Raw genomic sequence first — 113,313 nt, 5'->3', positions numbered from 1 at the left:
ATAAGGATAAATATACTCTATTACTTTATAAATGGCAAAAGGATAGAAGCAGTGACACTGACAAGGCACTCTAAAGTTCAGAAACATGGATCACTAAAATGTTATACTCAGATGCTGAAAATAATCAAAAAACTAATGGAAATTTAACATTTATATTTGAAGTCTTGATACAGCTCTGAAAAGATTTGGTTAGACACAACTGAAATACTGTGAGCAGTTAAAGCATTACGCCTTAAGGAGGATTTTGACCTTGGAGTGGTTGTGCAGTGTACCAGAAAGATGCTTTGACTCCAGGAGTTAAATTACAAAGTGAGATTACAGAAACATTGGAAGTATTTCCCAGGATCAAGACGTTAAGGGACACTTTAATCAAAGTTTGTGGCCCAAGTCTGCTCAGGCATTCAGTAAGATTGTGGCCGATTCTGATCTCATCTACTTTCCTGCCTCATCACCAGTTCCCAAATTCCCCAACTTTCTGCTGGTTGAGATTTTCAGGAGTGAGGGTACAGAGAACATGCAGGAATGGTACATGTTTCGAATTGCCTTCTGCAAACAATATTAGGTCCATTATTCATTTTAAATTTGAAGCGGACAGATTTAAGTTGACCATTGATGTTAGGAGTTATTGAGACAAAGGTAGGCATAAGGAGCAAGGTTGAATATCATCCATGATCATACTTAATGGTGACTATTACTTTCAGTGTGCCAACACAACTTTTGGTTGACTGAGGAAAAGGGTATTTGAAGATCAAGACTATAAACCTGGCACAAGCTCATGTTCTACTGGGAAGCAACTATATGTTACCAAGACTTGGACTTTTGAAATAAAACAGGTGGCAGTTTGTCTGCTAAGAGTTTTAGAGTAGCTTATATATCAAAACTACCAGCAAGATGCTTAGCTGGAAAAGATGTAAGGAGTTTGTATGTTCTCCCCGTGTCTGTGTGGATTTCCTCCGGGTGCTCCGGTTTCCTCCCACATTCCAAAGACATACAGGTTAGGAAGTTGTGGGCATGCTATGTTGGTGCTGGAAGCGTGGCGACACTTGCAGGCTGCCCCCAGAACACTCTACGCAAAAAGATACATTTCACTGTGTGTTTCGGTGTACATGTGATTATTTTTAGCATAAGATAAGGTATCTTCATTAGTACATGTGTACTATGTGTACTAATGAAGATACCTTATCTTATGTTAAAAATAATGAATTTAAAAAATAGCATCAAAGAAGACAGCCAGCCACCATAGGTTGGGAGCCAAATAAAGACCATTCCATTAGTTATCATGTTAATTACATCATTTGATGCATTGAAGATATTAAATATTTAAAGAACCAAAATTTATTACAAAAAACAAACTGAAAAGCTGAAAACATAAGAACATAAGAAATAGGAGCAGGAGGAGGCCATCTGGTCTGTTAAGCCTGCTCCGCCATTCAATAAGATCATGGCTGATATGGTCATGGACTCTGATCCACCTACCTCCCTTTTCCCCATAACCCTTAATTCCCCTACTATGCAAAAATCTATCTAACTGTGTCTTAAATATACTTAAAGAGGTAGCCTCTATTGCTTCCCCAGGCAGAAAATTCGACAGATTCACTACTCTCTGGGAAAAGCAGTTTCTCCTCATCTCCATCCTAAATCTTTTCCCCTGAATCTTGAGGCTAAGTCCCCTAGTTCTAGTTTCACCTACCAGTGGAAACAATCTTCCTGCCTCTGAAAAGGCAACAACATATAATAAACAAAAGTAAATAATCCATAAAACATCTTAAAAATTTCTGTAGTTCCTAACAAAGCAGTCCTCAAAACCTGCACATTTCATAATCCCATAATAGTCATTGTCTGGGAACCACTTCCTTTTTCAACAAGAGTAAATCCAAAGAAGCTGCGTTTTAACATTTCAGTTCTCCTTTATGGTTCTGACCAAATGAATATACTTGGCTGATATTTTGATAGAGGCTTTTGAGAGATCTGGAATTATCCTCTAATCTGATGGACACAACAACAGTGGCAAAGTCCTCCTTGATAAAAATGGCATTAGGCCCTATCAGCAGCGTCTAAAAATCTCAGCTCCTTTAAAAAGCAGAGCATCTGGCTTGCCTTATCACATAAAATCTCCATCATGCCCTTATGTCTGTCAACTTTTATGGTTTTAACATCAAGGCAGTGCCTGGTTTCAAGGTTTCATTGGCAAACTGACAACATCTGCTGAGCTTGCTCAAGTCTGGTCTGGCCAATGCCAAGTAGTTTTTGACAGGGTAGCCAGAATTTTCTGTTTCACTGAGATCACCCCTCATTATTCTAAACTGTAGTGGATAGAGGCCTAGCCTACGGCCTCTTGTATGGCAGAAGTGCCATCCCAGGAAACCAGTCTAGTGAGCCTTTGCTCTACTCTCTCTATAGCAAGTATGATTCAGATAAGGAAACGAAAATTACACACAGTAGTCCAGGTGTACTCTCAAAGCCCTATATTATTGTAGTAATCTCTATAAAATCTTGTTTCATAACAATGTATTAAGTTGCTGAGGATTCTAATCATGATATTCACTTTCTTTTTAACTAGTTTAGTTTAATTTAAAGATTAATCTAATGTTAATATTATTTATAACAAAAATTATGCAGGAAACACTCAGCAGAATAGGCAGTATTTGTGTAGAAAGAAAAAAAACGTAAGAAACAGGAGCAGGGGTACACCAAATTAGCCCTCAAGTCTACTATGCAATTCAATAAGATCATGCTGATCCTACCTTGACCTCAACATCACTTTCCCACTCTTTTCCACCCCCCCCATACCCCAAGACTCCATTAATTTCAAGTCTGTTAATCACCACCTTGATTATATTCAATAACTTGGTCTCTGCAGTTCTCTGGGGTAGAGCATTCCAAAGAGTCATGATCCTCAGAAGAAATTCCACTTCATCTGTTTTAAATAGGCAACCTCTTATTCTGAAATAAGGCTTCCTTGTTCTAGATACCCACACTAGGGGAAACATCCTCTCAGCATCCATCTAGTTAATCTCCCGCTTATGCTTCAAGAAGATCACTTCATTTTTTTCATGTTCCAATGAATTAGGACCCAATGTGCTCAATTTTTCTGCATACATCAACTCATTCATTCCAGGAATCAACGAAGTACAAAAAAAGTTCACAATCTTCAATTAGATCATATCATTCATAAAAACATGGAGACCAAATTGGATGCAGCACTCCAGGTATGCTCATTTATCTTGATTCTCTGTTTACCATTAGTGAGCCAATCCCTTCTATTTTAGCAATAGATCCAATCTATTGCATCTTTAATAATGGATGTCAGCATTTTTCCAGTGTCAGGTGTTAGCAAAACGGACCTACAGCTTCCAGCTTTCTGCCTGTCCTTTCTGAAAGATGGTATTACATATGTGGTTTTCCAATCCTTTGGGATCTACTTAAAATACAACCAATACATTCATCACCTCTGCAACCACTTACTTTAAGACCCTAGATGCAGGTATCAGGCCAATGGAGCTTGTTGGTCTAACCCCATTAGCTTGCTTAGTACTTTTTAAAGAGTCAGACAGCATGTAAACAGGCTCTCTGGCCCAACTCGTCCATGCCGACTGTGTTGCCCAACCAGCTAGTCCCATCTGCCTGTATCTGGCCCATAGCCCTCTAAACCTCTCCTATTCATGTACTTATCTAGATGGCTTTAAATGTTGCTAATATGCCCACCTCAGCCACTATTTCTGGCAGCTCATTCCAAATACACACCACCCTTTGTGTGAAGAAGCTGCACCTGATGTTCCTTTTAAATGTCTCGCCTCTGATCTTAAACCTATGCCCTCTCATTTTTAGCACCCCCTTCCTGGGAAAAAGACTATGTACTTTCACCCTGTCTATGCCCCTCATGATCTTGTACACTCCTATCAGGTCACCCCCTCAGTCTCTTATGTTCCAGGGAACAAAGTTTTAGTCTACACAACCTCTCCTTGTAACTCAGGCCCCCGTCCAGACAACATCCTGGTAAATGTTTTCTGTACTCTTTCTAGTTTAATAACATCTTTCCTATAACAGGCTGACCAAAACTGTACACAAAACTCCAAGTGCAGCCTCACCAACATCTTACATAACTGCAACACAACTTCCCAACTCCTTTACTCAATGCCCTGACTGAAGGCCGCGTACCAAATGCCGCCTTCACCACCCTCTCTACCTGTGACGCCACTTACAGCGAACTATGCACTTGCACCCCTAGGCCCCTCTGTTCCATAACACTCCCCAGGGCCTTACTATTCACTGTACAAGTCCTACTCTGGTTTGATCTCCTAAACTGCAATACCTCACATATATCTGGATTGAAGGCCATTTGCCAATCCTCAGCCCCCTGCAATTTTTACAAGATTCCCATGTAATTTTTCATAACCTCCTACAGTATCTACAACAACACCTATTTTAGTATCAAATGCAAACTTACTAACCATGCCTTGAACATTCACATCCAAATCGTTTATATAAATTACAAACAACAAAGGTCCCAGCACTGACCTGCGACACACACTAGATACACACTAGACACAGGCCTCCAGTCTGAGAAAAAACCCTTGACCATCACCCTTTGCTTCCTACCACTGACCCAATTATGGATTCCATCTGCTATCTCCCCCTGGATTCCATGTGATTTATCCTTCCAGACTAGCTCGCCATGAGGGACCTGTCAAAGGCCTTGCTAAAGTCCATATAGACAACATCCACTGTCCTACCCTCGAGTAATACTTTTTCTTGTGTAATAGAAATGGTTTTAATTCCTCTCTTCCTATAAGCCCCTTATATTTATCTATCCTTGGATTTTTTTTAAAGGACTGATCCACATTATTTAGAACCTCTCATTTCTTTGAATCCCGTTATTAAATCCCAATTTCATCTTTTAAGAAATGAATGTGTACTTTTGCTACTCTCTTTTTATATACCTGTAGATGTTCCATTCTTATATTATTTGCCAACTTACTCTCATTTTGTCTTCTCATGCTAGTTTTTTTTGAGTTATCCTTTGCTGGTTTCCTCAAAATTTCCTCAAATCTCTGGTCTACCACTAAACTTATCAACATTACGATCTTTCTTTCAGTTTCATACCATACTTCCTTAGCTAGCCATGGACACTGTATCCTTCTTGTGGACCCTTTCTTCTTTTCTTTTTCAATCTTTTTATTGAATTTCAAATTAATTCAAATTAATATACATAACATTAATGATTACACATACGGTGCGAAGAGATCGGGATAACAATAACAGTTAATATATATACTCACAAGGAGTAAAATATACAATCTGGACCTCCCGCTCTCTTGTTAAGTGAGTATGATACAAAAAAACTTGAAAAGAAATTTAATTATATGAAAAGAGAACCCCCAAATAAAAAAAAATAAACAAAAGCAAACCAAAAACTTCAAAAAAAACTGGACTGATATTTGTTCAGTTAAAAAAAACATTACGTCGCTAGCTCTGCTCCTCTATATTCAAAGGTTATTGAAAGGGATTCGAGAAAGGTCTGCTTATATCGTATGGAAATACTGAATAAATGGACTCCAAATTCAAGTGAAGGATCAACAGTACCACTCCTAGTTTTTTCCTAAGTTTAAACACGTTATAGTTTGACCCTCTCTTTTTCATTGTAATATACCTTTGCTGAGATTTTAAAAAATCTGTAAAAAAAAATGTTTGCCACTGTGGACCTTGCCCTTTGCTTTGTTTTTCCTATTTCCACTTTAGCCAACTCTGAAATCCAAATTTGAAAGCTACCATATGATCATTCTATCCCAGGGGATTCCTACACTAAGACAATTACATAATCTTGTCTCATTGCACAATGCCAGATCTAAAATGGATTGCTCCCTGGTTAGTTCTGTTGAAAGACACAAATGATTATGAACACATCCTCAAGGCTATCCTTGCCAATTTGTCCGAGAATAAATGATGGTTAACATCACCCATGATTATTGCAGTACTTTTCTTACTTATTTCTGACTTTATACCTTGTCTTGCAGTGTAGGTTCTATTGGACATACTATTCCCAGTCACTTCTCGACCTTAATATATTTTATCTCTATCTAAAGTGATTCTACATCCTGTGCTTCTGAGCCAATATTATGCCTCACCACTGTAGTGATCTCATTGTTTATTAACAAAACTGCTCCATCTCCCTTCCGCCTATCCTACTGGAACACTGGAAACCACTGAATTTTCATTTTCCAGGCTTGCTCGCATTGCAAACACATCTGTCTAATGGTTAACAGATCATACTCATTTATTTCTAACTGTGCCGTCAACTCATTCATCTTGTTTCAAATACTGTAATACATTTAGATAAAGAGACATTGACTTTATATTTGCTCTGTTTATTTGTAGGTGCACACTAATGCTTGTTTGCTCTACCCATTTCCAATACACCATGTTATTCTGTTCTTTAGCATCAACTGCCTAAATACCAACATCTGCTATTACCAGCTTAGCCTTTCTTCCTTCTGATGTTAGCCTCAGGACCCCATCCTACTACCAAGCTAGTTTAAATCTACTCCTACCAATCTACCACCTTCCCCACCCTCAGCTTTGCAGGCATATTGATCCAATTCCCATTGATTTGCAACTCACCTGGCTTGCAGAGGTCCTACTTCTCCCAGAAACAGTCCCACTTCCTCAGGGACCTAAAGTCCTACTTTTCTAGTCAGACATTCACTTGCTCTACCTTCTTATTTCTGCACAGTAGTCACTAGCACATAGCATTGGTAGTAATCTGGTGATTACTGTCTTTGAGCTACATTTCAAATCAATTACATCATTATTATTTAGAACCATACAGCACAGAAATGGGCTTGATGGGCACTTTGTCCATGCCAACCTTGATGCTAATCGATGCTAATTCTATATGCCTGCATTAGGCACATATCGCTCTATGCTTTTCCTATCTAAGTACTCGTCTAAATGCCTTTTAAATGTTGTAATTGTATCTGCCTTTACCACCTCCTCTGGCAGCTTGTTTAAGATAACCACCATTCTCTGTGTGAAAAACATACCCCTCAGATTTCCTTTAAATTTCTCATCTCTCTACATAAAACCATGCCTTCTAGTTCTAGACTCTCCTGCCCTGGGAAAAGAGACAATCTACCCTATTTATGCCCCTCATAATTTTATAAACCTCCATAGGGTCACCCCTCAACCTCTTACATTTCAGTGAGAATAAACTCAACCTATCCAATCTCTTCTTATAACTACAGCTCAATTCAGGCAACATCCTGGTGAAACTCTTCTGCACTTTCCCTATTGCTACCACACCCTTCCTGTAGTGTGGCAACCAGAACTGTGCACAATACTTCAGATGTGGTCTAACCAATATTTATTACAGTTGTAACATGATGTCCCAGTTCTTATACTCAATGCCTCATCTTCTGAATACAAGCATACCAGATGCCTTCTCACTACCCTATTCATTGCATTGTCACTTTCAGGGGGTTATGGACTTGCACCCTAAGATTCCTCCATACATCAAAGCTCCAATGTCCTTGGCATTTACTCTATACGTCCTACCAGAATTTGACCTCTCAAAATGCATTACAGATAGTTCTGCTATAAGGCAATGGTTATGTTCCTAAGAAACCTTGCATTATAGAAAGCCACGTTTTAGCAGAATAGGCTGTAGTTGCCTTCAAAGCACAGATTTAAACAGGTTTTTGCGACTGCACTTGCACTATGACCAATGTGGCCAGTGTAATGCAAATAGTTTTCCCTAGTCCATCAATCATGTTATAACCAATTTGATTTATGGAAATACTTGTTATAGCAGAATGACCAGTACCTCACACTTGTCAAATTCCATCTATCACCACTCTGCCCAACTTTCCCGCTGATCTGTATCCCATGGTGTCCTTAGACAACATTCTTCGCTATCTATAACTCCTCCAGTTTTCACGTTGTCTATAAACTTACTGATTAGTCCACCTATGTTCTCATCCAAATCAGCCTCAGCACTGATCCCTGCACTACACCACGTATAACAGACTTCTAATCATAGAAACGCCCCTCCGCCACTACCCAGTTTGCTAACACACCTCGGACCTAAAATTGGCTTGGTGATAGGAAGCAGAGGGCAGTGGTGGATGGGTACTACTTAGCTGGTTGCAAGTTTTCAAATTTAAAATGCACCAACACATCAGACAAAATTTAAAATAATTAGTACCCGAATCTGCCCAATTCTAACGAAAGGTCTCAAAGCCGAAACATTAACTTTGTTTTTCTTTCCACACATACTGCCTTTCCAGCAATTCCTGTTTTTTTAAAAAAATAAGAATTGCAACGTCTGCAGGTTATTTTGATTTTCAGTAACTTGAAACTGCATCAAATTCCCACTAAATAAACGGTGTTAATACATTCCAGTGATCTACTATCATAACCCCTCCCTTGTAAATGAATTAACCCTTATTATCTTGCTCACCTTTAAATCAAATGCCGCAGGGAGGGGCAGGCGATTGACATCGACTGTGCCCAATCAAAAGTGGTATTAGGGGCGTGATAGGCATCAACTACATCCAATAGACAAAGAGGCATGAATCCAACCAACCAATGGAAGTCGAAGGAGGGCGAGGACCCCAGGTTGCCATGGCGAAGAGGGAAGGACGCCGCCCACCGGAGGGAGGGAGTGAGCTCGCTGGGCCGTCCGAGTGATGGTAGAGAAAAGTGGCTGGGCGGCGGAGGCGGTGCGGGCCAACCGGGATTAGGGGTGGAAGGCCGAAGTGAGGGGGAAGGAGCATCATCTCCAACACGGGCTGGTGTTCGGCAAGGGCGAAGTGCTGGGGGAGCAGGATAATGAGGCAGGCGCAGGGCGTCGGCCCGGACAGCGGCTGGCAGCCCGCAGGCCGCGGATTTCCGAGGAGCTCCAGCTAAATTCCCCGTCGGGCTGAGGGACCGGCGGAAAGTGGAGCGAGGGGAATCGAGCCGCCCAACACCGTCTTGTCGCTACAAACCCCCGCCTAATTGCGGGGCGATGCCGATCACCGGCCGACTGAAGGAGCAGGGCCGCGGAATCCAGCGGCGCCCGATGGCTCCGGCGCCTTACTGAAAAAACCGCCGCCGGGAGCGAACACCAGCGCCGGGGTCAGCGCGGGGTCAGGCCCGGGGGTTGGGGGGGCGAGGCGCGCGCGCGCACGCGTACTCCGCTCACCCGCCGCAAACACACCGCCGTCAGCCGGTGCCGCTCGCCGCTGGAAGTTTGACACGGTATTGCCTTTAAATTCATCCTACCGCAATTTTTTAAAAAGGAAAACGTTGCCACATTCCATTTCATATCTTTGACACATTTCCCATTTAATTTCCGTTTACACCTTGAGTATCCCGTTTCTAATTTTTGCATTTCTCAACTGTCCCATGTTTGCGTTCAAGAAGTTGCTTTTATCTCAATTTGCAAATAAGAAAGTTGCCTTTTGGAATTATTTTTTAAAAGTTGCATTGAATTAAAGAGATTTTCTATTTTTTTTCCATGTACACTTGTGGGAGGTGTTAATTTTTACATTTACGTTATTTGATTTGGAGGGAGGCGGCAAGATGTCTAAGTCAGCAGCTAAAGAGAAGAAATCTTTCAGCAAGAAACTTTTTAGGCGGGGTTCGGCGCGCTCGGTCGGGAGTTTCATGAGCCGCGTGTTAAAGACTCTTTCCACCCTTTCGCACTTTGGCACCGAGGAGTCGGCCGAAGATGAAAAGGACGACGGTGGCTTCAAGAACTTCCGAACGGCGGGGGCCGGCGCGGCCATGGGCATGGGGATCGGATTGGGACCCGGGGTCGGGGTCGTTACCTCGGCTTCCTCCATTATCATGATGATGAGTGGCGTCAATCACCAAGCCATCGCAGGTCGTAGCGACTCATCCGACAGCTGCTTTTCGCCGGCTTCCGGGGATCGCTGGCAGCCACCCGGTGTGTCCGGCCTCAAAAACCATGGGAACACCTGCTTCATGAACGCCGTGTTGCAATGCCTGAGCAACACCGAACTCTTCGCCGAGTTTCTCGCCCTGGAGCAATATCGCGACTTGGCGGTCAGCCGCCTGGACTCACCCGAGGCAGGGGACTCTCGGGACCAGGAGCGGGAGGACGAGCAGCTGGAGCAAGATAAGACCTCCAAATCGAATGGAGTTTTATACCGATCCAAATGCCAGTCGGACTCGCGTGGAGAGGTCACCGAACAGCTCGCTTCCTTGGTCCGAGCCCTGTGGACATCAGAATACACCCCGCAACTCAGCCGGGAGTTTAAGGTAGGACTGTCAGTGCTGGAGATGTCACAACTTCTGTAGCATCCCCTGTGCCCAGCTACCATTTTTTTTGTTGAGCAATGCACATCGGCAAGAAAAGTGTGCATGCTGGAAATCCGAAGTGGAAAGTGAAAGTACTCGGTCAGGCAGCATTGTGGAGAAACGATAATTGACCTTGGGTGTAAACGGTGTTTCTGCTTGTACACATGCTGTCTGATTTGAGTTTTGTTTTAAACATTTTCTGTTTTCGTGTCAAACCAAATGTCAGCTGGTAATAGTGGGATTCCATGACTACTTTTAAGCTTCATCAAAGTAATCAGTATCAAGTTTGGCTCAGTAGGTAGAATTCTTGTCTCTAGAGTGATAAATGAACTCAAGCCCAACTTCAGAGACTTGGACCTCTAGTGCTGTTTGCCTTTCAGATGAGATGGTGTTTGGATGTAGAAGATCCCACAGAATTATTTTAAAGATGATCAGGGGAGTTATCTTTGGTGTCCTGGTCAATTATTGTTTCCCTCGTTCAATAGTTCTAAAAATGTTTGTACTTGACATGTTATTTATATTTAGTTTTTGATGTGTTATTAGTTCTTGAATGTGAAGATGAAGATCCCTCCTAGGGAGGATCCAGAACAGGGGGCCACTATTTAAAATTAAGGGATGTCCATTTAAGAAGGGTGGGGATTTTTTCTTATCTCCGAGGGTTGAGTCTTTGGAAGTTTTTCTCAGTGGGGGGAAGCAAAGTCTTTGGGTAGCTTTAAGGTAAAGAGATATCTTGATAAACAAGGGATGCAAGGTTACTGGGGATAGGTGGGAATGCAGAGTTGATTTTTTTTTTGAATGGCAGAGCAGTCTTAAAGGGCCAAGTGGTCTGATCCCCATCCTATATCAAACTTAACGAGATCCCACAAACAGCAATGTGTTGTGGGCAACATGGCTTTTGAAATTTTTACACTTTATTTGCATACTTGCAAAATACTTCATGAATTGTAAAATGCTTTGGGATATCCTGAGATTGTTGCATACATGCAAGTCTTGTAAGAATCTTTGCAAAAGACTGTTCAGTTTGACAGGGTTTAGGATTCACTTGAAAGGTATAATTCTTGATGTGTTTCATTGTCTGATCTTGATTTTAAATTCAGGCCAGGGCCCTTGGGTGAAATTGGCTTTGCAAAACTGTTACATTACACCTTGAACTGCTTTTCAGTCTTGGGTCAGAAACTTTACATTCACTTTTCACTGTCCAGTATTATCAAAATAAATATCTTGTTCTTATTGTAGATCTTGCTATGTTCACATTTGATGAAGTAAATTAAATTATGACTAGGACTAAACGTCAGAAATGAAACACTGGCTGTAAAGTACCCTGAGACATAGCATATCATTTTAAAATTCTTTAAAATTATTAGTTTGGAATTAAGTTCCCTTTGCCACTCCATTAATAGGTACTTCTCAGCAAGTTTCTGGTTATTTTAATACTGTTTACTAGTAGTTTTTTGATTGGAATTGATTGGGGATTGTTTAGTACATTTAAGTTACAAGAATCTTTCTAGGCCAAGTATAGTACCAGTTAGTTACAGGTTTGTAGGCTTTTGCTAATATGTAGTAGGTAGCTAAGGATATCAAAGTAAATGATTTCCAGTCTTTGAACTTCTGTGTAGAAGATAATAGAATCATTTTATTTGTAGCCTGTGCAGGTCATGTACTTCCAGCACTTCCAGTATATTTACAGTGTCTCCCCAAATCTGTCCCAACTTTGTCCATGGCTCCATGTTTGAATGCTGCCCATCAAATTTCTGCCTCGTAGCAACACTGAAATAGTTCTTACCGAAGTAACATGACATCCTGTGTGACTGTGATCACAGTAATCGAACCCTTCTAGTTTTTTTATGACCTGTCATTGGTTTGGACAGTTGCCCATACCATGCTGTTCCAGTGGCTCTCCACTATTACTTAGCCTGGTGGGGTTGCACTTGTATTTTTTTCAACAGTTAATTAAGTAACTAGTTACAGTACTGGGGCTGTACTGTAGGGACTGACTAAGATCTTTGGAATTTTAGCTAGCACAAATGCAAAAGGGTTTTGCTGATACACACATGTAGTATGGAGTACTTCTGTAGAGTATGAAACAGGATTTTGAGTGGAGGAATTCAGTGCAGTCAGGGGAAAAGGTATTGTTCTGCTTAGTGTATATAATGTGTATATATAGAGGCATGATAGGGCACCCAGACCTGTGGAATGCAGATCCTGTGTCAGGTGAGAACTCCAAGATGCTTTCCATGTCCTGGATGACCACTGGTGTGGGAAGTCTCACCGGCTGGAGGAATTCAAGCTCCTGGATTTTGGAGCTTGAACATTAGTGGTTGACACTGAGGTCCATCTGTATTTTATGAATATTTCAGAAAGTGTCATCTCATGATTGAAAGTGCAGTGACTGCCAGCCAGGCGAAGGACCAGATCAGTGGTTTGGGAGACCATTGAGGGCATCCTATTCTCTCATTAGTATTTTTTTGAATGCTGGAAGACTGATGGGGGACACTGTTTCTGAAGGGAGAGTGCAGCCAGAGGCAAGATGTATCGTGCCTGAATGGTGTGGCTGTACAGGGAGAGGAGGAACAGTTGCGTGGAATTCTATAATTAGGGGAGCAATTGGCTCTTATGAGGAAGATGGAATTTGTGCAGGCCAGAATGCACTTCCGCAAGACTGGAACCTATATCCTCAAGGGTAGGTTTGCTAGTGATGTAGGGGAGGGTTTAAATGATTTTGACAGGAAGCTAGAAAGCTGAGCAAAAGAGGAAGACAGAGCTGGAAATAAAAAGTAGAAATTTAGTAGGAGAGCTTGAAAGGCAGACAAAACAAAGGTTAGAAAATGATCAAAAAAGGGACAGAGCTGTGCTTAACAGTATATGCCTAAATGCAAGGAGTTTAGTCATCAGGGAAATGAACTGAAGGCACTTACAGGCTTGTGGAAGTGTGATATTTTGGCTATTGCTGAAGCATGGGTAAAAGAGGGGCAGGACTAACAGTTTAACATTCTTGGTTAGTGTATTTCGATAGAGAAAACTGTGGTGGGTCAATGGCAATGGTGGTTTAAAAATAAAATGGCTGCAATTGGGAAAAGGGATGGTTTGAGAGAAGGATCGTCAAAAAGACTACATGTTAAATTAAAGCACGAAAAAGGGAGCAATTATACAAGGAATGTAATATTTGCCTCCAAACAGTTCAAGAGGGGATAGAAGAATACATTTCTGACCAATGCAAAAACATAACAGTGAAAGTGGGGGATTTCAATTACATTCGAATTACTTATGAACTAGGAGAAGGAATAAGCTTACTTGGCCATTCATTGAGATTATAGCTGATCTAATTGTAACCTCAACTCTACATTACCTCTGCCTTAAAAATATTCAAAGGCTCTGCTCCCCTACCTTATTGAGGAAGAAATTTCTGAACACCCACAACCCTCAGTTGGGTTGGGAGTTCTAGGGTTCAGACCCAGTGAAAGGTGACCAGTGATATATTTCCAAATCAGGATAGTGCGTGAATTAGAGAGGAACCTACTAGTGGTGGTATTCCCATGTGCCTTCTGGCTTTATCCTTGTTAGTGGTAGAGGTGGTGGGTTTGGGAGATGTTATAGGAATAACCTAGGTGAATAACTGCCATACATTTTGTAGATGGTACACACTACAGCCACTATGAGCTGATGAAGGAGGGAACAAATGTCTAGTGTGGTCATTGGGGTGTCAGTCAAGCAGACTGCTTTGTCCTGAATGGTGTTGAGCTTCTTGAGAATTGTTGGAGCTGTTCTTATCCAGGCAAATGGAGAGAATTCCATCACACTCATGACTTGGGCCTTGAAGATGACAGAGGCTATGAGATGTCAGGTGGCTAGACACTTGCAACAGATACCCAGCTTCTGATCTGGTCCAGCTGAGTTGATTTCTGGTTGATGGTAACCCTTAAGGTGTTGATGGTGTGGTTGGGGGGGCTCGCTGATGATAATGCCATTGAAAATCAAGGGTAGGTAGTTAAACTCTCTTGTTAGAGATGTTCATTGCTTGGCACTCTGTGGCAGGAATGTTACTTGCCACTTACCAATCCATGCCTGAAATGTCTGGGTCTTGCTTCATGCAGACATGGGCTGTGTCATTTGCTCTGGAGTTGTGAATGGAACCGAACATGTGCAATCCCCACTTCCGACTTGGGATGTAAGGAGGGCCACTGATGAAACAGCTAAGATGGTTGGGCATAGGACACTGCCCTGAGGAAATTGGGGCTGTCAACTGCAATCATCTTCCTTTGTGTGAGGTATGGCTTCAACTGTGTTGAAGAAATGTTTTTTACCCAGAAGGTTGTAGGAATCTGACACTCACTGCCTGAAAGTATGTTAGAACTGGAAATCCTCAGATTTAAAAAGTACTTGTCTATGTGCTGGAACCTTGTCTTGTGGGTTGTGGACCTTGAGCTGGGGTTGCAGTTAGCTGCTGTGGCATTTTACTTTTGGTGTGGATGTGATGAGCCAAATGGCCATCTGTGTTCTAAACTTTCACATTTTTTCTCTCTCTGAACATTCTATGCTTCTCTTTTTCCTCTCAATTTTTATTTGATACCTGACTGAAACGTCTTGGGATGTCTTATTGTGCTAAAATTGCTATGTAATTGGGAGTTATTATTGTAAAACATGGCTGCCTCTCTGACTAATCTGTCCACTATGTTGTAAAATAGCATGTTAAGAATTGTATAGTGATGCCATAAAATGCCAACCATGTGTGCTGAGAATGTTGTGCTGAATGTCTTTCTGTCATTGCTGCTAGGTTAAGAATTTTTGACTGTGTGTATAGTCCAGGTCATCTCTATAATCTGCTTGCTTTGCAGCATTGAACAGATGATTCAAGATTATTCTTACTGCACCATGTTTTGCTATTGTGTAGCTGGTTGGGCAAAGTGTCTAGAGTATCTAACCTACTGTATAAATGCAGTACACTTGTATGTAGTAAGGTGCAATTCCAGAGTGTGGGATTCTTTCATAAAGATACTTTTGTCCTTTGAGAAAATAGATTTGTGGAGGAAAACAATACCTAAAGAGAAGTTACGTTGAGAAAAGGTTAAAGAGGAAGTAAAACTGACATCCAGCAATTTGGTCTGGGAATAATGGTCTCCTGGCTGTGAATCCTGAATCAACAAGCTGGCAAAAAGAATTCACTCCTTTTTACAAGATTCTGCTTCAATGTTACTGTACTTGTTCTCTCATGCAGCACAAAGCTGGTTAAGTAATCACTTTGAAATACTGCACCACATGGGTACTGTGGGTGTACTGAAACAATTATATCTGCCCTGCTTGCTGTCTCCAGGGAGATCAGTTTCAGTTCCAGTTCCAGTTCTGTCATGAGTTTTTTCCAGATGTCACAGGAAAATTTTTATTAATTAGGAAAATGATTTTCTGCATTATATATCTACTATTAAGGGGCCCAGCCAGATTTATTACTGGTCTGATATTATAAAATTCATTGGAAATGCCTTTAGCACAGTGATGTTGAGATGTAATGTGCTTCCTTTATGTGAAATTAGTTTCATTATAGCAGTTATCTGGAAGAGCAATACGTGGTTCTTATCTTATTGGATGTTTATGTCGGTCACTGAATTCATTAATTAAGAATTGGTTGAGCATTGTCTTGTTAAATGAAATGAGATTCTGACATCCTTAAGTTGGACAAATCTCAAGCATTTGTTAGAGAACAGCAGCGTACCCTGCTCAGCTGATGAAATCTGGGTCCCATTAACGTGGATCTCATTCACTTGGTGGAGCATGAGTTTACCTCTGCTGATTCCTGAGTTGCATTGGCTGTACCTGATTGTTGCGCAGTTGTCCTTGGTGGGGACAGGACTCTGTTTGTATGCACTGTCTTTTGCTGTCAATTATTCAATTAGAGATCATCATTTCCCTTGCATGTGAAGCATGACCAAGTACTGCAGAGGGATGTGTTGCAACAAGAATTAGCTCAGTCAGGAGTGGGAGTAGGCAGAAAACAAGTGGAAAAAGCAGGATGAAGCTTATTTATTGGAAAGCTTGATTCTGTTCAAAGAGTGTAGCTTAGTCAGGAAAGTGGTGTTTCCAATTGCAGGTCATTCACTATAAGTTAATCACTGAGCACCAGAATTAGTTCCTTAGTTGCCCACAGAATGACAGTACAGACATCCCTCTCCTGGTGGTGCTGCCACATTCTTGGACTCTTAATTCTACCTTTCTTGGTTATTCTGTTATTGTCACTTCTTTTTGTACTACTATCTTTGCACCAATCTGTTGTTTTGCACTCATCATTGTATTTATTATTACCATATATATTGTTTACTCTGAGTTTCACGTGAGCAAGGACTTTCATTGCCCCCTGGTGTATATGAAAAAAAAACTGATCTGAAACTAGTGTCAGAGATTCTAGGGAAACGTGGAAAGGAGGTTTTTTTTTCTCTTAAATTCTTGTGTGATATTCTTTGGAGAATAACGGCCTTGTATTTTCCTCCTAAATGTGCAATGTGTTCCACTGATGGGTAAAGCTCTGTGGGACAAGCATTAAGCAGCCATTGATCCTTTGTGAGTTAGGTCTTTAAATATTGGATGGGTGTCAGAAGACATTGCAGAAGATAACAATCCTCCTCTCCTGTGTTAAATATTAGTTGCATTATTTGTAAAATAATGTCATAATATGCAGAATTGAAGTAGTGTTCATGTTGTAAGGATGGATTTGGAACAATTTATGATGGAATGGCAAATCTCCTCTACAAATTTTGTGCACTCCCCTTGGGTTCACCAAAGCTGTATTCTGATGGTGCAGTTTGCAAGTTGAATTTTAAAATCTCTTCCTGTTTTAAAACTGACTGGAAAAATATCTTTTCCTTAATTTTTATCTATCGCGCAAAGAAGGCTGGCAACTGGTTGCTTTATTTTACTGGCATAAATGTTGCTCTCATAGATAAATGCTTCATCTAATGGCTTTCATCTGAAGACTTTTGTCAGACAATCTTAATTCATGGAATTTGTGTGGATTTTGTATTTATCAAAATTCTTATTTCTAAATAGGTAGGTGTTTTTCCTACATTATATGAAGGAGAGAGTTAGTGGTAAACTACAGACTAGTTAACTGGACATTGGTAGTAGGAAAAGTGCTCGGATGTGTTATTAAGAAAGTGGTAACAGGGAATGGGCAGAGTCTACGTGGATTTATGGAAACACAATTATGTTTTACAAATCTTTTTTGAAATGAGGTTAGGGGAAATATACTTGTGTGGCTGGAGGATTTTTAATGGACAGAGAGAACGGCCCAAAAATAAATGAGTCAAAATTGGGTTGCATGGATTTAACAAGTCGTGCCATTTGGGTTTTTGCTTGGCTCCCAGTGATACATAATATTTGATATTCTCTACCCAAAATGTCTGTGGAGGTTCAGTCCAAAGAGTGAGTTTATACAGAGCAATCTTGTGTTGAGAGATAAGTTTGTTGAATGGCAGAGCAGCATCAAGGGGTTGAGTCGCTTATTCCTGCTTATATTTTTGTACTTGTTGAACTTTACAATTATATTTCTTGAGTACACCAGAACTTGCTGAATTTATAAAGTTTCCTACAGGTTTTCTTTACAGATTTTCATTTAAATCATGGCTGGTCTTCCATGTAAGTGGTACAGCTAGTAGAGCCACTGCCTTAACACAGGAGACTCTGGTTCAGTCCCTACCTCTGGTGCTGTCTGTCTGGAGGTTGCACCTTCTTCCTGTGACTACATGGGTTTCCTCCTACGTCCCAAAGACATGCAGATTGGTAAATTACCTCTGCTGTGTAGTTTAGTTGTAGAATCTGGGTGGGGGAAGAGGAAGAATTAATGAGAATGGGGGCAAAAAAAGTGATGTATAATTAGTGTAAAAAGGGTAATTGGCACGGAATCTTCCTGTGCTGTATGACTCTGACTGTATGACTGACCTTATTCCCTAGAATATCTCCCTTGAATGTATTCATGACTGACCCTCCACAGGTTTTCTTGATGATACCAAGCCCCTGCATTGCCCTTCCAACATCTTGCGTCATTTTTTTGCTATTGGTATTCTCCTACTGGTGACTGTTCAGAAGACTTACTTTTTGTGTATGAGACCTGGACATCATGCAGACTAATGTTGCAGATAAAATTTGCGCCACACAAGGTTGCTAAACAAAATTGGAAGAGCAAATGAGATTGGGTTTAATATGCTAGCATCACCAGAGGACTATTAAATTAACAGAAAACTGAACAAAAATGAGTCAAATTCATGAAGTGCTGAGCAATATCCATCTACAGCAAGAGGTTTTAACTATGTACCCTTGGCATTGCCATTTTTGAATCCCCTTTCATCAACATCTTGGGGGATGCCATTGACAAGACACTATCTGGCATGAGCCAACTAAATAGCATGGCTTTACCAATTTGTTTTACCATTGGGGCCCACATCATGAAAAATAAATAACAAGTAGTTATAAGAGGAATGAGCATGGTACCCTATTCAATTAAAAGTGTGACTTCCTATTTAAAAATGAGTAGTTTTTGTGAACCCAAAGGAACTGGAGCTGATGGAGAGCAATTTTGTGTTGAAAGACAACAGTGCTTTTTGGAACCAGCCCAATATTTTTGAGATCACTGGGAGTTGCTTTAGCAACAGTTAAGAGACCCATCAGAAACTGAACTTCGTTTTTGGTAATGCTGTGGACCGTGTGTGAGACCTTTCAGATCAGGAGTTGCTACTACTGTAGTATAGGTTGAAGTGCAGCATGTTGATTGTACAGTATCCTCTGCTGGTATCATAGATTTAAATGACAGGTCCAGGGTCAAATTACACAAGGCAGTGGCGTTTTCCTTTTGTTTTCAGTTAGATTGATGGAGTTGTTCACTAATTACCTCCTCACTTCTGGATGAAGCTTGTCCCACACCATGGTGCCAGGAGCTGGAATCCCCTGCATTATCTACAATATTAGTGATCTAGGCTACACCTAGATTTTCAGTGCATCTAGATTGCTGATTGGCAGCAGATCTCTGGCTGAGTGAGAGACTGTCTCAGTCAGGGTGGGAGTGTGTTGGCGGGTGGGGGGATTGTTTTGGGGAGAAGAGGAGAAAAACATTAGTCTACTTAAGAATTTTCTGCAAGGTATTCCGTAAAACCATTGTTGGCAACCACAATGTCCAAACCACAAAATGGGAACCTCAGCGCTAATGATAAATGTAGCAAAAATCACTACTATAATCATTAACTCTCAAGGGCACTTAGTACTTCACCAGCAACATATTATTCACATCAATTAAAACCAGCAGTGAATTAGGCATTTTTTTCTTTAAAAAAAACAGCATTTACCTGTGCTGAATGGGAAGTCTGCTGGGTTGTTAGTTTTAAGTGCATTGTCCATTCTCTCAAGGGTGGTGTGGTTGTACCCCCATCCAAATTGTTCAAAGGAAATGTATATCAGTCAATTGAATGTTTTCAATTCATCTGGGTATAATTTTACATAAAAAACTATTTTTAAATTATGCTATGCACATGATGTTGATTTTACAACTAGATAAGTTTACACAGATTATATTTCCTGTAACTGATGTATTGAACCAGATGTTGTGTGGAATTCTGTTAACCCCAGTGATTTGGGATTAATGTGAGACAACTGCACTGTACGAAAAGGTTATTTTAAAAAGTTTACTTCCCAAGTGACTTGGGTGATCAAGTATTAATCTCTAGTTATTATCTAATCAATTGTGAAAACTTTAAAATAATGCATAATAAATGTTTGCCCTGGCTCCATAAGGGCTATAATGAATATTATGAGTTGAGAAATGTGATCAAACTTTTTTAGATTACTCCTTGATTAAATAGTATTTTAACACTAACATTATCAACATGTCAAAAGTGGGCACACCTTGTGAGTGCACTGATCTAGTTCCATATTCAGGAACTGGTAACTGCCCCATTTTAGCAAGTAGGTTACTCATTATGGACCAAAATTTCATAATTCTAAACAGCAAAAAATTATGAACAAAACTGTACCAAAATAAAACAAATCACGCCTTCATAAATGGAAAGCACCCCAATCCAGTGTAAGTTGTATCATTGGCAAACTTGTAGTTCCGCATCTTGTCATTAACCTGTACCACCCAACAACCACAGTATCTCCGTGCATGGCACAAGGTAGGGATGATACCTGATTATTACCTGAACCATATGTAAATTGGTAAAGCAGAAATAGGATTAAAGAAGTAAGCGTGGCTCAAAGCATGACATGGTAGAAATGGGTTCTGATTCATGGGACAGTTGCTCCACTACTGGGGAGGGACAGAGTTATTCTGTCGGGATGGACTTTTCTGAAATCATGCTGGGACCAGTGTCCTGACAAATTGCATAAATACGGTTGTGGACAGGGCTTAAACTAAATAGGAGGAGGGCTTCAAGAACGGGATGTTTAATCTCTCAAGAGGAAATGAGAGAGCAGTGGTGCAGGATGGCAAGGGGGAAATTAACAAGTATGTTAGACTGGGGCAGAAAATGAAACAAACTTATACAGCACAGAGCAAATCCAGTGTTAGTATAAACTATGAAAAATCATAGCTTAAAGGTCTTTGAATACATGTAGCATTTGCAATAAGATAGATGAGTTGACGGCACGGATAGCAGCACACGAGTACAATCTAATAGTTATTGCAAAGAAGTAGTTGCAGGGTGACCAGGATTAGGTGCTCAATATTTCGGGTGATACAATGTTCCAGAAGAAGAGGTCAAAAGGAATTGATGGCAGGGGAGCGTTATTAATCAAGGAAGGTATCAGAGCAATGAGTTGTGATTATAGAGGCAGTGGATAGTAATGTAGAATCAGTTTGGGTTGAAATCGTGAATAGCAGGGGAAAGAAGTCATGGGTGGAAGTAGTCTACCGGCTCTCAAAATGTGACCTCTCAATGTGGCAGAGCATAAATGGAGGAATTTCTAACACATGTTTGAAGGGCACTACAATTGTCATGAGAGATTTTTAATTTGCATATGACTGGTCGAAACAAACTGGCGAGGGTATCGTAGAAGAAGAATAATTTGTGGAGTGTGTCAGGGATTGCTTCTCAGAACAGTATGTTATGAACCATCTCAGGAACAGGCCATTTCAGATTTGGTCATGAGTGATGAGGAAGGATTAATAAGAGATCTTGTGGTTAAACCTCCCCTAGGAGGTAGTGACCACAATATGATCAAATTCCAGATATAGTTTGAGGGTGAAATTCATGGACCAAAACCATTGTCTTGCCTTGAACTTAAATAAGAGCATTTATAATGGTATGGGGAGGAGTTGTCCAGGGTGAACTGGGAAAATAAGCTAAGAGACTGGTGAGTGGATGAACAGTGGCAGATATTTAAACAGCTGTTTCATAATTCTCAGCAGGTATTTGTGGAGAAAGAAACAATCTGTGGTTAACAAAAGAAGTCAGGAATAATGTTAAATTGAAAAGTAGGGCACACAAAATAGCAAGGGCTGGTGGTAGGCTAGAGGATTGGGAAGCTTTAAGGATCCATCAGCAAAATGCTAAAAAGTTTATAAGAAGGGAGAAAATTGATTTTGGGAGAGAATTTGCATGTAAAATCAAAACACAGTAAGAGTTTCTAGGGATATATAGATAGGAAGAAGATGGCTAGGGTAAGTGTGGGAATGTTAGAATGAGATGTAAATTATTAAAGAAAAGGCAGATATTTTTAAATCAATTGAATGGAGATGGACTGTAAGTGAGTGAAGATCAGAGGGATCTACGTGTTCTAGAGCAAGAATCTCAAAGTTACCAGGCAGGTACAACAAGTAGTTATGAAGGCAAATAACGCTTTGGCCTTTATTGCAAAGGGAATGGAGTTTGAGAATAGTGAGACTTCGTTACTGTTGTACAGGGTGGTGAGGCCATACCAGGAATACTTTGTAGTTTTGGTCCCCTTACCTTTTTTTAAACAAAAGAAAGTAGCAATAGAGGCAGTCCAAAGGAGATTCACCAAGCTAATTCCTGGGATGAGAGGGTGGTCCTATCAAGGGAGGCTAGAGAGTTTGGAAGAATGGGGGTGACCTTATTTCAAATGTACAAGCTCCTAAGGGGGGGCTTGACAAGGTAGATGTTGAGATGTTTACGTTAGTGGCAGCGTCACGAACAAGGGGACATAGCTACAAAATAAGGAGCCAGACAATTAAAACTGAGGTGTGTCTTAATTTCTTCGTGGGTAGTGAATCTCTGGAATTCTCTGCTATGGAGGGTGGTGGAGGCCAAATATTATTTCAAGGGAGTTTAAGTTACCTTTTTGTCATTCACTCATATGCTATAAAAACACATGGAGGAATGAAATGTCATCTTTCCCCCAGACTCGCACAACAAAAGACATACATAAAACAGAAGACATACAATAAACGCAAACAAAAAATTTGTAAGTACAAATAGTGCAAAAAATGGTATATACAGAATACAATTTAGTGCAGGGTTAGTGCAAAACTGAGTTAGATGAAGAAAATACAGAACTCAGTGTGTTACACTAATTGTATAAACATGTTGAGCAGCAGCCAAAGTTCTTATACGCTGTTGTGCAAACCAGGGCTTTTGACGTGGCATTTGTCTGAAACTGTCTCCAGGGTATTCAGGAGCCTGACAGCCTGGGGGGGAAAAGCTGTTGTACAGTCTAGTAGTTCTGGCCTGGATGCACTGGTACTGCTTGCCAGATGGCAGTGGGACACACAGGTCGTGGGAGGGATGAGAAGTGTCATCTATGATTCTGCAGACCTTGCGTGTGCATCGTGTATTGTAGATATCCAGGATAGAGGGAATGATCTTTCCAGCTGTACTCGCAATTCTCCGCAAAGACTTGCGGTCAGAGATGTTACAGTTACCGTACCAGGCAGAGATGCAGCTGGTCAGGACCCTCTCAATGGTACCCCTATTGATTGTGGTAAGGGTAGGGGAGGGCAGGTTTGCTCTCTTCAGCAGCCATAAAAAGTGGAGATGCTGCTGTGCCTTCTTGGTGAGAGAGGAGATGTTGGTTGACCAAGACAGGTCGTCTGCTATATGTATTCCCAAGAACTTATAACAGCTGACACTCTGTACAATGGTGCCATTGATGCACAGGGGTGAGTGGTCAGCCTGGGCCTTTCTAAAATCCAGTCATCTCCCTTGTTTTGGCCACGTTCAAGGAGAGATTGTTGACTGAGCACCAATCCACCAGCCTCGCCGCCGCCTCTCTAAGTTGTTTCATTGTTCCTGCTGATGAGGCCCACCATTGTTGTATCATCAGCAAACTTGATGATCTGGTTGGAGCTTGAGTTGGCAGAACAGTCATGGGTCAGCGGCGTGAACAGCAGTGGACTGAGCACACAGCCCTGGGGGGCTCCAGTACTCAGCCTGATGATATTTGAGATGGTATTTCCAATGTGAACTGACTGTGGCCTTTCAGAGAGGAAGTCCAAAATCCAGTTGCAGGTGGAGGTGCTAAGGCCCAGTAGGTGTAGCTTCCTTATTTAAGGTAGAGATCGGTAAATATTTGTAAGTTCAAGGAATTGAGAGAGATGGAACTGGCATAGAAGATAAATTGACACCAGCATAGATCAGCGGTGATCATATTGAATGGCAGGGCAGGCTAGAGGTGCATGGTGGCCTCAATTTTCTTTGTGCTTGTAGTTCTTGTGTGAGATAAGACAGCAGGATACAAGGCCTGCTGCTGAACTCCATTGGGAGTTTGGCAGAGTCAGTGAGGTTTGTCCAGTTGTGCATGGTATGGCTGTACCTATGAGGTAAGTAGAAGTGATGATGGGTTGAATCTTCTGGTCCAATGATGTCCTGTGGCCAGTTGCTGAAAGAGGACTTCATTTGCTTGGTTACAGGGCTTTCATTTTCATGTTCTGTTTTGCCTCAAGAATGCTGCGTGATTATAAAGGCATCTTAATTATGTTAATTCTTGACATGTCACTCATTTTACATAAGGAAGTTGCATCATCTGTCTTTATAGCTATTATTTTTGTCTTTAAGGTTGTATTGATGTAACTAGTCTAGTAGAGTGTTTTCCTTTATCACTTTCATATAAGTTGTTAAAACTTGTTTCGTGACAGTTGTACATTGTGGGCAGAGAGAGTGATATTTGCTCTGGAATTTTGTCCAGGAACATTTTACTACATAAATTGTGTTTATGAATCATCTTGTATTATGAAATTTAATTTTGAGAGCCATAATGCCTTTGGTGTTAGCAGTTGTTGTTGCTGAGTCCTAGATGTTTTGTGCTGAAGTTGCAGATTTCTTTTTGGCGCACTGATTGATGTGTGGTTGTTTAATACAGTAAAACCTGGCATTTTAAAGGCAGCAGTGTATTATTGCCATATGATTAGAGTGGGTGTTCGGGGAAGGAGGTTGCTATAATGATGGTTGGCTTCAATGACCCTTAATTTCAGGATATGTTAATTCTCTAATTCCATTGCCATAATGTCTAGGATTTTCCTTTAGTTTCTATTTTAATTTCATGTGCAGTAGTTAGCTCATTAGTGGTATTGACCAAAGCATATTAAGTAACATCTGCCTTTGAACATGTTACAGCTGCTTTGACATAAATGCAGAGGTGATTTTTAAGCCTTACTGTATCCTTGTATCTGAACAGATCTGAATCAAATAATTTAACATGCTGAGAGGTAGTACTGCTGTTGTAGCCAGTGCAGAGTAGTTTGGTCAGTTCTAAAATGCTATGTGTGTGTAATATTTCAATAATGATAACTTTCTGAGTTCATCCTTTGACTATACTGTAATACTTTATCCTCCTCTTCAAAGCAGCCAATGATATAGGCAAGGATAATAACTGTTGCTTGGAGCTATAATTCTCAAGTAGCATTTATTCTTGTATGCTCTGGAAACATGTTAAGTTATTTATTTGCCAATCATTGCAGTTGGTGTGGACTGTAACAGAAATCCAGCTCGGAAAACTACTTCCAAAAAAAAATTTGTATAGTATTTTAAGCATGGATGATGGCTGTTATCTGTGACATTGACTGAGGTCTGGCCTACTGTTCAGATACATGGATGCAACAATATTTAATGTCCTAATGTTGAATTATAGTGCATGAAATATGCTCGTGTGGCGGCCCGCACACGCGGAACTCAAGCCGCCATCGGGTGCCGCGGGCGCATGCCCGGAAGCGTGTTCTGAACTACCTTCCGGGGCGGACCTTCCGGGAGCATCCTGATGTGTCTGGGCCCGCGGGGTCGCGAGGCCGCTTGGGTAGAGGGTTTTTTGGCGCGCTTTTGGTGTTGTTGGATTTAAGTTTCTTGAGTTCAGCACTCTCTGCTTCTGCGTCGTTCTTCCGTAGCACGCCGCGATCGGCTACATATTGGTGACCCCGACGTTCCAGACAGCATCTGGAACCGACGACTCAGCGACCAGCCATGAATTCGAGCAACTCGCACAGTGCGGTCGCTCTGAAGCTCCTGACTTTCTGGGCCACTCAGCCCCATGTTTGGTTTGAGCAGGCTGAGGCCCAGTTCAACATCAGAGACATTACATCTGACGCCACGCGGTACTACTATGTGGTCAGCGCGCTCGACCAGGACATGGCAGGCTGGATCATCAACTTCCTACATCAGCCACCAATGGAGGACAGGTACACTAAGATTAAGGCGCTCCTGATCCGTACCTTCAGACTCTCCCCACCGCGAGCGAGCCGCGCGGCTCCTGCACATGGACGGTCTGGGCGACCGCACGCCATCCAAGCTCATGAATGATATGCTGGCACTCATGGACAGCCGTAAGCCATGCCTCTTGTTTGAGCAGTTGTTCCTCGAGCAAATGCCGGAGGACATTTGCCTCCTCCTCGCGAGTGAGGATTTCAGTGACCCAAGGGGGGGGTTGCGACTAAAGCAGACGTTCTTTGGCAGAGCAAGCAACGTGGAGCAGCCTCCATCGGCCTAACCACAACCTCGCGGCCCAAAGCCCAGGCCCTGCAATCGAAGCCGTTGAGGCCCACGGGGGAGAAGGATGAAGCTTTGGAACAATGGTGTTTCTTTCACCGAAGATGGGGTTCAGGCGCGCGCTGCTGCCGTCCACCGTGTGCCTTCCCGGGAAATGCTGAGGCCAACTGTCGTTAATGGCTATGATGGCTGGCCACCTAGACAGCCTCCTCTACTTCTGGGACTGACGGTCCGGGCGGCGCTTCCTGGTAGACACCAGGACCGAGGTCAGCGTACTTCCCCTCCCCCCCCCCCCCCCCCCCCAAACATGGACACTTGTAACGCGGTCCCTGGCCCCGAGCTCACCACCGCAAACGGCACCAGAATTTGAACATATGGCTCGCAAACCATCCCACTGCGTTTCAGGTCCAGCTGTTTCACTTGGACTTTCACGTTGGCAGCGGTGTCACGGCCACTACTGGGGGCAGATTTCCTACGGGCCAGCTGCCTCCTGGTCGACCTGAAAGGCCGGCATTTGGTCCACGCCGAGACATTCCAGACTTTCCAGCTCAGAGAAGCCAAGCTACTGGCCCTCCACCTGGATTCCGTGACCCTCTCGGGTAACGAATTCACCAGGGTGTTGGCGGAATTCCCTTCCATAGTCACCCCGCAGTTCTCCATGGTGGACCCCAAGCACGGAGTGCAGCACCACATCCCCACGCAAGGACCGCCGCTGCACGCCTGAGCTCACAGGCTCCCACCCGACAAGCTCCACCTCGTCAAGGAGGAGTTCCGTAAGATGGAGGAGATGGGAATCGTACGCTGCTCAGACAGCCTGTGGGCATCCCCTCTGCACATGGTGCCCAAGTCCGCAGGAGGGTGGAGGCCCTGTGGAGACTACAGGAGGCTCAACGACACCACAACCGCTGACAGATACCCGGTGCCCCACATCCAGGACTTCACTGCGAACCTGCATGGAGCGACCATCTTCTCGAAGATCGACCTGGTCCAGGGATACCATCAGATCCCAGTGCACCCTGACGACATGCCCAAGACAGCCCTCATCACCCTGTTCAGCTTGTTCGAATTCCTGAGGATGCCTTTCGGTCTCAAGAACGCAACCCAAACTTTCCAAAGGCTCGTGGACTCAGTGGGACGTGGCCTGGATTTAGTTTTCATTTACTTGGACGATATCCTGGTGACCAGCAGTTCACGCCAAGAACACGTGGCACATTTGCGCCAGCTCTGCCAATGCCTAAACGACCACGGACTGGCAATCAATCCGGCGAAGTGCCAGTTCGGACTGACAGAGATCGACTCCTTGGGCCACAGGGTTAACCGGCATGGCGCAGTCCCCCTACCGGACAAGGTCCAGGCCATCCACCAGTTCCCCAAGCTCAGCACGGTCAAGGGCCTGCAGGAGTTCGTAGAGATGGTCAACTTTTATCATCGGTTCATGCCGGCGGCAGCACGCATCATGAGACCCTTGTTCAGCCTGATGGCTGACAAGGCCAAAGAGGTGGCATGGGACGCGAAGTCCACGGAGGCGTTTGAGCTGGTCAAGGAGGCGCTAGCAAAGGTCACCCTCTTAGTACACCTGAGAGTCAATGTACCCAAGGCACTCACAGTTGACGCTTCTGACACGGCTGTCGGCGGAGTCCTGGAGCAGCTCATTGAGGGCCAGTGGCGACCGCTCGCTTTCTTCAGCCGGCACATACAGCCACCAGAGGTGAAGTACAGCACTCTACCTGGCTGTCCGGCATTTCCAGTATTTCCTCAAGGGAAGGGAGTTCACCATCTATACGGACCACAAACCCCTCACTTTTGCACTGGCCAAGATATCGGATCCATGGTCAGCTCAGCAGCAGAGGCACCTGTCCTTTATTTCAGAGTTCACCACGGACGTCCGCCACATTGCAGGGAAGAACAACGTCATTGCTGACACACTATCTTGCCCTTGGCTCCACTCAGCAGGCATATCGTCCTCAGGAATAGACTACGCAGCACTGGCGGAAGCACAACAGTCAGACACCGAGATCCCGGCACCGCACCACTGTTTCGGGGCTCCAGTTGGAGGACGTCCCCATCAGCCTGGCAGCGATTTGACTCCTGTGCGATGTGTCTACCGGCAGACCCCGGCCCGTGGTACCAGCAGCACGGAGGTGCCGGCTGTTTGACGTGCTGCACGACCTGGCCCACCTGTCCATCCGGGCGTCCATCAAGCTCGTTGTGGACAAATTTGTCCGGCACAGTTTGTGCAAGTAGGTCAGACACTGGGCCAGGACCTGCGTACACTGCCAGACCGCCAAAGTCCAGCGGCACGTGAAGGCTCCCCTCCAGCAGTTCCAACTGACACACAGGAGGTTCCAGCACATCCATGTGGACATCGTTGGCCCCCTGCCAGTCTCCCGCGGCGCCAGGTATATCTTTACCATGGTAGACAGGTTCACCAGATGGCCGGAAAGCGTATCGCTGGCAGACATGTCCACTGAGTCCTGCGCCAGGACACTCATTGCAAACTGGATCGCCAGGTTCGGCATCCCTATGGACATCACCTCCGACAGGGGAGTGCAGTTCACATCTGGTTTGTGGACAGCACTGGCACAGCTCCTGGGCACCCAGCTGCATCACACCATAGCGTACCATCCCCAGTCCAACGGTTTGGTCGAGCGGTTCCACCGGCATCTCAAGTTGGCCTTGGTGGCACGCCTCGGGCCCCAACTGGACAGATGAGCTTCCCTGGGTTTTACTGGGCATCTGCACAGCCCCCAAGGAAGACCTGGGCACCTCCTCGGCAGAATTGGTCTACGGCAATCCCCTGATGGTCCCGGGTGAGTTCATACCGGGGGCCCGAGGTCCGGAAGAAACTCCAGCAGAGGTGCTAACGAGGCTGCGGGACAAGGTAGGGACCCTGGCACCGGATCCGACCTCCAGGCATGGTCCCACACTGGCCTTCACCCCTAAAGACCTCCGGGACTGTGAGTATGTTTTTATTCGCAGGGGCATGCACAAGTCACCTACAAAGGACCCTTCAAAGTGATCTGGCACAACGGATCTACTTGTGTCGTGGGGTTGGGTGGCCGGGAAGAGACTTTTACAGTGGACCGCCTCAAACCGACGCACCTGGACATCGAGCAGTCAGTGAGGGTATCCACACCCCGCCAGCATGGCCGGCCACCTAAGCAAGCCCCACAGGCTGGGGGCTCCACTTCCCCGATGGACGTTTCTGGGGGGGGGGGGGGGGGTGTGGTGGCCCAGACACGTGGAACTCGAACCACCATCGGGCGCCGTGGGCGCATGCACGGAAGCGCGTTTTGAACTACCTTCTGGGAGTGTCCTGACGTGTCTGGGCCCACGGGGTCACGAGGGGGCTTGGGTAGTGGGTTTTTTGGCACACTTTTGGTGTGGTTGGATTAAAGTTTCTGGAGTTCAGCACTCTCTGCCTCCGTGTCATTCTTCCGTAGCACGCCACGATCGGCTACATTCACTTATATTTTAGTAGCCAAGTTGTACAATTTCCCCAATCCAAGCTCTGAGTTTGGTCACCGACACCCTCAATGAATTGTACACCCATTGGCTTGTATCTGGTATTCCTTTTTTTTGTGTCTGCAAAGAGGCACCAAAGTGGAAAAAGTCAACTTTTGCTCCACCTGGCGTTTAGCTGCTCCTAACCTCACCCCAGTGCCACGCACAGAGATCTTGTATTACTTAAGCAGTACAGGTAAATGACTAGATATGGAACTGCAGGTTTGTTCATGATGCCTCCTGCACTGGGATTGGGTGGCTTTCCAGTTACGAATGCATGATTTGTTTTAGGTACATTTTTGTTCATTGTGTTTTGCTGGTTATAATTTTGATATTTTGGTCTATATTAAGAAATTTACTTGCCAAATGAATTTGGAACTTGATGCTTGGATTCTTATACTTCTGTGTTCCCTCTGTATCTTAATGATAAATTAGTTGTATAGATAGCTGATGTACTCAGATTATTTTTAAGCAGGAGCTTAACAAAGCCCTCCCAAAGTGAAGAAAAATAGAGGAACGTTGTGTTTGAACTGAAGTAATCGGTGTTTGTATGATGATTATATTTGTGGAATGGGTTAGATTAACTCTATCTCCAATTGTCTCAATTTGGGATAACCTAAAAATTGCACTTGCTGTCAGCAAAATTCTTTTTGCATGTGGTCACTGCTCAATTGATGAAATGTATGTTTCCTGCAGATATTAGTCAAAATACAAATGTTGGTTAAATGATGCGTATTGGTTACATCAGAAGCAGCCCTTCCCATCCAACACCTACAAATACACCCTTTGTTGAAGTGGACGTAATCAAATTACAAAGGGCTTGTATCTTAGTTACCTAATGCTGAAACTAAACTGTCAGCCTGGATCATGAAGCCCTGTATAGGGATTCAAATCCACATCTTTCCAATACAGAGGCTACTGTATTTTAAATGATATATGGTTGTTTTATGTTGTGCTGTGGTGACTCATCGTCCGCGCAGGCAAACTGGCTCGGCGGTCGGGGTGCGCGTTGTCAGAGTGGCAGGGCCCAAGATGGCCCTGGACCTTTGTCTTCCCCGAGCGATGGGGGAGAACCCGCGCGCGAAAAGGTTTCGATGACATAGCACGTACGTCATTTCCATTTTCAGAAGGCGGGAACCGCGCAGCTTAAAAGGCCCGCGCAATGCGGGTAAAAAAAACAATCAGTCTTGTTCCACAGCTTGCAGACTTGTGTCTTTATTCTCGCGTCGTGGTAGCAGCCGCTACAGTGTAATAAATGATGACTGGACAATAACCTTTGACTGCAGTATATTGGAGTATTAACAATTGTTGATCAGCTTCTGAACCATAACTGCAGTGAAGCAACTAATTCAAAAGGAATATGACATTAATGATGTGCCTTGCTGGTAATTTCAGGATACCTTTCTTGCATGGTGCAGTTCCCATGAAAAGCATAATGGAATAATTCTTCAAAAAAATCTTAAAACCATAAGTAGGTGGAAATTAACAACGGAGGACCTGTAGGCTAAGACTTGTGACAGTGAATTGAAAGAGACTTGTGTTTATATTGTGTCCACTTGTTTCTCTCAAATGTCATTGTGTGCTTTACATACACCCTAATGTTCCGTAAGCTGTTTACCTACACAATCTGCATACACAGCGGAGAGCTGACTGAGTGACCAGGGTGCTTTTTATTCTGTCTTTAAAGAAGTTTGAGTTCTCCCAGCATCAATGTGGTGTCATGAGATCTCAAGTGTGCACTACCCATTGCAACCGTGCTTCCTGACCTACATTATCTCCTGGCCCAAGTAACTTATCCATAAACTTTGAAGTCTTTAATGTTGAGAGAGTTAAGGGAGGTTAGTAGATCTGTTTAAAAACATTGAAGGGTTTTGGTAAGATATGAAAGGAAACCAATGGGTGAGAGCTGAATCAGGAATTTAAAATATGGAGTGAAGATGGCAGAGTGGAGATGAGATTTTTTTAATTGGACTGGGCTAGATTCCCAATACACTGAGACGGGAAACAGATTCAACAGTAACTTTTAAATGGGAATTTGGTGGATGCTTGAATAAGAAACATTTATAGAGTTTTGTGCGAAGGGATTAATTGAATAATTTCTTCAAAGAGAAGCATGGGCGCAATAGGACAAACGGCCTCTTTTTGTTTCTTGTGTAACTCTCTTTTCCTTTCACAAGAATTTACAGAATTGCACAGAGGAGGTCAGCATTTGGCAAATTTAGGTGAATATACTGAACGTGTAATTGGGAAGGAGCTGAACTAGTTTCATTAATGGTTCTCCATAGGAAAGAACTCTGAAGTTTTGCTGCTTTTTTTGGTAAACATGCCCTAACAAGGTATTTCTTCCATGGCTTCCAGTTTACTGGTTAGTAGCTGTGATGATTTGTCAAGGATTTATCAGATGAAACCTGGATGTGGGTGGTGGGAAGGGTTTATAGAGACTTTAAGGAGTGGCTATACTTGATGGGTACCTAAAATGCCCTTCTTTGGTCATAGTTTGGTTTGAAGTAAATTTAATTTATTGTCAGAGTAGGTGAATTGAAGGCATATTTAAACCACTGAAAATGAATTAAATTTGCTTCAGATCATCCCCTTAAAAAGCTGTTGCCTCTAGCTGTGGTGTGGAACTTGCACTTAGCTGACAGTGTTGGTGGTAAGGATTGGTTAATACTATTGAGTCATCTGTTTCTTGGAGCTGCCGTGAAATTTATTTCCATTTTCCTCCCCTGCCCCATCCTTGCTCATTGAAGCCTTTAGTTTGGGGAGGGGTAAGGACAGGTATCCTGCAATTTCTTGCTGAATCTGTTAATTTGGGGGAAGTGAAGCAAAAGCAAAACTGAGAATTTCCCTGTGAGAGCTCAGCTGTTCTTGCTCGTAGGACAGGGCATTTTTTAAGGCTTTGACAAAAGTGTAGGACCACAGTGTTCTGCAATATGTCTGATAAAGCTCCTTCAGAAAAATAGTTTAATTTTGTGCATTTCCTTTTAAAAAGTAACAAATCAATATGTAAGTCATAGGAACATTTCTCCTGTGTCTGTTCTTGATTGGTAGAATGGATCAGTACCCTGACATTCTATCCATTTAATTCCAGGGAGGTTTTTTTAGTGTCTTTAAATACCTAGATTAGTGCGCACATGTTTCTCATGTGGCCTGTTCTCTGCTCCTCCATCCACTTAACCTTTTGGAAAACTTAATGTATTTTGCTCATAGAAAGAATTTGACTAAATATCGTAGATTTGAATTAAAATTCGGCTGCTCATGCTGCATCATTTTAGCAAAATAGTGTTTATTATTGGTACTGGAAAATTACTTTTCCGTCAAATGTTTTTGTTTAAACTGAGAGCACTGATAACATGCAAGACTGATTTTTAACTTGCATGGTTGAATCTGGAAAAAACCCTTGGGTAATTGGTGTTAATTTGACTTCCTGGCACAGCCAGTCTAAACTCTGAATAATACCAGCACGAGAATGTTATGATTTATTCTGCGTTATTTTAAAGAGATCCGTTATTAATTTTGTGATGTGAAATGAAAACTGATGATTTAACTCTACCTCAAAATGTAGCATGGTCTGAAATTAGTCACAATCTGGACTGTGAAAGGCACTGCTATCTGGTCATGATTTGGGAATTGATATGCCAGCATCTATTTTTAAAAATATGCCATTAACTCCTTGGAGCAAATTTTGTTTCCCTACTGTCCTTGTCCTCTTCCTAATCCCCCACTACCAAGCTGCTAGGTCATTGATTCTCTTTTTAGTTACATTTGAAGTGAAATGATACAATAGCTCATAATTAGTAGATTTGCTTGTAATAAGCATGAACAGGCTTTCTGTTCCATAAATATATCTGCTGAATCCAAACAATTTGGAAGCAATGTGAAGTTGGTTTGGGTTATCGTTGTGTAAGCAGTGATCGCCGCCCTCCTGTATGCTTCCCACCTAAGCAAGCACTGAAGAGGCTGTCTCTGCAAAATCCTTTTAAATCATTGACAGGGTAAGTGAACCCAGCATCATTGTTATCATCTAGGCCAATGTTCCCAATATTGAAGATGTAGTTACAATCAGTTGGATTCAATATGTGGATTACATAATTTGCTTGCCCAACACGAGACTCCCAAAATAGGCTGAAACTCTGCCATGGCAACAAATTACCAGAAGGGAAGGGGGAATGCTTCAAAGTTGTTCTCCAAGCCTCCATTAGAAAAGAATCTCTCATTGAACTGTTGTGGGCCAGGTCTTCCTTCAGTTTGTAACTGACTCGTGGGAAGAAGAGGGGGGATAAAAGGGCAGATTATGGTCCAAATGCTACACAACTTCAGCAACCTGGGTTTGATCCTGATTTTGAGTGCTCTTTGTATTGAATTTGTATATCCTCATTGTGACGATGTAGGTGATCCTCTAAGAGTGGCATAGATTTTATTTGCTATATGATTTCCTTCTATATCATGAGAAAGTATGAATTTGCCTCCCACCACATTGTCAAATGGCCACCCCACCAGATGAGGTATCAAGGATGTCAGGAATAACATTTTCCATAGAATTGATCAGATTGCAGCGTAACTCTTCTGAACTCTATGTTCAGATCTTCTTTTGTTCCATGGGGATTTTGTGTAGTTATTTGTTTTGATTCTTCTGAGCTTGGGTGCTGCTTGATATTAGGAGAGTGACAATATTTTAAGTTGCTGTTTCAAGTACACAGCAGGGTGCATCAGATGGGACCTGATCCTCTTATGCAGAGATGTTTACAGTATTTGTATCCAAGTGCAGTTTTGTAAGCTAGCTAGAATAGAAGTTCCTTAAGAGCTGCTTTGCCTGTTCTTCTGTTAGCTAAACAGCAATCTTGATGCTGCCCTTTGTCCAAAAACTTTGGTACCCCATGGATTTTGGGTGCAACTCTTTTATGTTGAAATTATAATACTGGGAACTGCATGTATTAAATAGAATTTGTGGAAAACATTTAAGATGCATGAATCATAAGTTCTTCCCAAAATTCATTAAAAAAAAATTACAGTGTGGGAGAAAATGCTTCCTTCTGCAAACTAGTTAGTGCTTTGAAAATGTTTTCTGTTTAATGGGGTGGGGGGGCTCTTTTGACAAAGTAGAGTTTGAGTTTCAAGAAGTGATCCATTAGAGACTGGACAAGTTTTAAATTGGTTTGATATGAGAAAGATTAAGTACTTGAGTATAGTCTTTTGTCACCAGTTGGATCTTCAAATTGTGTGTGTGTCAGTGATTCCAGGAGTACCTCTTGAATGGGCTAACTTTATCATACTTTTCAGATGGTTTGTCTTTCTTTTATCCCTTCTTCCACACTTCACAATGTCACCAATAGTTTTTGCTTTCCCCTTTCATTTTATTTAACATTGAGAATACTGTATAGTTCGATTACTCAATTTTGAGCATTCATTAATGCTGTATTCTTTCCTGTATGATGATATGTGTAGGTTGGTTTTATTTCTTTGCCCCCTACCAAGTGTATTAGCCATGGCTCAGCAGATAGCGCACAGCCTCCAAATCTGAACCTTATGGTTTCATGTTGCACACTAGAGCCTTGAGTGCAAAAATTTAGCTTGGTATCGTGGTTTGGTTATTAGTCTAGTATTCAGAGGCTTGGGGTTGGGCAGAAAAGTGGTAATGGAATTTAATCCAGAGAAGTGAGGTAATACATTGGGAAAATGCATCAAGGCAAGGAAATACTCTATAAATGGGAGGATACAGAGTGATATGGGGGAACAGAGGGACCTCAGAGTAAAGGTTAGTGGTAGCAGGGCAGATCAATGATGTAGTTAGAAAGGCATTCTAGATGCTTTCCTTTGTTAGCTGGCATAGACTAAAAGAGTAGGGTTGTGCTGCAACTGCATGCAGCATTAGTTAGACTACAGCTTGTGTATTGGGTACAGCTTTCGTTATCATATTACAGGAAAGATACGAATCCAATGGAGAGTGTACAGGAGGAAAGTAAAGGATATTGCCAAGGCTGGAAAACTGTAGCTGTGAAAAAAGACTAGATAAGATAGAGTTGTTTTCTTTGGGACAGAGTTGGTGTGTATTGTTATAGGTGCATGTTCAACCAGCTTCCATTGATGTCTTCGTCCAGAATCCCATTTGATGTGAATGGATCTTCAGGTACATTCATTTTCCTTTTTCTTAAAATGAAGTTGCATACTCTTCTGGAACATGTAAATCTATGTACAGGCTGTTCCCGGGTAGCAAACAGGTTCAAGAACTGAGTAGTTGAAGGGAAGTAGCTGTTCTTGAACCTGGGGGTGTGGGACTTCAGGCTTCTATACCTCCTGCCTAATGGTAGCTGCGAGAAGATGGCATGGCCCGGATGATGGGGGTCTTTGATGCTGCTTTCTCTTTAGGCAGTGCCTTGTGTAGATACTTTTAATGGTGGGGAGGGATGTGCCTGTGATGTATTGAGCTGAGTTCACTACTCTCTGAAGCATGTGCTTCTTGCGTTCAGAACTATTTTTAAAATTGCCACTAGACTCCAATCTGAAAAGACAGACTTATGTAAAATTAAAACATTCAACATCCTGTATTTCTGTATTTTAGTGGAGTTAGGGTTGAGGAAAAGAAAACTTCACTTTCCTGTGTCTATCACCCATCCCAAATATAACTGTATTGAAAGAATATGTGTAGTTTATTAAATGACACACCAGTTTCTCAGACCTTACAGAATAAAATGGATTTGCTTCTCTACTGTGCATTTGGATGACTACTTTGAATCTTTTCCCTTTATTGTTTGGCATTTTGTTGTGTAAATTAAATTGGTTTATTATTGTCTCATGTACCAAGGTACAGTGAAAAACTTGTCTTGCATACCATTCATACAGATCAATTCATTACAGCAGTGTATTGAGGTAGTACAAGGTAAAACAATAAGAGTGCAGAATAAACTATTACAGTTACAGAAAAAGTGCAGTGCAGGCAGACAATAAGGTGCAAGGTCATAATGAGGTAGATTGTGAGGTCAAGAGTCCATCTTATTGTACTAGAGAATCGTATAATAGTGGGATAGAAGCTCTCCTTGAGCCTGGTGGTACATGCTTTCAAGCTTTTGTATCTTCTGTCTGATGTGAGGGAGGAGAATAGAGAATGTCTGGGGTGGGTGGGGTCTTTGATTATGCTGGCTGCCTTGCCGAGGCAGTGAGGTGTAGATGGAATCTATGGAGGGGAGGCTGGTTTCCATGATGTGCTGAGCTGTGTCCACAACTCTCCACAGTTTCTTGTGGTTATGGGCAGAGCAGTTGCCATACCAAGCCATGATGCATCTGGATAGGTGTTACAAACTGTCATTTGCTTCATGATGTTCTGCTACCTTGATGCTCAAGATGACTTGGTTCAAATTTCCTTTTGCTTCACGGGTAGTACTCCCACCCCTCACCCCTCCCTGCCCACAAGAGGCCTATTGAACATATCTCTCCTATTCTGCTCAATGAATCGCAAGATCATTGCAGTCACAAGGCCATCAAGCCTGTGCTGGTTTGTAAGTGCAATCCAATCAGTGCTGTTTCCTGGCTCTTTTCCCATAATTCAGCAGTTAACCAATTTCCTTTCAAAAGCTGGCACTGATTCAGTTTCTAATTTCAAGCAATACATTCCAAATTCTAACTACTGTTTTCTTGGTGTTGCCTCTTGTTCCTTTGCCAACCATTGCCCTTGGGTTATTGAGTATTCAACCGTTGAGAACTGTACCTCTATTTCACTTTGGAGCCTCCGATGCACAAGATTGCAAGAGGCTGCAGAGGGTTATAGACTCGGCCAGTTCCATCACAGGCACAACCCTCCCCTCCATCAAGGACATGTTTAAAGAGGTGGTGTCTCAAGAAGGTGGCATCCATCATTAAGGACCCTCACCATCTGGGACATGCCCTCTTCTCATTACAGCCATTGGGTAGGAGGTACAGGAGCTTGAAGACCCAAGCTCAATGATTCAGGAACAGCTTCTTCCCCATCAGATTTATGAATGATTTATGAACACTGCCTCATTATTCCTTTTTTGTTTTGCACTGATTATTTATTTCTGTAACTTATAGATTTTTGTCTTTGCACTGTACTGCTGCTGTAAAACAACAAATTTCCCATCATATATGTAAGTGATAATAAATCTGATTCTGATTTTGCTTTGGCTAAACTTGTCACTTTAGATAACTCTATTGTATTTCTTCACTGAGGAGAACAACTCTAGTTTCTCTGGTCTATCCACCTGACTGTAATTCCTCATTCATGGAACACTCCAATTTAAAAAAAACTATTCTCTCCGATACTTTTGTGTCCCTGCTAATGTGTGGTGCCCAAATTGGATGTCCTACTCTAAGTAGCGGATATGTCCAACTTTTAAAGTCGTACGTGTAGATCCATGTTCTTTAGGTGGGTAGATGGGAGGTGAGAAGAGAAGCTGAAGCTTCAAGTCAGTGTAATGGGTTTGTAATGGTCAGAATTCTGATTTTTAAAAATTAATTTACAGTCTATGGGTGTTGTAGGAAGGGCCTGTATTATTGGCCGTCCTTCAATACCCTGAAAAGGTGATGATGAGTTGCTATCTTGGTGCTTCTTGCTTTACTGCATTGTTGTGAGACTGAGGTCTGATATAGGCTGGAATGAGAATGGACATTGTTGAACGAGTCAGGTTCTAAGGCCCAGCTGTGTGGTCCCAGTGATGCATCAAATTGCTGTGATAGCGTTTGGAGTCAAATTATCTCTGGATTATTGGTCCAGTGACTGAACAACGATGCCCCTAATACCCCACTGGAAGAAAAACAGTGCAGAACTATTTTCCAGTAATTTATTTTTAACCTTCCCCCTGAAAATGATGGCCATTGGGTGAGGGTGTGTGGTGTAAGTGGCATCTGCTTTATTAATCACTCTCATCTGTGAGGCTGCAACATGCTTACATCTTTCATGACCAGCTATATAGCAGATAACTCTGATCTTCATGGGAAGATTCAGTCAAAGGTAGAAGCTGTTCTTTTCCTTGGTGCTAAATCTATTTACACTGATCAGTTAATTCAGAATAAGTAGCATCATGATTAAGATGAAAAGCAAAAAATATTGGAAGTAGCCAGCAGGTTATGCAGTGAGTGTGGTGAAAGGAATAGAATTAACATGTCAGAGCACTGAACTAATAAAACATTGTTTGACATGAAGAATTACATTTTCCAGCACTTTTGTTATTTGTGATTTGCAACAACCAGTATTTTACTTTTGGATAGCAGACTGTTCTACCATCCAGAGGCTTGGACTATTGATCCAGAGGCAAGGGTTCAAATCCCACCATAGTAGTTTGGAGAATTTAAATTCAAGCAACAAAATAATGAAATAAAGTAATGAAATAAAAACTTAGCATGTGATGATGACTACAAAACCAATTGCTGTAAAACCCTTCAATAATGCCTTCCTGGGAAGGACACTTGCCATTCTGACCTATAAGCAATTCTAGACCACCTCTGGATTCTCAGCTACCACCTCCAATTCTGAGTCAGTTAGGACTGGACCTCAGGTCATGAGTAAATAATATATAATATTAAAAAATAATCACCTCAAGCTTATTGAGTCATTTGGAAGAGCTGTGCTAAGGTACTGAATAAAAAGTAACCCTTCAGAAAAAAGCCTTCAGCACCATGAGGCTCCTAATGAGTTCTGAAGGAATGATGAGGGAGTGTTTGACTTTGTTGGTTTGTGCTTAGCAGCCTTGTTGCATCTTTTTGGCAGATAGTTGGGACTATTTTCCTTCGTACTCCAGTCTTGAGGAGCAAAGTAATGAATTTTATTTTGCAGGACATTTTAATGAGAAATTACTAAAATCTGGAATTTATTGTGTATTCTTTTGCCAGTTTGATAATCTTTAGAAATGGATTTGTTTCATATGACGACAAATCTGAAATCTTGAATGGACGGGGAAATATAGATTTAATTTATGTTGACTTTCAAAAGTTATTTGACAAAATCCCTCCCTTGGGATTATTAGCTGAAGTTGAATTTCAAACAATTTAAGTAAATTTATTGATCTGACTGGAAAATTGATTGTGTATCTTGAAACAGAAGAGATAAAGGGCATGTACTTGCAATGAATGATGTGAGTGGTAGGGTCCCATAACTGCACTTTGTACTGATAGGTTATTTAGGTGAAAAGGTTGATGGGCCGCCTTGAAAGCAATAAGGAGGGTAGCATTCAGTTGCAGAGAGAGAGATGTGAATAAGCAAAACTGGCAAATGGATTTCAATGTGAACAGATGTGAACATAGAACATAGCACAGTACAGGCCCTTTGGCCCATGATGTTGTGCCGAGCTTTCAGCCTACTCTAAGATCAATCTAACCATTCCCTCCCATGTACCCCTCCATTTTTCTATCATCCACGTGCCTATCTAAGAGTCTCTTAAATGTCCCAAATGTATCTGCCTCTACCAGCATCCCTGGCAGCGTGTTGCATGCACCCATCACTCTGTGTTTATAAAACAAAAACTTGCCTCTGGTATCCCCCCTGTACTTTCCTCCAATCGTCTTAAAATTATGCCCCCTCATGTTAGCTATTTCCACCCTGGGGAAAAGTCTCTGGCTGTCCACTCGATCTATGCCTCTTATCATCTTGTACACCTCTATCAGGTCATCTCTTATCCTCCTCTTCTCCAAAGAGAAAAGCCCTAGCTTGCTCAACCTATCCTCATGGGGTATGCTCCCCAATCCAAGTAACATCCTAGTAAATCTCCTCTGCACCCTTTCTAAAGCTTCCACATCCTTCCTATAGTGAGGCGACCAGAACTAAACACAATACTCCAAGTGTGGTCTAACCAGGGTTTTATAGAACTGCAACATTACCTTGCGGCTCTTGACTCAGTCCCCCGACTAATGAAGGCCAACATGTCATACGCCTGTTTAACAGCTCTATCAACTTGTGCAGCAACTTTGACGGATCTTTGGACTTGGACCCCAAGATTCCTCTGTCCCTCTACACTGCTAAGAATCCTGCCATTAACTCTGAATTCTGCCTTAAAATTTCACCTTCCAAAGTGTATCACTTCACACTTTTCCAGGTTGAACTTCATCTGCCACTTCTCAGCCCAGCTTTGCATCCTATCAATGTCCCATTGCAACCCTTGACAACCTTCTACACTATCCACAACACCATTAGACTTTTGTATCATCAGCAAACTTACTAACCCACCCATCCACTTCCATGGATCCCATGCCTCCTGACCTAAATGATGAGGTTCTCCATGATAGGCTCAAACGCCTTACTGAAGTCCATATACACCACATCCACTACTCTACCTTCATCATTGTACTTTGCCCCATCCTCAAAGAATGGGGCAGCACAGTAGCGTAGCGGTTAGCGCGACGCTATTACAGCGCCAGCGATCGGGGTTCGATTCCCGTCACTTTCTGTAAGGAGTTTGTACGTTCTCCTGTATCTGCGTGGGTTTCCTCCCGGTGCTCGGGTTTCCTCCCACATTCTAAAGACGTACAGGTAGGTTAATTTGGGGTTTAAAATGGGCGGCGCGGACCCGTTGGGCCGGAAGGGCCTGTTACCACGCTGTAAATAGAATTTTTAAAATTTTAAAAAATTCAATCAGGCTTGTGAGGCATGACCTGTCCCCCCTCAAAGCCATGCTGACTATCCCTAATCAGACTGTGCTTTTCCAAATGCTCAGAAATCCTGTCCCTCAGAAACTTTTCCAATAATTTGCCCACCACTGAAGTAAGACTTGCTTGTCTATAATTCTCAGAGTTATCCCTACTCCCTTTCTTGAACAAAGGAATAACATTTGCCACTCTCCAAGTGAAGTCATCCACTATGGTCCTGAAAAAGATGGAACAGAATTCTTTAAATAGTGACATGCTAGAAGCAGTGGAGGTTTGCAGACTTGGGTCCATTTCTGTAGATCATTTAAATGCTATGGACAGTCATAAAAAAAAAATGAGAAGAGCTAATGGAATGCTGGACATGATATCTACGGGACTAAATTATAAGGATGTAGGGCTATGCTACAGCTATACAAACTCCTGGTTGGACCCCAGTTGGAGTACTGTGAGCAGTTCTGGACATTAGACCTTAGGACCTTGCTCTGGAGGGAATGATATTTAGAATAAAAATTTTATATTTTTAAAAAGACTTTATAGAGACTAGACCAGAGACTGGTATTTAAAAGTTATAACGGTGACTTTATTGAAGTTTTCAAAATACGAGGAGGAACTCTTGGGGCATAAGAAGAGCAACTATTTGTGTCTGTTGTGAAATCTGGAACCAGGTGGCAAAATCTAAAGATTAGAGCCAGGATTTTCAGCAATGATGTTAGGAAGCATGCCTGCATGCAGAGCGGTCCAGTTTAGGAACTTCCGGAAATAGTAATTGATTCTGGGTCAGTTATTATTTTTGTATCAGACAGTGGTATATTTTTGTTAACCAGGTTTTATTAAAAGAAATGGGGAGAATGCTGATAAATGAAGTTGGGTCATGGGTTAATCATAATCTTATTGAATGTTAGAATGTGCTCAAGAGGCTTAAGGGCCTATTCTTGTTCAAACACTACTACATTTTTATAATAGCCGTCTTGAAAAATGCAGTTCTCAGCTTGCATGTGTAAATCCACATTTAGTTTGGAGGAAATGACTTTAATCCCTTGTCTATGGCCAGAGCATCTGAAAGTAGAAACTAATCTCTCGAGTCTCAAGGGATAGGGCAGCATCTGTGGGGAGAGGAAGGAAGGACCAGTGGTTCACACCATGACTTAGAATCATGGAAATGTATAGCACAGAAATGGGTCCTATTGGCCCAACTTGTCCATACCCGACTCTGATGCCCATCCACGCTAATCCCATTGCCTGCATTAGGCTTATATCCCTCATGACTTTCCTATCAAGTACCTGTCAAAATGTTGTAATTGTATCTGCCTCCACCACTTCTTCTGGCAGCTCACTCCAGATGTTCACCTCCCTCTTGTGGTAAAACATATCCCTTGGATTTACTTTTAAATTTTTCCTCTCTCACCTTAAACATGTGTTCTCTACTTCTAGACTTCCCTACCCTGAGGGAAAAAGATTTTGACCATCTTTTCTAAACCTCTGTAAAGTTACTCCTCACCCTCCTGCATTCCAGTGACAATAAATTCTGTCTATCTATTATAACTGTCTCTAATAATTACAGTCTTCCATTCCAGGCAATATCCTGTTGAATCTCCTTTGCACTCTCTATTGCTACCCCTTCCTGTAATGTGGTGATCAGAACTGTACACAGTACTCAAGTGCAGTCTAACCAACATTTTGTACAGCTGCAACGTAATGTCCCAACTCTTATATACTGAATGCCTTGGCTTATGAAGGCAAGCATACCAACTGCCGCCTTCACTACCCTATCTGCTTTTGGGGAGCTATGAACTTGCACCCCAAGGTCTCTCTGTACATTGCTGTTGATGTCTCTGCCATTTACTCTGTATGCCCCACCAGAGTTTGACCTACCAAAATGCATTTCCTCATGCTTTTCTGGATTAAATTCCATCTCTCTCTGCTTTGTCTATCCTTCCAGCAGACCTGTGTCTCGCACTGTATCCTTACACAACCTTCCTTGCTATCTACCACTCCACCAATTTTTGTGTTGTCTGCAAACTTACTAATCATACCCCCTATGTTTTCATCCAAATCATTTATATTTTACAAACACCAAGGGTTGCTGCACTGATCATTGCAGTATACCCCTCTTTATAAGATACAGTGACATGCAAAAGTTTGGGTACCCTTGGTCAAAATTTGTTACTGTGAATAGGTAAGCGAGTAAAAGATGACCTGATTTCCAAAAGGCATAAAGTTAAAGATGACACATTTCTTTAATATTTTAAGCAAGATTACTTTTTTATTTCCATCTTTTACAGTTTCAAAATAAAAAAGGAAAAGGGCCCGAAGCAAAAGTTTGGGCACCCTGCATGGTCAGTCTTTAGTAACACCCCCTTTGGCAAGTATCCCAGCTTGTAAATGCTTTCTGTAGACAGCTAAGAGTCTTTCAATTCTTATTTGGGGGAATTTTCACCCATTCTTCCTTGCAAAAGGCTTCTAGTTCTGTGAGATTCTTGGGTCGTCTTGCATCTACTGCTCTTTTGAGATCTATCCACAGATTTTTGATGATGTTTAGGTCGGGGGACTGTGAGGGCCATGGCAAAACCTTCAGCTTGTGCCTCTTGAGGTAGTCCATTGTGGATTTTGAGGTGTGTTTAGGATCTTTATCCTGTTGTAGACGCCATCCTCTATTCATTTTCAGCTTACAGATGGTGTGATGTTTGCTTCCAGAATTTGCTGGTATTTAATTGAATTCATTCTTCCCTCTACCAGTGAAATGTTCCCCGTGCCACTGGCTGTAACACAAGCCCAAAGAATGATCAATCCACCCCTGTGCTGAACAGTTGGAGAGGTATTCTTTTCATGAAATTCTGCACCCTTTTTTCTCCAAACATATCTCTGCTCATTGAGGCCAAAAAGTTCTATTTTAACTTCATCGGTCCACAGGATTTGTTTCCAAAATGCATCAGGCTTGTTTAGATGTTCCTTTGCAAACTTCTGATGCTGAATTTTGTGGTGAGGACGCAGGAAAGGTTTTCTTCTGATGACTCTTCCATGAAGGTCATATTTGTGCAGGTGTCACTGCACAGTAGAACAGTGCACTACCACTCCAGAGTCTGCTAAATCTTCCTGAAGGTCTTTTACAGTTAAACGGGGGTTTTGATTTGCCTTTCTGGCAATCCTACGAGCAGTTCTCTCGGAAAGTTTTCTTAACCTCCACCGTTCCTGTTAACTGCCATTTCTTAATTACATTACGAACTGAGGAAACGGCTACCTGAAAATGCTTTGCTATCTTCTTATAGCCTTCTGCTTTGTGGGCATCATTTATTTTAATTATCAGAGTGCTAGGCAGCTGCTTAGAAGAGCCCATGGCTGCTGATTGTTGGGACAAGGTTTGACGAGTCAGGGTATTATAAAGCTTTGAAATTTGCATCACCTGGCCTTTCCTAACAATGACTGTGAACAAGCCATAGCCCTAACAAGCTAATGAAGGTCTGAGACCTTGGTAAAAGTTATCTGAGAGCTCAAACCTCTTGGGGTGCCCAAACTTTTGCATGGTGCTCCTTTCCTTTTCTCACTCTAAAATTGTACAAAACAAAATTAATACACTAATCTTGCTTAAAATGTTGAAAAGAATGTTTCATCTTTAACTTTGACTTTTGGAGATCAGTTCACCTTCTACTCACTTAACTATTCACAGTAACAGAAATTTTGACCGGGGTGCCCAAACTTTTGCATACCACTATCTTTTTATTCGTCACATGTACATCGAAACAGTGAAATGCATCTTTTGCATCGATGGGGGCAGCCCACAAGTGTCACCACACTTTCAGCGCCAATGTAGCATGCCCACAACTTCCTAACCTGTACGTCTTTGGAATGTGGGAGGAAACTGAGCACCTGGAGGAAACCCACACAGACACTGGGAGAACATACAAACTCTTTACAGACAACGGCCAGAGTTTAACCTGGGTTGCTGGTGCTGTAATAACGTTATGCTAACTGCTACACTATTACAGATTTCCAGTCAGAAAAACATCCATTCACCACTATCCTCTAACTCTTATAACTAAACCAATTTTGGATCCAGTTTTCCAACACGCCTTAGATCCTTTGTTCCTTAACCTTCTGGACCAGCCTACAATGTGGGACCTTGTCAAAAACTTTACTAAAGCCCATGTAAACCATCTCTATCACTCTGCCTTCATTAATTTTCTTAGTTACCTCAAAAAAAAATTCACGTAGATCCCCCCCTGCACAAAACTGTACTAACTCCTAGTCTTTGCCTGCCTTTCCAAGTGAGCATAAATCTGTCCCTCAGAATCTAGTCCAACAGTTTCCCTACCACTGATGTAAGGCTCACTGGCTCCAGGCTTATCCCTACTGTCCTTTTTGAACAAGAGGACAACATTAGCTATCCTCCATTCTTCTGGTACCTCACCTGTGGCTAATGAAGATGCTGAAATCTCTGTCAGACCTCTCCCTTGCTTCTTTTAGCATCTTAGGATAGTTCCTGTTAGGGTCAGGGGATTTAATTACTCTAATGTGTTCCAATATTTCTAGCACATCCTCTGTCCTGATGCAGACATGCTCTGGAATATCAGCATATCCCTCCCTTAACTCTCCAGCCTCCTTGTCCTTCACTCTGGTGAATGCTGATGAGAAGTATTCATTTAGAATCTTGCTCACATCCCCTGGCTCCATGCAAGGTTATTACCTTGCATGGTTCCTGAGGGGACTTGTTCCTTCCTTGGCTACCCTCTTGCTTTTAATATACTTAAAAGGTTTTAGAATTCTCCTTAATCTGATTTGCAAAGGTCATTTCATAGCCTGTTTTTGTCATCTAATTTCTTTCTTCTATATACCCTATAAGCCCCTCAAATACTTATTTGATACCAAGTTCCTGTACCTGACATTTTGTTTTTTTTTCCTGATCAAACTTTCAACATCTTTTGTCAACCAAGGTTCCCTAATCCTACAAAAAACAGAACACTGGAAGAACTCAGTGGCTTAAGCAGCATCTGTGGAGGCACGTATATGACTAACTATTTTTGCTTCTTACCCTTGCAGGGAAGTGCTGACTCTAATCTCTAAATGGACAGTTAAACTTTCCTTTCTGTCTATTGATGTTGAGCGCTCCTAGCACTTCTGCTTTTATCTTGTATTTCCAGTAGCTGCAGTATGATCTAGGCTTCCCAACTGCGCAGTTCAGAAAGACTTCTTCATGGTTTATGTTCTATCTTGGAATAACATGCATAGACCTGAGAGATCCCAAAGTATTGAAGAGTGGGGGATTCTCCAAATTTTTCTATTTAAAAAAAAATTCTTAACTCATGCAGGATGGCTGTGAATATTGCCTCCATATATGATCATAGATCAAAGCCTTTCATTGTGTTTCGAGTGAAGTGTAACTGATGGGAATATGATGGACACCTTTATAAATCTGTGCATTTTTAAGCTGTGGAATTCCTGGAGACCTACCTTTTCATTTTTCTATCAGTTGCTGAGAATTGTTTTGATCTTGTAAAAATGCACACATTGTTTTTCCTTGACTTGAAAGACATCAAAGTAAGACATCATCTTCACATTTAACTGTACTGTCCTCTTTCCACATTTTGTCCAGAATTTTGCTGATATCATAACAGAGAACTACATGTACCTTTACAGCAAAACATGTATAGTGGGCAGAGCAATGTCACTTCACATTCATTGGATCAGGTTAATGCTCTGCAGTCCCACCATATCTAGTTGTTGTTGTTGATAGTGATAATCAAACAGTAATGGGAAGGGGAGGTTCCAAAACAGCATGTGAGCACTAGAGTCAAGATTGAAACATTCGCAATCAGTCAGAAATGCAATATAGACAAACCATTTCTGACTTTCTTCTGAGGTTCTCACCAGAAGTCAGTCAACTTGATATCACTTTCTTGATGTCATTCCACATGATATCAAGAAACCATTGCGAGAACTGGATACAACAAGGATGATGAGACCAAGATCTCAGCTGTAGTACTGAAGACCTACGCTGCAGAACTAGTTATGCCTCCAGTTAAACTATTCTAGAAGATTTACAAACTGGCATCTGTCCAATAATGTGAAATATTGCCCACGAAGGTCCTGTTTATAAAAATCCAGACATATCAATTCAGTCTATTCTCAATTGTCAGTAAAATTATGGAATGTATTGTTAACAATGCTATCTTTGCCCAGTTTGGGTTTTGCCAGGACCACTTGGCTCCAGACCTCATCACAGCTTTGGCCCAAATATGGTTGAGAGAACTGAATTCCAGAGAACTGCCCCTTGGCAGCATGGTGGTATTTGACTGTGGCATTAAGGAATACTGGTAAAACTGAAGTCATTGGATACCAGGGGTAAAACTGCAAAGGAAGTTTTGCATAGCCTTAAGGAAGAGCAGAGGAGTAGAACTAATTGGATAACCTTTTCAAAGAGATGATAGGAGTGCCATGAGCCGAATAGCTGCTTCATGGGTTTTATGATTCTGTACAAGTTGCAGTTTGTTAAAACTCATGCTAGGGAGCTAACTAACATAAAAGGAAAATTTGTTTCACTCTTTGATCCTTTTTGATCCTGAATAAATATTTGATTCTGTGTCTAGCCGATGTCATTAAGAAAGATGTACACACCTTGCTATTGACCAAGACCTTCTAATAACTATCTGACATTGCATTTTTTCCAAAATGGGAAAAACATATATTTCAATTTGCTGCATATTTTGGACCATTCTGTTTTGCCTACCCACTTATGAATCAGAAGCATTGTACTTGCAAACAAGAATTGCAAGAGTACTGTCTGAGTATGTGAAACTTTGAGAAGGTCCTCCCTTCTCAGCAGGTAGGGTTTTTTTTTCAACACAAGCTTTGGATCCTAAGGTGCTTCATTTGTGTCTGAACAGATGTCGTTGAAAAAAGAATTGTTTTGTTGCTCTTAGTAAGCAGAGGTGTTCCAAATTATATTTTTAAAATGCAGCATTTATTCCTGGGCACATAGTGTAGCGGTTAGAATAATGCTATTACAGCACCAGTGATCCGGGTTCAATTCTGCAGCTGTCTGTAAGGAGTTTGTATGTTCTCCCCATGTCTGCGTGGGTTTCCTCCCGCATTATAAAGATGTACAGGTTAGGAGCTGTGGGCATGTTATGCTGGTGCTAGCAGAGTGGCAACACTTGTGGGCTGTCCCCAGCACATTCTCAGTAATGCAAAAGAATGCATTTCACTGTGTTTCAATGTACATGTGACTAATAAATAAATATCTAATTCTGTGCTAGCAATGCCCCACAGATGTGAAAAAGGTACAGTCAAAAAAGCAATGGCATGATAAACCTGAGTGAAATGGTCCTAAAATGGAGAATGAAGTAAAATGATTGGAGAAACTTGACAGGAATATGGGAGGCACCAAGGTTTGAGGAAGAGGTAGTCCTGTAGAGACCATGAGGAAAATGAACTGCTGCGCTCGTCTCCTGTATTGTCAGAGCTGCCTAGTACCATATTTTTATCACAGTTTCTTTACAAATACCAGATTGCTGTAGGAGGGACAATATGCTTTGGTCACCTTGTAATATTCCACACAGTTCAATGATTTGCATGCAACATAAGGAATGGAGGTGTATGGTTTTTTTTAAATGCTTGCTATTGTTACCTTTTGTCACTTTCAGCTGCTTTGTGGGCATTTGGGAAGCAGTATATGTCAATTAGTAATTTTATTTTAGTTATGTTTGTACTTTTCTTTTTATTCAATATATTCTAAATCATTGACCACTAACGATTGGATGTTTCTTAAGCTATGCTGCATATTTTCTAATTGGTTTTAGCCCTGTGGCTTTCACATTGCTACTATTCTCATTTAAGCTGGAAGGTCAATAGCTGGACTGACTATTGAGAAAAGCCTGGAATCATTCCCTTCCCTCCTTGTAATGGACAATGCATTTAACAAGGCTCTTATGTAATGACAGCAGTTTTAACTCCACTAACTTATCTGAAAATCTATTCTACTTTTAGGACGTGAAACCAAAATTTATTTTTAAATAGTTTGTCATCCCACACTGCAATATTTTGAACCAGCTTTCTGGATCAGATATTAACTCATTCCTTTGACGTCACAAGTCATTTATTTTGTTTTTTAAAATGAAAAGCCAAACTTTCTCCCAATTTTTTTTTTCCATTTAGTCAAGTTTCTGAGATTGTCACTTGTGCTTTCTTACACAACCCTTTTCCTGAGTAACTATCTGTAGGCAAACTTACGAACACCTGAGTTGTGTACAGCCCACGTATTTTAATGAGTGGGAGACTGGCAGTATGGATTTTCTGGCTGCTGCAGGCATCTGCTGCCTGGGAACTCTGTTTGTAGCCGCATTTCTGACTTGTGATCTATTTGGGTTACGAACGGTTCACAGGAACAGAACCTGCCATAACCTGGGAACGGCCTGTATTTTCAAACTGCCTTAAGTAGAAAATTGGCGCTTCCAATCCTTGCAGCAATTCAGAAAATTATCCTCTTTTTGCTACTACTTGTGCATTGTAATTTTGCTCATCCTGGAGTCTGAATTATGATTGTCAGAAAATTTTATCCATGTTCCTCTGCTTAGTTTATGTTACAAATCCTGAAAATTGAAGCTTCTTACTATCTTGGCAAAATGTTCAGATTGTCTTCTGCTCTTACTCCATTGTAAAAGTTCTCAATACTTTTTCCACTTTTAGAGAATATCTAGCATTCATTATCTCCTTGCGTTCTACACATCACAAATTGCAATTCTTCCAAACTCCCATCTTCTATTGCCAAACCAAGTCTCATTCCCTTATAACCACTGCCTGTGTAATTTCACTTTGCCCTCATTCATTTCAATTTTTTATCCTTGCTTAAAAAAAATTGTCCTAGATTTGCTCCTCCTGGGATTGGGGATAACCCTCCTGATCATTTTTGAAATAAAATCATGGGATCCTTTTATGCCCATCTGAGTGCACATTTTGGCCACTGGCTTTAATATTTCATTTGAAAAGTGATCCTCGACAGAGTAATACTTTCGGTACTGCAGGGAATCGGCCTAGATTTTCGAGCTCAAATGATACTTGATCTCTGAGCCCTCTGACTTGGGGGTCCATAGTTTGTTATATTGAAAGGTCTTTGAAAATTCAAGCTGGCATAATGCCATAAAACTGAGTGCAGGATGCTGTAGTAGTTTTGTTGATGAATGACCCCTCATGAAGAATACAATGTCTGGGATGCTGTTATTGACGACAACTCAGCAAATGTAGAATAGAATACTAAGAAAAATACATCAAGACAGTGGTTCAATGCTGCAAATATCACCCGTTCTGTTCTGATAAATGAATTGACCTCCCTGAATGCAGACATAAAAAGTTCACTTTTAGATTTTCACAAGATGCAAGCAGGAAATGCATTAAAGTAAATGTGATCCCTGGTTTTATAGAAATAAAGAACTTGTTTTCCTGTAATGCTGTTCACAACTTGAAAGCATGCTAAAGCTCATGTGAAGTGCCCTATGACTTTTTTTCTGGCTTTGTGTCTTCTTATTTCATGACCTTTAGATTCTCATTTTGCCTTATTGTTTGTGGGTGCCCATTTCTGTTTTGGAAAATTGTAATGCTCCTTTTGCATGCCCCAGGGATTTGGCATGCTGTTGTTGTTCTAGCCTAAGTATTTTTGATGCGTGAGAAAGCAATTGTTTAGGTTATCACTGGATAAGTGCATGAAGATCTGGGCAGTTCAATACATTATTCAAGCCATGGAAAGGGTATAACTGGGGTTTAATTCTTGAATATGAGTAATGAAAAGATTTATTTGTGGTGAAAGGCTTAAATCTTTTAAGTGAGAATGATTGAATGAATTAATTTTAGAGGTTTTAGTCATTGCTGATGTGGTTTGAAAGTGAGAAGTGGAAAAATTCACTGGCCCTATCAGTAGCTCAGTGTGTAATTGGTGGAATGAAGAAGAAAGTTTAATTTTCTTTTCCTATGTGATTTTTTAAAAATAGGTGTGGAATGCTTGATGGGTGTATGAACATCATACATGAGGTAATTAGTCAAATATTTGAAGAGGTAAGATGTAGGGGGACAAAGGTAGGGCACAGAAATCTGAATAAATTGGCTAGCATGTAGAACAACACAGGTGATAGATCAATCTTTTGCTCTCACTTATTGTTAAAGGGAAAAGGAAATTTCAGAAGTAGACTATTCCGATTGTTTAAATTGTTGAAACAAAATGTGCTCTGCAAAATGAGTAATTTGTTCCCTCAGGGTTGGGCAGGTGTGGGCCAGGTTTTAGGGAAGTTTGATTACAGCTATTTGACAGAATATGAGAATGCACATGGTTTCTCCTTGTCTGCTGGCTGCAGTACTAGAGTGGAAAGTGCATCAGTGATTGCTAAAGAAACGATGGTGCTCAGGTTATGTTTTACTTTGGTGTTTGAATTTTGTGGGCTGTTCTATTTAAACTCTCGATCCCCACTTTGCCTTGAATTGCTTCTTTGCACACAATATTGTTTGCGTTGTCCATTCTGTTTTGGAAACTAGTAGCACTTCCTCTGCCCTCCACTGGGATTTAGTATTTTGTAGGGTAGGTAGTGTGAATTTCCTGGATACAATAACAACTGCAGACAGTTTGTGATCACTGAATTCATGGAATGTTGTTTTCGTAATGGGATTAAATATCTGCAGACGTAGCATATTAGCTAACTCGGGTGGGGCTTTAGTGCTGTGTGGAGCTAATTGCTGACTTTGCCTTTTTATGTTCACGTTTTTTGTTAAATACCTAGTCACTGGAAAACTAAATCATGAATTTTTTGGTTATGTGACAACTGCTTAGCATAGCAGAGGATTAAAAAGCACATTCCTTTTATTCACGGTTGAATCTAGTTACACTAATTTGCCTAATCCAGAAATTCTGTTCACTTAATTAGTTAAACCTGCATGTACTGACTTGAAGAAAAGAAAAATGTCTACTTGGTTTCATTCATCTTAATGCTTCAATCACTGTTAATATAGATTGAGCATTTTAGCGAGGTTGGATTTAAACTTTTTCCCTGATGGTAGCCAGCTAACTTTATGCACAAGGTGGTGACAACAAGATGAGAAGTGGAGTAGATTAAAATCTGGGTTCAATAGATGTTTATAGGCTGAACCATTCCAGACCACATTTGAAAGTTACAGCAGCAGCAGCTGAAGACTGGAAAACTGGGCACCTTGCCAATTCAGTTGTGTCAGATATTGTGTTCTGCATTTGTTGGTTTGTTGAAATGTACTGTGCCTTTTAGGAAAGGACTACTAAAGGATGCTCAGGAGCAATTTGACAAAGCATCTTAAACAGCATTACTCTGTCTACATTCCCCTTCACCTAAATGGAAAAGGGCACCAAATGAAGATGAGCGTCATCTTGGTCGGCATGGATGAATTGGGCCAAAGGGCCTGTTTCTGTGTTATATAACTCTTAAATCTATTAATCCTGTCATGTCCTATTCAAGTTTTATATCATCTAGAGTTGATGGATTTTGGGATTGGGTAGAAAAGTAGACTGGAGATTAAGTATTAGCCATGATGTTTAGGAACGATAGGGTCAGAACGATAAAGATTCCTTCTGCTTTTAAATCATTTCCTTACAAGCTGAGGGCAATTTACAGTGACCATTTAACCTACCAACCCACGTGACTTTGGGATATGGGGGGGAAAATAAACTGGAACAACTGCAGGAAACCCATGCAGTCACAGGGGGAACATGCAAATTCCACACAAGCATTACTGAACCTGGGCCACTGGAGCAATGAGGCAGCAGATCTACTACCTGCAAAACAGTGCTGACCTGTATTGCTAAACCTACCTTAGCTGTTGTGGGTAGATGCAAAGAAATGGAAGCAGGAGTAGACCATTTGCCACCTCGTATCTGCTCTGCTATTCAATAAGATCGTGGCTGATCTTTAACCTCTGTCACTCTCCTGCCTTATATAAAAATTTATTGATCATTTGAATCTAACAGCATGTTTGTGGAAGGAAAGAAAATATTCAAGATGTATGTTACAGATGAAGTACTGCATATTCGTGTTTAATAATGTTTGGGGGAGTGCAGGGAGTTCAATTGGACTGTTCCCTCCCCACACATTAACCTTCTAAGAGCTGTCTAGCATTTATTGGGTCAGATATTGCACCAACCTTTTTAAAAAGCTAACTTCTGCACACCATGAATGGTAGGTTACCAAACTCTGAGACATTGGTTGTCTCTTTCTTCTCGGTGGGGCTTGACTTGAGTATTTCCAGAACTTCTTGATTTTTAGCTCTACGCACTTGAGTGCGTTAATTTTTTTAACATTCACTTTTTGTTGTTGACCATCCAAACTCCAACCCCATCAAGAACTTGAATCCTCTGTTGGCATAATGTTCCGAACTAATGTTACTGCCAATCCTGCTCTTGGGGCATCTGGCAAGGTAGTGGCAAGGGGCTTTATACATGGGCAATTCAGGAGCCTCTACTTAAGCCATTCCCCTGTTGGCGTGACGCCTATTGGAAATCCACAATACAGAATCCCCATGATATGTATTTTGTCTTTGTAGTAGTTAGTGATTCCAAGTAAATATGTTGCCTGAGGGCATTTGTGAGAGGAGGACAGCACAGTGGCGCAGCAGGTAGTGTTATGTACCAGCAACAATAGAAGCACAATGAGCCATGTTTAAATGTTAGAATCTATTTATTAATAACTACTTGTAATAATAAGAGAAATAAAAACGTTAGATATTAGACATTGACCCCAAAATAAACTGAGGTGTGTGTGTGGCATGTTCCCAAACCCCAAGACTAGGAACAGTTCAAGTCATGAAGCAAAACGAAGAGCAAAGGCTTTTATAAACCACATTAGAATGTAGAGAGAAAGAGTTTACGAATTCCACAAGTGCCACGATGGAACCAATACGACACCTCAATCGCCGAAGAACTCTGTCGCTTTTAGTCAGAGATATCTGCCGCTCCAAGGGCACTCGATACGTGGCCGTCCACAGATATACCTGATTCCTGGTACAGGTTAACGACAAAGTGGACTCCACAGATTGCTCCAAAAATCCATACATGGATTGTAAGGTGGCAGTCACTACGATTGTGCTTCACTTGTAGATACAGAGATTGGCAGTTAGCGCTACCAACTTTTACGTCTCGCGCTCTCTCTAGCAGTTGTCAGCACGTTAGTGAATCCGCCTTCAGACTTGTTACATCATTCCAGTAATAGATGCTTATTCGCTCCCACTCGTAGCAGTCAGATAAAGCCACATACACACCGCACTACCATCCAAGTGCCTTAAAGGGACACTCACCAACGGGCAACCTGGCTCGTAACAGTAGTGCCGCTTCCTCCCAGCTGCAGTGACCTGGGTTCAATCCTGACCTCCGGTGTTGTCTATGTGGAATTTGCACATTCAATCTGTCACCTCATGTGGTGTTCTAGTTTCCTCCCACATCCCAAAAGCCAGCTGGCTACTAGGTTAATTAGCTACTGTACAGTACCTCAATGTAGGTGGGTGGTAGGACAATCAGGGTGGAGTTTATGGGCATGTGAATGAAACTGGGTTACAGGAAAATAAATGGGGAATGGGATAGATGGGATTGTTCTGGGAGCTGGCAGAGACTGGATGGAAGGAGGTCAATCATCCTAGGTTGTGACAAAAAATGAGAGGGAATAATGAGAATTGGTGCCCTGGTGAGGGGGGATCTTAGTGCTGTGAATCTGCACGTTAAAGACAGGGTAGAGAATGGTGCAACAATCTGCTGGCATTGGACTGTTTTACCATCATTTCACCCTTCAGACGCAGGACTGCATATCTGTTGGTGAGTAGTTTACACAAGTTCTGTATGGGCTAAAGTAATGATCAAAATTCTATCATTTTGGATTAATACTGGGTGTGGGAGTAGGGGTGTTTGGGCTTGGCATCTCAGTGGAACCATCACCAGAAGCCTCTCTTGGAGACCCTGAACTCTGTCTTATGAATCATCTGTGTGTTCAGAAGCTCGGCTTTGAAACAGAAATAGATCTGTTCTCTGTAAGTTGCATTTTAATCTTGCAGCTGTTCTTACATTCTGGCGAGGAAAGGACGTGGCAATTCTCCCTGGCTCGTGGCAGGCCTTTAGTAATAATTTCACACTTTTGATCTGCAGTTACTATTTGATCTCTTAAATCCATGAATAATTCTTTTGTTTATGTTTGTGCAACTTTTGAGGCTTTGAGTCCCTTCACCCATGGTTAATGCAGCTTGTTAACTGTTCACTTATAGTTTCTGTTACAAAATTGCCTGAAAATTAATTATGGCTCAAGTTAGTGCTGCTTGGATTCCGCAACATGAAGTAGCAGACTTCAAGCATGTCCAAGCATTTTCTCAGTTATATTTTAGACTCATAGAAACGGGTCTAACACCACCCAGCATTATATCCATCTATGCTTATCCTATTTACCCTCATTAGGTCCATAGCCTTTGAGATTTGTACTTGATGCTTCTTAAATGTTGTGGGTCACTGTGTCCACCACCTCTTTAAGCACTGCATTTCAGACTCCAACCACCCTTTGTGTGGAAGCAATTCCCCCTCGGATCCTCTCTAAACCTCCTACGTCTCACCTTAAACCTATGTCCCCTTGTTTTTAGTGCCCTTGCCATGGTAAAAAGATTTTTAATATCTACCCTATCTCTCTGATAATTTTATATACCTCTATCAGGTGACCCTCCTTCTCTCCCTCAACCTAGTCGGCTCCAGAGAAAACAAACCCAGCTTATGCAGTCGCCCCTTATAACTGAAATTTTCCAGTACAGACAAATTCCTGGTGAATCTTCCCTGCACTTTCTCCAGTGCAATCAGATCCTTTTACAATACAAGTTTTCTGGTGGCTAACCCTCCCAGAATGGTTAGTGAAGATCAGTGTTTAGTCTGTTCTGGCAAGACTGTGGTTACAGGAAGGCAGGTTGAAGGTAACTGGCATCTTGGCCAAAGTTGTTTCCTCATCTAAAGCTGCTAAGAGTGGATTACATGATTGTTAATCTTATTTCTCGTCCTTCAGGGAAGGTGGTGCTGTCCTTGTGTTAATAGAGGAAACTTAATTTAGTTGGACATCACAGCTTGTGGAGGTACTTGGCTGATCCAGCAGTGCTTGTAAAGTACATTTGAGTAGACAGAGACTGCTATCTTCTACTCAATTCATAGACTTTATGGTCTCTCTTGTATCAGGAATGGAGAGGAATAGTGGAACCAGTTCACTATTCATCAATATAATAGATTGTTTCTGAGGTTGGGCAATGAATAAGACTGCTTTCAAAATAGGTTCTAGCAGTTTTTCACCAGTGTTGTTTATATTTGCAGGCTATGTGATTTTCAGAAGTTTTAAACAGGTTTTGATTTTCCAAAGAATTTTGAATGGCTTGATGATTAAAATGGTAAAAATGTTCTTAGAATATTCTATTTGATCAAGTCTTGAGTAATCTTAGTCCTTGTTATCCACAAAGGATAGGGTATGGACTTTCTGTGGAAAATGGAGAACAAGAAACGTCCAGGTACCACTGCTCCAGGTTAGAAATATTAACGTCAGTAGCTGCCTCCTGTTCCTAAATCACCGCTCTGGAAGGTTAAAACATACTTTGCTATTGGGAAGAAAGAGCATTGTGGTGATTCTTCCTTATCTCCATCTCATCCTCCTCCTAAAATTTTCTAAGCCAGAGGCCTTTCAAATCCCACAGGCCTAAAACACATATCAGTGAAAAATTGCCGCTGCTCTTTACTTCTGAAACTGCTCTCTTGCTATTTCTATAGCTGGTTAGACTAGGAGGATTTCCAGGTGTTGCATTTGTCACTCAGCCTTGCTACCATTCCTTGTAATTAGGTCCTGCACTATTTAGGAAGAGGTTGAATGCATGGCCCTGTTTCCTGTAAAGTCCTGGGTAGGAGTTCCCCTAAAATGCAGACCTCACATGAGAGGCCTCTGGAGGACCACACAATGTAATACATGGCTGACCTTGGGAGTACGGGGATAGGAAATCAATAAGTAACATACACTGTGTCTATCAGTTTCTTCTATTTCATGCACCATGCTATCCCTACCACCAAACTAGAAATTTGGGTAATACTCTCGAATGCTTCAGCTGTTTATCTTAGCACATTTCAACAAAGCAAGGTACCTGTGGACTGTAATTGAGTGAAACTTAACTTTATGCTGACATTGGGGATACCATGGTTTTTGCACAGCCATTGTGCAACCTTAATATGAAACAGATGTGTAACTGAACAGCAAAATGATTGATATGTTTGGAATTCTGGGTGGTAATCTTCTGAACCTTATTTCAACTAGTATTATTTTTTGTTTTCCTGCTTTCTTTGTAGCATTTTTCTTCTATTTTTTTTATTATTATTACTGTTTTCCTGCCACTTTATATCTAAACCAATATTTAATGTGTAAAGGTCTTGAACAGTTGTAGTTTTCCAGGAAGCTGCACCTTTACTATTTCAGGGCTCTTTAGGGGATGTCTCAAATGTGAAATATCTCGCATGTAGAAATCTCTCAATTGGTGGTATGTGGTGGGAGGGAGCAGTTCTGCTGGACTTCCTTTAGTTGAAAAATCAATGCTCCTCTATGCTGTTCAAGACTTAGAAGGAGGAGGAAAGTGATCTGGGTGGGGCACTTCCATGTCCATCACCAAGAGTAGCCTAGTGGCACCACTACTAATTGTACTGTTAATGAACATAATTGCCTTACTGTACAGGCAACCCTCCTGCTCCCCACACAAATTTTATCTATATTTTTCAGCTCTAATTTCTTAATGCATGCACAGACAATGTGGAGCTTTTGTCAGCATGGTAGTTTCTGCTACCTAGCAGTCCCGTCCCCCCCCCTCTCAACTTACCACCCCTTCTCCCCCCCCCCCATCCCAAGAGATTTCTATATTATTTACCCTCAAGATGTCTGAAACAGGGCCAGCAAGTTTAAGTGGAAGTTGTAAACCTAAATGACAACTGTTACTTGTTCCAAGTTGTATCGTGGAAGTATCTTGCCTATATTTCATATCTCCATTCAAATTGAAGGCTGGAAGGTGGTAAGGATCTGCAGTTGTTTGTCTCCAAACACAACTCCAGGCCACTTGGAAGGTTTGCTTTGGAAACTGACGAGCACAATCTCTTAATGTCTTTTCTGCCTGGGCCCACCAACCCCCCCCCCCCCCCCAAAGCCCTGAACCAACAGCTGTGGTATTTATCATTACTGTTGAGGGAATGTCCCATAGGAACAGGTCTCCACTTATAACATGGTATTCACTGGGATATTTTTGTATTATAGAAAATTGCAATCCAGACTATTTTCTAGGAACATAGCGCTTCTGTGATGGGTGTAGGGGCAGTGTTGCCTGTATCTCCAGCAGGTAGTGAGTGAACTAACATAAGGGATAAATCTGGTTCGGCAGTCGTAGATGTATCTGCCCATGTCATTGGTAGAAATGACCAATGCAAACTCTTACCTTCAGATTCAGGATACTCTCCATGTAGTGTGACACTGCAATGATGCTGAATGGGATAGATTTATAGTGTATCTGGGAGCTCAAAACTAGGAACTCTTGGCATGTGAACCATAAAGAGCAGAAACCTATACTACCACAATATGTAACCTCAAGGTTCATCATATTGCTCACACTACTATTTAAATCAAGCCTGGTTCAATGAGGGGTGCATAAGGACATGCTGAGAGCACCATCAGGTTTGCAAAGATAGTTGCCAACCTGATGAAGCTATATAACATAAGATTATGTGTGTGCTATACAGAAGAAAACGTCAGATTAAAGTTCTGCAATCCTGCCATTTTTAGCTGTAAAAGCAGGCAGTTAAATGGCTATCAAGAGGGGGTAGCACCAAGAATATGTCCATCCTCAACAATGGCAGGGCTGAAGACAGCAAGAAAAGGCTGAAGTATTTGCAAACATGTCCATAGAAGTGCTGAGCAAACAACTTCTGGTTTCTTTTGAGTTTGCCACCATCATAGAACTCTGTATTCAATTGTTTTGGTTGATTTCATGTGATAACAATGCCTGCAAGGACTGGATCACCAAAGGCCATCAGACCAGACAACATTGTGGCCATAATACTGACTTCTACCCGCTACCCAGATACCTCCTGTTCATGAAAAGCAGAACAAATCTAATCTGGCTGATTACTACCCAGCCAGTCTACTCTTAGTCATTATCAAAGTGATGGAAGGTTCTGAACACCTCACCTATGCTTAGTTTTCATTTTGCTAAGACTACAGCTCTAGAATTCATTACAAACATAGACTAATGAGCCAAATTACAAAGGTCAACTGAGAGTTCATGCCCTTGACATTTTGCAGCATTTGACCAAACGTGGTATCAAGGAAGCCTGGTAAACTGAAGTTGATGGCTATCAAGGAGAATGTACACCAAAAGTGTTATACCTGTAAAAAGTAAAATTGCTATGGATATTGAAAGTTGATCATCTCAGTCCCAGGATAAGGCTGTAGAAGTTGCTCAGAGCAATCTCCCAAGCTCACATCTTCAACTGTTCCATTATTGACTTCTATCAAATCAGAAGTGGTGATGTTTGCTGATGCTTGTGTCTTTTTCAGTTCCATTTGCAATTGCCTTGCACCTGAAGCAGTGCAAGCCTACATACAGCATGACCTAAACAACATTTTTGGGCATGGACTGATAAGTTGCATGTAACATAAGAAATAGAAACAGGAGTAGGCATCTGGCCTTCAAGCCTGCACTGACATTTATCAAGATTGTGGTTTATCTTAGCATTATTTTCCCTCACTATCACCATATCCCTTGATTTTAATATCCAGAAATCTATCCATATCTGTTTTAGTAAACTTAACAACAGAGCCCTTTAGGGTAGAGAATGCCAAAGATTTGCTATCTTCTGAATGAAGAAATTTCTCTTCATCTCATTCCTAACCTTGTTTATTCTGGGATTGTGACACCTACTTCTAGACTCAGCCAGGGGAAACATCCTCCTTGCATTCAGCCTGTGAAACCCCGTAAGTGTTTTGTAGGTTTCAATGACATAATCTGTCATCCTTCTATACTCTAGATGACACAGGCCACAAAAGTGCTGATAACCTTTGACATTCAATAGTGTTAACATTGGCAACCCCCCCATCAATATCCTGGGGGGAGCATGAACCACTAATACAACTGGACCAACTGCATAAGTATTCTTGTTACAAGAACAAGTCAGAGGCTGGTTAGGGTTGGTTCTTCTGACACCCCAAGGATTTTCATCATCTACAAGACAACTCTGGAGTGTGATGGAATACCCTTCACTTGCTTGGATGAGGGCAGCCTCAACAACATTGACATTAATCAGGACAAAGCAGCTGCTTGATTGGTAGCCCATTTACCAACCCAAGCATTCATTTCCTCACAGCTGGTACACCAAGACTGCGATGTATGCAGGCAAAAAAATACATTTTGGGTTACTTGCATAAGCAACTGTGAGGGCACCTCCTGAACTTACAACCCCTGCTGCCAAGAGGAGGGGAACAGACGTGCGGGAATGATGCCACTTGCAGTTCCCTTAAAATTGCACGCCACCCTGACTTGAATACAGTGCAATTCCTTCATTGCATGCTCCATATCCTAGAACACCTTCATAACATCATTGTAGGAATACCTTTTATTTGAAGGATTGCAGTGACACAGTGGTTCACTACCAACTTGGGAATGAATGCTAGTGACATGCAGAAAATTTATAACTTCACATGTGGAGTAAACAAAGCCATTTAGCTTGTCAAGCTCATTTCTAATATGGACCTTTTTTAATTGACTGTCCTACCCTAATCCATTTAGAATATGATGGCCAGCTTTGGCAAAGCTACCCAATGTAGAGAGTTGAATCAAATTCCAGCATGTCTAGTCTAATCCTACATCCTGCATTACATGTCCTTGACCAGCTGTCTATTCTATCAACATTCCTATAATTCGAGGAGTTTAGGAAGTATCTTGTTGCATATGGCATTAGATCATAACTCCTCTGTATTTGCCCTTTAACTCTCAGTCTTGCAACTAACTAACTTTTATCCAGTTGTACATTTATTTTAGAAAGATGTTGAGCTACTAATATTAGAAGTGCTTTTTTAAAAAAAAGGAAAAATGTAACGGGTTAAATGGAGGAATCCTGTTTCTAGTATTTGGATGATTGGCCAAAGATACAAGATTAAATGAATGATCTAGAAAGGGAAGAAAAAATCTTTCTTTAATGCAGTTGTGATAGATGCAGACACTATCAGCAATCCAAACTAGTTTGTCTCAGTTTAGGGGGAAATGGGAGGGTGAGAGGCAGTGGCAGGGAAGAATCGAGAGGGTGGTTGGGTGGGGTGGTGCTGAACAAAATGGGGATAAGAAAATGATACTATTAAGTGGCACAGCTAGTAGAACTGCAGTCTCAAAGTGCCAGAGACTTGGGTTCAACCCTAACCTCCGGTACTGTCTGTGTGGAGTTTGCACGTTCTCCCTGTGGCTGCATGAGCTCCCTCTAGATATTCTGGTTTTCTCCCACCTCCCAAAGACGTTCTCCCTGTGGCTGCATGAGCTCCCTCTAGATATTCTGGTTTTCTCCCACCTCCCAAAGTCGATCAGTTGGCTGCTGTAAATTGCCTTTTAGTATAGAATCTTGGCAGAGTTGATGGGAATGTGGGGAGAATAAAATGGGATTAGTGTAAGGTTATTGTAAGTGGATGCTTTATGAACAGTGTGGAGTTAGTGGGCTGAAGGGCCTGTTTCCGTGCTGTATGATTCTATAAGTCTATATAAAAAAAACAGTTTGCACATGTTAATCTTAGCATGAACTAATGGGGCCAAATGGCCTGTCTCCAAGCTTTATATTTATGCATCTACTTTGGCTTGCATGCTATTTTCATGTCTTTGTTAAAGCCGAATGCTTATTTCAATTGAAATGCAGTATTTGCCTTCATCTGCTGGAATACATTGCCTCATGGATGGCTGTAGATACCATGTGCTCATGCATTCTCCATAATTGTAACTTAGACCAATTTGTTAGATGGCTCTTATGGTAAATGGAGCACAAGTATTTTTGTTTGTTTTTGGGAGGTAGATGTTGTGAGTGCAGGCTGCATTTACTGTAGCTTCACAGTTCAGCTACTGATGTATAGCAAGATGCAACAAAAGTAAATAAGAAGAAAAGAATAGTTTTGGTTAGAGAATCAGAGTTGGCCAGAGCAGAAGAATTCCCCGATCTGTCAAATAGTAGTATTTATTAATGTTATAGTCCACAATAAAGTACTTAATTTGTTTAATCTTGCCTTTTGTATATGTATCTGAACTTCATCTCCTTGTTTCCAATATCTATTATTCTGTCATTTACCAAGCAGTCAAGTATAGAGGTGGTGACCTTGATTTTATTAAATTCAGTCAAATCATTCTCCCCGTTTGTGAGTTTGCTCTACTTCTTCCTTAAGCCTTGTATCCAAATCCTCTCCGTTATCCTCTGTTACACCCTGCAAGAATACCTGGAAGGTCTATGCTATCTTTTCTCCTTTCTCCTCCATTCTTATGTATATGTTAAGGTCATGAAAGCAAGCCCTCTCTTCATACTTGGGTAAATGCAAGAGGCAATTTTTTTGTGTGCTCTACCTACCTTTTGGATTTCCAGTTATTGAATAGATGAATTGGATGTGTGGATTTTGCTGAGATCTGTGGAGCAAGCATTGCTCAAATCATGACCACATTTAGAGTGACTGGAAATGTAAGCTCTTTCTTGTGTAAATTTATATCCTTTTTATTTTTATTTTTGACTTTCAGAATGTTGTATCCAAAAACGCTTTCCAGTATCGTGGCAATTCGCAACATGATGCTCAGGAGTTTCTTCTGTGGCTTCTTGACAGAGTCCATGAAGACCTGAACAATATTGTTTTAACAAATGGGAGGCCTCCTGCCAAGGTATGATTGGTTTACTTATTAGAAAATGGAACAAAAACATCAAATGAATTTGAGTCCTGATGTGAGGTTTTGACCCGAAACGTTGACAGTTCCTTTCTCCCCCACAGATGCTGCTTGACCCACTGAATTTCTCTAGTACATTGAATAATCAATTCATCAATAACAAACAAACTATCTATTTTGGTCACAATAGGAGATTATTTGGCTCTAGAAATTTTTTGGTAAAACTGTCAAATTAATCCATCTCTTTGTAGCCCTTTAAATAATTTCCCTTTTAAGTATTTACCTAGTTCTCTTTTGAAAGTTATTATTAAATTTACTTCTTTCTCCCTTTTAAGCAATGCATTTAAGCTTTCCAACAAATGTATTGTTTTTAAAACATAACTAGTTTCTCTTCTAGTTCTTCTGCCAAACACCTTAAATGACTGTCCTCTGGTCGTTGATGCTTCTGCCACTGGAAACTCTTCTATTTTTTATTTCCATTTTTGTTTTGGTGATGGAGGTTTGATATTCCCGAAATTCCACATCTCCTGTTTGTCAATCCTTGCACTCTGAGTATGTTAATAGCCTGCTATTGGATCGTTATTAATTATGGAGAGACACAAAAATGACTAGATTACAAACCTTTGCAGATTTGCAATAAAATGAAATTCTGCCAGATTTCAGACTGAAAATGCTCCACCCTTCAGATGTACGCCTACCACGAGTTTGGCATAGGCCTATATATTAAGTCCATACTCAGCATTTCCTGAACTTTTTAAGTTGGACTGTCATGGGGATATTGGCAGAAAAGGCAGTAGAAGGTAGTTTAAATATTAAAATGTTTTGGATGTATGAACTTATTTTAAAGTGTTCCTGATGTGTTTCTGCTAATATTGTTGCTGTAATGAAACAGTGTTGTAAAGGTTGTAAACAAATACATCACGTGTTAATGCTGTATTAAAATGATGTTAAGTGGCAAAGCAAAACATGATGGTCAGCTCAGTCAAAAATAATGCAATCCCAGGTCCTCCCCAGGTTACAGAGGATTCTGTTCCAGTGAACCATTCGTAACCTGGATGGTTTGCAAGTTGTAAGTGTGGCCACGGATAGAGTTCCAAGGCAGCAGAAGATGCCTACAGCTAGCAAATGCATCCTGCCGGTCTCCCAAACGCTTGTCCGTGTTTACAGGCTGTACATAAGTTGAGCATTCGTAACCTGGGGAGGACCTTCTCAAAGAATGTGCTGGGCAGATGTGTTTAAAACCTGCAGAATATGATGGTTGTGGCATTAATTTAGACTATTGTGTTGTTGGAAATGGGCAGAGAACCTGGGACCGAACAAGTTGATGAAATCTACCAGGAAAGTGCTAATGAAATTTTCTATTCGAAATGTTTAGGGTCAGAATACCTAATTTTGTATAGGGGTGAGAGTGAAAGATGATAGGGTTGAAACATTTAAAGGGCCATGTTGCTGATGCAAACGATGTTTGTGACAGCATTCTGGACAATTAATATGAGAGTTCCATTTGAAGAGTAGGTTGATGAACAAGGGAATAAACAAGGATGATGAAGAATAAGTTGATTTGCAAGAGAGGCAGGGCTATTAATAAATGGGAAAAATAAAATGTCCTTTTGAAAGGAATCTGGTCAGAAACCATTGCTAGCTACCAATTTCCAGAGAGAGTGAGTGTGTGCATGAGGAATAGACTAAGTATTGCTCCTTTGTACAGGATACAACTTGCACGATAAATCTATTCTGTACCTCTACGCAAAGTAATTTGTTAAAGTCATGAATAAGTATCTCCAGTTGGTTTAAATCTTGAAAAGGGAAAAAAAAATGAGTTGGCAAATCTTATTCTAGGAATTTTCTTGTTTCCAGCCTGGCAAAGGACTGACAACCTGGCATGGTGTCAAGCTCCCACTGCAAGCAGGTGCCTGAAATATGTACTTAGTGTGATGTGGGTATCTTTGGTGTTTGAATCTGATCTCTTTTTGACCCTGAGTACTTTAGAAACAGTGCCAGGCTCATAGGTGGTTCATTTCTCATGCAGCTTTAGGTTTACTTATTCCATACAATTATGATTTTCATCCTCTTTTTAAAAAGTGTAGATGCTGAAATTAAAAGTGCAAATGCTGGAAACACCCAGCAAATCAAGCAACATCTGTGGGAAGAAATGGTTAACTTAAAGAATCCCCAGTAACTTCAAAATTTGCAACCACACTGAATCCTCAATGGACATTACTTGAGATACTGCACAAAAACATTCTCTTCATCTCTGCCAAAAGAAAGAGGACAATATTTAATCCTGTTCATTTTAATTTCACAACCTAATCTGTGTAATTAGGTGTTGATGTGTATTTTAAACTGAAATTACATACTAATAGCTAGAAATGGAGTAGGGAGAGAGGGGAGAAGTGTTTTTGGATCGGCCTTGACATTTTTTCTTCCCTTCCCATTTCATTTGGGTTAATATATACCTCCTGCATCTCTAACAGCACAAAATTTGCAAGTGCTTTTGCCTGCAGCTCACAGATGGTTACACATGCAAGCAAAGTTGAATTCATAGGGATAGACAGTGTTGTGTCTTTAACGGTATCCTTTTTTAAAAAAAAGTCAAATGTAAGAGGCTGAACACTTCCACATTCAAATTCAGGGGTTCCCTGGGTTACAGAAGGCCTGATGTGGAAATTAAACTTTGTGCAAATTCTCCAATAAATTTTAAAATTTTTCATTATGATAAAATAATTCATGGTATTCATTAATGATTGGATACAGTATATATTCCATTGGTTTAATAATAGGGTGAATATTTGATGAAATGAAAGAATTATTGGAAGTGTATGCAGAGTGATGCAATATGAATAGCTATAGAAAACGGACATTTCTGACATGGAAATAGTAGCTTATGGACAGTTCTAATGAATGAAACCTTTATGTAACCTGGGGACTGCCTGTAAAGTGCTTTGAATATAATATTCTTCTATACTTGCTCTGACCTAAAGACCATAATTGTTTCCAGGAATTAGTTTATCTGTGCATTATCTATTAATGTAGCAGCCTAGGCAATGAATGACTGACTGTCATTAGCTCACTGAATTGACATTGTTTCTTCTTGTCTTTGGCTAGCAGTTGGATAATCGCAATAAACAGACCATATGATGTAATTTATCAGCATACTTTCAGCAGCATGGTTTGCTTTTCATTACGGGTTGGTGACTTCATTGACCTGAAATTCTGCAATTTTTTTTTCCATTTCTCTTGATTTTTATTTCATCATGTCCCACTTTAGTGCATTTCCAGTATCACTTGTAAGAATTGATGCTAAGCATGTATTTATTATCAGTGATATTTTTATTCTTCATAACTAAACTCCCAGTGCTTTTGCCCCCTTTGAACTGCTTTTTAAATGTGCACCTTAAAGCCATTACTATTTTTGTTATTATTATTTATTGGCCCTTTCTAATAATGATTGACTGTTTATTGTAACTTGAGCTAAGTAAACTATCAAACCATTTTTCCTCATGTTTCTAGCAGAACATAAGTTAATTCTAACCTGATCTAGCGACAATAAACCTGCAGTTAAGTTGCCCTAGCATTTGTCTTGTTGCTAAATTTGCTTTATCGGTTGCAGAAAAGTTGATTTTGTGTTGTGTGGGACACTGTACAATAAGTTTATTTTTCTTTTACTTAGCCTCCGTTAAATGAGGATGGGCTGTGTGAAGGACCAGCTCTTCCAGCAAGGAGCAGCTTTGTACAGGAGCTCTTTCAGGCACAGTATAGGTGAGTATCAAGAGTTTAAAGTGGTAGGGGAAATGGTGTGGTTCATTATTTTGTATAACAAAAGTATTCCAAAACATTTTCAGTATTTTGCAGCAGTGACTGCAGTTAAAGCTTAACATGGATGTAAATTGCTTTCAGATATTGTGAAAGATGCTGTATAATTGGAAAGTCTGCCTTTTATTCGTGTTGGTAACCATGACCTCTCCCAGGACCAGCATTTCTGCAGGGATGAAAGCATGATGTCACCATATGGATTGTTGTACTCTGCAGTTGATTGTTCCTGTGCCTGGAAATGCCCTTGGTCATCTAGGTTTACTTGCCTAGTATATGATGCTTGATATCTTGCTTACCGCTGAAAAATCCTGTATTATCTGACAGTTGGCATAAATTCTTGTTCTAATGCTGCCCCATATGCACCGTCAGCTAAAGCTTTGCATGCCCTCCCCTCTAAGTTAAATGATCTTGGATTCAGCCTGACATTTCAGCAGAGTGCTGAATGAATGCTACACTGACACGGGTGCTACTTAAATGACTAAGCTGAGGTCCATTCTCTCTCGGGTGAATGTTTCTTAAAAAGAAATCCATGACCTTATTTGAAACAGAGCATGTTTGCACTCGGTGTCCCAGATAATAGTTCTCTCTCAAGCAATAACCTTCTATATAGTTAAAAATTAGATGACTGTTCATCAGAGAAAGAATGGATGAACAACAATACTCAAGATGCTTGATACCATCTAGGACAAAGTAGCCTGCTTGTTTGGCACCTGATCACCACCTAAACGTATACTGCCTATACTACAGGTAAACTGTGGTTGCATTTGGCTCCATCCACAAAATGCCTGAAGCAACTCATCTACACTCCTATGACTACCTCCCTAACCCAACACCCGTTCTACATGGATGGAAAAGGCACTAGTTGCACAAGCACATTGCCAATTTTCCTTGCCTTCAAGGAAAGTTTAGGATGAGCAATAAGGTTGATAATAATAATAAAAAAAGAAACACAGATAAACTGCTCTGCCCTCCAACCTCTCCTTCCAAAGACATTGGTTTTTAAGTTCCAGAAAAACGTACCTTTTGTAGCTACAGGATAGGTTCCAGATTTAATTTTGTATCCTGAACCTCTTTTGAAAGAGCCCCAGATTTCGATGTGTCAGAGAAATCCTTGATAGATTGACCATAAAATGGCTATTGTTTCTCTTTTTTCTATTAGGTCTTCTTTGACGTGTCCCCATTGCCAGAAACAAAGCAACACCTTCGACCCATTTCTCTGCATCTCCCTGCCCATCCCTCCACTTCAGACCCGGTAAGAGTTTGGATTACAGCTATAACTGTCAGGATTTGTGGCCTCTATTAATAATGCAGAACTGCTGAGTGATAATCCTAAAAGTTGCAGATACTGAATGCATAGCAATAGAGGATTTAAAGTGGTCCTATGCCAAGGATGGAGTAGGAGAGTTAATTTCATTGCACTGTCTACTGCCAGCTACATCAGAAGGAGAGCTTGGGGACATCATACCTGTGGTATGAATTTGGTCCCACTCTGTCATGCTTCCCCCATACCTCTGCAAATTTCTATTTATCAAGCACGTATCCATTTGAAATATTCCAATGAATTTGCATCCACCAACTTTTCAAGCAGTCCATTTTGGATCATCATAATGTGTAACATTTCTCCTTAAATTTTGATTATTTTGTTGGTTATCTTGATCTGTATGCTCTGACACATCTTTTTGTCACTGAAAAGAGTTTCTACCTTTCTGCTTGTAACCTTGTCTCCTGGAATGAGCTGGTTGTCATCTGGGGAAAAGATTGAGCAGATTAAGCCTTACTGCCTGGAGTTTAGAAGAGTGAGTGGTGATGTAATTGAAACATGGGTTTCTGAGGAGGTGGATGCTAGGAGGTTGTTTACCTTGATGGACAAATCTAGAACAAGAGTGCCAGTCTGGTATGAAGGATCACTCGTATAAGACTGTGAGGGAATTCTTCTCTGATGGTTGAGAATCTTTGGAATGTTCTACTCTGGAGAGTTGTGAAGTCCGAGTTGTTAATTAAATTCAAAGAGAAAATAGATTTTTGAATAATAGGGCAATCAAAAGCTATGTGGATCAAGCAGGAAAATGAGGCCAAAGATCTGATCTGCAATGATGAAAATGCAATACTCTGTTTCAGATTGGTTGCCGCCTCTTAAGGTTAGGGCTGGGAGCAGTGTATTTATTGTCCTTCATTGGGATAAGTGTACAGATAAAATTTCAGTCCAGAAGAATGAATATGTTGGAATTTTCCTGTGGATGAAGGAAGCAATATTGGAGGGGGAAAAGCAGAAAGAATGCTGATATCTTGGGATGGTTGGATGCTGTATCAGAGTATTGTATTCCAAGTTTCTTTGACATCATGGTCTTCTGGGACAACCACACCAGGTGGAATCATTTTAAAATGTCTGATGGGTGTATTGTTTTCAGATGAATGTTTACAGACATCAATATGGAGTGCTGAAGGGTACTTGGGTTCCTTGGCTAAAATAGTACACAGTGCTCTCTCAACTGGATGAAGAAAACAATCGTTTAATGCCTGAAAAGAGATTCAGAGACAAATTGTGTACTACATTTAGATTGTGAATGGATGCAGTGTAGCACAATTGCTTTGGGAGTTTGCATGTGATTCATGAATCTGGGAAACAGCCAAAAGGCAGGTCATTCTTTCGTGCTGGTGGGCTACTTGCAGTTTCCACTGGCATTTTAATTGTCGATTAGGCACGTCTGTTTAACGTTTAACTGCCTGCTATGTCTTAAAACTAAATAGGAGTGCTGAGCCCATCTTTTTCTTAATTTTTTGTTTTGCCTCTCTCTCCCAAAATATAAATTCTCTGAATGACAGCATTATTACCAGTGTATGGAAGTAAATGTATGCTGCAGTTTAGGAATGACATCAGTATATACAGGCGATCCTCGCATAACATAGGGGTTGCATTCCTAGAAAATGCTGTGTATTGCAGTTTTCCATAACACGATGTGTCATCAGCGCATGTGTCATGAAACTCCAGTTTAAAAATTAATTTTGGGTATTTATTTATTTACTTTTTTAAAACATTCTGTAAGAGTAAATTTTATTTTGTATCTCATTTTTGGGGAGTGATTTGTGAATATTGCAAGGGCATTATATATAAAATCCACTCTTGCTCACAGTTTTTTGACAAATCCAGGATCCACACTTTATACCATGTTTTTGTAAACTTTTCAATTTCCCATATAGCCCAGTGATGAAGGTGTTGCTTATTATTTGGTGGTTACTCTTTTATGATGAGCTTTTAGTATACGTACTCTGGTATCGAGAGATCTGGTGATATGAGAGCTGCAGGGGCATGTGGAAGCATCTCTCATTGCTGATTTTCATTTTGCTGGCTCACAGTCGGCTTTTCAACACATTACTGCTCTTTTAGGCTCCTTGACTGCAGCTCTTAATGGCTGCAAGAGCATACTGCATGATGAAATCTGCCTTTCACTACAGTGGTATCCCATCTAATCATTAATGAATACGGTACTCTTTTAAAATATGTATGGCAAACATTATTGTACTAATTTCAGAGCAGTCAGCCTCTTGTAACATCAGAAAATTTGTGTTTGCACTCTTTTGGAATTTATTGTACACAGGCTGGAAAAGAAATCTCAAGTACAAAAAAAAGTTGTATGATGCATTTCATGCCATCACTAGGAGGCATTGTATCTGTGAAATAACTATTTTAGCAGACATTAACCAGGAATAAGTTATAAAATGGGAGAGTTAATAAGGTTAAGTGTTTTATGTTGGTAGACCACAGGTGTATTTAGTGTAATTTCTTAATATATCATAAAATAGTATGATATCGTGCACTGTTTAGGGGCTTCGTATTTTCATTTCATGGATTTTGTTCTTTATGTTAATGCAGTACCTGCAGCCTTATCAACTTAATTTACTTCCCTTGGAGGAAGAAACATTTATCGTTCTTATTCAACTCTTTTTCAAATAGCTGATCTCTGAGGCAAATGATTGTGTATACTGTTACTAAACCTTTGTGTGTTTTTACAGTTTGCTTGAAGGTGGAATTAATAAATTCAATAAGCCAAAGTTCCAGGCAGCTTGTCATTGCAGAATGGCCAGCCAGTCATTCTTAGCCTTGGGCTTGTTTCCTTCGTGTTTTTAAGACAGTCACATCACTTGATTGAGCTCTGGAATCCTTCACAGTTGAGGATTCAGATGACACCAAGAATTTAACATTCCTTGGCAACAATGTTGGGAGGATAATCCCGAAAACAAGAAAATGCCAGAGTCTGGATAAGCTTTCCTGTGAATCATCTATTGTAGGACACCAGCCAGGCCTATCTGATTTAAGGGTTGCATGGAGGTAGAGCATGATTGGAATCGGGTGTGTCGGGGGATTGGAATATGTTGCACCATGTGCAATAGAGAGAATGGGATTAGGACACATGGTGTGAGGGCATGCTAACAAATTCTGTGGGGTGGGGAGAAGGGAATGAGTTGAATGGAAGTCACTTGTGCTGGGACAGCTATCCCCATTTAGCTTTCCATTCATCAGCAGAATTTTCGATTCAGTTTGCTTAGACTCGATATAAAACCACGAATCCTGGATACAATTTAGCTTTAATCTCTTTCTTTTCTAGGCCATTGAATATCACCGTGGTTTATGAAGGAAAATGCTCACATTGCATGAGAATAGGAGTAGCAGTTCCACTGTCGGGTACAGTGAGCAAACTTCGCGAAGCAGTATCACAAGAAACTAAAATCCCCACAGATCAGGTAAACATCCATGGTAATTCAAACAGATGGTTTAATTCAATTTATCTGTACTTTTGATTACTATAAATCCGTGCATAAAAAGAGCATTAGGGTTCTGTAGCTTTGGGAACAGGGAGGGAAATGTGATTGCCTGGGTATTTATTGTCTTGCTTGCCCACATCATTTCACCTTTAAACCACTTTCTAGCTTTGTGGAAAATCCCTTTGTTGAAGTGCTGCTCCACGGGGGTCCTCAGCGAAGTCTTTTTCTATTAACACAGCAAAACTCGGAGGGCACCACGCTTAAAAGGGAACTTCAGTTCCAGTCAGAAGGTAAAATGGACCAACCACTGCCCTACCTTTGGGTGTGCTGCACTGGGAGCCTTCTGCGTGATGTCGCCGAGCTGGGTCAGCTTTACTCCGAGGAAATGCCTGCATCCTGGGAACTCTGGAAGAGCTCTTCAACTAAGGATTTTTCCACAAAGGAAGGAGGCAGTTAATTTCCACTGTGGGGCACACAAAGGGGTAAGTGCGTTATGCTGGCAGTACCACCCCTGCGGCTATTTCCTGTTCAGGGAAACACCTGCACTCCTTTTATCCAAGTTTTAAATTTTGTGATGGGAATTTCCTCTCTATTAGTTTGGTGACTTTGGGTGGTCTGAATCCAGATGCACAGCTCAGTGTTAACCCTAGTTTTCTGTTAATTTGCCTAACTTGTGAAGCATGACACAGGATGACTATTGTGAGAAATGGTGGAGTGGGGATGGAGCAGTGGATGGTTTGTGTCGTTCTAACAAGTTGCACCAGTTTAGTCAATAGGCCTTATGATGTGGCCGAGGCAGCTGGAAAGGCATAGCAGACAAATTTGTGTTGCGCCCAACCAAGGAATGCTTGCATTAAACTGGTGTTTATTCCATTGTGGAATTATGGGGAATTTAATGCCCTAATTGCTCTTGCGAAGTTCTCATGAACCATTACCTTGTAACAATTGAATTACTCCCACAGCACTGTTATGTAAAGTGTTTCTGGATTTTGGCCCAGCCATGAAGAAGCAAAGGTGATGTATTTTCAAGTTGGCATTGTGTGTTATTTGCTGGTAAGCTTGTAAGTTTGGTGGTATTCCATTGTACAACCTTCCTTCTGAGTGGTAGAGTTTGGTGCTATTGAAATATTTAATTTTCAACTGAAATCTGTTGTCTTGATGTGCATGGAGTTTCAGCTGAATATTCAATTAATGAAAATGTATTTATTCGGGGTTTACTTCTGTTGTGGTGTGGGAGGAGGAAAATTGGATGCTGGATTCGGAGTCTGGCATGGATGGTTGGAATTTGAACTTGTAACCTCTAATTTTAAAATCCACTGTGCCAGGGAAGTGAGCAAATCAAGGTTAGCAAGACAGGCTGAATATCACGTGGAATAGAATGTAGGTAAAAGAGATTTGTACAAGTTTGAGTTAGTTTAAGGAGGAAGACGAAGGGAGCCTTAAATTACGGTTTCAACCAGTGGTTCAGTATTTTAGTCTGAGGTCCCTGGAGGCTCAAAGTTTCAGTCTTTGAGACATGTAATAGCTGACTTAAACTGGCATTCTTTAAACTCCTGAGTCAGAAGGCTAGAGATTAGGTATTCTGCTGGATGCCTGTAATGGAGTCATCTCAGCTGATGTTCTAATGTGACTGAGTGCTATTCTTCACAGAAATTGCTAAGTAAAGCCCATGTCTTGTTGTTGATTAAGTGGCACTATTTAGAGAACATTGAAGTGAGGTACTCCTTGTGTATTGTGTTGCCACTACAGTAGCTGGAATAGCAAACATAATTCTATAAGATCCTGTGACGTGAGTTTGAATCACTCCATGGCAGCTGGGTTATTTAAACTGAAGTAATTAAATAAAGCTGGAATTAATAAATAAACTAGTCTGAGTAATATGTAACCACAAAACTATAGTAAAAACCCATCTGGTTCTCTAATGTCTTTCAGAAAAAATCTGTTATCCTTACCATTCTTATCAGATTCATTAACAACAGATTTTTATGTTTGTGGCCTCTAATTCTAGTCCTTCCCATATGTGGAATTCTTTCTTCCTGTATATCCTGCTAAACACCCCACCCCATAATTTTAAGCAGCACTATTTGATTACTGCTTGCCCTTTGACAGAAGAAGAGTAGTGTTTCTCCTTACAAACTGGACAATATTTTCCTATTAATTAGTAGCTAAAAATATTGGCTGACAATTCTTTTCATGTGGAGTCTGAGATTTTTAGATTGCGCAAAATTGTTACCGTCTCTCCTTGCACAAATCACAGCACATTATCTAAGACATCATATAAATCAGTCTTGCCTCCTTGCACCCCAATATGATACTTCTCTAGTTTCTCACTAAAAGAAAAATTGAAGGAGAGTGCAGTAGGCTTGTCTAGGGATATGTACAATAAGATTGATTTTTGCATTAAAAAAAGGCTGTTTGGCCTATCACCATGAGTGGGGAGGAGACAACAAGGGCTGAAGATGGATGATAGGCAAGTGGGATGGGGGTGAGGCAACTCTGAATAACTTGCGTGCTGTATTAGATAGTTTCAAAATGTAACCAGCAGACTCTGCTTGTCTACTATGTAGTATGCTCCTCTGCTGTTGACTTTCGGGTGTTTTTAAAAATGGACAATAGGCTTGAGTCTGCCCTGCCACTCACTTAGATCAAGACTGATTCCATATCTTGTGAACGTTGCTTGATCTCCATATCCTGTGATTCACTTTGTGATCTTATTCTTTAAATACTCAACAACTGAGCATCCACAGCCCTAGGAGGTAGCGATCCAAAGATTTACAACATTCCACGCAGAGAAATTTCTCATCTCAATCTGAAGACTGACTCCAATGGCAAGACTGATGTATGGAAAGAGATTTTGTCAATTGTGCTTGTATTCACTGGAGTTTAGAAGATTGAGGGGATCTCGTAGAAACCTGCAAAATTCCAGCAGAACTGGGCAGATTCGAGCAGGGAGAATATTCGTGATGACATGGGAATCTAGGAGCAGGAGTAAGGAGTAAACCATTTAAGACTGAGATGAGGGTAAATTTCTTTTCAGAGATGGGTGAACCTGTGGAATTCTCTACCACAAAGTAGTTAAAGCCAAATCATTAAATACATTTAAGAACCTGTTGGATTTTTGTTTTGAAGGGCTGTAAGGATTGAGGGAAATGGAGCAAAAGTTGGAATGGGGTATGGAATTTGGATGATCTTACTGAATGGCAGAGCAGGCAAGAAGGATTGAATGGTCTATTCTTATTTTTCTGTGTTCTATGTTTCTGTTGTGCTTGCTTAATGTTTTGAAAAGTATTCTGACTTTTTTTCCTATTCTTGCTATCGAAGTGAATAACCTTGAATTTTCCCAAATTACATTACATCTGACTTCTCCTTGCTTACTTGTTTAACTTGTTTACATCCTTTGTGGCTCTTCATCCTTCTCACAGCTCATGATCCCAACCAATTTTGTATCTAAGATTGCTGTTGATACATTACACCGTCTTTTCATCTGTGTAATAAATACAAATTATGATTTGCCGAAGACCCAGTACTGATCCTCATGGCATTAGTAACAGTGGCAACGTGATAATGACCAATGTTTTCCTCCCACTTTCTTTCCTTTAAGTATTCTATTTCCCCAACCATGAGGGTCTTTAAATTGTGTAACAAGCTTTTGTGTTGGTCCTTATGGCTTCTGGAAATCTGTTGATTTTCGTCTTATCTGCCCTGCTAGTTAAACTTTCAAAAATAAATGGAAATCAAAAAGCTGAAGATGCTGGAAATCTCAAAGACAGAAAATGCTAGAAACACTGGGGAGGTCAGGCAGCATCTGTGGAAAGAGAAATGGGTTTCTCATTCCACATATTTTGCTTCACTTGCTCAGTGATTCCAGCATTTTTTACTTTTATTACACCTTAAGTATTGTTATTTTGTTAGACTGTTTGCTTAAGACCATGTTGACTCCATTTACTTACATTATGATTTTCTAAATATCCTATTATCATATGCTTAATAAAATACAAGGAGTTCTGATGAAGGATCTTCAACCTGAAATATTTAACTCTTGTTTCTCTTCCCACAGATGCAGCCTGACCTGCTGAGTATTTCTAGTATTTTCTTTTCTTATTTTAGATTTCCTGTATTTGCAGGTTTTTGGCCACCAAATGATGGGTTCCAGCATTTTGCTTGCAAATCTAAGGCTGATAGCTGTTTTGTTTTTCTCTCTCCCCTTTTCTGGAATAACAGTTTTATATTAGCTACTTTTCAATCTACTTGGACTGTTCCAGAATCAAGCGAGTTTTGGAGAACCTCATTAAAGTATCTGCTTTCTCTGCAGCCAGTATGTTTGGTGTACTTGATGAGTTTTAATCCATTAACTTGCTCCAGTGTTTTCTTTTGTAGGTTTTGTTTGGGTTTCTCAGTGTCAATAGACATATTTTCTTTTCCAATTCTGCTACATTTATTATGTCTTGTACAATGAAGACGTGCATATTAAAAGGTTTAATATCTAAGACATTATTTTCTGTAATAACTTTTTCCTGTCATTCTCCGTGGGATCCACATTTATTGTTGCTTCTGGCTTTTTTTTACTTGTAGAAGCTTCTACAATCTTGTTCGTTTTTTTTTGCTAACTTTTTCCTCTTTTTGAGGACATTCATTGCTGCTTCTGGTATTGGGATTGGTTTATTATTGTCACTTGTACTGAGGTACAGTGAAAAGCTTGTCTTACAAACCGATCGAACAGGTCAATTCATTACGCAGGGCAGATACATTGAATTAGTACAGAGTGCATTGATGTAGTACAGGTAAAAACAATAACAGTACAGAGTAAAGTGTCACAGCTACAGAGAAAGTGCAGTGCAATAAGGTGCAAGGTCACAACAAGGTAGATCATGAGGTCATAGTCCATCTCATTGTATAAGGGAACTGTTCAATAGTCTTATCACAGTGGGGTAGAAGCTGTCCTTAAGTCTGGTGGTACGTGCCCTCAGGCTCCTGTATCTCTCCTAATCCTTAGCGTCTTATGTTTTCATTATCCTTAACCTTAGTTAGCCACAGATGGATTATTACCTTGAGAGTTTTTGCTGGTTAATGGAATGTGCATTCTTTTGAGAGTGGCAATATTTCTTTCCATGATTTTTATTATTTATCTACTGGCAAACATTTTAATTTTATTTTTGCAACTATCCAATGTATCCCTCGTACCTACACAATTGGCTTTATTTAAATTCAAGACTGATCTCTGTCACTCTTGAATAGTGTACAAAATTCTATCATATTGTGTTCACTTTTCCCTAGAGGATGCCATTTTATGAGATCACTCCAAGTCAAGGTCTAAGAAAATCTGTTCTCCACTTGGTTCCATGTGGAATTGTTGCAGCAAAGTGTCCTACTATTTGTTGCGTATATCCTGTCATTAGTAGTCCTCCCAAATGCATCACTTCTCAATTTTTAGAATTGTATTCCAACTGTCATTTCTCTGCCTCTGTAATTAGCTCATTGACTGAAGACTACCCTCCTTGTAACCATCAACAACACTAAGTTTTGTGTATGCTACTAATGTGCTAATAGTATATCTTGCATTCAAATTCAGGCACGGTAGTGTAGAGGGCAGGCACAGTAGTGTAGTGGTTAGCGTAACGCTTTACGGTGCCAGTGACCCGGGTTCAATGCTGGCCGCTGTCTGTAAGGAGTTTGTACGTTCTCCCCGTGTCTGCATGGGTTTCCTCCGGGTGCTCCGGTTTCCTCCCACATTCCAAAGACGTACAGGTTAGGAAGTTGTGAACATGCTATGTTGGCGCCGGAAGCATGGAGACACTTGTGGGCTGCCCCCCAGAACACTCCACACAAAAGATATATTTCACTGTGTGTTTCGATGTACGTGACTAATAAAGATATCATATCTTATCTACATAATTAATGTACATGTCAGACAACAAAGGTCTCAGCACTGGTCACAGGCTTCCAATTGCAAAAACAACCCTTGACTAATTCTGATTCCTTTCGTCGAGTCAAGTTAGGTTTGCACAATTGCTGTTAAATGTCTATCCCTTCCTTTCTTAATCTGCTCATCATTGTCTAAATTTCTGCTTTGCTCTAAGACCTTGAATTTTCTCCTTAATCCATAATATTTGTCTTGCTTGAACTTTGGATCCTGCTCCCTTGTCCCCAGCCTTTTTCAGTTTCTACATTCCTAGTTCTCTTGGATTTGCCAGGATGCTGGTCCTGTCCTGATTTAAGTAAAGCCTGTTAAAATTTAAAATATCCCTTACAAACTATTACTAAGATATTTCAGTAGGGCACTTTGAAAATTTTGAAGCAATTAGGTAAAGTCCACGTTTTTGTGAAAAGGAAATCTGTGTTTTGGCACTGCTTATCTTCATCACTAGAGGGCAGAAAATGCTACACTTAGCTAATAGGTTTGCAGCTGACAAAATGTGACGAATTCTGCAGTAACTAAGTACTCTGAACACAGGCTGCAAATCTTGGGGCAACACTTTTTTTTGTGCGGAGGGAGAGACGAACAGGGAAATTAATGCTTGTTTCATTTTATTTTGATTGTATGGGGAGAAATCTCCCTACCTGATCCATCACTTGCCTTGTTACAACACCTTGCCACCTCAGCCAATCCATAAAAGCCTGCCAATGCTCTTTGCTCAATTGCCTTATCAGAATTCTGTTTTCTTTTCCTTGTATGATCTCTCCTTGTATCAATTGAGTCCTATGTCCTTTAACCTGAGGTAGCTGACAAAAGGGTTTGAATTTTCAATGTCCCATTTTAACCAAGGATTAAAGATTGTTCGTTAATCTTCTGGTGTAGTTGGTGTTATTGATTCTCAGGGTTCATTGTGTGTACCTTGTTGAAAGGCAGTCTGATTGTTAAATTGATGGCATTGGTTAATGAGACCCAAATAGAGAGACATTTTTCCTGGCCACTTCTCCTCCTCCAGGTGATCTGGGGCTTGTGCTTGTCCCCATGCTTGTCAGATCTTGCAGTTTTGCATGTAAGTTTCCCCATAAATTGTATATGGTTGTCAGCCTTGGGTCAAGATTTTGCTTGAATACCTTTTACTGCACACCTAGCTTGTGAAATTGGTATTTGGGCATTCTAGAATCTTCCATGCTGATAATATTTCCTGCTCATCACTACCGTGCTTGTCAATTAGCATTTGTCTCAGTGCTGCTAATCCTTGTATGATTTGGTAATTCTGAACAATGACATTTTATTTCTCCTCAACACCTAATCTGTAAACAGTCCCTAGACTTGTTCCTCTTTGGTTGCTTCATTCTTTCTAATGGCTTTGTTTGAACTTTATTTTTAAAGGAGTGTATAATTTGCTCTCTGAAAGGGAAAGTTAACCTTTAAGTTCATGAGGTAGATTTTTAATGAGAAAAGGAATGGGTTTTGGAAAAATATGTTGCAAATGTTGTCACTTGCTCTGTATGTGGCTCGCTGTGGGACCATGCTGTAGAAAAATGTGCTGCTAAATTTATCCACTGTGCTTGCTTTATCCAAAATGCTTTGTAATAATTATGGAATGTGATGAGACAACATCACGTGTACCCAAATGTATTGAACTGCAGTGAGGCATAGCAAAACAAAAACTAGAGCAGAACTAGCACAATCAAGAGAACCAGGGCACAATGCTCAAAATCCCAAGCAAATCAAATAGTGGGATGAGGGGAGGAAGAAATGCTCAAATGCTGGAAATTTAGGAAAGTCTACCACATCAGAAAAGAGAGGTTAATCCAATTTCTTTTATGTCAGCACTTAGAAATCAACTGTGCATTTACTTCATCATCACATAAGGATGGCACAGCCACTGCTCTCAGTGCCAGTGACAAAAGTTCTGACCTTGGGTGCAGTCTATTTGCATGTTCTCCCTGTGGCTGTTTGGGTTTCCTCCAGGTACTCTGTGTTCCTCCCACGTGACAAAGAAGTACAGGTTTGGAGGTTAATTGGCCACTGTAAATTGCCCCTAGTGTGCAAGCAAGTGGTAGAATCTGAGGGGAAAATGGGGACAGTAAAAAGAAAAAGGATTAATGTAGGACAATATAAATGGGTGGTTGATGGTTGGTGTGGACGCAGTGGGTCTGATATCTAACATCAATGCAGATTCCTGGGGAAGAGGCAACAACTTGTGTAGCGCCTCCTTGGTTTTATTTCCATGCATCTCAAAGCTGATATGTACAAAACATTATCAGGCTTGCTGAGGAGTCTTGCATTCAGTCGGCCTGCTATAATCCAGTTCTATTCTTTGGGGTAACCTACTGTACAATGTGACTATCATTAAATGTTGGCATCCTGAGCCATTTGAGTTGGGGAAACACTTGGGGCTTATTGTTTCCAGTCATTCCTGGCACCAAGATATCTTGCAGTCACTGAGGAAGTGGCTTAAGTGATTTGAAACTCATTTTGAGTCAAATATTACAGCTTCATTAGTTATTAAAATGTTTTTCTTCTTAGATTGTTCTAACAGAAATCTATTTCGATGGATTCCATCGTACCTTCAGTGATGGTGATGCTTTGGACACTGTTCATGAAAATGACAGCATCTATGCTTTCGAGACACCTGATGTTTACATTGGCCAAAAAGGTACATTTGTGTAAGAGTTAAAGCAAGACATCTAATGACATCCTTGAACGCCTTTGGTAATTGCAGTGTTAAATAGTGGAGGTGTATTGAACATTTCTTCCAAAACTTTTTGTTTTGCTCATTAAGTGTGTATGTGTGTTATATATCTATATAAAAAATAATATCTAATATCTATTCTCCATAATGAAAGCAAAATGCTCAAGGTGCTCAGTAGGCCAGATAGCATCTGTGGAGGGAGAAAGAGTTAACATTTCATGTCAGTGATCTTTTATCAGGACTGATTAAAAAGGCATGGAACTGAAACATTAACTCTGTTTCTCTGTCCACAGATGCTGCCCGACCTGCTATGAGCTTCCGGAATTATTTTTTATTTTGATTTTCCAGCACCTGCAGGATTTTATTTTTTGATTTTGCATTATCTCTGTATTGCATACAGAATTTGAAAAACACATTTCCCATTTTTCCAAGAAGTTGCTATTTTGTCCCCTTAAGTTGGTTGTAGCATTTGAAAGCAGTGTAAAGCTCTGCAATTACATCAAACTCTCCAAGGGCAGGTATCACAAATTAGATACAAGCTTAAAATTCCTTCTACATTGTTCTGTCAAACACTCCCAGGAAATAAATATAAGCAAGGGCAGGACATATGGATCCTTAAATTTGCTGCATCATTTAGTAAAATCATGGCAGATCCTTTTATCTTCACTTTCCTGCTCGATCCCCTCTGAACATCCATAATAATTGACAACTCAGCATCCATGGACCTCTGCAATAGAGAATTCCAATTGTTGATGTTTTGGGTTGATACCATGCATTAGGACTGAGTGACTAGGGAAGGTAACTGGCAGAGAGGGAGGGGTGAGAAGGATGCTGGTAGGTAGTAGGTGGACCGAGGAAGGGTGAGAAATAATGGGCAGATGGAGCATGAGGGAGGGGGAGTGGTGGAGATGGGAGACAGAAGTAGGTGGAAGCTGAAAAGGGGGGGCGGGGGAAGAAAAAGTTGGGGGGCAGATGGAGCAAGGTGGTGGCAAGGAAGGGTGATTGGTGGAGGCGGAGGCTGGAGAGATGATGAGTGGGGACACAAAGGCTACAAGTTCTAGAGTCTGATAAATAATAAATGTGATAATGTGAATGATTTAAGGGAGAGATGGGCAGACGGAACCAGATGGGGAAGGGGATCTGGTGGGTTAAGTGTGTGGGTGGAGCCAGGAGGGGAAGGAGGATGAAAATGTGTGATAGGCAGATGGAGGGGTGGGAGTATTGAAAAGGGAACAAAAATGAGAGGACCAGGGGTGGATTAACTCTCAAGGGTTGAGGGTTACCTGAAATTGGAGAATTCAATGTTTATACCATTGAGACATGAGACTGCAGATGCTGGAATCCAGAGAAACAAACAATCATCCTCCTCCACCAGCTGCAACAGGAACCCATACTCATCACGTCTTCTCCTCCCCACCCCTTTCCACCTTCTGCAGGGACCACTCTCTCCATGATTCTGTGGTCCACTCATACCTCCCCACTCACCCCTCCCTGATGCCTGGCACTTTACCCTGCCCCTACCTGGCTCCACCTGACCTCATTTTTTTCTTATCTGATTCAAACTGTCACCCACCTGCCTGTCTCCCAAATCCATCCCTCCCCCTTTCCACCAGACTCTATCTGCCCATTATTCCTTACCCCTCCTTGGTCCACTACCTGTCCTCGTCTTACCCCTTCCCCTCTCCTCCATACTAGTTACTTTCCCGATCCACTCTCAGTCCTGATGTAGGGTCTCGACCCAAAATGTCAACAATTCCTTTCCCTCCTCAGGTGCTGCTTGACCCGCTGAGTTACTCCAGCAGCTTTTATTTTGCTTCAGATTACAGTATATGCAGTCTCTTGTGTCTGCACTTTCTTGTTCATCTTTTTAACATGTCTTTATTTCTTTGCAGACTTTGCATCCTCATAGTTTACTTTCCCAACAAATTTGTACTATCAACATAGTTGGATGTATTATACTATATTCTTACATTGAGGTAATCAATATACATTATAAGCAGCTGAAGGCCCATTACTGTTCCTTGTAGCACTCTAGTAAGAAGCCTGCTAACCCATTCAGTCCTATTGTTTTTCTCTTCTTTAAACAATCCTTTGTCTATTTCAACATGTACTTGACTCTGTGGGTCTTTATTTTATATAGCAATTTTTCATGATACCATTATCAAATGCTGGTACACTACATCCACTGGCTCCCAGTTATTCACCCTGCTAGCTATATTTCCAAAATAAATCCTTGGATTTGTGGCTTTCATAATGCAGCTTTCACAAAGCTATGTTGGTTCTGCCTAATCACTCTATCATTTCACAACCGTGCTTTAACCAGGGCATGTATAACTCCATAGAGTCAGTCACGTAGCATGGAAGCAGACCTTTTGGCTTAGTGCGTTTGAATCAGATATCAAGTACAAATCTACACTTATCCCTTTTTTTTCCCTCTTGCATCCCCATTGTGTTCCCTTTGATTCTCCTGATCATGCTAGGGCCAATTTACAGTGATGAATTAGCCTGCACAATCTTGGGACGTGGGAAGGAACTGGGGAGGGGCACGGGGAAACCAACTTAGTCACGGAGAGAATGTGCAAATTCCACACAAACAGCACCTGATATCAATATCAAACCGGGGCCTCTGGAGCTGTGAGGCAACAGTGCTACCCCATTCACCTCTGTGCTGTCCAATACTTTTCAAAGCTTCCACGATGATATCCCTTAACGCGACATTAATAAAGGTATCACATCGCAGCATTTCCCATCCCCACTGGTACGCATGATTGGGAGTGTGGCAAGAAACGAGGGACTTAGCTAGAACAGTTTGCTTCTGTCCTCTTGAGTTAATGCCTCATCAAGTTGTACCTTTAGTAGTTAACAGATGGAGGCACGAAATTGTGTGTGTGTGCTCCTAATCCTTTTTCTGTATTTGTTTTCAGCGATGCTTACAAACATAAATCAGAACAATCTCCAGTTCAGCACTGGCCACAGGTCCACTGTCTACTCTCATGGAGGAATGAAACAGATCAAACTAGAACACGTGTACAATAAGGGCTTGGGGAATGAGAAATCACTGCTGCTGGTGTGCAATCTATGCTGTACCGCACAGCAGGGTAAAAGGTAATTATCTCTGGTATAAATGCTAAAAGGTTTATTATTTTTGACAAGGGGACTTGATGTCTGAATTGCATTTCTTTATCTCTTTCATGTCTTTGGTTGTTTTCCAGACTGGCTAGTTAACTCTTGCTCTATATTTTCTGATGAGCATCTCCTCTCTCCTGCATTATACTGTTGATGGCATGTGTAGTCATTTTGGTTGTAAGGAATGCTGGGGGCTGCTGTCATGAGCAGTTGGATCGGAATTATGGATGCACACTTGTTTAAAGTGCAAGATATGGACGCCTGCATCAGTCTTTCACCACACACAAGTTGAGATATTTTGTTAAGAAGCATGTTAAATGTCTCGGTTTAAACTGGATGGGCCTTATCCTGTTTATGTTGCATAGGATCCAGGTATTCGTCCTTTTGGAGGTGAGGAGAATAGCTTTCCACATTTGTTCCATACATACTAAAAGTTGATGAGAATAGAACATGGGAGCAGAATTATACTGTGTAGTCTCTCCAGCCTGCTCTGTCATTGAATATCATGACTGGTCTGATCTTTGACCTCAACCACCTCTTTCTTCTCTGATTCCCATAAACCTTGATTGCACTACAGTCAAAATGCTTATCTCAACTCTGATTATGACGACAACTCTCTTGGGTAGAAAATACCAAATGTTCACGATCCTAAGAAGAAATTTATTCTTGCTTTCAGCTTGAATGATGACCCTTTACTCTGAGATCCTATTTTCTAGTTCTAGATTCCTCCACCAGACGAAATGCCTTCACAGCCTCTGTCAAACCTCTTCGGAATATTTGTTTCATTAAGTCATCTAAGTCATTCTTCTAAACTCCAGAATCAGGTTTATTATCACTGACATATGTTATGAAATTTGTTTTGTGGTAGCAGTACAGTGCAAGACATAAAAATTAGTACAAGTTACCAAAAAAAAACAAGTGCAAAAGAGGAATAACAGGGTAATGTCCATGGACCATTCAGAAATCTGCTGGTGGAGGGGAAGAAGCTGTTCCTAAAACTGACTGTGGGTCTTCAGGCTCCAGACTCAATGCCTCAGATAGCTTTTCCTAAGGGAGCTTTATTGTGTGTTGTATAACTGCTTAGTAAGCGAGTTTCTGGGTTATATGAAGATTATGTAGTTTGGTTCACATAATGGCATTCTTGTAATCTTTTGTGTTGTCAAACACTTCAAAAGTTCAGTGATTATATTTTTCAAACATATAGACAAATACTCTTGGATTGTGCAGGTTCACTGATCTTTCATGAGACTGATGTCTTGCTTTGGAACTAAGTTTTAAAATCTTGAGTGTCTATTGTGGTTGGTAGTTGTTTTTAAGTAATTTATCTCTTGAGGCTCAAGACTTGATGAGAATTTGGTGGGGGATTGGAGTATATAGTGATCATTTTGTTCATGCTGGGTTGCCTCATGATCTGGCTATAATGAAAATGCTATAGGTCATATTCTGTCAGGTAGATTTGAAGCACTTTGTAGGATCAGTCCAGAAGGATTGAATGCTACTTCTGCTATCACCCAACAGTTTGTTTGCAATTAATGGTAGGTGCGCCATGACTTTGATTTTGCTTGGTAGAGTGGACCATAGCCATCAATAAAAGAAGCTTAACCTCTTGATTTGAATGTAGCTGATGTATGACTATAATTCATTTAAACCCATTAGATCTCTTATCAGCTAGTCTTTTGTCAGTATGTTAGTTTGTTTACTGCTCTTGCAGTTGTTAACTAATGCAGAAGTTTAGAGCATTCTGTGGGCTGAGCTACATGGACTAATGCCCAGTTCTCTATGGAAGCAAATACAAGTGTCTGCACCCATTTTGCATGAACATAACAAACTTCTGTTGTGAATTCGGAGTTCTCATTTTACAGTCCTGCTGGTGGAATGATCAATTAAATCAACCTCTTGACAGCATTAATTAATCTAGTCAACCGATTAAATGCTGAATGCAATATGGTGACAGATTTGAGTTAATGGCTTAAAGAATAAAAATAGGGGTTAAAGTGTTGTGCTGAGAGTACACTTAATCCTTTAAGCTTTGTAATTAAATATCTGGATTCTTTTTTTTAAAAAGAAAAATTCTCTCTCAATTCCCTATTGACATCTGTTTTTCTAGGTTTGGTCATCCCTTTGTACTCTGCTTGGATCATAAAATAACATGGGAAGGACTGCAGAAAGCCATTTTGGAAAAGATGCGCCATCTCTTTAGGCCAGGGATGTTCACAGAGGTGAGGACATCTACTGACTCCCTATGATAGTGAGTCACTGCTAAAGGAGTACAGAATCTGATTGTTTTTGCATAATTGAGCAATCAGTTTTTTATAGAGTAGTTTGATTGCTTTAGTTAATAGAGAAAGAGGGTGAAAGGTGAAACAGTCCCCACTTTCCAATAAAATATTCCTCCTTGTAGAATTCCTTGCCAATACTGTGTTAAATTTCCCACAATATCCCAAAGACTTAGATGGCATAAATATAGCAGAAAATATCTCTACAGCTACACAACAACAGAAGCAATGTGCCAGTAAGTAGGCAAATACAGAAATAAACAGGGCAGATATAACACTTTGCCGACTTTGACAGAAATTCAATGAGCTCTGGGACTCCTTGCGAATCCCAGTTTGAAAACCCCCATTGGGTATTGCACGTTTGATTACAATCTACTGCCAACAGAAGGGATTGATGTGTACAGTGCATGAGAGCACATAATATTTAATAATACATTTTGGTAGTTGATTCTACCAATCTTTTGTGTAAGCATTAGTGAAGTTGGTTGGCAGAGAACTGCAGTTTTGAAGTTTATATCCTGTTGCTGTGTGCATGTTATCTGTAATGACCCATGGGAAATATTCTTCAGTTTTTGTTTTCTCTCGGAGGTATAATCACATGGTGATATCCCAACAATCACAGTTACTAAATAGGAAATTAGGAAGGAGCAATGCTAACTATTCTGCTTAAGTCAAGCTGTTTGAAGTAGTTTGAGTTATTGCACTTCAGCTGAATCTTTATGTTTGAAATTGCATTGTGGATCCTCTTGTAAGTTGCTTGCCTCTTCCCAGAGCACCAACCTAAACATTTGGAGATTTGAGGCAGATTAGCAACAGAAGACTATTGTGAGGAAAGGTTGAAAAAATCTGAAGGATCAGCCTTGTGGGAGTGTGAGTGAGCAGGGTCCCTAGAGGTTTATGGCAGCAAAACATATAGTAAATGTAAATTGGAATATTTGATGACACTGACCTGTTGCAATTAGTTAAGGAGGCCAAAAGCTCAACTGGTGAGAATCAAATTTAAGGCTGTTGGAAATTTCTTCAGACAGAGACTGAGAATGGGCAGTGGAGGGAACTGTACCTAGTACTCTTGAATAGATATGTTTCCAGAATCCATGGCAACACGAGCTCAATTACCTTTTTAGCTTCAGTTTGAGAAAAGCATGTGAGCATTAAGAATCTAGACTAAAGGGCCAGAAAAATGCAGGCCCAAAAAAATAGGAAGGGGAAAGTTTAAAGATAATTATGGCATAATCCTTTTGGTATGGTTGCTGTCTGACTGATGATGTTTTACTGACTCCCTGCTGTCTCGTGTGGAAGCAGTGTCAGATGCGGCTGTTCATGTGTTTGTTTTGTTCACCCTTACTCCAGGTTGCTCCCTTTAGTCTACGAGTGCTCGGAGGTGGTGTGGGGAAGTGTTACCTTTCTCCGCAGGAAGATTATCCCCTGTGTCAGTTGGCAGCAGAAAGGTAATTTCTCACTTAACCTTCCATTGTCGCATTAGCTGGATGCTGTGCTGAACCTTGGTATCAGAATATGTGGAGCTTTGCCCTAGACATGAATGTTTGTGGAAATAATCAGTACTGTGGGAAGGAATTACAAAGAACAGGCATCGTTAAGTGTGTAGTTAAATGTTCATTATATGATCTGGAATTGGAGTGGGACTGAATCTGCTTTTTATGATGTCAGCAGAAGCGTTGGATTTTTAATCTGATCTTTTGGTAAATTATTAAAGCATCTGTGGGGATAAAAAAACACCTCTGACACTTCTCCTTCCATAATAAGACATTTTTATATATAACACATCTATACCCTTGAAATTTAGCCAGGATTGATTTAGTGTTTGGTGCTACGAATGTGACTGATTCTGCCTTGAACAAATAGGGATTTTGAGATTTTGAGATTTTACTACTTTTTATGAAATGCTTATATCAATGCAAGTTAAGATTTCTCCAGTGATTTTAGTTTTCTTTCTGAAAATATCATCTTTTCTCCAATGCAGAAAGGGGAATTGTCTGCAGTTTATTTGTAAGCCCTATATTAGAATGGCCCCAGGATCCTGGCATGCACAGAGACTTGAATCTAACTGGTCTTTTAGATTTTCTACATCCACCTGAGGCAGCCTTCAATCCCTGAAAGTGTTTGCACCTTGAAGTCACTTGAACTTGATGTCACTTGAACTTGATGTCCTCTGTTTCAGAGCATGGAAGACCTGTAGACCTGGTGGACCCCAGCATGTTAAGATCATTGTGGAGTGGGACAGAGACACAAAAGAGTAGTAAGCAGTGTAAACTTTTTGTATTTCAAGATCTTTTTTTGTTCGCACTTGTGACTTGCTGTACACTCAGGCTCGCAAATTTACCTAGCCAATGCTTGAGACTCTAAAATAGGTTTTGAGTTGTTTAATTTCAGTGGCAATGAGTTTGGGGAGGGGTAGAAAATTGGATTTTGCAGGGTGTGTGACTGCTGTCAGGATGATCTTGAAGCATTTACATAATGACCTGAATAGAAAGACAATGAAAATTATAAAATATAGGTGCTGGAAATCTGAAACAAAAACAGATTCAGCAGGTCAGGTAGCATCTTTGGAAAGAGAACCAGAGTTAATGTTACACATTGAAGACCTTTCATCACAACTGGAAAAGGAAGAAAAAAAAAGGTTTTAAGTTTCAGAGAGGGTAGGAAGTTAATGTACAAGATCTCTGTTAGGACTTGGGAATAAATTGTGATGAAGTTATCTGGTTGATGGGTTAATGAAGAAAGTTAGAATGCGAACAACGGAACAAAAGCTGTGAAATGAAGGGCACTTCTGCCGGTGGAGTGTTGTGTGTTATTGAAGAGTACCCAGCATCATTTATGTTATGTAGCCAGTGAGGGCATGACATATAGTTTTCTTTCTTTTTCATCTTTTTTATTATGTTTTCAAATGAATACAGATTAATATATAACATCAATGTTTGTACATGTAATACAAAGAGATCGGAAGAACAATCATGGCATGGATAATCATAAAAAAAACAAATTATATAAAAAAAAACTGTAGATCCAACTATCTCTTAGTGAATGAATATAATATAAAAGAAAGGAAAGAAAAAGATTTATTATAAAATATAGAAGAGAAAAGAAATCCCCAGAACAATAAGAAATTTATAGACAGTATATCAAACCAAACTAAGCTAAGGAAAAAAAATATAAAAAAAAACAAACAGGAAAAAAAAACTGGACTAAAATTTCTCAGTAGAAACAGAACAATATTATGTCGTCAACTCCGTTCCTCTAAGTTGAAAGGTTATTACATGGGGAGCTATATCATGTGAAAATATTGAATAAATGGACTCCAAACTTCCTCAAATTTAAGCGAAGGATCAACAATACCACTCCTAATTTTTTCCAAGTTTAAACATGATATAGTTTGAGAAAACCATTGAAAAGTAGTAGGGGGTATTGGATCCTTCCATTTAAGCAAAATAGATCATTTGGCCATTAAAGTAACAAAGGCAATCATACGGTTAGCGGAGGCAGATAGATGGCCAGACTCTATCTTTGGTAATCCAAAAATTGCAGTGAAAGGATGAGGTTGTAAATCAATTTTCAATACCTTTTGAAATAATGTTAAAAATATCTTTCCAATATTTTTCCAAAAGAGGACAGGACCAAAACATGTGTCAAAGAAGCCACATTCGATTTACATCGGTCATATATAGGATTTATATGTTTATAAAAACGAGCTAGTTTATCTTTTGACATATGGGTCCTGTGAACTACCTTAAACTGTATCAAAGAATGCCTGGAACACATTGAAGATGTATTAACTAAATGAAGAATTTTCTTCCAAGTTTCTGTAGGTAAAGGTGTCTGGAGTTCACTTTCCCATTCATTCTTAATTTTGTCCAGTGGTTCTGAACGAATTTTCATAATTAGATCATAGATTATTGCTATCAAGCCCTTCTGACAAGGATTAAAACCGAAAATTTTTTCCGTAATTTCAGTTTTGTAAGGTGTCGGAAAAGAGGGTATAGTAGCTTTTTAAAAAATATCTAATCTGCAAATATCGAAAAAAGTGTGATCTAGGCAAATTGTATTTGTTAGACAATTGTTCAAGGGATGAAAAACAGTTATCAATGAATAAATCACGAAAACATACTATTCCCTTCCTTTTCCACATGGAAAACGTTGAATCAACTCTGAATGGATGAAAGAAATAATTAGATTGAATGGGACTTGATACATTAAATTTATTCAATCCAAAAAATTTACAAAATTGAAACCATATTCGTATTGTATGTTTAACAATTGGGTTAATCATATGTTTACTTAATTTGGTTAGTGCAAAAGGGAGTGGAGCTCCTAAAATAGAAACTAATGAAAATTCAAGTACTGATTGGGACTCAAAGTGTACCCAATTGGGGCGTTGAATTGCATCTGAATCTTGTATCCAAAAAATTAAATATCTAATATTGATTGCCCAATAATATAATCTAAAGTTAGTCAAGGCCATACCACCATCCCTTTTAGTTTTTGTAAATATTTCTTACTTAACCTTGGGTTTTTATTCTGCCAAATATATGAAAGAATTTTAGAATCAATAGTGTCAAAAAAAGATTTCGGAACAAAAGTTGGAATTGCTTGAAATAAATATAAAAATTTTGGTAAAATATTCATCTTAACCGCATCAATTCAGCCTACCAATGATAGAGACAGTGGGGGCCATTTAGTAAATAATTGTTTAACATGGTCAATTAAAGGTAGTAGATTAGCTTTAAATAAGTCCTTATGTCTCTTGGTAATTTTAACACCTAAATACATAAAATAGTCAGTTACCAATCTAAAAGATAATTGGCTATAAATTGGGGTTTGCATATTTAATGGAAAAAGTTCGCTCTTATTAAGATTTAATCTATAGCCTGAAAAAACACTAAACTGATCTAATAGTGATGGTACTACAGGGATAGATTTCTCTGGATTAGAAATATAAAGTAACAGGTCATCTGTGTAAAGAGATATCTTATGAATCTTCTGTCCACGAGTAATACCACATATATTTGAAGAATCCTGAAGTGCAATAGCCAAAGGTTCTAAAGCAATATTAAATAATAAAGGGCTTAACGGACAGCCTTGTCTAGTACCTCAAAAGCCTAAACAAAGGAGATCTTTGATTATTAGTAAGTATTGAAGCCATAGGTTCATAATAAATCATTTTAATCACAGATATAAATTTAGGACTAAAATTAAATTTTTGAAGTGTACTGAATAGATATTCCCATTCGACTCTGTCAAACGCCTTTTCAGCATCTAGTGAAACAACACATTCTGGAATTTGGGATGAAGGGGTATATATGATATTCATTAATCTCCTAATATTAAAATGTAAGTAACGATTCTGAATAAATCCTGTCTGGTCTTCAGAGATAATTTGTGGAAGAACCTTTTCCAATCTAAGGGCCAATATTTTGGAATCTACATTTAATAAAGAAATAGGTCTAGACATATAGTTTCAAGGCTTTTGGGATAATTACGTGGTTGATGCTGAGGGATGGGAAGGAGAGCATTCAAAAGGATTTAAGAATGATGTATAATAAAAATGCCTTTGCTTTATTGATGGTTCTGATTGTAAATTTACAATGGTTTTGTTTGGTTTGCAGCTTGTTTGGGAGTGCTGAGGATGAGTATGTGCCAGATTCTGAAAGCGTTCGCCAACAACAGCAGCTTCATCACCAGCCTCAGACCTACACCTTATCTCAGTGCTTTCATCTCTACACCAAAGAAGAACAGGTGAACACAATGTGGGGATCAGCTCCAACAAAGGACTTGCACTTGGGTGACTGCAGGTTGTGTGCATGACTGCATGTTATATGTATGCATGTTAATGTAAATGGGTGTAAAAATGCTTTGAAGTTCTAGTACTCTTCTGGTGAATACTTGTGAAAGTTCCTAAGCTCTTCTCACATCTTTAGATTCTTGTTTTTTTGAGTGTTACAATTCTTTAGTGATCATCTTTTACTTGTTTTGACAGCTGGCACCAGATGATGCCTGGCGCTGCCCACACTGTAAGCAGCTCCAGCAGGGCAGCATCAAGCTGAGTTTGTGGACGCTCCCTGATGTGCTTATCATCCATTTGAAGCGCTTTAAACAGGTGAATTCTTTAAAAGGGTGGGTGAGGGGAGTAAGCACAGGGCTTCTGATTTTATCTAGACTTCCATAGCAGGTGAGGAACATCTGTGCTTCCTGCAATGAAACAGCTGAGACATGGATTATGGTCTTTGCTTCATTGATGTTTGGCCAGAATTTTGTGGAAATTGCCTGTGTGGTGCTGAGAATTGGATTAAATCTGGCACTTGGCTTTGTAACAATGGCAGTTGTATACACTGCTCTGAATTAATTTGAACACTGCTCAGCAGTTATCCCAGTTCCCACTACATTGCATTGATCAGGTATTTAACAAATTTTATTTCTAAACAATCATTTACTTTGTTTCCCATTTAATAGGAAGGGGATAAAAGGACCAAGCTACAGAATCTGGTGAAGTTCCCCCTCACAGGCCTGGACATGACACCACATGTGGTGAAACGCAGTCAGAGCAGTTGGAGCCTCCCTTCGCACTGGTCACCATGGAGACGGCCCTATGGACTCGGCAGGGATCCTGAAGACTACCTCTATGATCTGTATGCAGTGTGTAATCACCATGGCACCATGCAAGGAGGCCATTACACTGGTAAGGCTGCCAACTGTAAGCTGGCTCCACCAAGCTGTGTGTGGCTCAACCCAGCTAGAGCCTTGCTTGGACATTCATTTTGGGAGAGGGGCGTCACTGGCAAGGGCTGTATTTATTGCCCAACCTTAATTGCCCTTGAACTCACTGGCTTAATGTGTCATTTTAGAGGAAAGTTAAGAATTGCCCATTCTAGGTATCTACCACTCTGTTTATTTAAAGAAAAAATCCCCTGCACATCTCCTTTAAACTTTTCCCCTCTCACCTTAAACCTGTGCCCTCTGGTACTTGATATTTCTACCCTGTGAAAGAGTCTCAACTACCTTGTCTATGCTTCTCATAGTTTTATAAACTTCTATCGGGTCTCCCCTCAGCCTCCAATGCTCCAGAGAAAACAATCCAAATCTGTCCAACCTCTCCTTATAGCTAATACTCTCTAATCCAGGCAGCATCCTGGCGAACCTCCTTTGCATGTTCTCCAAACCCTGCACATCCATCCTGTAATATGGTGACTAGAACTGGACGCAATACTGCAAATGCAGCCTAACCAAAGTTTTTTATTTAGCTGCAACGTGACTTCCTGACTCTTATACTCAATGCCCTGACTGATGAAGGCAAGCATGCCATATGCCGCCTTCAGTTTCATCATTATTGATATTAGCTTGTCTTTCACATTTTGTTTTTACATTAATTGAATTTAACTTGCCTAGCTGCTGTGGTGGGACTTTTTAAACTCCTACCTCTGGATCATTATTGGTGTGCAGATTTCAGTAAACCTACAGCTTTTCTAAGGCAAAAGGAGAGGGAAATGAGAACTTGTAAGAACTTAAAGGTTAAATCAATTTAATGGGATACTCTGTATTCATATGTTGGCTGGGATTAGCCCACTCAGCTAGCTGGATTGCTGTGCAGCCTTTCTTTGGAGAGCATCCTTCTACATCTGGATGTACAAGTCTCTATTCATTCAGCTGTTGCCCATTACCTGAAGGAACAATTGTCTTATTTTGTGCCTGTGTGAGTTACCTTTCCTACTTGTGCTCCTTTTTCATCTGGGCACACTGAGGGTCACTGATCATCACCTCTGCCATCCTTTTATATAGCCTATTGCAAGAACTCTGTGGATGGACTCTGGTACTGTTTCGATGACAGTGATGTTCAGCAGCTCTTGGATGAAGATGTCTGCAAGCAGACTGCATACATCCTGTTCTACCAGCGGCGCAGCACCATTCCTTCCTGGTCAGCAAACAGCTCTTTAGCAGGTAATGTGTTGAATATTTCTATGGATTTGGTCCCATTATGTGGAATGGTGAGAGCTCTTCAGCAAGGTTCCAGCTCCTGACTGTTGTCTAGTCATTGTGCTATGAAGTCTGCATGTGTGGATACTTGGTGAGCACAGGATCAGACTGGCTGTAAGACATTCTAATTAGAATGGTGACATTCCTGGATTAAAGTAGAATGATGAACCAGAGAGCTCTAAGTCTGATGGAACTCTGCCCAGCAAGAGTTATCACACAAGTACACCTATTTGCAACTTAGCTGTAAGGTCTATAAAGGCCCCTTTGTCCTGCGATGCCTTGGCTGTGAAACAAATGTAAATTTAAAAGGTGGTTGTAAATCTTGCAAACAGCTTTGGAATCTTTTAATATCTTGTCATCACACCTGAAATAAACCCACTGTTCTCCATATCCTTTAGTATCATTAATTAACTAAAATCTATTCATCTCAGATTTAAAATTAACAATTTAACCCGCATCATTGGATTTTGTGAAAACTTCTGTCTCTCTTTGCACGCAGAGTGTTTCCTACTTCACTCCTGAAAGGCCTAGCTCCGAATACTGAGCCAGGCCTTCTAGTGCTCCATTCGGCAGCAAAAGGAGTCTCCTCATCAATTACCTCATCAATTCCCTTTATTGTCTAAAAAAAATGTTCAAATCACCCTTCAGCCATCTGAATTCCAGGGAGTGTTGCCCTAGTTTTGGTAATCTCATGTAATTTAACTGGTTGGCCAAGTAGTGTTCTGGTTAATCCCTGCTGTAGTCACCCCCAGGTCAATGTACTTTTCCTAGACTGTGGTTCTAAACCCTGTTTACGGTACTTCAGGTATGATCTAACCAGGGCTTTATATAGAAGTGGTATAACTTCTGTGTCCTTGTACTCCGGTCCACTAGATAGTAGGTTGTTGATGATTTTCTAAAACAGTCCACACCATTTAAATGATTTATGGACATGAAACCCATCAGTATCCTCAGACCACCGTGCATCTATTTTCTCTCTATTTTAAGAAGAACTCATTTTATTGTGTCCAAAATGCATGACCTTACATTAGCTGACGTTAAAATTGTGCCACAGTTTTATCCATTGCAGTCTTTTTTGTGACTTTTTGCTTTCACTCTCAGTGCTTACAGTGCTGCATCCAGGTTGCAATTGTAAGCAGGTTTGATTGCAATCCAGGTTTGATGATGATAATGATTTTTGTCATCATCAACCTGGATTGTGCCCTTCTGTTCCATTATTGGGTGAATAATGGCAGCCCCACTTGACATCTTACTCAGTCCTTCAAGAAAGAGGATGAATTTCATTTTGGTTTTGTGGGCTCTGATATGGCTAATGCAGCCAATGTGGGAATTGTAGACTCTTCCACAGATGGGGCAGATTGTAGCCAATCAGGTGGGTGCGTAGGTATCTGTGAAGTGGTCTGTTCCTTCTGCCGATTACACAAGATTTCTGTGCTCCTGATTTATAACCTTGAGGTTCACAATATACCATACTGAATGGATCTTTTCCAATTCCAGTGGATAGGCTAGAGATTCTCACTTGTCAGTGGGATGTTGAATTCCTTCAAGGAGACTTTAAGCACAGCCTTGAATCCTTTCCTCTGACTACCTGGTAATTTATTCTTGTGACAAAGCTCAGAATAGAGTGTTGAGTTACACCACTGATGACAACCTGCTTATCAGAGTATCTGCCTACTAAATCTACACTCCTACTGAGCTGTTTTTTTAACTAGGTCAATAAATTGTTTCAACTGCATGAGCTTACTTTAGCTCTTATATTGTTTTGTTTTATGAGCGATTGTACCAAATGCCTTCTGAACATGCAATAAAAACTACAGCATAAATGTTCTCAGTCTATTAGTTTTGAAAATTCATTCAGGTTTGTCAGGCATGACCTATCCTTTCTAACTCTGAGCTGGGCTCCATTCAGGTGGGAAATTTTTAGCTTCAGTCACTATTCTTAGTTACCGACTTTAGTAATTTTCTGATAATAGATGCTAGGCTAGGAAAATTATAATTGAGGTATGTTGATTGTTTCCCTTAAGGTTGGAATAGGAAAATGACTGGTCCTGGTGAATTTCCTCACTTTTTAATACAAAAACTTTTCTTACCTTTCTGGCATGAGCCAGTCTGTGTGAAAGTAAAAATCCCCCTTAAAAGCAACCTCGCTTTTGCAGAGATATTTGTCTAATCTTCCCATGTTTCACATTCTGCCACCACATAGCTACAGCCAGGGAATAATACACAGCTTTCACAAGTCTTAAGTCTATTTCTTCTTCACACAATCTCCACTGTTCCCTCCTCATTGATTTCATCTTTAATCACAATGGCCATTTATCTCACTTGAGCATTGTTCTTTTCTCTCTAGTCTGACTATCTCTCAATAATGGTCCTAGGTCAGAATGTAGTACCTGAATTTTTGCCTGCAATTTATTCAGGTTTTTTTTAAATTAAACTCTGTACATTTTTAATAAACACTTAATTGAGCTATGCAACCTAATGACCATCTGCTCTAATATTTTACTCAATTTCTTATTTCTTTCCTCCGATTTAATTACTTCAAATCTTTTGCTTTTGCTTTTCAACCTGTAATGTCTAAAGCACAATATTTGATTATTGTTCAAAAGCTCTTCCATTTCTCTATCAGAATTAATCTCCGAGACCTCTTATCCTTGCCATTATTTATTTGTTCTTGTGGTCACCCTATTTATTCTTCATCTTGACTGGTGCCACGTGACTCTGTCAGCTGAGGGTTAATCATCCTGATTTGCTTTTTGCTACACTAATTTCCACATAGCTGTACTACTCCAGAAATTTCAATGGCGTTCTATCTTTATATTTAGCTCCTACTCATTGGTGTTCTTCAAACAGGAACACTTGCCTAAAATAAAAACAGGAATGGCTGTAAATATTCAGCACATCAGCAAGCATCTGCAGAGTGAAAAGCAGAGTTAACATTTTAGGCTGATGACTTTTCATCGGCATTAGTTTCTGAAAGACTGTTAATCTTTCATAGTTCTGAAATTGATCTTTCAGATTTCTAGTATCGTGCCCCACCTCACAAGCACTAGATATTCTTGGGCTTGAAGGTGCTGTGGTGAGCATTTTAGCTGCCTTTATGACCATCTTTATCCTTGTACTCATAGGTAACAACATAGTGTACTTGTTGAACAAAATATGTTTCTTCTTGTCCTTTCTTCAGTTCCTGTTGCTCCATATGTCACCGTATCAGCCCCATTCTGGTCCAGCATTTGTGTACCAAAGATGTTGATGTCTTGACAAACTGTCCAGATATTCCTCAGATTAAAAAGTTTCTCATTTAAATACTCACTTTCTCTCTCCAAATCTAAGTCATCGTTATGGGAACCCACAGAAATCCAAGAAACTGTGGAAGGTGGTTCAGTCCCACTCGTGCCCCCTCCCTCACTTTCCTGTACATTGATGACTGTTTTGGTACTAGTTTCTTCTCTAGTACAGAACTTGAAAGTTGTATCACCTTTGCTGCCAGCTTCCATTCTCTTATCACTTTCACATGGTCTATCTCTGATTCTTCCCTCCCCTTTCTCGACCACTCTATCTTGGGATAAGTGGTGATCAATATTCATTACAAGCCCACAGACATGCAGAGCTATCTTGAATACACTTGCCCGTATTCTGCTTCTTATAAAGACTCCATTCCCATTCACCCATTTTTTCCAATTCGTTGCATCTGTTCTGATGATGAGACCTTTCACACCAGTACTTCTAAGATGTTTTCAATCTTCCTTAGCCACAGTTGATAGGGCTCTCAACTATGTTTATTCCATTTCCCACACTTCTGCTCACATCCCCACTCCACCTGTCCAGACCACCCTTCCTCTCGCCTTTTACCCAACTGACCTCCACATTCAACAGATTATCTTTTATTACTTCTGACACCATTGATGTGATGCCGCCAGCAGAGACATCTTCCCCTCTCTCAGCATTCAAAGGGACAATTTACTCTTCTATCTCCACCCACACCTTCTGCTCTCTTGGTTGCATTTCCTGCAGTTGCACAGAAGGTGCCACACTTGCCATTTTATCTCCTACCTTCTCACTATATAGAGACCCTAGTACTGCTAGTAGGTGAAGCAGCAGTTTACTTGTACTGCTTTCAGTATGGTATACTGGATTTGGTGATCACCATGTTGTCGGCTATGCATTGGAGAAAGCAAATGCAGTTTGGGTGACTGCTTTGTTGACTGAATGGAGGTGTTCTGCAGTGGTGATCCAGGGCTTCCAATTAATTCTTCATCCCATTCTCTACTCATCAACCTTAAAGATTAGCACTGTTTCCCTCTCTGCACAGATGCTATCTAACCTGTCAAGTAGACCCATTATTTTTTGTTTTTATTTAAAGTTTTGAGCATCTGCACTTTTTTTTTGATTGTTTTTCCATAAGGTGTTGAATTCAATCTTTCCAGTTTATATCAGAGTTGATCTGTTCTGATCAACTGTTTACAACATGGAAGAGTGGCTATTCAGCCATTTGAGTCCATACCAGCTCAAAATAAGAGCAATCAATCAGTCCCGCTTACTGTGCCCTTTCCCCACAAGACCTCCAAATTCTTCAGGTACTTGTCCAGTTCTACAATTAAATGCATCAGCAGTACATTCCAGAACACTAATCACTTGTTGCATTTCAAAAAAACATCCTTGTTGCATTTGTTGTTTTACCAACTACCTTCATTCTGTGTCCCCTAGTTCTTGGCCCCTTCATGAATGTGGAAGTTTTTCTACTCCATCACTATCTTCTCAACTTTTAAGTATAAGATCTCTTTGCAACCATCTAAGTTCTAATGAGACAATCCCAAGCTGTCTTGTCTATCCTTGGAATTATTTTGGGAAATCTCTCCTGCACCCTCTCCAAGGCCTTCATATCTTTCCTAATGTGTTGCAATCAGAATGGGACATAATTTTTCAGCTGTGGCCAATTAAGTGTTTGATAAAAGGTTCATCATGATTTCTTTCTCCTTGTACTCTTTATTCATAGAACCGACGATCAAATTTTTTCCTTGTTACTTTCAACTAACTATAAACGTATTCACCAGGATCTTTCAGCTCTTTTTACAATTATGCCATTCAGTTGATACAATACATTCTGGACAAAAGGATGAGAAGATAACACTTCATATTTCTCGACATTAAACTTCACCTGCCACCTACCTACCCATTGCATCAGTCGATATACCTTCTTGAAATCTCTTAGTCATAGTAGTCCAGGCCGTCATTAAATTTATAAGGCTAATTTTGGTTTTCTTTACCAACGTTGCCTGATCTGCTGGATACTTCCTGCATTCTGTTTTCTTGCATCTGCGATAGTTTTATCGCATAGTTGCAGCATTGTTTTTATTTCCCACACCTGTTTACATTGTCAGACAGATCCCATGCAATTAACAAGCTCTCACCACCTCCTCTACAGCTGGCACCACCATTGTTACTTGTGTCATTTATTCTCCCTCGATTCTTTATCCTGTTACAGGCATATCCTTCGTTCTCTCCACCCCACCTGCTTCTCTCCACTTTAAAACATGATTTCTAAGTTTTCTCAGTTCTTGACATCCTGAGATCTATTTGCAGATATTCCAATGCATGGCTTCCCCGCTGTCTGGCCCCCCCCCCCCCCCCCCCCCCCGGCACATGCACATCCAATGTTGCCAATTTGCACTGCAGTTCAGTGACTGAGCCAGAGATATGTGAAGGCAGTAACATCTAATGCAGATGAAAAACAATGATACTGGAGGAACTTAGCAGCCAGGCAGCATCCATGGAGAAAAGTAGGTGGGTCAATGTTTCAGGTCAGGGCCCTTCTTCAGGACTAAAGATAGGAAAAGGGAAAGCCCAATATATAGGGAAAAGCAGAGCAGTGATAGGTGGACAAAAGTGGGGAGGTGGGGTGGGCACAGGGGTGGTGGTGGGGAGAGCAGAAACCACTGGGGGAGGGTGAGTCAAAGGTAGGAGAGAAAGGGGGGATAAAAGGGGTAGAAAAATGAGAGTGAGGCTAGGAAAGGGAAGATAAGAAGCAGCATGTTTGGGAGGGGTTATGGGAATTACTTAAAGTGGGAGAATTCAATCTTCTTCAGTCCTGACCCAAAATGTTGACCTGGTTTTCTCCATGGATGCTGTCTGGCTTGCTGAGTTCCTCCAGCATCAGTGTTTTTCATCTAGATTCCAGCATCTGCAGTCCTTTGTTTCTCTAACATCTAATGCAGACCTCTTTGCACATTCAGTTTTGCCACAGACTGTCTACAGACCTTCCTGTTTGTTCTAGTACTTCACACAACCTGTGCAATTGTCCTTATTCTATTATTTTCATTTACTTTTTGGATATGGTCAATTTCTTCAGTTGTATGTAGACTTACTTGCACTGAACACTAACATTTTAAGTTCTGAATACTTCAAGTTTGCATGAATCAAAATGGGTTAGATGTAAAATGGGGAGCATCTCAATCCCATTGTGCACCAAATTCCTTTTGCTCACGATATTCTCAACTTTACTTTCTGATTTTGATGTATTCCATTTATGCCAATGTTATGCACCAGCTTGGTGCATAAGCAGAAAGCAACTAGGTACATAACAAGGCAGCATTCATTTACATAGAAGTGACCCATCTGGAAGATGGGAGCATAGTGAAACTTCAACTTTTTTTCAAAAAGTTATAAAGTCATTTCTGTGTAATTGGTTAAACTTGGCATTGTTTCCATTTAATGACGGGGAAATAAATGTTGGGGCTGTCACCTCTTTTGGCAGCAGAAGTATAGAATCTTTAATCCTGATCAGCTGCCCTTCTGCAGACATAGTTAAGTGCCATTGCCAATTTTTCATAAATGTCAGCTGTGGCTAATTTCATTTTTGCCTCTTTGATTCTATATTCAAATTTTAATACAGAGACTTGAGTTCAAAAAGCTAGGTTGACCCTCCAGCAGTGCTGTCTTGCGTATGAGACATCAAATAACGTCTCATGCACAAGACAACGCTGCTGGAGAGGTGCTACGCATTCTCCTATCCATAAAAGGCAGCATGATGATATTTTGAAGAACAGCAAGAAACTTTGGTGTCCTGACCAATATCAATCACTCAATCAGCTTTCCAGAACAAATTATCTGATCATTACCATATTATTATTTATAAGTACTAACTGTGCTAAAGTTGCTGTCAAGTTTCCTACACTTCAAAAAGCACTTCATTTGCTGTATATAAAAAAAAATACTTGGAAGCTTCCAGAGGGAAAGCAAACGATGCAGAGATCCAGCTTCAGAAGCTGGGTTGTTGTGGAGCCACTCACTGATGGTTTGTGGCGCTCTGAACAACTCATGAAGTGCAAAATAAGCCTTTGGAAATTACAAGCTGTAAACTGCCCATTTGGACCAGTGATGATGGCAGTCTTTAATCTCTACATGAAAGTTGTTGGAATATTAGTTACCTCAATGAAAATTTTAAAAACAACTGCTGACACTGGAAACCTGAAATAAAAATAGAAATTGCTGGAAATGCTCGGCAGGTCAGGCAACATCTGTGAAAAGAGAAACTGTTAATATTTCAGAATTAAGATCCCTCATCAGAAGTGGGAAAGAGATGGAAAGGTAATTTTAAGTTCTGGGGAAGCAGAGGGCAGGATGGTTAGGACAAAGGCCAAGGCCAGGTCAAAATGGGTTTAATGGGGATAGAGGGTGATTACATTTTTGTCTGTGTCCTGCTAATAGCAGGCCTTTGGGACCTGCCCAGCAGGTCACACTGTACTGATGGAGAAAGAAAAACTGAGCCAGTATCGTTGGATGACTTACAGTTAACCAGCTTTTTCCTCTGTCCTGCCACCTTCATAGATATGTGTACCCCATGGCCATGCTCTGTTCCTGTACTATGCTTGTCCTCTGTTAATACCTTCTCATTATTTACTACATTACCAGGTTCTGCTTCAGCTGCAGACTTTTAAGTTATCCCCTGTGTACTTACTTCCCTGGGAGCATGACTGTCTTTTCAGATTGGAAAGTACAGTATTTACCTCTTTCTGCTTTTTGTTTCTTGCAATCATGCTTCTGCAGCCCAATTAATCCCATGAGCTTTAAATTTCCCAACAAGTTTATTACATGGTACTTTGTCAAATCTCTTTTGAACATTCACATGCACGCTGTCTGTCACAGAACTCATAAAATCTCTGTTACTTCATTAAACACTCAGTCAAGTTAATCTAACTTGATTTACATTGAATCAGTTTCATTTGTTAGGTCATATGTTTCCAAGTGCTGACTAATTTTGTCCCAAGTTATTGTCTGTAATGATTTCCCCACACTGGAACTACTGACCTGTGGTTGCTGGGATGAATGGGTATAACATTTGTTATCCTACAGGCTGGTGACATTTCTCCTCCAAGGAGGGTAAGGCGATTTTGGCCAGAAACATCAGTATTTCCACCATTATTTCCTCAGTAATCTTACTGCATCCCAACTGGACTGAGAAATAATTCTCATATGAGGATAATTAATCCTTTAAATGTTTCCTTTTTATCTAATAACCTACCCATTATCGTTACTATCTCCTTTATGGTACTGCATTGGCAGCATCACTTACACTAAAACAAATGCAAAATACTTGTTTGATTTCTCCATGCAATCAGCTGAAAGGTTTTGAGAGACCTCTGATTTTTGATAATCGAAAATTCTGTGTGATAATCTGTATGGAATATATTTTGCCTTAATGCAGATATTTGATTTTTTAAAATATATTTAGGTTCTACCAGCTCATCTCTTTGTGAGCACTGGATAAATCGTCTCACAGGCAGCAAACAACCTAGCATCACATCTACTGCATCTTCTCGCCGGACATCTCTTGTCTCGCTCTCTGAATCAGTGGAATTTACACAGGATCGTAGTGACCAGGATGACGGTATGATTTGCTGCATAAGTGATTTGCTCAAAATCCTCTTCCCCCTTCCCACTTTTCTGCACCCCCACTTGCATAATCTTTAATATCTCTGGCAATAATAGTCTGAGAATTGGAGCAGAAAGGGAGGGACAATGGGTAGAGAGGAGGTGGGTTTAAAACAAAAACAGTTTTTAAAAAAAAACACCTGTGCTTCTTGACCTCATCAACCCCCACCAACTGTCTACTATCTGCCCCAAATTTAAGTATCCAGAAAGAGGAATAACTCTTTCATGGTTCTGATGATGATTCCTGTGGCTGTGACATAATGGTCAACTTGAAATGATGTGGGTATTCAATCTCACTATCTGGCGCTTGGGACCACTGTATCCTTTCAAAGACTGCCAAGTGTCACAGAGTAGGCTTAAAAAAAATGAGGTTGATTATCAATTGCAATTCATCAACTTGTGAGCATGAATAATGAGTAGCTATGCATCTTTATTTGTATAAAAGAGTAATTTCTCTCATAGAAAAATAAATGCTGTCTACAGTAGACTAGTAGAAGTGCACTGTGAGGTGATCTTGTACCAATGATGTCATGCATGTGCCAACATTGCCTAATTTCTATGCCCTTTTCCATCTTTAAGATGTGGAATCATGTTACAGTCAACTGATTGAAATTGAAAAGTGAAGGTTAATTTCTATTTGTGCAGTACACCTTTTTCACACCAATCTGGAATGCACTCCCTGAAAGCACAAATAAGGCAGATTTAACAGTAACCTCTAAAGATTTGAATAAATAATTGAAAAGGGACAATTTGTAGGACCATTGGGAAAGCCTAATGGGATGAATTTAATTTGGTTAGATTAAGATGAGCTGAATGACTTGCTGTATCATTCAGTGTCCTTGATTATATTTTAACCTCAGGATATCCCAAAAGCACCTCAGCCACAGACTTTTCCTTTTGAAGTACAGTTACTGCTGGAGGAAATATGACATTCAAATTGTGTAGGAATAGGTCCCAGGAACCAATGAGGTAATTGGCCACTAATTTGTTTCAGTGACGTTGACTGAGGAATAATCATTGGCCTGGAAACTGGAGAGAGCACCCTGACTTTAAAAGATTCACAGTATTATTTTAACCACCAGAGAGCAGACAAGGCTGTCATATTGAAAGACTGCAATGCTCTGCTGCTTTAGAGTATCAGTCTTGATTTTAAGCATCTGTATGTGGATGGAACTAAATCTCTCAACCTTCTGACTCTGAGAAACAAGTACTGCCGAACAGAATTAGAACCCATATGTGAAAGCACTGTTGATTACTTGCCAGAGTTTAAATAGTAATATTTAAAAACTGTGTATTCCAAGTCATTGGTGAAGAAGGTGTTGACCCTGTTTTATGATGTCTGCAGCATCAGTGCAGTTAATGTGACATCATAAAGAGATTTTACTCTGGACATGATTGCTGCTCATAATTTTTAATCAGTTTGACAGTCATATTAATTATTCTTGTTGTGCAGGTGGGTTTTCAACTCGGCCTTTTGTGAGGAGTGTTCAGCGCCAGAAGTCTGTCATCCAGATCTTCGTTTGCTAGCCCTTGGTGCTCAATGAGAACGGACTTAAATCTCAGAGGACATTATCTAGCAAGCTGCATATGCGATCCAACTCTCCGTCGCCATTCTCCTTCGAGTCTCCCACTCACAGCCCGTCTCCGACTGCAGACGTACTGGGCTGCAAGAACCCTAACATGGGCACTCTCTCCCACTTCAAGGTCAGGGGGCAACCACTGCTGGACTCCCTGGAAGGGCACCCCTTGCTGTCATGGAAGGTGTGGTTCGAGAGGAAGAGGTGAGAAGCTTTCAGGGAAAGCAGCTGGACAGAGACCCATTTTAGCCCTCAATAAGATGCTTGACCAGTGTTGGCAATGGCACAGGAGCTTGGACATCTGAATCCTTTGGTTGATGCTGTGGACAAGAAAAGCACATCCAGCTTGGGCAGCCCTCAGTCTGCAAACACTAGCGCTGCCTCTCTGGTTGAAGATGCAAAAACTAAAGCAAAGGCAAGGCCTTGTAACAGGAGCAGCTAATGCGGAGAGTCCACAGAAGAAGTCTGGTTCCAGAGTGCCTTCTGAACAGGCCAAAGCCTCTTTAGCCAAAGCTCAATTAACTCAATCGTCTTCTCTGAAGAACCCCCAGAAGGCTTCTGTCACACGTGAAAAGGTTGAAACGAGAGCTGGAACCCGACGGTCTGCATCAAACTCAGTTCCCCGAAAGGAGGTGGATAAAAATCAACAGCTGACCAGTTTGTCTCCAGCTCAACAGAAACTGAAGATGCCCCCGGCTTCTCCACAGTCACCTTCCCCAACGCGGAAAAAAGTACCAGGAAGATCGAAGACTGCTGAAGGCCACTCCAAACGCAGCCCCTCTCCTGAAAAACGCAGGCTGACATCTTCCAAAGCCAGCAGCACAGGCAGGTTGTCGCATGCTAAGTCGGGGAACCGATTGGAGAACAGGAGACTGAGAAATTCGAGCAGCAGCAGCTCCGTGACAGAAGCAAAGTCCTCGGACACCAGCTCAAGAACTGACTTGAGAAGAGACAGCAGTAAGTCCGATGACAAAGGCCTGTCATTCTTTCGGGCAGCACTGAGGCAGAAAGAAAGTCGGAGGTCAGCTGATTTGGGGAAGAGCAATATTCTTGCCAAGAAGTCAGCAGATGGGCCTTCCAAGATGACAAACAAAAAAATCCCAAGTGAAGGCCCAAGCAAGGAGGGCAGGCGATTGATAAGCGAACAGCCACCCTCTGCATCGGCCTCTGCTCTGACAGTGTCCAGCAAAATAGTGTCACGAGGGAAACAGTCGAGCAAGGATGCAGCTCCCACCAACTGTCCATTACTTCCCGCTGCCAAATCCAAGTCGTCCTTGCCAGACGTGGGGTCTCAGTCTCCATCAAACAGAAAGAAACCCACAGAAAAGACATTAAATCCAGAAAGATTGTTACTAGCAGCATGCAGTCATCTGCCCGCCATAACAAAAAGTAATGTGAAAGTCAAATCGGAAGGAAAAACACTCCACAAAAATTGCTAGTCTGGCGTTGTTTCTGCAACACTTTATTTTCTCTTCCCCTCCCTCTCGCTTTTCCTTCCATCCCTCCATTTTTAAACAAGCTTTTTATTGGAGGAAGTTTTTGTTTTGCAGTTAATGTGCCTACATTGGTGACGAAAGCTATGGATTTAAGCGCCTTTTGTTGTGCCATCAAACCAAATGATTACCACATGACGCAGGCATGTGGTGTGAGGATCATGGAGCTAGTTCATCATTGCCATCCTCCTCCCCACCAACCCTGGAGGTTGCCCTTCTCTGGTGGGTTTTAATGCAGCACTTTGTATCGACCTTCAGAACTTGCTTTTGTTGCAGAATAACACTGTGTACTGTTCAATGAATGATTTGATTTTTAAATTTTTTATAAATTTTCTTTTAAGACTAATAACTACTGCACGCTCTGAAGAAGCCATCAAGTTAAGTAATCAATTTCATTTTCTCCAATAAGCTTTTGTTTGGTTGATGCCATGTTAACACCTTGCTGTCCATTCACAGTACTGTATAACAGCAGGTCTCGGGTTAACATGCAAGGAATAAATGGGAGCAATAACTATTTCAATTGGAATGTGGCCACTTTCTGAAATGGTCTCAGCTCCCATGTGGTAGCAGTTCTTTTGCTGCAGAAGGAAGAGTGAGAGAGATGGAATGTAACAATATGCAATGCTCCGGTTTTGTTGTTTGGTTCAGTCTCAGATCAGTATATCATATGTGATCCGTTAGCTGTCAGCAGCTTGAGTGACTTCATATGAATGTGTTGAAGGATTTCAACAACACTTATGGCTTCAGATACCATGGGATGAAAACTGTGGGCCCCCAGGCTGACCAAAGGCTTGAGCACCTTGTCTTCAGTCTTTCAGTCTTGTTTCAAGTGTTACAGCTAGTCTAAGACAGATCTCCCAAAATGCCACCATTTCACGGCCTGAGATGACATGTTGGCACCTGGTTGCAGAGTTCTGATCCAGATATAATGATTCACTAACATGGAAGAAGAATTCAGCTGAAATGCTGTTTGGTCAGAAATGAATGCTAACCCATATATTCAAGTCTGTGGGGAGGTATTTGTGGAGACACTACATTTATGGATGAATATCAAGCAGGGTCAACACCTTCTGCACACTAAAGAAAACTGTTTATGGTTGCTAAACAACAAAGATAATCAGAAATAAGTTTCCATATGCATATTAACCCAGTGATGCCACAGCTCAGCTGACCCAGGCTAATATCAATGATCAAACAGTTTCAGTGGCTTTTTTAAACTAAGCTTTTGTTTACATTTTGAGACAATGTGCATGATTTTTTTAAGTTCAGTTTCTAATTTCCTAGAATTGTTTGCACTGTGGCCATTTGGCTAATTGTGCCTGTGCCCGCTCTTTGAAAGAACTATCCAGTTGATTGCACTCTCCAGTTCTTTTCTCATGGCCCTGCAGGCTTGTCTTTTTCAAGCATTTTTCCAATTCTCTTTCAGAAGTTCCATTTGAATATGCATTCCAGATTCTTTTGCTTCATGCATCATCTGGTTTTCCAGTGTAATAAATGCAAACTCATGAGATGCAGTCTGCCAGTGAGCAGTCCTATTTATACTGTTTACCAATTATATATGTGGTGTAATTTGTCATGGACTTTACCCACCCATTGAAATTCTTCCACACCCCATGTACAGTCTCTCCTGTCATAGACTCTGGCTGTACATTGAATTACTTTGATGTCTCAGGGACAAATTTGTATATAAATCTTCCGTGATTCAGTCCCTGAATTGATCCATTTAACTCTTTCTGATCGATGCCAATTCAGTCTCTTGGAATGTGAGCAGAATTGTTATTACAAGGATCAAGAAAAAACAGTTTTAATGATGACAAACATCACTACTTGGGCATATGCCTGTTTTCCTAGCTTAGTGTGAGCAAGCTTCTGCCTCCTTTGGTCTGGGCTCGCGTGTTTCAGTAATGTTCTGTTCCTTTCAAGTTTGTGGGGAACAGGATCTGCCAGTACACAATGATTCTCCATACTTTACGAGTTCCCAAAAGATGAAAAGACATTTTTGTTTCACTGTGTTACTCAGTTGCTGACATCCTCAAGTGAACTTGAATCTGACTGGTGTTCCAAATGCACAGCAAAACAAATGTCTTTGTAGCTTTTCAGAACCTACCTATTTTGAGTACCTATTGAGCTGTCCCAATGGAAAATGCATCATCTGGTGTACATCTGAGCCAAGGAGCATATAAAGTTCCCACTCTCCACCCTAAAGTGTATTTGCTGAGTCATCTGGCCCAGCTGGCACAATGGAAAAGGTGCTCCACTTGACATCATTACCTTGTGAGTAGGGAATGGAGCAGAGGGAGCCAAAATCTACTTAGAACAGTGAATTGGTGAAAGGTGAGCTGCTCACTGCTGAGGCCTGTGGAGGGGTGGGTTCATGGGCGTAACAACGGTGCGGGTGTTGACACCTTACTGAATTACAAGCCTCCAGTTGCACTTTTGTGTAAACGGGGCTTCCCAGTTACGCACAAAAAAACTGTTGTTCTAGCTTGTTCATCTTCCTGTCTGCATGCACTTAAGGCAATGTATTACTATGCAAGTGCTAGGGTCTTTGTTGCACTGAAGTTCTTTGTAGTAGGGTTATTCATTTTAATGTTGCATTCAATATTGAGTCCTGCAGTCCTGTATTGGAGAATGGTGACCTGGCTGATCTCATTGCTTTGTTTGCACAACTTGACTCACCTTTCCAGACTGTGTGTGATCAGTATGAGTGATTGTGAAATAATTTATAATGAGCAGAATCATGTAACTGGAAGCTGTAGACAAGTAGATTTAAACCTGACATTCACTATTTTGTTAATATTGGCTGTAACAAAGCAATTTGGTAAAAGTTCAAATTATTCTGTACTGACATTTTTTTTGCTGAGTACTATATTGTAAAGATTTATTTCATTCCTATGTAGCATCTTCCCCATGACTTTAGAAAGAATGTTTGTTTGCTTTTAAAGAAGCCTCATCATTTTCAGTTTCTAATAAGATTTATAAAAATGTGAAAGGTGATAATTTAATCACTTGCGTATATATATTAAAAAAAACTACTCCAAGCTACCTGAGGAGCACATCCTGCTTCACAGGAGTATGGCATCCCAGTTCCCAACCTGTGGAGCCCTGCTCCTGCTCTGCTGGGGTCTGTTAATAGACCTTTAATGTAACTGCAGTTGCTTGCATAGAAGATACTTTGCAGGGATACAACTAGTTATGTCAGGCCACCCAAATTCACAGCTATTGATCTGTTGAGAACATTGCTTAGAGGTGCAATATATTAACACTAGTATTTACTTCTGGACTGAGGTGTTTAGTGGTTTGGGTGGTACTGATGCCCTGCTATCTGTAGCAGTGGGATTACACAGATATTGTTGGTGGTGGAATTACACTAAATTCTTTCTAATAATACCCAGCAGGTTCAATATTTAAAATTACATTTTGCAGGGTAGTTAACAGCCTATTGGTTGTGTAAATGGAGCTATTAAATCATGTTTCTGAGTTATAAAGTGATGAGGACTAACTGTGCATAAAGGTTAATGACCGTTGAAATGAGATTTATGAAATCGTCCTGAGCATATACCATTCTTAATTGTTAAACCCCTTTTCTGGGAATAGTTGCCTATGCCTAATCCACTACAGTACCACGTGAAATGCAATTCCTGGACTTGGTGGCTCATAATTCCAGGCCACTACACTTGTACATAATTCTACTTTTTAAAAAAAAGTAACACTGGCTCCTTGCTGCTTGGTTTGTAGCTCCCAGACTTTGATGTGATGTACTTTGATCAGTAAGGAATGGGAGTTTTTAAATCTTAAACCAGGAGTTGACCTGCATAATCTTCATGGTTTGCAGACTGAAACTTGTTTTTCCTTTTTGTTTATCTAGTATTTGGCTACCAGAGTTTGGCCCACTTAATTTCCATTGTCATTTTCTTTCACTGTACACTGGAATAAAGAATTAAGAGGGACCACATAGTCCATTTCACCAGATAGCACACCAAGTCCTGGAGATTTGAAATGGAACTGGGAAGTTAATTGGCATTGGAACCAAATAGAGATTGGGTTCTCTATTGGCCATTGATCCTTTGTCATGAATTACTAGTTTGTGCCTGAAACATGATTAGCTTTATCCTCCTCACTGGCACTCTGGCCTCTTGAGTCTCTGCCACACTCTCTCTGTCTCTTCCCACCTGGGGATTGCAGTAGGGCACACATCTGCTGGTGCCCTACTGGGGAAGGAAATGAGCTATCTCCTTCTGGCTGATGGTTGGACTCTGTTTGCCTTTGGTGAGGAGGAGTTGGGCCACATCTTTGCTGATACCCTGTGACACTCTACATACACCACAACTTCAAAACAAAAATAGAGAGATGTGAACAATATGGGCCAGTCCCTGACCCCTGTATAGTGTGACTTTCTCCTTGTAAATTAGGCCATCTACTTGGTGTTGCTGAAAACTTTTTAAGTTATTTTGGGCAGGTGCATGAGAATGTGTTGCTGCCTTTCAATAATTTATTTGTATGTTTTATTAACAGGAGGTGTATGCACTTTTTAATATGCAGAATCTGTATTGTTTTCTATGTTTTAAAAGAATGTTTCTTTGACAACAGTTTGTACAAAGTCCATGTTAGTCAGAACAACTGTACATGAGGAGCAGAATTACAAAAATAAAAAGTCCAATACAAACAGCCTGAATGGTGCGACTTAATTTCTCCTCCTTCCTCTCCTTACATGAGAAGATCATGTCCCTGTAGAGCTTCATAGTTGGTCTCAGGATAGGGGGTCAGCCATTTAGATGCAAAATAACTTTAGCTAGGATTGTGAATCTTTTGAATATTCTACCCAGAGAGCTGAGATTGTTTAAATGTTGAGGGTATCCAAGGCTGAGGTCAGTATATTCTTTTTAATATCTACCCATGTAGCATGAAGGGAAATGAGGATTGGGCAGGGGAAGTGGGTGAGTTGGAGGATCAGGAGACACGAGACTGCAGATGCTGGAAGCTTGAGCAACAAACAATCTGCTGGAGGAACTCGGTGGGTGGCTGCTGCTTAACCTGCTGAAATTTTCCAGCAGATTGTTGCTGACTTGATCAGCTTATCAAATGGAGGAGCAGCTTAAGACCCATGCGTATTTCAGCTCTTATTTCTGAAATTCTTTTGGCATCTTAATGTAAGTGGATATGCTAATTGGGAGATGAGAACTTGTTCCCATGCAACAAGTTGCTACTGCCTAAATGCATTACACTGTGTGGCAGAACAAAATCGGTGGTAACTTTCTAAAGGGATTTGTAAACATTTAGAAATGATTTTAGGGTTTGGGGTGGAAGGTGAGGGGAATGTAGAACAATCAAATGAAAATTGTTTCAGAGCCAGTAATTATGGACTAATTGTCTTGCATAGCATCTTAAAACTGCAATACGTTGTAGTTGTTATTCCTAACTGGTGACAGCAGATGGTGATGTGGCACTGTGTACAGCAGCACTTCATTTAATCAAGTTGACTGATGTCAGACTTGTAAGCATATAACATGGAAATTAACTACAGAAAAATCTATCAAATGGTAAACTTTCAAATTTAGCACATCACTACTGAAGCAACAAATCTGACGCTATGTACAAGATACAAGGCCAGGTGAACCTAAGACCAAAGGTTGGAAGTGCTGTCACTGCCAGCTGTTTTGCACAGTAAGATCCCAGTTGTAGATTTAAAATAAAGTTATGGAATGTGGATGTCATTTGCATGAGCAACAGTTATTACCCACTTCAACTGCCTTTGAAGTGATGGTGAGCTGCCTCCTATGCCTGCTGCGTTCTGTGGTCAGGGTAATCCCAGTGCTACTAAGTAGGGAATTTCAGTATTTAGGCTCTGTGTCACTTGAAGACCAATAGTATATCTATTTTGGAGGCTTTCCCATATGTCTCCCGCTCAGTTGCAAGTATGGGATGTGCTATCACAGAAGTCTTGGCAAGTTGCTGCAGGTCATTTTGTAGATGTCATGTACTATAACCTTGGTACACAGCAGAGGGAATGAATATTTAATAAGGAAAATTGGACACCAGTCAAATGAGTTGCTTTGCTTCTGAGTGTTGAGGCTGATCTCATCCAGGTAAGTGGAGTGCAATGCGGAAAGGCATTAGGAGTTGGGAGGTGGGCTACTTGCCTCTGGATATCCAGCTCTGACTTGAATTCTTGAATTCAGAATATTTGACTGTATCCACCATCCAAACATTCCCTCCTTTCACCATTGGCTTATGCAACACATCAAAGCCGCTTCAGCAGTGTGGCCCAGACCACAAGAAGGAGAAGGGTGATGGATACATGAAAGTGGCATTCCCTGGAACTTCTCTTCCAAGTCACACACTGTCCTGGCTTGAAAAGGGACCATAACTAAATTTCAGTGTCACACTTGACTTGTTGGATAGTACTTTTACCTCTGAATCAGAGGGTTATAGATTTGTGATGCACTCCAGAGGCTTGAACAGAAAAATAAGAAGTGATTTTCCAATTTCGTAGGATTATGACATTGTTAGAGCTCTTTTGAGCGACCAAACCAAGATCCTGCCTGTCCTTTGAGCTGGATGCAGAGAATCTCTTGGCATCATTTCGAAGAAGAACTGGGGAGTTATCCATGTCTGAGCCAGTTTTGTTTTCTCTGTTTAAGTGATGCTGAGTGAGGGATAACCTCATTATTGCTTTGCTGTCTGTGGGAGTTCACTGTGTACAAATATAGTTTTGCATTTTTATCATAAGAGTGATCACAGTTGAGTGTTTTATTGGATGTAAAGTACTTTAGGATATTTTGGAAGGGTATGAGCAGCACCATAGAGGGGCTAATCTTTATCCACTGAATTGATGCACATAAAGGTAGGTAGCAGGGACTTGTATGCTTTTCCAAACAACTTCTGACATCATACTGTTAGACCTTGCACACTATGATCTCTTAATGCTGAAGTATTTGTCATGCCATTAAACATTTAATGGCCTGTTGTTTAATTTTTGATCAAGTTGACATTTCTGAAGCATAGAGATATCAGAAATCTGCTTTGAAAAAGACATCTGAGAGAGTTGGTGTTGGATTCAAGGAATCAAAAACCATTTTAAATACATGAACCAAAGCTAAGATTCCTGTTTTGATGTGCTCAAATTTCTCAAGTGATAATGAAGTCTCCAGGTGCTATGAAGATGTAAGGGAAACTGATCATGGCCTTTCATTCTCATTGCATTTCTGTAATTATGTTTTTAAAGCAATGTTCCTTCCCTAGAATTTAACATGGAAAATGAGCTTGCATGTGTATATATCTGACACGGGCAGTGTGATACCTTGCCTTACCGAATAGCCTGTTGTTTCCTTGTGACTCACTGATGAAGAATGGCATACTGGGATGAAATCCTATAGGGGTTGGCAGAAATTAACAATCCAACTAGAGTGTGATTCAGCACAGACAGGAAAAGAAAAAACCTAGAACATAATGCAAAGCAAGTTTCAGATTCCAATAGTTTATTACCACACAAACTGTCAATCAACCTGTCAAGTTGGATTAGGCCAGAA

At 40.7% G+C, this 113,313-nt stretch overlaps 1 protein-coding gene across 1 annotated transcript; it reads left to right on the top strand.

The window, feature by feature from the left end:
• Positions 1–8,547: 8,547 nt before the first annotated feature.
• Positions 8,548–110,436, top strand: usp31 (ubiquitin specific peptidase 31). Its single transcript, XM_052021378.1, is given in 18 exon segments — positions 8,548–10,263; positions 63,078–63,215; positions 66,889–66,977; positions 68,191–68,283; positions 71,636–71,771; positions 80,236–80,365; positions 83,326–83,506; positions 85,635–85,746; positions 87,154–87,251; positions 87,983–88,060; positions 91,425–91,554; positions 91,796–91,915; positions 92,269–92,494; positions 93,592–93,750; positions 102,515–102,670; positions 104,168–104,495; positions 104,596–105,620; positions 105,623–110,436. Coding segments are annotated over 18 exon segments (3,963 nt in total). The 5' UTR covers positions 8,548–9,561; the 3' UTR covers positions 105,685–110,436.
• Positions 110,437–113,313: the final 2,877 nt, after the last annotated feature.

Source organism: Pristis pectinata, chromosome 8, assembly GCF_009764475.1.
Source record: "Pristis pectinata isolate sPriPec2 chromosome 8, sPriPec2.1.pri, whole genome shotgun sequence".
Classification (NCBI taxonomy): domain Eukaryota; kingdom Metazoa; phylum Chordata; class Chondrichthyes; order Rhinopristiformes; family Pristidae; genus Pristis; species Pristis pectinata.
The sequence above is the reverse complement of the archived record's forward strand: the minus strand, read 5'-3'. Positions and strand labels throughout refer to the sequence as shown.